Source organism: Anser brachyrhynchus (genome assembly GCF_964034855.1).
Source record: "Anser brachyrhynchus genome assembly, contig: SCAFFOLD_58, whole genome shotgun sequence".
Classification (NCBI taxonomy): domain Eukaryota; kingdom Metazoa; phylum Chordata; class Aves; order Anseriformes; family Anatidae; genus Anser; species Anser brachyrhynchus.
Genome location: NW_027663732.1, coordinates 803,089 through 947,267, shown reverse-complemented (window position 1 = coordinate 947,267; position 144,179 = coordinate 803,089).

Below are 144,179 nucleotides of genomic sequence, written 5' to 3'. Positions count from 1 at the left end.
TGCACTGCAGTGAGTCCAGAGAGTGCACTGGCACCACTGGTGATGCAGTGCAATGAGTCCACAGAGCCACTGGCACCACTGGGGATGCACTGCAGTGAGACCAGAGAGTGCACTGGCACCACTGGGGATGCAGTGCAGTGAGTCCTGAGAGTGCACTGGCACCACTGGGGATGCACTGCAGTGAGTCCAGAGAGTGCACTGGCACCTCTGGGGATGCAGTGCAGTGAGTCCAGAGAGTGCACTGGCACCACTGGGGATGCAGTGCAGTGAGTGCAGAGAGTGCACTGGCACCAACTGGAGCTGCACTGCTGTGAGTCCTGAGATTGCACTGGCGCCACTGGGGATGCACTGCAGTGAGTCCAGAGATTTCACAGGCACCAATGGGGATGCAGTACAGTGAGTCCAGAGAGTACATTGGCACTACTGGGGATTCCGTTCAGTGAGTCCAGAGAGTGAACTGGCACCATTGGGGAAGTAGTGCAGTGAGTCCAGAGTGCACTGGCACCACTGGGGATGCACCCCGGCAAGTCCAGAGAGTGCACTGTCACCACTGGGGATGCAGTGCAGTGAGTCCAGAGAGTGCACTGGCACTACTGGGGATGCAGTGCAGTGAGTCCAGAGAGTGCACTGGCACCAATGGGGATGCAGTGCAGTGAGTCCAGAGAGTGCACTGGTACCACTGGGGATGCACTGCAGTGAGTCCAGAGAGTGCACTGGCACCACTGGGGATGCAGTGCAGTGAGACCAGAGGTTGCAGTGGCACCACTGGGGATGCAGTGCAGTGAGTCCAGAGAGGGCACTGGAACGATTGGTTATGCACTGCAGTGAGTCCAGAGAGTGCACTGGCACCTCTGGGAATGAACTGCAGTGAGTCCAGAGAGTGCACTGGCACCACTGGGGATGCAGTGCAGTGAGTCCAGAGAGGGCACTGGCACCACTGGCGATGCACCCCGGCAAGTCCAGAGAGTACACTGGCACCACTGGGGATGCAGTGCAGTGAGTCCAGAGAGTGCACTGGCACCACTGGGGATGCAATGCAGTGAGTCCAGAGAGTGCACTGGCACCACTGGGGATGCACTGCACTGAGTCCAGGGAGTGCACTGGCACCACTGGGGATGCACTGCAGTGAGTCCAGAGAGTGCATTGGCACCACTGGGGATGCACTGCAGTGAGTCCAGAGAGTGCACTGGCACCACTGGGGATGCACTGCAGTGAGTCCAGATGTTAGCCTAGCAACCACATAATCACCAAGTGATTATATGAAGGTGCTTTATTCAGCGCTGGAAGCCGGGGCAGGTGCCCAAATCTGGCTTCAAGTCCCGTTACTTCCCAGCCGTTATTTATACATACAATATTGCGTCAGGTATACATATTCTTTACAGGTTGCAACAGCAGCCTCGCTTTTCATTCTAATTAGCTCCCCTCCCCTTTGCACATGCGTGGCGCACTCTGGTGGTCGTCCAGGTGGTCGTCCAGATGAAGTAAGGAGTCTTCCTCTCCGCTAAACCTTTCACCTTTCTTACTCGACGCATGCTCCCTCCGCTTCTTGGTTCTGCTTCAACTCATTTCATTATTTCCAGGCCCTTATCTAAGGTCAGGTTGTACCTGTTCCCTCCCAAGGTTCCCCTTCAATGACTCTTTTGATTGTTCAATGTACTCCCTAAGTATCCAGTATACATAGATTAATTGATAAAGTAAGTACATTTGGCAATGCTTAATTATACTGTAGGTCCCATTACCTAAGAGACATTAGTAAAACATCCATTCGATTCTCCCCAACACTAACACAGAGACTGCACTGGCACCACTGGGGATGCAGAGCAGTGAGTCCAGAGAGGGCACTGGCACCACTGGGGATGCACTGCAGTGAGTCCAGAGAGTGCACTGGTACCACTGGCGATGCACTGCCGTGAGTCCAGAGATTTCACAGGCACCAGTGGGGATGCAGTACAGTGAGTCCAGAGAGTACATTGGCACTACTGGGGATTCCGTTCAGTAAGTCCAGAGAGTGAACTGGCACCATTGGGGAAGTAGTGCAGTGAGTCCAGAGTGCACTGGCACCACTGGGGATGCACCCCGGCAAGTCCAGAGAGTGCACTGTCACCACTGGGGATGCAGTGCAGTGAGTCCAGAGAGTGCACTGGCACTACTGGGGATGCAGTGCAGTGAGTCCAGAGAGTGCACTGGCACCAATGGGGATGCAGTGCAGTGAGTCCAGAGAGTGCACTGGTACCACTGGGAATGCAGTGCAGTGAGTCCAGAGAGTGCACTGGCACCACTGGGGATGCAGTGCAGTGAGACCAGAGGTTGCACTGGCACCACTGGGGATGCAGTGCAGTGAGTCCAGAGAGGGCACTGGAACGATTGGTTATGCACTGCAGTGAGTCCAGAGAGTGCACTGGCACCTCTGGGAATGCACTGCAGTGAGTCCAGAGAGTGCACTGGCACCACTGGGGATGCAGTGCAGTGAGTCCAGAGAGGGCACTGGCACCACTGGCGATGCACCCCGGCAAGTCCAGAGAGTGCACTGGCACCACTGGGGATGCAGTGCAGTGAGTCCAGAGAGTGCACTGGCACCACTGGGGATGCAATGCAGTGAGTCCAGAGAGTGCACTGGCACCACTGGGGATGCACTGCACTGAGTCCAGGGAGTGCACTGGCACCACTGGGGATGCACTGCAGTGAGTCCAGAGAGTGCATTGGCACAACTGGGGATGCACTGCAGTGACTCCAGAGAGTGCACTGGCACCACTGGGGATGCACTGCAGTGAGTCCAGATGTTAGCCTAGCAACCACATAATCACCAAGTGATTATATGAAGGTGCTTTATTCAGCGCTGGAAGCCGGGGCAGGTGCCCAAATCTGGCTTCAAGTCCCGTTACTTCCCAGCCGTTATTTATACATACAATATTGCGTCAGGTATACATATTCTTTACAGCTTGCAACAGCAGCCTCGCTTTTCATTCTAATTAGCTCCCCTCCCCTTTGCACATGCGTGGCGCACTCTGGTGGTCGTCCAGGTGGTCGTCCAGATGAAGTAAGGAGTCTTCCTCTCCGCTAAACCTTTCACCTTTCTTACTCGACGCATGCTCCCTCCGCTTCTTGGTTCTGCTTCAACTCATTTCATTATTTCCAGGCCCTTATCTAAGGTCAGGTTGTACCTGTTCCCTCCCAAGGTTCCCCTTCAATGACTCTTTTGATTGTTCAATGTACTCCCTAAGTATCCAGTATACATAGATTAATTGATAATGTAAGTACATTTGGCAATGCTTAATTATACTGTAGGTCCCATTACCTAAGAGACATTAGTAAAACATCCATTCGATTCTCCCCAACACTAACACAGAGACTGCACTGGCACCACTGGGGATGCAGTGCAGTGAGTCCAGAGAGGGCACTAGCACCACTGGCGATGCACTGCAGTGAGTCCAGAGAGTGCACTGGCACCACTGGGGATGCACTGCAGTGAGTCCAGAGAGTGCACTGGCACCACTGGGGATGCACTGCAGTGAGTCCAGAGAGTGCACTGGCACCACTAGAGTTGAAGTGCAGTGAGTCAAGAGAGTGCACTGGAACCACTGGGGATGCAGCGCAGTGACTCCTGAGAGTGCACTGGCACCACTGGGGATGCAGTGCAGTGAGTCCAGAGAGTGCACTGGCACCACTGGGGATGCAGTGCCGTGAGTCCAGAGAGTGCATTGGCACCACTGGGGATGCACTGCAATGAGTCCAGAGAGTGCACTGGCACCAATGGCAACGCAGAGCAGTGAGTCCAGAGAGTGCCTTGGCACCACAGGGGATGCAGTGCAGTGAGTCCAGAGAGTGCACTAGCACCACTGGGGATGCACTGCAGTGAGTCCAGAGAGTGCACTGGCACCACTGGGATGCATTGCAGTGAGTCCAGAGAGTTCACTGGCACCACTGGGGATGTAGTGCAGTGAGTCCAGAGAGTGCACTGGCACCAATGGGGATGCAGTGCAGTGAGTCCAGAGAGTACAGTGGCACCACTGGGGATGCACTGCAGTGAGTCCAGAGAGTGCACTGGTACCACTGGCGATGCACTGCAGTGAGTCCAGAGAGTGCACTGGCACCACCTGGGATGCAGTGCAGTGAGTCCAGAGAATGCACTGGCACCAGTGGGGATGCAGTGCAGTGAGTCCAGAGAGTGCACTGGCACCACTGGAGTTGAAGTGCAGTGAGTCAAGAGAGTGCACTGGCAGCACTGGGGATGCAGTGCAGTGAGTCCAGAGAGTGCACTGGCACCACTGGGGATGCACTGCAGTGAGTCCAGAGAGTGCACTGGCACCACTGGGGATGCACTGCAGTGAGTCCAGAGAGTGCCCTGGCACCACTGGGATGCAGTGCACTGAGTCCACAGAGTGCACTGGCACCACAGGGGATACACTGCAGTGAGTCCAGAGAGTGCACTGGCACCACTGGGGATGCACTGCCGTGAGTGCAGAGAGTGCACTGGCACCGCTGCGGTTGCACCCCGGTGTTTTCAGAGAGTGCAGTGGCACCACTGGTGATGCAGTGCAGTGAGTCCAGAGAGTGCACTGGCACCACTGGGGATGCAGTGCAGTGAGTCCAGAGAGTGCACTGGCAACACTGGGGATGCAGTGCAGTGAGTCCAGAGAGTGCACTGGCACCACTGGGGATGCAGTGCAGTGAGTCCAGAGAGTGCACTGGCACCTTGGGGATGCAGTGCAGTGAGTCCAGAGAGTGCACTGGCACCACTGGGGATGCAGTGCAGTGAGTCCACAGAGTGCACTGGCACCACTGGGGTTGCACTGCAGTCAGTCCAGAGAGTGCACTGGCAACACTGGGGATGCAGTGCAGTGAGTCCAGAGAGTGAACTGGCACCACTGGGGTTGCAGTGCAGTGAGTCCAGAGAGTGAACTGGCACCACTGGGGTTGCAGTGCAGTGAGTCCAGAGAGTACACTGGCACCACTGTGGATGCAGTGCATTTAGTCCAGAGAGTGCACTGGCACCACTGGTGATGCAGTGCAATGAGTCCACAGAGCCACTGGCACCACTGGGGATGCACTGCAGTGAGACCAGAGAGTGCACTGGCACCACTGGGGATGCAGTGCAGTGAGTTCTGAGAGTGCAATGGCACCACTGGGGATGCACTGCAGTGAGTCCAGAGAGTGCACTGGCACCTCTGGGGATGCAGTGCAGTGAGTCCAGAGAGTGCACTGGCACCACTGGGGATGCAGTGCAGTGAGTGCAGAGAGTGCACTGGCACCAACTGGAGCTGCACTGCTGTGAGTCCTGAGATTGCACTGGCGCCACTGGGGATGCACTGCAGTGAGTCCAGAGATTTCACAGGCACCAATGTGGATGCAGTACAGTAAGTCCAGAGAGTACATTGGCACTACTGGGGATTCAGTTCAGTGAGTCCAGAGAGTGAACTGGCACCATTGGGGAAGTAGTGCAGTGAGTCCAGAGTGCACTGGCACCACTGGGGATGCACCCCGGCAAGTCCAGAGAGTGCACTGTCACCACTGGGGATGCAGTGCAGTGAGTCCAGAGAGTGCACTGGCACCACTGGGGATGCAGTGCAGTGAGTCCAGAGAGTGCACTGGCACCAATGGGGATGCAGTGCAGTGAGTCCAGAGAGTGCACTGGTACCACTGGGGATGCACTGCAGTGAGTCCAGAGAGTGCACTGGCACCACTGGGGATGCACTGCAGTGAGACCAGAGGTTGCAGTGATACCACTGGGGATGCAGTGCAGTGAGTCCAGAGAGGGCACTGGAACGATTGGGGATGCACTGCAGTGAGTCCAGAGAGTGCACTGGCACCTCTGGGGATGCACTGCAGTGAGTCCAGAGAGTGCACTGGCACCACTGGGGATGCAGTGCAGTGAGTCCAGAGAGGGCACTGGCACCACTGGCGATGCACCCCGGCAAGTCCAGAGAGTGCACTGGCACCACTGTGGATGCACTGCAGTGAGTCCAGAGAGTGCACTGGCACCACTGGGGATGCAGTGCAGTGAGTCCAGTGAGTGCACTGGCACCACTGGGGATGCAATGCAGTGAGTCCAGAGAGTGCACTGGCACCACTGGGGATGCACTGCAGTGAGTCCAGGGAGTGCACTGGCACCACTGGGGATGCACTGCAGTGAGTCCAGAGAGTGCACTGGCACCACTGGGGATGCACTGCAGTGACTCCAGAGAGTGGACTGGCACCACTGGGGATGCACTGCAGTGAGTCCAGATGTTAGCCTAGCAACCACATAATCACCAAGTGATTATATGAAGGTGCTTTATTCAGTGCTGGAAGCCGGGGCAGGTGCCCAAATCTGGCTTCAAGTCCCGTTACTTCCCAGCCGTTATTTATACATACAATATTGCGTCAGGTATACATATTCATTACAGGTTGCAACATCAGCCTCGCTTTTCATTCTAATTAGCTCCCCTCCCCTTTGCACATGCGTGGCGCACTCTGGTGGTCGTCCAGATGAAGTAAGGAGTCTTCCTCTCCGCTAAACTTTTCGCCTTTCTTACTCGATGCGTGCTCCCTCCGCTTCTTGGTTCTGCTTCAACTCATTTCATCATTTCCAGGCCCTTATCTAAGGTCAGGTTGTACCTGTTCCCTCCCAAGGTTCCCCTTCAATGACTCTTTTGATTGTTCAATGTACTCCCTAAGTATCCAGTATACATAGATTAATTGATAATGTAAGTACATTTGGCAATGCTTAATTATACTGTAGGTCCCATTACCTAAGAGACATTAGTAAAACATCCATTCGATTCTCCCCAACACTAACACAGAGACTGCACTGGCACCACTGGGGATGCAGTGCAGTGAGTCCAGAGAGGGCACTAGCACCACTGGCGATGCACTGCAGTGAGTCCAGAGAGTGCACTGGCACCACTGGCTATGCACTGCAGTGAGTCCAGAGAGTGCACTGGCACCACTGGGGATGCACTGCAGTGAGTCCAGAGAGTGCACTGGCACCACTAGAGTTGAAGTGCAGTGAGTCAAGAGAGTGCACTGGAACCACTGGGGATGCAGCGCAGTGACTCCTGAGAGTGCACTGGCACCACTGGGGATGCAGTGCAGTGAGTCCAGAGAGTGCACTGGCACCACTGGGGATGCAGTGCCGTGAGTCCAGAGAGTGCATTGGCACCACTGGGGATGCACTGCAATGAGTCCAGAGAGTGCACTGGCACCAATGGCAACGCAGAGCAGTGAGTCCAGAGAGTGCCTTGGCACCACAGGGGATGCAGTGCAGTGAGTCCAGAGAGTGCACTAGCACCACTGGGGATGCACTGCAGTGAGTCCAGAGAGTGCACTGGCACCACTGGGATGCATTGCAGTGAGTCCAGAGAGTTCACTGGCACCACTGGGGATGTAGTGCAGTGAGTCCAGAGAGTGCACTGGCACCAATGGGGATGCAGTGCAGTGAGTCCAGAGAGTACAGTGGCACCACTGGGGATGCACTGCAGTGAGTCCAGAGAGTGCACTGGTACCACTGGCGATGCACTGCAGTGAGTCCAGAGAGTGCACTGGCACCACCTGGGATGCAGTGCAGTGAGTCCAGAGAATGCACTGGCACCAGTGGGGATGCAGTGCAGTGAGTCCAGAGAGTGCACTGGCACCACTGGAGTTGAAGTGCAGTGAGTCAAGAGAGTGCACTGGCAGCACTGGGGATGCAGTGCAGTGAGTCCAGAGAGTGCACTGGCACCACTGGGGATGCACTGCAGTGAGTCCAGAGAGTGCACTGGCACCACTGGGGATGCACTGCAGTGAGTCCAGAGAGTGCCCTGGCACCACTGGGATGCAGTGCACTGAGTCCACAGAGTGCACTGGCACCACAGGGGATACACTGCAGTGAGTCCAGAGAGTGCACTGGCACCACTGGGGATGCACTGCCGTGAGTGCAGAGAGTGCACTGGCACCGCTGCGGTTGCACCCCGGTGTTTTCAGAGAGTGCAGTGGCACCACTGGTGATGCAGTGCAGTGAGTCCAGAGAGTGCACTGGCACCACTGGGGATGCAGTGCAGTGAGTCCAGAGAGTGCACTGGCAACACTGGGGATGCAGTGCAGTGAGTCCAGAGAGTGCACTGGCACCACTGGGGATGCAGTGCAGTGAGTCCAGAGAGTGCACTGGCACCTTGGGGATGCAGTGCAGTGAGTCCAGAGAGTGCACTGGCACCACTGGGGATGCAGTGCAGTGAGTCCACAGAGTGCACTGGCACCACTGGGGTTGCACTGCAGTCAGTCCAGAGAGTGCACTGGCAACACTGGGGATGCAGTGCAGTGAGTCCAGAGAGTGAACTGGCACCACTGGGGTTGCAGTGCAGTGAGTCCAGAGAGTGAACTGGCACCACTGGGGTTGCAGTGCAGTGAGTCCAGAGAGTACACTGGCACCACTGTGGATGCAGTGCATTTAGTCCAGAGAGTGCACTGGCACCACTGGTGATGCAGTGCAATGAGTCCACAGAGCCACTGGCACCACTGGGGATGCACTGCAGTGAGACCAGAGAGTGCACTGGCACCACTGGGGATGCAGTGCAGTGAGTTCTGAGAGTGCAATGGCACCACTGGGGATGCACTGCAGTGAGTCCAGAGAGTGCACTGGCACCTCTGGGGATGCAGTGCAGTGAGTCCAGAGAGTGCACTGGCACCACTGGGGATGCAGTGCAGTGAGTGCAGAGAGTGCACTGGCACCAACTGGAGCTGCACTGCTGTGAGTCCTGAGATTGCACTGGCGCCACTGGGGATGCACTGCAGTGAGTCCAGAGATTTCACAGGCACCAATGTGGATGCAGTACAGTAAGTCCAGAGAGTACATTGGCACTACTGGGGATTCAGTTCAGTGAGTCCAGAGAGTGAACTGGCACCATTGGGGAAGTAGTGCAGTGAGTCCAGAGTGCACTGGCACCACTGGGGATGCACCCCGGCAAGTCCAGAGAGTGCACTGTCACCACTGGGGATGCAGTGCAGTGAGTCCAGAGAGTGCACTGGCACCACTGGGGATGCAGTGCAGTGAGTCCAGAGAGTGCACTGGCACCAATGGGGATGCAGTGCAGTGAGTCCAGAGAGTGCACTGGTACCACTGGGGATGCACTGCAGTGAGTCCAGAGAGTGCACTGGCACCACTGGGGATGCACTGCAGTGAGACCAGAGGTTGCAGTGATACCACTGGGGATGCAGTGCAGTGAGTCCAGAGAGGGCACTGGAACGATTGGGGATGCACTGCAGTGAGTCCAGAGAGTGCACTGGCACCTCTGGGGATGCACTGCAGTGAGTCCAGAGAGTGCACTGGCACCACTGGGGATGCAGTGCAGTGAGTCCAGAGAGGGCACTGGCACCACTGGCGATGCACCCCGGCAAGTCCAGAGAGTGCACTGGCACCACTGTGGATGCACTGCAGTGAGTCCAGAGAGTGCACTGGCACCACTGGGGATGCAGTGCAGTGAGTCCAGTGAGTGCACTGGCACCACTGGGGATGCAATGCAGTGAGTCCAGAGAGTGCACTGGCACCACTGGGGATGCACTGCAGTGAGTCCAGGGAGTGCACTGGCACCACTGGGGATGCACTGCAGTGAGTCCAGAGAGTGCACTGGCACCACTGGGGATGCACTGCAGTGACTCCAGAGAGTGGACTGGCACCACTGGGGATGCACTGCAGTGAGTCCAGATGTTAGCCTAGCAACCACATAATCACCAAGTGATTATATGAAGGTGCTTTATTCAGTGCTGGAAGCCGGGGCAGGTGCCCAAATCTGGCTTCAAGTCCCGTTACTTCCCAGCCGTTATTTATACATACAATATTGCGTCAGGTATACATATTCATTACAGGTTGCAACATCAGCCTCGCTTTTCATTCTAATTAGCTCCCCTCCCCTTTGCACATGCGTGGCGCACTCTGGTGGTCGTCCAGATGAAGTAAGGAGTCTTCCTCTCCGCTAAACTTTTCGCCTTTCTTACTCGATGCGTGCTCCCTCCGCTTCTTGGTTCTGCTTCAACTCATTTCATCATTTCCAGGCCCTTATCCAAGGTCAGGTTGTACCTGTTCCCTCCAAAGGTTCCCCTTCAATGACTCTTTTGATTGTTCAATGTACTCCCTAAGTATCCAGTATACATAGATTAATTGATAATGTAAGTACATTTGGCAATGCTTAATTATACTGTAGGTCCCATTACGTAAGAGACATTACATCCATTCGATTCTCCCCAACACTAACACAGAGACTGCACTGGCACCACTGGGGATGCAGTGCAGTGAGTCCAGAGAGGGCACTGGCACCACTGGGGATGCACTGCAGTGAGTCCAGAGAGTGCACTGGCACCACTGGGGATGCAGTGCAGTGAGTCCAGAGAGTGCACTGGCACCTTGGGGATGCAGTGCAGTGAGTCCAGAGAGTGCACTGGCACCACTGGGGATGCAGTGCAGTGACTCCAGAGAGTGCACTGGCACCACTGGAGTTGCAGTGCAGTGAGTCCAGAGAGTGCACTGGCACCTTGGGGATGCAGTTCAGTGAGTCCAGAGAGTGCACTGGCACAACTGGGGATGCAGTGCAGTGAGTCCAGAGACTACACTGGCACCACTGGAAATGCACTGCAGTGAGTCCAGAGAGTGCACTGGCACCACTGGGGATGCAGTGTAGTGAGTCCAGAGAGTGCAGTGGCACCATTGGGGATGCAGTGCAGTGAGTCCAGAGAGTGCACTGGCACCACTGGGGATGCACTGCAGTGAGTCCAGAGAGTGCACTGGCACCATTGGGATGCAGTGCAGTGAGTCCAGAGAGTACACTGGCGCCACTGTGGATGCACTGCAGTGAGTCCAGAGAGTGCACTGGCACCACTGGTGATGCAGTGCAATGAGTCCAGAGAGCCACTGGCACCACTGGGGATGCAGTGCATTTAGTCCAGAGAGTGAACTGGCACCACAAGGGATTCAGTGCACTGAGTCCAGAGAGGGCACTGTCATCAATGGGGATGCAGTGCAGTGAGTCCAGAGAGTGCAATGGCACCACTGGGGATGCACTGCAGTGAGTCCAGAGAGTGCACTGGCACCACTGGGGATGCACTGCAGTGAGTCCAGAGAGTGCACTGGCACCATTGGGATGCAGTGCAGTGAGTCCAGAGAGTGCACTGGCACCACTGGGGATGCAGTAACGTGAGTGCAGAGAGTGCACTGGCACCGCTGCGGTTGCACCCCGGTGTTTTCAGAGAGTGCAGTGGCACCACTGGGGATGCAGTGCTGTGAGTCCAGAGAGTGCACTGGCACCACGGGGGATGCAGTGCAGTGAGTCCAGAGAGTGCACTGTCAGCACTGGGGATGCAGTGCAGTGAGTCCAGAGAGTGCACTGGCACCACTGGGGATGCAGTGCAGTGAGTCCAGAGAGTGCACTGGCACCACTGCGGATGCAATGCAGTGAGTCCAGAGAGTGCACTGGCACCACTGTGGATGCAGTGAAGTGAGTCCACAGAGTGCACTGGCACCACTGGGGATGCAGTGCAGTGAGTCCAGAGAGTGCACTGGCACCACTGGGGATGCAGTGCAGTGAGTCCAGAGAGTGCACTGGCACCACTGGGGATGCAGTGCAGTGAGTCCAGAGAGTGCACTGGCACCACTGGGGATGCACTGCAGTGAGTCCAGAGAGTGCACTGGCACCACTGGGGATGCAGTGCAGTGAGTCCAGAGAGTGCACTGGCACCACTGGGGATGCAGTACAGTGAGTCCAGAGAGTGCACTGGCACCACTGGGGATGCAGTGCAGTGAGTAAAGAGAGTGCACTGGCACCACTGTGGATGCAGTGCAGTGAGTCCAGAGAGTGCACTGGCACCACTGGGGATGGACTGCAGTGAGTCCAGAGAGTGCACTGGCACCACTGGGGATGCAGTGCAGTGAGTCCAGAGAGTGCACTGGCACCACTGGGGATGCAGTGCAGTGAGTCCAGAGAGTGCACTGGCACCACTGGGGATGCAGTGCAGTGAGTCCAGAGAGTGCACTGGCACCACTGGGGATGCAGTGCAGTGAGTCCAGAGAGTGCACTGGCACCACTGGGGATGCACTGCAGTGAGTCCAGAGAGTGCACTGGCACCACTGGGATGCAGTGCACTGAGTCCACAGAGTGCACTGGCACCACAGGGGATACACTGCAGTGAGTCCAGAGAGTGCACTGGCACCACTGGGGATGCAGTGCCGTGAGTGCAGAGAGTGCACTGGCACCGCTGCGGTTGCACCCCGGTGTTTTCAGAGAGTGCAGTGGCACCACCGGGGATGCAGTGCAGTGAGTCCAGAGAGTGCACTGGCACCACGGGGGATGCAGTGCAGTGAGTCCAGAGAGTGCACTGGCACCAATGGTAACGCAGAGCAGTGAGTCGAGAGAGTGCACTCGCACCACAGGGGATGCAGTGCAGTGAGTCCAGAGAGTGCACTGGCACCACTGGGGATGCAGTGCAGTGAGTCCAGAGAGTGCACTGGCACCTTGGGGATGCAGTTCAGTGAGTCCAGAGAGTGCACTGGCACCACTGGGGATGCAGTGCAGTGAGTCCACAGAGTACACTGGCACCACTGGTGATGCAGTGCAGTGAGTCCAGAGAGTGCACTGGCACCACTGGGGATGCAGTGCAGTGAGTCCAGAGAGTGCAGTGGCACCATTGGGGATGCAGTGCAGTGAGTCCAGAGAGTGCACTGGCACCACTGGTGATGCAGTGCAGTGAGTTAAGAGAGTACACTGGCGCCACTCTGGATGCACTGCAGTGAGTCCAGAGAGTGCACTGGCACCACTGGTGATGCAGTGCAATGAGTCCAGAGAGCCACTGGCACCACTGGGGATGCAGTGCATTTAGTCCAGAGAGTGAACTGGCACCACTGGGGATGCAGTGCAGTGAGTCCAGAGAGGGCACTGTCAGCAATGGGGATGCAGTGCAGTGAGTCCAGAGAGTGCACTGGCACCACTGGGGATGCAGTGCAGTGAGACCAGAGACTTCACAGGCACCACTGGGGATGCAGTGCAGTGAGTCCAGAGAGTGCACTGGCACCACAGGGGATGCAGTGCAGTGAGTCCAGAGAGTGCACTGGCACAAAAGGGAATGCACTGCAGTGAGTCCAGAGAGTGCACTGGCACCACTGGGGATGCAGTGCAGTGAGTCCAGAGAGTGCACTGGCACCACTGGGGATTCAGTTCAGTGAGTCCAGAGAGTACACTGGCACCACTGGGGATGCAGTGCAGTGAGTGCAGAGAGTGCACTGGCACAAAAGGGAATGCACTGCAGTGAGTCCAGAGAGTGCACTGGCACCACTGGGGATGCACTGCAGTGAGTCCAGAGAGTGCAGTGGCACCACTGGGGATGCAGTCCACTGAGTCCGGAGAGTACACTGGCACCACTGGGGATGCAGTGCAGTGAGTCCAGAGAGTGCACTGGCACCACTGGGGATGCAGTGCAGTGAGTCCAGAGAGTGCACTGGCACCAACTGGAGCTGCACTGCTCTGAGTCCTGAGATTGCACTGGCACCACTGGGGATGCACTGCAGTGAGTCCAGAGACTTCACAGGCACCACTGGGGATGCAGTACATGAGTCCAGAGAGTGCACTGGCACCACTGGGGATGCACTGCAGTGAGTCCAGAGAGTGCACTGGCACCACTGGGGATGCACCCCGGCAAGTCCAGAGAGTGCACTGTCACCACTGGGGATGCAGTGCAGTGAGTCCAGAGAGTGCACTGGCACCACTGGGGATGCAGTGCAAAGAGTCCAGAGAGTGCACTGGCACCACTGGGGATGCAGTGCAGTGAGTGCAGAGAGTGCACTGGCACAAAAGGGAATGCACTGCAGTGAGTCCAGAGAGTGCACTGGCACCACTGGGGATGCAGTGCAGTGAGTCCAGAGAGTGCACTGGCACCACTGGGGATGACCTGCAGTGAGTCCAGAGAGTGCAGTGGCACCACTGGGGATGCAGTCCACTGAGTCCAGAGAGTACACTGGCACCACTGGGGATGCAGTGCAGTGAGTCCAGAGAGTGCACTGGCACCACTGGGGATGCACTGCAGTGAGTCCAGAGAGTGCACTGGCACCAACTGGAGCTGCACTGCTGTGAGTCCTGAGATTGCACTGGCACCACTGGGGATGCACTGCAGAGAGTCCAGAGACTTCACAGGCACCACTAAGGATGCAGTGCAGTGAGTCCAGAGAGTGCACTGGCACCACTGGGGATGCAGTGCCGTGAGTCCAGAGAGTGCATTGGCACCACTGGGGATGCACTGCAATTAGTCCAGAGAGTGCACTGGCACCAATGGTAACGCAGAGCAGTGAGTCGAGAGAGTGCACTCGCACCACAGGGGATGCAGTGCAGTGAGTCCAGAGAGTGCACTAGCACCACTGGGGATGCACTGCAGTGAGTCCAGAGTGTGCACTGGCACCACTGGGGATGCAGTGCAGTGAGTCCAGAGAGTGCACTGGCACCACTGGGGATGCAGTGCAGTGAGTCCAGAGAGTGCACTGGCACCACTGGGGATGTAGTGCGGTGAGTCCACAGAGGGCACTGGCACCACAGGGGATGCAGTGTAGTGAGTCCAGAGAGTACAGTGGCACCACTGGGGATGCAGTGAAGTGAGTCCAAAGAGTGCACTGGCACCATTGGGGATGCACTGCAGTGAGTCCAGAGACTTCACAGGCACCACTGGGGATGCAGTGCATTTAGTCCAGAGAGTGCCCTGGCACCACTGGGAATGCAGTGAGTCCAGACAGTGCACTGGCACCACTGGGGATGCACTGCAGTGAGTCCAGAGAGTGCACTGGCACCACTGGGGATGCACCCCGGCAAGTCCAGAGAGTGCACTGGCACCACTGGGGATGCAGTGCAGTGAGTCCAGAGAGTGCACTGGCACCACTGGGGATGCACTGCAGTGAGTGCAGAGAGTGCACTGGCACCACTGGGGATGCACTGCAGTGAGTCCAGAGAGTGCACTGGCACCACTGGGGATGCAGTGCAGTGAGTCCAGAGAGTGCACTGGCACCACTGGGGATGCACTGCAGTGAGTGCAGAGAGTGCACTGGCACCACTGGGGATGCACTGCAGTGAGTCCAGATAGTGCAATGGCACCACTGGGGATGCAGTGCAGTGAGTCCAGAGAGTGCACTGGCACCACTGGGGATGCAGTGCAGTGAGTCCAGAGAGTGCACTGGCACCACTGGGGATGCAGTACAGTGAGTCCAGAGAGTGCACTGGCACCACTGGGGATGCAGTGCAGTGAGTAAAGAGAGTACAGTGGCACCACTGGGGATGCAGTGCAGTGAGTCCAGAGAGTGCCCTTGCACCACTGGGAATGCAGTGAGTCCAGAGAGTGCACTGGCACCACTGGGGATGCACTGCAGTGAGTCCAGAGAGTGCACTGGCACCACTGGGGATGCACCCCGGCAAGTCCAGAGAGTGCAGTGGCACCACTGGGGATGCAGTGCAGTGAGTCCAGAGAGTGCACTGGCACCACTGGGGATGCACTGCAGTGAGTGCAGAGAGTGCACTGGCACCACTGGGGATGCACTGCAGTGAGTCCAGAGAGTGCACTGGCACCACTGGGTATGCAGTGCAGTGAGTCCAGAGAGTGCACTGGCACCACTGGGGATGCAGTGCAGAAGTCCAGAGAGTGCACTGGCACCACTGTGGATGCAGTGCAGTGAGTCCAGAGAGTGCACTGGCACCACTGGGGATGGACTGCAGTGAGTCCAGAGAGTGCACTGGCACCACTGGGGATGCAGTGCAGTGAGTCCAGAGAGTGCACTGGCACCAATGGTAACGCAGAGCAGTGAGTCGAGAGAGTGCACTCGCACCACAGGGGATGCAGTGCAGTGAGTCCAGAGAGTGCACTAGCACCACTGGGGATGCACTGCAGTGAGTCCAGAGTGTGCACTGGCACCACTGGGGATGCAGTGCAGTGAGTCCAGAGTGTGCACTGGCACCACTGGGGATGCAGTGCAGTGAGTCCAGAGAGTGCACTGGCACCACTGGGGATGTAGTGCAGTGAGTCCACAGAGGGCACTGGCACCACAGGGGATGCAGTGTAGTGAGTCCAGAGAGTACAGTGGCACCACTGGGGATGCAGTGCAGTGAGTCCAGAGAGTGCCCTGGCACCACTGGGAATGCAGTGAGTCCAGAGAGTGCACTGGCACCACTGGGGATGCACTGCAGTGAGTCCAGAGAGTGCACTGGCACCACTGGGGATGCACCCCGGCAAGTCCAGAGAGTGCACTGGCACCACTGGGGATGCAGTGCAGTGAGTCCAGAGAGTGCACTGGCACCACTGGGGATGCACTGCAGTGAGTCCAGAGAGTGCACTGGCACCACTGGGGATGCACTGCAGTGAGTCCAGAGAGTGCACTGGCACCACTGGGTATGCAGTGCAGTGAGTCCAGAGAGTGCACTGGCACCACTGGGGATGCACTGCAGTGAGTGCAGAGAGTGCACTGGCACCACTGGGGATGCAGTGCAGTGAGTCCAGAGAGTGCAATGGCACCACTGGGGATGCAGTGCAGTGAGTCCAGAGAGTGCACTGGCACCACTGGGGATGCAGTGCAGTGAGTCCAGAGAGTGCACTGGCACCACTGGGGATGCAGTACAGTGAGTCCAGAGAGTGCACTGGCACCACTGGCGATGCAGTGCAGTGAGTAAAGAGAGTACAGTGGCACCACTGGGGATGCAGTGCAGTGAGTCCAGAGAGTGCCCTGGCACCACTGGGAATGCAGTGAGTCCAGAGAGTGCACTGGCACCACTGGGGATGCACTGCAGTGAGTCCAGAGAGTGCACTGGCACCACTGGGGATGCACCCCGGCAAGTCCAGAGAGTGCACTGGCACCACTGGGGATGCAGTGCAGTGAGTCCAGAGAGTGCACTGGCACCACTGGGGATGCACTGCAGTGAGTGCAGAGAGTGCACTGGCACCACTGGGGATGCACTGCAGTGAGTCCAGAGAGTGCACTGGCACCACTGGGTATGCAGTGCAGTGAGTCCAGAGAGTGCACTGGCACCACTGGGGATGCAGTGCAGAAGTCCAGAGAGTGCACTGGCACCACTGGGGATGCAGTGCAGTGAGTCCAGAGAGTGCACTGGCACCACTGGGGATGGACTGCAGTGAGTCCAGAGAGTGCACTGGCACCACTGGGGATGCAGTGCAGTGAGTCCAGAGAGTGCACTGGCACCACTGGGGATGCACTGCAGTGAGTCCAGAGACTTCACAGGCACCACTGGGGATGCAGTGCAGTGAGTCCAGAGAGTGCACTGGCACCACTGGGAATGCAGTGAGTCCAGAGAGTGCACTGGCACCACTGGGGATGCACTGCAGTGAGTCCAGAGAGTGCACTGGCACCACTGGGGATGCACCCCGGCAAGTCCAGAGAGTGCACTGGCACCACTGGGGATGCAGTGCAGTGAGTCCAGAGAGTGCACTGGCACCTCTGGAGATGCACTGCAGTGAGTCCAGAGAGTGCACTGGAACCACTGGGGATGCACTGCCGTGAATCCAGATAGTGCACTGGCACCACTGGGGATGCAGTGCAGTGAGTCAGAGAGTGCACTGGCACCACTGGGGATGCAGTACAGTGAGTCCAGAGAGTGCACTGGCACCAATGGGGATGCAGTGCAGTGAGTAAAGAGAGTGCACTGGCACCACTGGGGATGCAGTGCAGTGAGCTCAGAGAGTGCACTGGCACCACTGGGGATGCAGTGCGGTGTGTCCAGAGAGTGCACTGGCACCACTGGGGATGCAGTGCAGTGAGTCCACAGAGGGCACTGGCACCACTGGGGATGCACTGCACTGAGTCCAGAGAGTGCACTGGCACCACTGGGGATGCACTGCAGTGAGTCCAGAGAGTGCACTGGCACCACTGGGGATGCACTGCAGTGAGTCCAGAGAGTGCACTGGCACCACTGGGGATGCACTGCAGTGAGTCCAGATGTTAGCCTAGCAACCACATAATCACCAAGTGATTATATGAAGGTGCTTTATTCAGCGCTGGAAGCCGGGGCAGGTGCCCAAATCTGGCTTCAAGTCCCGTTACTTCCCAGCCGTTATTTATACATACAATATTGCGTCAGGTATACATATTCATTACAGGTTGCAACATCAGCCTCGCTTTTCATTCTAATTAGCTCCCCTCCCCTTTGCACATGCGTGGCGCACTCTGGTGGTTGTCCAGGTGGTCGTCCAGATGAAGTAAGAAGTCTTCCTCTCCGCTAAACTTTTCACCTTTCTTACTCGATGCATGCTCCCTCCGCTTCTTGGTTCTGCTTCAACTCATTTCATCATTTCCAGGCCCTTATCCAAGGTCAGGTTGTACCTGTTCCCTCCAAAGGTTCCCCTTCAATGACTCTTTTGATTGTTCAATGTACTCCCTAAGTATCCAGTATACATAGATTAATTGATAATGTAAGTACATTTGGCAATGCTTAATTATACTGTAGGTCCCATTACGTAAGAGACATTACATCCATTCGATTCTCCCCAACACTAACACAGAGAATGCACTGGCACCACTGGGGATGCAGTGCAGTGAGTCCAGAGAGGGCACTGGCACCACTGGGGATGCACTGCAGTGAGTCCAGAGAGTGCACTGGCACCACTGGCGATGCACTGCAGTGAGTCCAGAGAGTGCACTGGCACCACCTGGGATGCAGTGCAGTGAGTCCAGAGAGTGCATTGGCACCACTGGTGATGCAGTGCAGTGACTCCAGAGAGTGCACTGGCACCACTAGAGTTGCAGTGCAGTGAGTCCAGAGAGTGCACTGGAACCACTGGGGATGCAGCGCAGTGACTCCTGAGAGTGCACTGGCACCACTGGGGATGCAGTGCAGTGAGTCCAGAGAGTGCACTGGCACCACTGGGGATGCAGTGCCGTGAGTCCAGAGAGTGCATTGGCACCACTGGGGATGAACTGCAATGAGTCCAGAGAGTGCACTGGCACCAATGGCAACGCAGAGCAGTGAGTCGAGAGAGTGCACTGGCACCACAGGGGATGCAGTGCAGTGAGTCCAGAGAGTGCACTAGCACCACTGGGGATGCACTGCAGTGAGTCCAGAGTGTGCACTGGCACCACTGGGGATGCAGTGCAGTGAGTCCAGAGAGTGCACTGTCACCACTGGGGATGCAGTGCAGTGAGTCCAGAGAGTGCACTGGCACCACTGGGGATGTAGTGCAGTGAGTCCACAGAGGGTACTGGCACCACAGGGGATGCAGTGTAGTGAGTCCAGAGAGTGCACTGTCACCACTGGGGATGCAGTGCAGTGAGTCCAGAGAGTGCACTGGCACCATTGGGGATGCACTGCAGTGAGTCCAGAGACTTCACAGGCACCACTGGGGATGCAGTGCAGTGAGTCCAGAGAGTGCCCTGGCACCACTGGGAATGCAGTGAGTCCAGAGAGTGCACTGGCACCACTGGGGATGCACTGCAGTGAGTCCAGAGAGTGCACTGGCACCACTGGGGATGCAGTACAGTGAGTCCAGAGAGTGCACTGGCACCACTGGGGATGCAGTGCAGTGAGTCCAGAGAGTGCACTGGCACCACTGGGGATGCACTGCAGTGAGTGCAGAGAGTGCACTGGCACCACTGGGGATGCACTGCAGTGAGTCCAGAGAGTGCACTGGCACCACTGGGGATGCACTGCAGTGAGTCCAGAGAGTGCACTGGCACCACTGGGGATGCAGTACAGTGAGTCCATAGAGTGCACTGGCACCACTGGGGATGCAGTGTAGTGAGTAAAGAGAGTACAGTGGCACCACTGGGGATGCAGTGCAGTGAGTCCAGAGAGTGCCCTGGCACCACTGGAAATGCAGTGAGTCCAGAGAGTTCACTGGCACCACTGGGGATGCACTGCAGTGAGTCCAGAGAGTGCACTGGCACCACTGGGGATGCACCCCGGCAAGTCCAGAGAGTGCACTGGCACCACTGGGGATGCAGTGCAGTGAGTCCAGAGAGTGCACTGTCACCACTGGTGATGCAGTGCAGTGAGTGCAGAGAGTGCACTGGCACCACTGGGGATGCACTGCAGTGAGTCCAGAGAGTGCACTGGCACCACTGGGGATGCAGTGCAGTGAGTCCAGAGAGTGCACTGGCACCACTGGGGATGCAGTGCAGTGAGTCCAGAGAGTGCACTGGCACCACTGGGGATGCACTGCACTGAGTCCAGGGAGTGCACTGGCACCACTGGGGATGCACTGCAGTGAGTCCAGAGAGTGCATTGGCACCACTGGGGATGCACTGCAGTGAGTCCAGAGAGTGCACTGGCACCACTGGGGATGCACTGCAGTGAGTCCAGATGTTAGCCTAGCAACCACATAATCACCAAGTGATTATATGAAGGTGCTTTATTCAGCGCTGGAAGCCGGGGCAGGTGCCCAAATCTGGCTTCAAGTCCCGTTACTTCCCAGCCGTTATTTATACATACAATATTGCGTCAGGTATACATATTCTTTACAGGTTGCAACAGCAGCCTCGCTTTTCATTCTAATTAGCTCCCCTCCCCTTTGCACATGCGTGGCGCACTCTGGTGGTCGTCCAGGTGGTCGTCCAGATGAAGTAAGGAGTCTTCCTCTCCGCTAAACCTTTCACCTTTCTTACTCGACGCATGCTCCCTCCGCTTCTTGGTTCTGCTTCAACTCATTTCATTATTTCCAGGCCCTTATCTAAGGTCAGGTTGTACCTGTTCCCTCCCAAGGTTCCCCTTCAATGACTCTTTTGATTGTTCAATGTACTCCCTAAGTATCCAGTATACATAGATTAATTGATAATGTAAGTACATTTGGCAATGCTTAATTATACTGTAGGTCCCATTACCTAAGAGACATTAGTAAAACATCCATTCGATTCTCCCCAACACTAACACAGAGACTGCACTGGCACCACTGGGGATGCAGAGCAGTGAGTCCAGAGAGGGCACTGGCACCACTGGGGATGCACTGCAGTGAGTCCAGAGAGTGCACTGGTACCACTGGCGATGCACTGCAGTGAGTCCAGAGATTTCACAGGCACCAATGGGGATGCAGTACAGTGAGTCCAGAGAGTACATTGGCACTACTGGGAATTCCGTTCAGTGAGTCCAGAGAGTGAACTGGCACCATTGGGGAAGTAGTGCAGTGAGTCCAGAGTGCACTGGCACCACTGGGGATGCACCCCGGCAAGTCCAGAGAGTGCACTGTCACCACTGGGGATGCAGTGCAGTGAGTCCAGAGAGTGCACTGGCACTACTGGGGATGCAGTGCAGTGAGTCCAGAGAGTGCACTGGCACCAATGGGGATGCAGTGCAGTGAGTCCAGAGAGTGCACTGGTACCACTGGGGATGCAGTGCAGTGAGTCCAGAGAGTGCACTGGCACCACTGGGGATGCAGTGCAGTGAGACCAGAGGTTGCAGTGGCACCACTGGGGATGCAGTGCAGTGAGTCCAGAGAGGGCACTGGAACGATTGGTTATGCACTGCAGTGAGTCCAGAGAGTGCACTGGCACCTCTGGGAATGCACTGCAGTGAGTCCAGAGAGTGCACTGGCACCACTGGGGATGCAGTGCAGTGAGTCCAGAGAGGGCACTGGCACCACTGGCGATGCACCCCGGCAAGTCCAGAGAGTGCACTGGCACCACTGGGGATGCAGTGCAGTGAGTCCAGAGAGTGCACTGGCACCACTGGGGATGCAATGCAGTGAGTCCAGAGAGTGCACTGGCACCACTGGGGATGCACTGCACTGAGTCCAGGGAGTGCACTGGAACCACTGGGGATGCACTGCAGTGAGTCCAGAGAGTGCATTGGCACAACTGGGGATGCACTGCAGTGACTCCAGAGAGTGCACTGGCACCACTGGGGATGCACTGCAGTGAGTCCAGATGTTAGCCTAGCAACCACATAATCACCAAGTGATTATATGAAGGTGCTTTATTCAGCGCTGGAAGCCGGGGCAGGTGCCCAAATCTGGCTTCAAGTCCCGTTACTTCCCAGCCGTTATTTATACATACAATATTGCGTCAGGTATACATATTCTTTACAGCTTGCAACAGCAGCCTCGCTTTTCATTCTAATTAGCTCCCCTCCCCTTTGCACATGCGTGGCGCACTCTGGTGGTCGTCCAGGTGGTCGTCCAGATGAAGTAAGGAGTCTTCCTCTCCGCTAAACCTTTCACCTTTCTTACTCGACGCATGCTCCCTCCGCTTCTTGGTTCTGCTTCAACTCATTTCATTATTTCCAGGCCCTTATCTAAGGTCAGGTTGTACCTGTTCCCTCCCAAGGTTCCCCTTCAATGACTCTTTTGATTGTTCAATGTACTCCCTAAGTATCCAGTATACATAGATTAATTGATAATGTAAGTACATTTGGCAATGCTTAATTATACTGTAGGTCCCATTACCTAAGAGACATTAGTAAAACATCCATTCGATTCTCCCCAACACTAACACAGAGACTGCACTGGCACCACTGGGGATGCAGTGCAGTGAGTCCAGAGAGGGCACTGGCACCACTGGCGATGCACTGCAGTGAGTCCAGAGAGTGCACTGGCACCACTGGGGATGCACTGCAGTGAGTCCAGAGAGTGCACTGGCACCACTAGAGTTGAAGTGCAGTGAGTCAAGAGAGTGCACTGGAACCACTGGGGATGCAGCGCAGTGACTCCTGAGAGTGCACTGGCACCACTGGGGATGCAGTGCAGTGAGTCCAGAGAGTGCACTGGCACCACTGGGGATGCAGTGCCGTGAGTCCAGAGAGTGCATTGGCACCACTGGGGATGCACTGCAATGAGTCCAGAGAGTGCACTGGCACCAATGGCAACGCAGAGCAGTGAGTCCAGAGAGTGCCTTGGCACCACAGGGGATGCAGTGCAGTGAGTCCAGAGAGTGCACTAGCACCACTGGGGATGCACTGCAGTGAGTCCAGAGAGTGCACTGGCACCACTGGGATGCATTGCAGTGAGTCCAGAGAGTTCACTGGCACCACTGGGGATGTAGTGCAGTGAGTCCAGAGAGTGCACTGGCACCAATGGGGATGCAGTGCAGTGAGTCCAGAGAGTACAGTGGCACCACTGGGGATGCACTGCAGTGAGTCCAGAGAGTGCACTGGTACCACTGGCGATGCACTGCAGTGAGTCCAGAGAGTGCACTGGCACCACCTGGGATGCAGTGCAGTGAGTCCAGAGAATGCACTGGCACCACTGGGGATGCAGTGCAGTGAGTAAAGAGAGTGCACTGGCACCACTGGAGTTGAAGTGCAGTGAGTCAAGAGAGTGCACTGGCAGCACTGGGGATGCAGTGCAGTGAGTCCAGAGAGTGCACTGGCACCACTGGGGATGCACTGCAGTGAGTCCAGAGAGTGCACTGGCACCACTGGGGATGCACTGCAGTGAGTCCAGAGAGTGCCCTGGCACCACTGGGATGCAGTGCACTGAGTCCACAGAGTGCACTGGCACCACAGGGGATACACTGCAGTGAGTCCAGAGAGTGCACTGGCACCACTGGGGATGCACTGCCGTGAGTGCAGAGAGTGCACTGGCACCGCTGCGGTTGCACCCCGGTGTTTTCAGAGAGTGCAGTGGCACCACTGGTGATGCAGTGCAGTGAGTCCAGAGAGTGCACTGGCACCACTGGGGATGCAGTGCAGTGAGTCCAGAGAGTGCACTGGCAACACTGGGGATGCAGTGCAGTGAGTCCAGAGAGTGCACTGGCACCACTGGGGATGCAGTGCAGTGAGTCCAGAGAGTGCACTGGCACCTTGGGGATGCAGTGCAGTGAGTCCAGAGAGTGCACTGGCACCACTGGGGATGCAGTGCAGTGAGTCCACAGAGTGCACTGGCACCACTGGGGTTGCACTGCAGTCAGTCCAGACAGTGCACTGGCAACACTGGGGATGCAGTGCAGTGAGTCCAGAGAGTGAACTGGCACCACTGGGGTTGCAGTGCAGTGAGTCCAGAGAGTGAACTGGCACCACTGGGGTTGCAGTGCAGTGAGTCCAGAGAGTACACTGGCACCACTGTGGATGCAGTGCATTTAGTCCAGAGAGTGCACTGGCACCACTGGTGATGCAGTGCAATGAGTCCACAGAGCCACTGGCACCACTGGGGATGCACTGCAGTGAGACCAGAGAGTGCACTGGCACCACTGGGGATGCAGTGCAGTGAGTTCTGAGAGTGCAATGGCACCACTGGGGATGCACTGCAGTGAGTCCAGAGAGTGCACTGGCACCTCTGGGGATGCAGTGCAGTGAGTCCAGAGAGTGCACTGGCACCACTGGGGATGCAGTGCAGTGAGTGCAGAGAGTGCACTGGCACCAACTGGAGCTGCACTGCTGTGAGTCCTGAGATTGCACTGGCGCCACTGGGGATGCACTGCAGTGAGTCCAGAGATTTCACAGGCACCAATGTGGATGCAGTACAGTAAGTCCAGAGAGTACATTGGCACTACTGGGGATTCAGTTCAGTGAGTCCAGAGAGTGAACTGGCACCATTGGGGAAGTAGTGCAGTGAGTCCAGAGTGCACTGGCACCACTGGGGATGCACCCCGGCAAGTCCAGAGAGTGCACTGTCACCACTGGGGATGCAGTGCAGTGAGTCCAGAGAGTGCACTGGCACCACTGGGGATGCAGTGCAGTGAGTCCAGAGAGTGCACTGGCACCAATGGGGATGCAGTGCAGTGAGTCCAGAGAGTGCACTGGTACCACTGGGGATGCACTGCAGTGAGTCCAGAGAGTGCACTGGCACCACTGGGGATGCACTGCAGTGAGACCAGAGGTTGCAGTGATACCACTGGGGATGCAGTGCAGTGAGTCCAGAGAGGGCACTGGAACGATTGGGGATGCACTGCAGTGAGTCCAGAGAGTGCACTGGCACCTCTGGGGATGCACTGCAGTGAGTCCAGAGAGTGCACTGGCACCACTGGGGATGCAGTGCAGTGAGTCCAGAGAGGGCACTGGCACCACTGGCGATGCACCCCGGCAAGTCCAGAGAGTGCACTGGCACCACTGTGGATGCACTGCAGTGAGTCCAGAGAGTGCACTGGCACCACTGGGGATGCAGTGCAGTGAGTCCAGAGAGTGCACTGGCACCACTGGGGATGCACTGCAGTGACTCCAGAGAGTGGACTGGCACCACTGGGGATGCACTGCAGTGAGTCCAGATGTTAGCCTAGCAACCACATAATCACCAAGTGATTATATGAAGGTGCTTTATTCAGTGCTGGAAGCCGGGGCAGGTGCCCAAATCTGGCTTCAAGTCCCGTTACTTCCCAGCCGTTATTTATACATACAATATTGCGTCAGGTATACATATTCATTACAGGTTGCAACATCAGCCTCGCTTTTCATTCTAATTAGCTCCCCTCCCCTTTGCACATGCGTGGCGCACTCTGGTGGTCGTCCAGATGAAGTAAGGAGTCTTCCTCTCCTCTAAACTTTTCGCCTTTCTTACTCGACGCGTGCTCCCTCCGCTTCTTGGTTCTGCTTCAACTCATTTCATCATTTCCAGGCCCTTATCCAAGGTCAGGTTGTACCTGTTCCCTCCAAAGGTTCCCCTTCAATGACTCTTTTGATTGTTCAATGTACTCCCTAAGTATCCAGTATACATAGATTAATTGATAATGTAAGTACATTTGGCAATGCTTAATTATACTGTAGGTCCCATTACGTAAGAGACATTACATCCATTCGATTCTCCCCAACACTAACACAGAGACTGCACTGGCACCACTGGGGATGCAGTGCAGTGAGTCCAGAGAGGGCACTGGCACCACTGGGGATACACTGCAGTGAGTCCAGAGAGTGCACTGGCACCACTGGCGATGCACTGCAGTGAGTCCAGAGAGTGCACTGGCACCACCTGGGATGCAGTGCAGTGAGTCCAGAGAGTGCACTGGCACCACTGGGGATGCAGTGCAGTGACTCCAGAGAGTGCACTGGCACCACTGGAGTTGCAGTGCAGTGAGTCCAGAGAGTGCACTGGCACCTTGGGGATGCAGTTCAGTGAGTCCAGAGAGTGCACTGGCACAACTGGGGATGCAGTGCAGTGAGTCCAGAGACTACACTGGCACCACTGGAAATGCACTGCAGTGAGTCCAGAGAGTGCACTGGCACCACTGGGGATGCAGTGTAGTGAGTCCAGAGAGTGCAGTGGCACCATTGGGGATGCAGTGCAGTGAGTCCAGAGAGTGCACTGGCACCACTGGGGATGCACTGCAGTGAGTCCAGAGAGTGCACTGGCACCATTGGGATGCAGTGCAGTGAGTCCAGAGAGTACACTGGCGCCACTGTGGATGCACTGCAGTGAGTCCAGAGAGTGCACTGGCACCACTGGTGATGCAGTGCAATGAGTCCAGAGAGCCACTGGCACCACTGGGGATGCAGTGCATTTAGTCCAGAGAGTGAACTGGCACCACAAGGGATTCAGTGCACTGAGTCCAGAGAGGGCACTGTCATCAATGGGGATGCAGTGCAGTGAGTCCAGAGAGTGCAATGGCACCACTGGGGATGCACTGCAGTGAGTCCAGAGAGTGCACTGGCACCACTGGGGATGCACTGCAGTGAGTCCAGAGAGTGCACTGGCACCATTGGGATGCAGTGCAGTGAGTCCAGAGAGTGCACTGGCACCACTGGGGATGCAGTAACGTGAGTGCAGAGAGTGCACTGGCACCGCTGCGGTTGCACCCCGGTGTTTTCAGAGAGTGCAGTGGCACCACTGGGGATGCAGTGCAGTGAGTCCAGAGAGTGCACTGGCACCACGGGGGATGCAGTGCAGTGAGTCCAGAGAGTGCACTGTCAGCACTGGGGATGCAGTGCAGTGAGTCCAGAGAGTGCACTGGCACCACTGGGGATGCAGTGCAGTGAGTCCAGAGAGTGCACTGGCACCACTGCGGATGCAATGCAGTGAGTCCAGAGAGTGCACTGGCACCACTGTGGATGCAGTGAAGTGAGTCCACAGAGTGCACTGGCACCACTGGGGATGCAGTGCAGTGAGTCCAGAGAGTGCACTGGCACCACTGGGGATGCAGTGCAGTGAGTCCAGAGAGTGCACTGGCACCACTGGGGATGCACTGCAGTGAGTCCAGAGAGTGCACTGGCACCACTGGGGATGCAGTGCAGTGAGTCCAGAGAGTGCACTGGCACCACTGGGGATGCAGTGCAGTGAGTCCAGAGAGTGCACTGGCACCACTGGGGATGCAGTACAGTGAGTCCAGAGAGTGCACTGGCACCACTGGGGATGCAGTGCAGTGAGTAAAGAGAGTGCACTGGCACCACTGGGGATGCAGTGCAGTGAGTCCAGAGAGTGCACTGGCACCACTGGGGATGGACTGCAGTGAGTCCAGAGAGTGCACTGGCACCACTGGGGATGCAGTGCAGTGAGTCCAGAGAGTGCACTGGCACCACTGGGGATGCACTGCAGTGAGTCCAGAGAGTGCACTGGCACCACTGGGGATGCAGTGCAGTGAGTCCAGAGAGTGCACTGGCACCACTGGGGATGCAGTGCAGTGAGTCCAGAGAGTGCACTGGCACCACTGGGGATGCACTGCAGTGAGTCCAGAGAGTGCACTGGCACCACTGGGATGCAGTGCACTGAGTCCACAGAGTGCACTGGCACCACAGGGGATACACTGCAGTGAGTCCAGAGAGTGCACTGGCACCACTGGGGATGCAGTGCCGTGAGTGCAGAGAGTGCACTGGCACCGCTGCGGTTGCACCCCGGTGTTTTCAGAGAGTGCAGTGGCACCACCGGGGATGCAGTGCAGTGAGTCAAGAGAGTGCACTGGCACCACGGGGGATGCAGTGCAGTGAGTCCAGAGAGTGCACTGGCACCACTGGGGATGCACTGCAGTGAGTCCAGAGAGTGCACTGGCACCACTGGGGATGCAGTGCAGTGAGTCCAGAGAGTGCACTGGCACCTTGGGGATGCAGTTCAGTGAGTCCAGAGAGTGCACTGGCACAACTGGGGATGCAGTGCAGTGAGTCCAGAGACTACACTGGCACCACTGGAAATGCACTGCAGTGAGTCCAGAGAGTGCACTGGCACCACTGGGGATGCAGTGTAGTGAGTCCAGAGAGTGCAGTGGCACCATTGGGGATGCAGTGCAGTGAGTCCAGAGAGTGCACTGGCACCACTGGGGATGCACTGCAGTGAGTCCAGAGAGTGCACTGGCACCATTGGGATGCAGTGCAGTGAGTCCAGAGAGTACACTGGCGCCACTGTGGATGCACTGCAGTGAGTCCAGAGAGTGCACTGGCACCACTGGTGATGCAGTGCAATGAGTCCAGAGAGCCACTGGCACCACTGGGGATGCAGTGCATTTAGTCCAGAGAGTGAACTGGCACCACAAGGGATTCAGTGCACTGAGTCCAGAGAGGGCACTGTCATCAATGGGGATGCAGTGCAGTGAGTCCAGATAGTGCAATGGCACCACTGGGGATGCACTGCAGTGAGTCCAGAGAGTGCACTGGCACCACTGGGGATGCACTGCAGTGAGTCCAGAGAGTGCACTGGCACCATTGGGATGCAGTGCAGTGAGTCCAGAGAGTACACTGGCGCCACTGTGGATGCACTGCAGTGAGTCCAGAGAGTGCACTGGCACCACTGGTGATGCAGTGCAATGAGTCCAGAGAGCCACTGGCACCACTGGGGATGCAGTGCATTTAGTCCAGAGAGTGAACTGGCACCACAAGGGATTCAGTGCACTGAGTCCAGAGAGGGCACTGTCATCAATGGGGATGCAGTGCAGTGAGTCCAGAGAGTGCAATGGCACCACTGGGGATGCACTGCAGTGAGTCCAGAGAGTGCACTGGCACCACTGGGGATGCACTGCAGTGAGTCCAGAGAGTGCACTGGCACCATTGGGATGCAGTGCAGTGAGTCCAGAGAGTGCACTGGCACCACTGGGGATGCAGTAACGTGAGTGCAGAGAGTGCACTGGCACCGCTGCGGTTGCACCCCGGTGTTTTCAGAGAGTGCAGTGGCACCACTGGGGATGCAGTGCAGTGAGTCCAGAGAGTGCACTGGCACCACGGGGGATGCAGTGCAGTGAGTCCAGAGAGTGCACTGTCAGCACTGGGGATGCAGTGCAGTGAGTCCAGAGAGTGCACTGGCACCACTGGGGATGCAGTGCAGTGAGTCCAGAGAGTGCACTGGCACCACTGCGGATGCAATGCAGTGAGTCCAGAGAGTGCACTGGCACCACTGGGGATGCAGTGAAGTGAGTCCACAGAGTGCACTGGCACCACTGGGGATGCAGTGCAGTGAGTCCAGAGAGTGCACTGGCACCACTGGGGATGCAGTGCAGTGAGTCCAGAGAGTGCACTGGCACCACTGGGGATGCACTGCAGTGAGTCCAGAGAGTGCACTGGCACCACTGGGGATGCAGTTCAGTGAGTCCAGAGAGTGCACTGGCACCACTGGGGATGCAGTGCAGTGAGTCCAGAGAGTGCACTGGCACCACTGGGGATGCAGTACAGTGAGTCCAGAGAGTGCACTGGCACCACTGGGGATGCAGTGCAGTGAGTCCAGAGAGTGCACTGGCACCACTGGGGATGGACTGCAGTGAGTCCAGAGAGTGCACTGGCACCACTGGGGATGCACTGCAGTGAGTCCAGAGAGTGCACTGGCACCACTGGGGATGCAGTGCAGTGAGTCCAGAGAGTGCACTGGCACCACTGGGGATGCAGTGCAGTGAGTCCAGAGAGTGCACTGGCACCACTGGGGATGCACTGCAGTGAGTCCAGAGAGTGCACTGGCACCACTGGGATGCAGTGCACTGAGTCCACAGAGTGCACTGGCACCACAGGGGATACACTGCAGTGAGTCCAGAGAGTGCACTGGCACCACTGGGGATGCAGTGCCGTGAGTGCAGAGAGTGCACTGGCACCGCTGCGGTTGCACCCCGGTGTTTTCAGAGAGTGCAGTGGCACCACCGGGGATGCAGTGCAGTGAGTCAAGAGAGTGCACTGGCACCACGGGGGATGCAGTGCAGTGAGTCCAGAGAGTGCACTGTCACCACTGGGGATGCAGTGCAGTGAGTCCAGAGAGTGCACTGGCACCACTGGGGATGCAGTGCAGTGAGTCCAGAGAGTGCACTGGCACCTTGGGGATGCAGTTCAGTGAGTCCAGAGAGTGCACTGGCACAACTGGGGATGCAGTGCAGTGAGTCCAGAGACTACACTGGCACCACTGGAAATGCACTGCAGTGAGTCCAGAGAGTGCACTGGCACCACTGGGGATGCAGTGTAGTGAGTCCAGAGAGTGCAGTGGCACCATTGGGGATGCAGTGCAGTGAGTCCAGAGAGTGCACTGGCACCACTGGGGATGCACTGCAGTGAGTCCAGAGAGTGCACTGGCACCATTGGGATGCAGTGCAGTGAGTCCAGAGAGTACACTGGCGCCACTGTGGATGCACTGCAGTGAGTCCAGAGAGTGCACTGGCACCACTGGTGATGCAGTGCAATGAGTCCAGAGAGCCACTGGCACCACTGGGGATGCAGTGCATTTAGTCCAGAGAGTGAACTGGCACCACAAGGGATTCAGTGCACTGAGTCCAGAGAGGGCACTGTCATCAATGGGGATGCAGTGCAGTGAGTCCAGATAGTGCAATGGCACCACTGGGGATGCACTGCAGTGAGTCCAGAGAGTGCACTGGCACCACTGGGGATGCACTGCAGTGAGTCCAGAGAGTGCACTGGCACCATTGGGATGCAGTGCAGTGAGTCCAGAGAGTGCACTGGCACCACTGGGGATGCAGTGCCGTGAGTGCAGAGAGTGCACTGGCACCGCTGCGGTTGCACCCCGGTGTTTTCAGAGAGTGCAGTGGCACCACTGGGGATGCAGTGCAGTGAGTCCAGAGAGTGCACTGGCACCACGGGGGATGCAGTGCAGTGAGTCCAGAGAGTGCACTGTCAGCACTGGGGATGCAGTGCAGTGAGTCCAGAGAGTGCACTGGCACCACTGGGGATGCAGTGCAGTGAGTCCAGAGAGTGCACTGGCACCTTGGGGATGCAGTTCAGTGAGTCCAGAGAGTGCACTGGCACCACTGTGGATGCAGTGAAGTGAGTCCACAGAGTGCACTGGCACCACTGGGGATGCAGTGCAGTGAGTCCAGAGAGTGCACTGGCACCACTGGGGATGCAGTGCAGTGAGTCCAGAGAGTGCAGTGGCACCATTGGGGATGCAGTGCAGTGAGTCCAGAGAGTGCACTGGCACCTTGGTGATGCAGTGCAGTGAGTTAAGAGAGTACACTGGCGCCACTTATGATGCACTGCAGTGAGTCCAGAGAGTGCACTGGCACCACTGGTGATGCAGTGCAATGAGTCCAGAGAGCCACTGGCACCACTGGGGATGCAGTGCATTTAGTCCAGAGAGTGAACTGGCACCACAAGGGATTCAGTGCACTGAGTCCAGAGAGGGCACTGTCATCAATGGGGATGCAGTGCAGTGAGTCCAGAGAGTGCACTGGCACCACTGGGGATGCACTGCAGTGAGACCAGAGACTTCACAGGCACCACTGGGGATGCAGTGCAGTGAGTCCAGAGAGTGCACTGGCACCACTGGGGATGCACTGCAGTGAGTCCAGAGAGTGCTCTGGCACCACTGGGGATGTAGTGCACTGAGTCCACAGAGGGCACTGGCACCACTGGGGATGCAGTGTAGTGAGTCCAGAGAGTACAGTGGCACCACTGGTGATGCAGTGCACTGAGTCCAAAGAGTGCACTGGCACCATTGGGGATGCAGTGCAGTGAGTCCAGAGACTTCACAGGCACCACTGGGGATGCAGTGCAGTGAGTCCAGAGAGTGCCCTGGCACCACTGGGAATGCAGTGAGTCCAGACAGTGCCCTGGCACCACTGGGGATGCACTGCAGTGAGTCCAGAGAGTGCACTGGCACCACTGGGGATGCACCCCGGCAAGTCCAGAGAGTGCACTGGCACCACTGGGGATGCAGTGCAGTGATTCCAGAGAGTGCACTGGCACCACTGGGGATGCAGTGCAGTGAGTCCAGAGAGTGCACTGTCACCACTGGGGATGCAGTGCAGTGAGTCCAGAGAGTGCACTGGCACCACTGGGGATGCAGTGCAGTGAGTCCAGAGAGTGCACTGGCACCACTGGGGATGCAGGGCAGTGAGTCCAGAGAGTGCACTGGCACCACTGGGGATGCACTACAGTGAGTCCAGAGAGTGCACTGGCACCACGGGGGATGCAGTGCAGTGAGTCCAGAGAGTGCACTGGCACCACTGGGGATGGACTGCAGTGAGTCCAGAGAGTGCACTGGCACCACTGGGGATGCAGTGCAGTGAGTCCAGAGAGTGCACTGGCACCACTGGGGATGCACTGCAGTGAGTCCAGAGAGTGCACTGGCACCACTGGGGATGCACTGCAGTGAGTCCAGAGAGTGCACTGGCACCATTGGGATGCAGTGCAGTGAGTCCAGAGAGTGCACTGGCACCACTGGGGATGCACTGCAGTGAGTCCAGAGAGTGCACTGGCACCACTGGGATGCAGTGCACTGAGTCCACAGAGTGCACTGGCACCACAGGGGATACACTGCAGTGAGTCCAGAGAGTGCACTGGCACCAGTGGGGATGCAGTGCCGTGAGTGCACAGAGTGCACTGGCACCACTGCGGTTGCACCCCGGTGTTTTCAGAGAGTGCAGTGGCACCACTGGGGATGCAGTGCAGTGAGTCCAGAGAGTGCACTGGCACCACGGGGGATGCAGTGCAGTGAGTCCAGAGAGTGCACTGGCACCACTGGGGATGCAGTGCAGTGAGTCCAGAGAGTGCACTGGCACCTTGGGGATGCAGTTCAGTGAGTCCAGAGAGTGCACTGGCACCACTGTGGATGCAGTGAAGTGAGTCCACAGAGTGCACTGGCACCACTGGGGATGCAGTGCAGTGAGTCCAGAGAGTGCACTGGCACCACTGGGGATGAAGTGCAGTGAGTCCAGAGAGTGCAGTGGCACCGCTACGGTTGCACCCCGGTGTTTTCAGAGAGTGCACTGGCACCACTGGTGATGCAGTGCAGTGAGTTAAGAGAGTACACTGGCGCCACTGTGGATGCACTGCAGTGAGTCCAGAGAGTGCAATGGCACCACTGGTGATGCAGTGCAGTGAGTCCAGAGAGTGCACTGGCACCACTGGGGATGCACTGCAGTGAGTCCAGAGAGTGCAGTGGCACCACTGGGGATGCAGTCCACTGAGTCCAGAGAGTACACTGGCACCACTGGGGATGGACTGCAGTGAGTCCAGAGAGTGCACTGTCAGCACTGGGGATGCAGTGCAGTGAGTCCAGAGAGTGCACTGGCACCAACTGGAGCTGCACTGCTGTGAGTCCTGAGATTGCACTGGCACCACTGGGGATGCACTGCAGAGAGTCCAGAGACTTCTGAGGCACCACTAAGGATGCAGTCCATTGAGTCCAGAGAGTGCACTGGCACCACTGGGGATGCAGTGCAGTGAGTCCAGAGAGTGCACTGGCACCACTGGGGATGCACTGCAGTGAGTGCAGAGAGTGCACTGGCACCATTGGGGATGCACTGCAGTGAGTCCAGAGAGTGCACGGGCACCACTGGGGATGCAGTGCAGTGAGTCCAGAGAGTGCACTGGCACCACTGGGGATGCAGTGCAGTGAGTCCAGAGAGTGCACTGGCACCACTGGGGATGGACTGCAGTGAGTCCAGAGAGTGCCTTGGCACCACTGGGGATGCAGTGCAGTGAGTCCAGAGAGTGCACTGGCACCACTGGGGATGCGGTACAGTGAGTCCAGAGAGTGCACTGGCACCACTGGGGATGCACTGCAGTGAGTCCAGAGAGTGCACTGGCACCACTGGGATGCACTGCAGTGAGTCCAGAGAGTGCACTGGCACCACTGGGATGCAGTGCACTGAGTCCACAGAGTGCACTGGCACCACAGGGGATACACTGCAGTGAGTCCAGAGAGTGCACTGGCACCACTGGGGATGCAGTGCCGTGAGTGCAGAGAGTGCACTGGCACCGCTGCGGTTGCACCCCGGTGTTTTCAGAGAGTGCAGTGGCACCACTGGGGATGCAGTGCAGTGAGTCCAGAGAGTGCACTGGCACCACGGGGGATGCAGTGCAGTGAGTCCAGAGAGTGCACTGTCACCACTGGGTATGCAGTGCAGTGAGTCCAGAGAGTGCACTGGCACCACTGGGGATGCAGTGCAGTGAGTCCAGAGAGTGCACTGGCACCTTGGGGATGCAGTTCATTGAGTCCAGAGAGTGCACTGGCACCACTGTTGATGCAGTGCAGTGAGTCCAGAGACTACACTGGCACCACTGGAAATGCACTGCAGTGAGTCCAGAGAGTGCACTGGCACCACTGGGGATGCACTGCAGTGAGTCCAGAGAGTGCAGTGGCACCATTGGGGATGCAGTGCAGTGAGTCCAGAGAGTGCACTGGCACCACTGGGGATGCAGTGCAGTGAGTCCAGAGAGTGCAGTGGCACCATTGGGGATGCAGTGCAGTGAGTCCAGAGAGTGCACTGGCACCACTGGTGATGCAGTGCAGTGAGTTAAGAGAGTACACTGGCGCCACTGTGGATGCACTACAGTGAGTCCAGAGAGTGCACTGGCACCACTGGTGATGCAGTGCAATGAGTCCAGAGAGCCACTGGCACCACTGGGGATGCAGTGCATTTAGTCCAGAGAGTGAACTGGCACCACTGGGGATGCAGTGCACTGAGTCCAGAGAGGGCACTGTCAGCAATGGGGATGCAGTGCAGTGAGTCCAGAGAGTGCACTGGCACCACTGGGGATGCAGTGCACTGAGTCCACAGAGGGCACTGGCACCACTGGGGATGCAGTGTAGTGAGTCCAGAGAGTACAGTGGCACCACTGGGGATGCAGTGCAGTGAGTCCAAAGAGTGCACTGGCACCATTGGGGATGCACTGCAGTGAGTCCAGAGACTTCACAGGCACCACTGGGGATGCAGTGCAGTGAGTCCAGAGAGTGCACTGGCACCACTGGGAATGCAGTGAGTCCAGAGAGTGCACTGGCACCACTGGGGATGCACCCCGGCAAGTCCAGAGAGTGCACTGGCACCACTGGGGATGCAGTGCAGTGAGTCCAGAGAGTGCACTGGCACCACTGGGGATGCACTGCAGTGAGTCCAGAGAGTGCACTGTCACCACTGGGGATGCAGTGCAGTGAGTCCAGAGAGTGCACTGGCACCACTGGGGATGCAGTGCAGTGAGTCCAGAGAGTGCACTGGCAACACTGGGGATGCAGTGCAGTGAGTAAAGCGAGTGCACTGGCACCACTGTGGATGCAGTGCAGTGAGTCCAGAGAGTGCACTGGCACCACTGGGGATGGACTGCAGTGAGTCCAGAGAGTGCACTGGCACCACTGGGGATGCAGTGCAGTGAGTCCAGAGAGTGCACTGGCACCACTGGGGATGCACTGCAGTGAGTCCAGAGAGTGCACTGGCACCACTGGGGATGCAGTGCAGTGAGTGCAGAGAGTGCACTGGCACCATTGGGATGCAGTGCAGTGAGTCCAGAGAGTGCACTGGCACCACTGGGGATGCACTGCAGTGAGTCCAGAGAGTGCACTGGCACGACTGGTGATGCAGTGCACTGAGTCCACAGAGTGCACTGGCACCACAGGGGATACACTGCAGTGAGTCCAGAGAGTGCACTGGCACCACTGGGGATGCAGTGCCGTGAGTGCAGAGAGTGCACTGGCACCGCTGCGGTTGCACCCCGGTGTTTTCAGAGAGTGCAGTGGCACCACTGGGGATGCAGTGCAGTGAGTCCAGAGAGTGCACTGGCACCACGGGGGATGCAGTGCAGTGAGTCCAGAGAGTGCACTGTCACCACTGGGGATGCAGTGCAGTGAGTCCAGAGAGTGCACTGGCACCACTGGGGATGCAGTGCAGTGAGTCCAGAGAGTGCACTGGCACCTTGGGGATGCAGTTCAGTGAGTCCAGAGAGTGCACTGGCACCACTGGGGATGCAGTGCAGTGAGTCCACAGAGTACACTGGCACCACTGGTGATGCAGTGCAGTGAGTCCAGAGAGTGCACTGGCACCACTGGGGATGCAGTGCAGTGAGTCCAGAGAGTGCAGTGGCACCATTGGGGATGCAGTGCAGTGAGTCCAGAGAGTGCACTGGCACCACTGGTGATGCAGTGCAGTGAGTTAAGAGAGTACACTGGCGCCACTCTGGATGCACTGCAGTGAGTCCAGAGAGTGCACTGGCACCACTGGTGATACAGTGCAATGAGTCCAGAGAGCCACTGGCACCACTGGGGATGCAGTGCATTTAGTCCAGATAGTGCACTGGCACCACTGGGGATGCACTGCAGTGAGTCCAGAGAGGGCACTGTCAGCAATGGGGATGCAGTGCAGTGAGTCCAGAGAGTGCAGTGGCACCACTGGGGATGCAGTGCAGTGAGACCAGAGACTTCACAGGCACCACTGGGGATGCAGTGCAGTGAGTCCAGAGAGTGCACTGGCACCACAGGGGATGCAGTGCAGTGAGTCCAGAGAGTGCACTGGCACAAAAGGGAATGCACTGCAGTGAGTCCAGAGAGTGCACTGGCACCACTGGGGATGCAGTGCAGTGAGTCCAGAGAGTGCACTGGCACCACTGGGGATTCAGTTCAGTGAGTCCAGAGAGTACACTGGCACCACTGGGGATGCAGTGCAGTGAGTGCAGAGAGTGCACTGGCACAAAAGGGAATGCACTGCAGTGAGTCCAGAGAGTACACTGGCACCACTGTGGATGCACTGCAGTGAGTCCAGAGAGTGCAGTGGCACCACTGGGGATGCAGTCCACTGAGTCCGGAGAGTACACTGGCACCACTGGGGATGCAGTGCAGTGAGTCCAGAGAGTGCACTGGCACCACTGGGGATGCAGTGCAGTGAGTCCAGAGAGTGCACTGGCACCAACTGGAGCTGCACTGCTCTGAGTCCTGAGATTGCACTGGCACCACTGGGGATGCACTGCAGTGAGTCCAGAGACTTCACAGGCACCACTGGGGATGCAGTACATGAGTCCAGAGAGTGCACTGGCACCACTGGGGATGCACTGCAGTGAGTCCAGAGAGTGCACTGGCACCACTGGGGATGCACCCCGGCAAGTCCAGAGAGTGCACTGTCACCACTGGGGATGCAGTGCAGTGAGTCCAGAGAGTGCACTGGCACCACTGGGGATGCAGTGCAGTGAGTCCAGAGAGTGCACTGGCACCACTGGGGATGCAGTGCAGTGAGTGCAGAGAGTGCACTGGCACAAAAGGGAATGCACTGCAGTGAGTCCAGAGAGTGCACTGGCACCACTGGGGATGCAGTGCAGTGAGTCCAGAGAGTGCACTGGCACCACTGGGGATGCACTGCAGTGAGTCCAGAGAGTGCAGTGGCACCACTGGGGATGCAGTCCACTGAGTCCAGAGAGTACACTGGCACCACTGGGGATGCAGTGCAGTGAGTCCAGAGAGTGCACTGGCACCACTGGGGATGCACTGCAGTGAGTCCAGAGAGTGCACTGGCACCAACTGGAGCTGCACTGCTGTGAGTCCTGAGATTGCACTGGCACCACTGGGGATGCACTGCAGAGAGTCCAGAGACTTCACAGGCACCACTAAGGATGCAGTGCAGTGAGTCCAGAGAGTGCACTGGCACCACTGGGGATGCAGTGCCGTGAGTCCAGAGAGTGCATTGGCACCACTGGGGATGCACTGCAATTAGTCCAGAGAGTGCACTGGCACCAATGGTAACGCAGAGCAGTGAGTCGAGAGAGTGCACTCGCACCACAGGGGATGCAGTGCAGTGAGTCCAGAGAGTGCACTAGCACCACTGGGGATGCACTGCAGTGAGTCCAGAGTGTGCACTGGCACCACTGGGGATGCAGTGCAGTGAGTCCAGAGAGTGCACTGGCACCACTGGGGATGCAGTGCAGTGAGTCCAGAGAGTGCACTGGCACCACTGGGGATGTAGTGCGGTGAGTCCACAGAGGGCACTGGCACCACAGGGGATGCAGTGTAGTGAGTCCAGAGAGTACAGTGGCACCACTGGGGATGCAGTGAAGTGAGTCCAAAGAGTGCACTGGCACCATTGGGGATGCACTGCAGTGAGTCCAGAGACTTCACAGGCACCACTGGGGATGCAGTGCATTTAGTCCAGAGAGTGCCCTGGCACCACTGGGAATGCAGTGAGTCCAGAGAGTGCACTGGCACCACTGGGGATGCACTGCAGTGAGTCCAGAGAGTGCACTGGCACCACTGGGGATGCACCCCGGCAAGTCCAGAGAGTGCACTGGCACCACTGGGGATGCAGTGCAGTGAGTCCAGAGAGTGCACTGGCACCACTGGGGATGCACTGCAGTGAGTGCAGAGAGTGCACTGGCACCACTGGGGATGGACTGCAGTGAGTCCAGAGAGTGCACTGGCACCACTGGGGATGCAGTGCAGTGAGTCCAGAGAGTGCACTGGCACCACTGGGGATGCACTGCAGTGAGTGCAGAGAGTGCACTGGCACCACTGGGGATGCACTGCAGTGAGTCCAGATAGTGCAATGGCACCACTGGGGATGCAGTGCAGTGAGTCCAGAGAGTGCACTGGCACCACTGGGGATGCAGTGCAGTGAGTCCAGAGAGTGCACTGGCACCACTGGGGATGCAGTACAGTGAGTCCAGAGAGTGCACTGGCACCACTGGGGATGCAGTGCAGTGAGTAAAGAGAGTACAGTGGCACCACTGGGGATGCAGTGCAGTGAGTCCAGAGAGTGCCCTTGCACCACTGGGAATGCAGTGAGTCCAGAGAGTGCACTGGCACCACTGGGGATGCACTGCAGTGAGTCCAGAGAGTGCACTGGCACCACTGGGGATGCACCCCGGCAAGTCCAGAGAGTGCAGTGGCACCACTGGGGATGCAGTGCAGTGAGTCCAGAGAGTGCACTGGCACCACTGGGGATGCACTGCAGTGAGTGCAGAGAGTGCACTGGCACCACTGGGGATGCACTGCAGTGAGTCCAGAGAGTGCACTGGCACCACTGGGTATGCAGTGCAGTGAGTCCAGAGAGTGCACTGGCACCACTGGGGATGCAGTGCAGAAGTCCAGAGAGTGCACTGGCACCACTGTGGATGCAGTGCAGTGAGTCCAGAGAGTGCACTGGCACCACTGGGGATGGACTGCAGTGAGTCCAGAGAGTGCACTGGCACCACTGGGGATGCAGTGCAGTGAGTCCAGAGAGTGCACTGGCACCAATGGTAACGCAGAGCAGTGAGTCGAGAGAGTGCACTCGCACCACAGGGGATGCAGTGCAGTGAGTCCAGAGAGTGCACTAGCACCACTGGGGATGCACTGCAGTGAGTCCAGAGTGTGCACTGGCACCACTGGGGATGCAGTGCAGTGAGTCCAGAGTGTGCACTGGCACCACTGGGGATGCAGTGCAGTGAGTCCAGAGAGTGCACTGGCACCACTGGGGATGTAGTGCAGTGAGTCCACAGAGGGCACTGGCACCACAGGGGATGCAGTGTAGTGAGTCCAGAGAGTACAGTGGCACCACTGGGGATGCAGTGCAGTGAGTCCAGAGAGTGCCCTGGCACCACTGGGAATGCAGTGAGTCCAGAGAGTGCACTGGCACCACTGGGGATGCACTGCAGTGAGTCCAGAGAGTGCACTGGCACCACTGGGGATGCACCCCGGCAAGTCCAGAGAGTGCACTGGCACCACTGGGGATGCAGTGCAGTGAGTCCAGAGAGTGCACTGGCACCACTGGGGATGCACTGCAGTGAGTCCAGAGAGTGCACTGGCACCACTGGGGATGCACTGCAGTGAGTCCAGAGAGTGCACTGGCACCACTGGGTATGCAGTGCAGTGAGTCCAGAGAGTGCACTGGCACCACTGGGGATGCACTGCAGTGAGTGCAGAGAGTGCACTGGCACCACTGGGGATGCAGTGCAGTGAGTCCAGAGAGTGCAATGGCACCACTGGGGATGCAGTGCAGTGAGTCCAGAGAGTGCACTGGCACCACTGGGGATGCAGTGCAGTGAGTCCAGAGTGTGCACTGGCACCACTGGGGATGCAGTGCAGTGAGTCCAGAGAGTGCACTGGCACCACTGGGGATGCAGTGCAGTGAGTCCAGAGAGTGCACTGGCACCACTGGGGATGTAGTGCGGTGAGTCCACAGAGGGCACTGGCACCACAGGGGATGCAGTGTAGTGAGTCCAGAGAGTACAGTGGCACCACTGGGGATGCAGTGAAGTGAGTCCAAAGAGTGCACTGGCACCATTGGGGATGCACTGCAGTGAGTCCAGAGACTTCACAGGCACCACTGGGGATGCAGTGCATTTAGTCCAGAGAGTGCCCTGGCACCACTGGGAATGCAGTGAGTCCAGAGAGTGCACTGGCACCACTGGGGATGCACTGCAGTGAGTCCAGAGAGTGCACTGGCACCACTGGGGATGCACCCCGGCAAGTCCAGAGAGTGCACTGGCACCACTGGGGATGCAGTGCAGTGAGTCCAGAGAGTGCACTGGCACCACTGGGGATGCAGTGCAGTGAGTCCAGAGAGTGCACTGGCACCACTGGGGATGCACTGCAGTGAGTGCAGAGAGTGCACTGGCACCACTGGGGATGCACTGCAGTGAGTCCAGAGAGTGCACTGGCACCACTGGGGATGCAGTGCAGTGAGTCCAGAGAGTGCACTGGCACCACTGGGGATGCACTGCAGTGAGTGCAGAGAGTGCACTGGCACCACTGGGGATGCACTGCAGTGAGTCCAGAGAGTGCACTGGCACCACTGGGGATGCAGTGCAGTGAGTCCAGAGAGTGCACTGGCACCACTGGGGATGCAGTACAGTGAGTCCAGAGAGTGCACTGGCACCACTGGGGATGCAGTGCAGTGAGTAAAGAGAGTACAGTGGCACCACTGGGGATGCAGTGCAGTGAGTCCAGAGAGTGCCCTTGCACCACTGGGAATGCAGTGAGTCCAGAGAGTGCACTGGCACCACTGGGGATGCACTGCAGTGAGTCCAGAGAGTGCACTGGCACCACTGGGGATGCACCCCGGCAAGTCCAGAGAGTGCAGTGGCACCACTGGGGATGCAGTGCAGTGAGTCCAGAGAGTGCACTGGCACCACTGGGGATGCACTGCAGTGAGTGCAGAGAGTGCACTGGCACCACTGGGGATGCACTGCAGTGAGTCCAGAGAGTGCACTGGCACCACTGGGGATGCAGTGCAGTGAGTCCAGAGAGTGCACTGGCACCACTGGGGATGCAGTGCAGAAGTCCAGAGAGTGCACTGGCACCACTGTGGATGCAGTGCAGTGAGTCCAGAGAGTGCACTGGCACCACTGGGGATGGACTGCAGTGAGTCCAGAGAGTGCACTGGCACCACTGGGGATGCAGTGCAGTGAGTCCAGAGAGTGCACTGGCACCAATGGTAACGCAGAGCAGTGAGTCGAGAGAGTGCACTCGCACCACAGGGGATGCAGTGCAGTGAGTCCAGAGAGTGCACTAGCACCACTGGGGATGCACTGCAGTGAGTCCAGAGTGTGCACTGGCACCACTGGGGATGCAGTGCAGTGAGTCCAGAGTGTGCACTGGCACCACTGGGGATGCAGTGCAGTGAGTCCAGAGAGTGCACTGGCACCACTGGGGATGTAGTGCAGTGAGTCCACAGAGGGCACTGGCACCACAGGGGATGCAGTGTAGTGAGTCCAGAGAGTACAGTGGCACCACTGGGGATGCAGTGCAGTGAGTCCAGAGAGTGCCCTGGCACCACTGGGAATGCAGTGAGTCCAGAGAGTGCACTGGCACCACTGGGGATGCACTGCAGTGAGTCCAGAGAGTGCACTGGCACCACTGGGGATGCACCCCGGCAAGTCCAGAGAGTGCACTGGCACCACTGGGGATGCAGTGCAGTGAGTCCAGAGAGTGCACTGGCACCACTGCGGATGCACTGCAGTGAGTCCAGAGAGTGCACTGGCACCACTGGGGATGCACTGCAGTGAGTCCAGAGAGTGCACTGGCACCACTGGGTATGCAGTGCAGTGAGTCCAGAGAGTGCACTGGCACCACTGGGGATGCACTGCAGTGAGTGCAGAGAGTGCACTGGCACCACTGGGGATGCAGTGCAGTGAGTCCAGAGAGTGCAATGGCACCACTGGGGATGCAGTGCAGTGAGTCCAGAGAGTGCACTGGCACCACTGGGGATGCAGTGCAGTGAGTCCAGAGAGTGCACTGGCACCACTGGGGATGCAGTACAGTGAGTCCAGAGAGTGCACTGGCACCACTGGGGATGCAGTGCAGTGAGTAAAGAGAGTACAGTGGCACCACTGGGGATGCAGTGCAGTGAGTCCAGAGAGTGCCCTGGCACCACTGGGAATGCAGTGAGTCCAGAGAGTGCACTGGCACCACTGGGGATGCAGTGCAGTGAGTCCAGAGAGTGCACTGGCACCACTGGGGATGCACCCCGGCAAGTCCAGAGAGTGCACTGGCACCACTGGGGATGCAGTGCAGTGAGTCCAGAGAGTGCCCTGGCACCACTGGGAATGCAGTGAGTCCAGAGAGTGCACTGGCACCACTGGGGATGCACTGCAGTGAGTCCAGAGAGTGCACTGGCACCACTGGGGATGCACCCCGGCAAGTCCAGAGAGTGCACTGGCACCACTGGGGATGCACTGCAGTGAGTGCAGAGAGTGCACTGGCACCACTGGGGATGCACTGCAGTGAGTCCAGAGAGTGCACTGGCACCACTGGGTATGCAGTGCAGTGAGTCCAGAGAGTGCACTGGCACCACTGGGGATGCAGTGCAGAAGTCCAGAGAGTGCACTGGCACCACTGGGGATGCAGTGCAGTGAGTCCAGAGAGTGCACTGGCACCACTGGGGATGGACTGCAGTGAGTCCAGAGAGTGCACTGGCACCACTGGGGATGCAGTGCAGTGAGTCCAGAGAGTGCACTGGCACCACTGGGGATGCACTGCAGTGAGTGCAGAGAGTGCACTGGCACCACTGGGGATGCACTGCAGTGAGTCCAGATAGTGCAATGGCACCACTGGGGATGCAGTGCAGTGAGTCCAGAGAGTGCACTGGCACCACTGGGGATGCAGTGCAGTGAGTCCAGAGAGTGCACTGGCACCACTGGGGATGCAGTACAGTGAGTCCAGAGAGTGCACTGGCACCACTGGGGATGCAGTGCAGTGAGTAAAGAGAGTACAGTGGCACCACTGGGGATGCAGTGCAGTGAGTCCAGAGAGTGCCCTTGCACCACTGGGAATGCAGTGAGTCCAGAGAGTGCACTGGCACCACTGGGGATGCACTGCAGTGAGTCCAGAGAGTGCACTGGCACCACTGGGGATGCACCCCGGCAAGTCCAGAGAGTGCAGTGGCACCACTGGGGATGCAGTGCAGTGAGTCCAGAGAGTGCACTGGCACCACTGGGGATGCACTGCAGTGAGTGCAGAGAGTGCACTGGCACCACTGGGGATGCACTGCAGTGAGTCCAGAGAGTGCACTGGCACCACTGGGTATGCAGTGCAGTGAGTCCAGAGAGTGCACTGGCACCACTGGGGATGCAGTGCAGAAGTCCAGAGAGTGCACTGGCACCACTGTGGATGCAGTGCAGTGAGTCCAGAGAGTGCACTGGCACCACTGGGGATGGACTGCAGTGAGTCCAGAGAGTGCACTGGCACCACTGGGGATGCAGTGCAGTGAGTCCAGAGAGTGCACTGGCACCAATGGTAACGCAGAGCAGTGAGTCGAGAGAGTGCACTCGCACCACAGGGGATGCAGTGCAGTGAGTCCAGAGAGTGCACTAGCACCACTGGGGATGCACTGCAGTGAGTCCAGAGTGTGCACTGGCACCACTGGGGATGCAGTGCAGTGAGTCCAGAGTGTGCACTGGCACCACTGGGGATGCAGTGCAGTGAGTCCAGAGAGTGCACTGGCACCACTGGGGATGTAGTGCAGTGAGTCCACAGAGGGCACTGGCACCACAGGGGATGCAGTGTAGTGAGTCCAGAGAGTACAGTGGCACCACTGGGGATGCAGTGCAGTGAGTCCAGAGAGTGCCCTGGCACCACTGGGAATGCAGTGAGTCCAGAGAGTGCACTGGCACCACTGGGGATGCACTGCAGTGAGTCCAGAGAGTGCACTGGCACCACTGGGGATGCACCCCGGCAAGTCCAGAGAGTGCACTGGCACCACTGGGGATGCAGTGCAGTGAGTCCAGAGAGTGCACTGGCACCACTGGGGATGCACTGCAGTGAGTCCAGAGAGTGCACTGGCACCACTGGGGATGCACTGCAGTGAGTCCAGAGAGTGCACTGGCACCACTGGGTATGCAGTGCAGTGAGTCCAGAGAGTGCACTGGCACCACTGGGGATGCACTGCAGTGAGTGCAGAGAGTGCACTGGCACCACTGGGGATGCAGTGCAGTGAGTCCAGAGAGTGCAATGGCACCACTGGGGATGCAGTGCAGTGAGTCCAGAGAGTGCACTGGCACCACTGGGGATGCAGTGCAGTGAGTCCAGAGAGTGCACTGGCACCACTGGGGATGCAGTACAGTGAGTCCAGAGAGTGCACTGGCACCACTGGGGATGCAGTGCAGTGAGTAAAGAGAGTACAGTGGCACCACTGGGGATGCAGTGCAGTGAGTCCAGAGAGTGCCCTGGCACCACTGGGAATGCAGTGAGTCCAGAGAGTGCACTGGCACCACTGGGGATGCACTGCAGTGAGTCCAGAGAGTGCACTGGCACCACTGGGGATGCACCCCGGCAAGTCCAGAGAGTGCACTGGCACCACTGGGGATGCACTGCAGTGAGTGCAGAGAGTGCACTGGCACCACTGGGGATGCACTGCAGTGAGTCCAGAGAGTGCACTGGCACCACTGGGTATGCAGTGCAGTGAGTCCAGAGAGTGCACTGGCACCACTGGGGATGCAGTGCAGAAGTCCAGAGAGTGCACTGGCACCACTGGGGATGCAGTGCAGTGAGTCCAGAGAGTGCACTGGCACCACTGGGGATGGACTGCAGTGAGTCCAGAGAGTGCACTGGCACCACTGGGGATGCAGTGCAGTGAGTCCAGAGAGTGCACTGGCACCACTGGGGATGCACTGCAGTGAGTCCAGAGACTTCACAGGCACCACTGGGGATGCAGTGCAGTGAGTCCAGAGAGTGCACTGGCACCACTGGGAATGCAGTGAGTCCAGAGAGTGCACTGGCACCACTGGGGATGCACTGCAGTGAGTCCAGAGAGTGCACTGGCACCACTGGGGATGCACCCCGGCAAGTCCAGAGAGTGCACTGGCACCACTGGGGATGCAGTGCAGTGAGTCCAGAGAGTGCACTGGCACCTCTGGAGATGCACTGCAGTGAGTCCAGAGAGTGCACTGGAACCACTGGGGATGCACTGCCGTGAATCCAGATAGTGCACTGGCACCACTGGGGATGCAGTGCAGTGAGTCAGAGAGTGCACTGGCACCACTGGGGATGCAGTACAGTGAGTCCAGAGAGTGCACTGGCACCAATGGGGATGCAGTGCAGTGAGTAAAGAGAGTGCACTGGCACCACTGGGGATGCAGTGCAGTGAGTCCACAGAGGGCACTGGCACCACTGGGGATGCACTGCACTGAGTCCAGAGAGTGCACTGGCACCACTGGGGATGCACTGCAGTGAGTCCAGAGAGTGCACTGGCACCACTGGGGATGCACTGCAGTGAGTCCAGAGAGTGCACTGGCACCACTGGGGATGCACTGCAGTGAGTCCAGATGTTAGCCTAGCAACCACATAATCACCAAGTGATTATATGAAGGTGCTTTATTCAGCGCTGGAAGCCGGGGCAGGTGCCCAAATCTGGCTTCAAGTCCCGTTACTTCCCAGCCGTTATTTATACATACAATATTGCGTCAGGTATACATATTCATTACAGGTTGCAACAGCAGCCTCGCTTTTCATTCTAATTAGCTCCCCTCCCCTTTGCACATGCGTGGCGCACTCTGGTGGTTGTCCAGGTGGTCGTCCAGATGAAGTAAGAAGTCTTCCTCTCCGCTAAACTTTTCACCTTTCTTACTCGATGCATGCTCCCTCCGCTTCTTGGTTCTGCTTCAACTCATTTCATCATTTCCAGGCCCTTATCCAAGGTCAGGTTGTACCTGTTCCCTCCAAAGGTTCCCCTTCAATGACTCTTTTGATTGTTCAATGTACTCCCTAAGTATCCAGTATACATAGATTAATTGATAATGTAAGTACATTTGGCAATGCTTAATTATACTGTAGGTCCCATTACGTAAGAGACATTACATCCATTCGATTCTCCCCAACACTAACACAGAGAATGCACTGGCACCACTGGGGATGCAGTGCAGTGAGTCCAGAGAGGGCACTGGCACCACTGGGGATGCACTGCAGTGAGTCCAGAGAGTGCACTGGCACCACTGGCGATGCACTGCAGTGAGTCCAGAGAGTGCACTGGCACCACCTGGGATGCAGTGCAGTGAGTCCAGAGAGTGCATTGGCACCACTGGTGATGCAGTGCAGTGAGTCCAGAGAGTGCACTGGAACCACTGGGGATGCAGCGCAGTGACTCCTGAGAGTGCACTGGCACCACTGGGGATGCAGTGCAGTGAGTCCAGAGAGTGCACTGGCACCACTGGGGATGCAGTGCCGTGAGTCCAGAGAGTGCATTGGCACCACTGGGGATGAACTGCAATGAGTCCAGAGAGTGCACTGGCACCAATGGCAACGCAGAGCAGTGAGTCGAGAGAGTGCACTGGCACCACAGGGGATGCAGTGCAGTGAGTCCAGAGAGTGCACTAGCACCACTGGGGATGCACTGCAGTGAGTCCAGAGTGTGCACTGGCACCACTGGGGATGCAGTGCAGTGAGTCCAGAGAGTGCACTGTCACCACTGGGGATGCAGTGCAGTGAGTCCAGAGAGTGCACTGGCACCACTGGGGATGTAGTGCAGTGAGTCCACAGAGGGTACTGGCACCACAGGGGATGCAGTGTAGTGAGTCCAGAGAGTGCACTGTCACCACTGGGGATGCAGTGCAGTGAGTCCAGAGAGTGCACTGGCACCATTGGGGATACACTGCAGTGAGTCCAGAGACTTCACAGGCACCACTGGGGATGCAGTGCAGTGAGTCCAGAGAGTGCCCTGGCACCACTGGGAATGCAGTGAGTCCAGAGAGTGCACTGGCACCACTGGGGATGCACTGCAGTGAGTCCAGAGAGTGCACTGGCACCACTGGGGATGCAGTACAGTGAGTCCAGAGAGTGCACTGGCACCACTGGGGATGCAGTGCAGTGAGTCCAGAGAGTGCACTGGCACCACTGGGGATGCACTGCAGTGAGTGCAGAGAGTGCACTGGCACCACTGGGGATGCACTGCAGTGAGTCCAGAGAGTGCACTGGCACCACTGGGGATGCACAGCAGTGAGTCCAGAGAGTGCACTGGCACCACTGGGGATGCAGTACAGTGAGTCCATAGAGTGCACTGGCACCACTGGGGATGCAGTGTAGTGAGTAAAGAGAGTACAGTGGCACCACTGGGGATGCAGTGCAGTGAGTCCAGAGAGTGCCCTGGCACCACTGGAAATGCAGTGAGTCCAGAGATTTCACTGGCACCACTGGGGATGCACTGCAGTGAGTCCAGAGAGTGCACTGGCACCACTGGGGATGCACCCCGGCAAGTCCAGAGAGTGCACTGGCACCACTGGGGATGCAGTGCAGTGAGTCCAGAGAGTGCACTGTCACCACTGGTGATGCAGTGCAGTGAGTGCAGAGAGTGCACTGGCACCACTGGGGATGCACTGCAGTGAGTCCAGAGAGTGCACTGGCACCACTGGGTATGCAGTGCAGTGAGTCCAGAGAGTGCACTGGCACCACTGGGGATGCAGTGCAGTGAGTCCAGAGAGTGCACTGGCACCACTGGGGATGCAGTACAGTGAGTCCAGAGAGTGCACTGGCACCACTGGGGATGCAGTGCAGTGAGTAAAGAGAGTGCACTGGCACCACTGTGGATGCAGTGCAGTGAGTCCAGAGAGTGCACTGGCACCACTGGGGATGGACTGCAGTGAGTCCAGAGAGTGCACTGGCACCACTGGGGATGCAGTGCAGTGAGTCCAGAGAGTGCACTGGCACCACTGGGGATGCACTGCAGTGAGTCCAGAGAGTGCACTGGCACCACTGGGGATGCACTGCAGTGAGTCCAGAGAGTGCACTGGCACCACTGGGGATGCAGTGCAGTGAGTCCAGAGAGTGCACTGGCACCACTGGGGATGCACTGCAGTGAGTCCAGAGAGTGCACTGGCACCACTGGGATGCAGTGCACTGAGTCCACAGAGTGCACTGGCACCACAGGGGATACACTGCAGTGAGTCCAGAGAGTGCACTGGCACCACTGGGGATGCAGTGCCGTGACTGCATAGAGTGCACTGGCACCGCTGCGGTTGCACCCCGGTGTTTTTAGAGAGTGCAGTGGCACCACCGGGGATGCAGTGCAGTGAGTCCAGAGAGTGCACTGGCACCACGGGGGATGCAGTGCAGTGAGTCCAGAGAGTGCACTGTCACCACTGGGGATGCAGTGCAGTGAGTCCAGAGAGTGCACTGGCACCACTGGGGATGCAGTGCAGTGAGTCCAGAGAGTGCACTGGCACCTTGGGGATGCACTGCAGTGAGTCCAGACAGTGCACTGGCACCACTGGGGATGCAGTGCAGTGAGTCCAGAGACTACACTGGCACCACTGGAAATGCACTGCAGTGAGTCCAGAGAGTGTACTGGCATCACTGGGGATGCAGTGTAGTGAGTCCAGAGAGTGCAGTGGCACCATTGGGGATGCAGTGCAGTGAGTCCAGAGAGTGCACTGGCACCACTGGGGATGCAGTGCAGTGAGTTAAGAGAGTGCACTGGCACAAAAGGGAATGCACTGCAGTGAGTCCAGAGAGTGCACTGGCACCACTGGGGATGCAGTGCAGTGAGTCCAGAGAGTACACTGGCACCACTGGGGATTCAGTTCAGTGAGTCCAGAGAGTACACTGGCACCACTGGGGATGCAGTGCAGTGAGTGCAGAGAGTGCACTGGCACAAAAGGGAATGCAGTGCAGTGAGTCCAGAGAGTGCACTGGCACCACTGGGGATGCACTGCAGTGAGTCCAGAGAGTGCAGTGGCACCACTGGGGATGCAGTCCACTGAGTCCAGAGAGTACACTGGCACCACTGGGGATGCAGTGCAGTGAGTCCAGAGAGTGCACTGTCACCACTGGGGATGCAGTGCAGTGAGTCCAGAGAGTGCACTGGCACCACTGGGGATGCACTGCAGTGAGTCCAGAGAGTGCAATGGCACCACTGGGGATGCACTGCAGTGAGTGCAGAGAGTGCACTGGCACCACTGGGGATGCACTGCAGTGAGTCCAGAGAGTGCAATGGCACCACTGGGGATGCAGTGCAGTGAGTCCAGAGAGTGCACTGGCACCACTGGGGATGCACTGCAGTGAGTCCAGAGTGTGCACTGGCACCACTGGGGATGCAGTGCAGTGAGTCCAGAGAGTGCACTGGCACCACTGGGGATGCAGTGCAGTGAGTCCAGAGAGTGCACTGGCACCACTGGGGATGTAGTGCAGTGAGTCCACAGAGGGCACTGGCACCACAGGGAATGCAGTGTAGTGAGTCCAGAGAGTACAGTGGCACCACTGGGGATGCAGTGCAGTGAGTCCAAAGAGTGCACTGGCACCATTGGGGATGCACTGCAGTGAGTCCAGAGACTTCACAGGCACCACTGGGGATGTACTGCAGTGAGTGCAGAGAGTGCACTGGCACCACTGGGGATGCACTGCAGTGAGTCCAGAGAGTGCAATGGCACCACTGGGGATGCAGTGCAGTGAGTCCAGAGAGTGCACTGGCACCACTGGGGATGCAGTGCAGTGAGTCCAGAGAGTGCACTGGCACCACTGGGGATGCAGTGCAGTGAGTCCAGAGAGTGCACTGGCACCACTGGGGATGCAGTGCAGTGAGTAAAGAGAGTACAGTGGCACCACTGGGGATGCAGTGGAGTGAGTCCAGAGACTTCACAGGCACCACTGGGGATGCAGTGCAGTGAGTCCAGAGAGTGCCCTGGCACCACTGGGAATGCAGTGAGTGCAGAGAGTGCACTGGCACCACTGGGGATGCACTGCAGTGAGTCCAGAGAGTGCACTGGCACCACTGGGGATGCACCCCGGCAAGTCCAGAGAGTGCACTGGCACCACTGGGGATGCAGTGCAGTGAGTCCAGAGAGTGCACTGGCACCACTGGGGATGCACTGCAGTGAGTGCAGAGAGTGCACTGGCACCACTGGGGATGCACTGCAGTGAGTGCAGAGAGTGCACTGGCACCACTGGGTATGCAGTGCAGTGAGTCCAGAGAGTGCACTGGCACCACTGGGGATGCACTGCAGTGAGTGCAGAGAGTGCACTGGCACCACTGGGGATGCACTGCAGTGAGTCCAGAGAGTGCACTGGCACCACTGGGGATGCAGTGCAGTGAGTCCAGAGAGTGCACTGGCACCACTGGTGATGCAGTGCAGTGAGTCCAGAGAGTGCACTGGCACCACTGGGGATGTAGTGCAGTGAGTCCAGAGAGTGCACTGGCACCACTGGGGATGCAGTACAGTGAGTCCAGAGAGTGCACTGGCACCACTGGGGATGCAGTGCAGTGAGTAAAGAGAGTACAGTGGCACCACTGGGGATGCAGTGCAGTGAGTCCAGAGAGTGCCCTGGCACCACTGGGAATGCAGTGAGTCCAGACAGTGCACTGTCACCACTGGGGATGCACTGCAGTGAGTCCAGAGAGTGCACTGGCACCACTGGGGATGCACCCCGGCAAGTCCAGAGAGTGCACTGGCACCACTGGGGATGCAGTGCAGTGAGTCCAGAGAGTGCACTGGCACCACTGGGGATGCACTGCAGTGAGTGCAGAGAGTGCACTGGCACCACTGGGGATGCACTGCAGTGAGTCCAGAGAGTGCACTGGCACCACTGGGTATGCAGTGCAGTGAGTCCAGAGAGTGCACTGGCACCACTGGGGATGCACTGCAGTGAGTGCAGAGAGTGCACTGGCACCACTGGGGATGCACTGCAGTGAGTCCAGAGAGTGCAATGGCACCACTGGGGATGCAGTGCAGTGAGTCCAGAGAGTGCACTGGCACCACTGGGGATGCAGTGCAGTGAGTCCAGAGAGTGCACTGGCACCACTGGGGATGCAGTACAGTGAGTCCAGAGAGTGCACTGGCACCACTGGGGATGCAGTGCAGTGAGTAAAGAGAGTACAGTGGCACCACTGGGGATGCAGTGCAGTGAGTCCAGAGAGTGCCCTGGCACCACTGGGAATGCAGTGAGTACAGAGAGTGCACTGGCACCACTGGGGATGCACTGCAGTGAGTCCAGAGAGTGCACTGGCACCACTGGGGATGCACCCCGGCAAGTCCAGAGAGTGCACTGGCACCACTGGGGATGCAGTGCAGTGAGTCCAGAGAGTGCACTGGCACCACTGGGGATGCACTGCAGTGAGTGCAGAGAGTGCACTGGCACCACTGGGGATGCACTGCAGTGAGTCCAGAGAGTGCACTGGCACCACTGGGGATGCAGTGCAGAAGTCCAGAGAGTGCACTGGCACCACTGGGGATGCAGTGCAGTGAGTCCAGAGACTGCACTAGCACCACTGGGGATGGACTGCAGTGAGTCCAGAGAGTGCACTGGCACCACTGGGGATGCAGTGCAGTGAGTCCAGAGAGTGCACTGGCACCAATGGTAACGCAGAGCAGTGAGTCGAGAGAGTGCACTCGCACCACAGGGAATGCAGTGCAGTGAGTCCAGAGAGTGCACTAGCACCACTGGGGATGCACTGCAGTGAGTCCAGAGTGTGCACTGGCACCACTGGGGATGCAGTGCAGTGAGTCCAGAGAGTGCACTGGCACCACTGGGGATGCAGTGCAGTGAGTCCAGAGAGTGCACTGGCACCACTGGGGATGTAGTGCAGTGAGTCCACAGAGGGCACTGGCACCACAGGGGATGCAGTGTAGTGAGTCCAGAGAGTACAGTGGCACCACTGTGGATGCAGTACAGTGAGTCCAAAGAGTGCACTGGCACCATTGGGGATGCACTGCAGTGAGTCCAGAGACTTCACAGGCACCACTGGGGATGCAGTGCAGTGAGTCCAGAGAGTGCCCTGGCACCACTGGGAATGCAGTGAGTCCAGACAGTGCACTGGCAGCACTGGGGATGCAGTGCAGTGAGTCCAGAGAGTGCACTGGCACCACTGGGGATGCACTGCAGTGAGTCCAGAGAGTGCACTGGCACAACTGGGGATGCAGTGCAGTGAGTCCAGAGAGTGCACTGGCACCACTGGGTATGCAGTGCAGTGAGTCCAGAGAGTGCACTGGCACCACTGGGGATGCACTGCAGTGAGTGCAGAGAGTGCACTGGCACCACTGGGGATGCACTGCAGTGAGTCCAGAGAGTGCAATGGCACCACTGGGGATGCAGTGCAGTGAGTCCAGAGAGTGCACTGGCACCACTGGGGATGCAGTGCAGTGAGTCCAGAGAGTACACTGGCACCACTGGGGATGCAGTACAGTGAGTCCAGAGAGTGCACTGGCACCACTGGGGATGCAGTGCAGTGAGTAAAGAGAGTACAGTGGCACCACTGGGGATGCAGTGCAGTGAGTCCAGAGAGTGCCCTGGCACCACTGGGAATGCAGTGAGTCCAGAGAGTGCACTGGCACCACTGGGGATGCACTGCAGTGAGTCCAGAGAGTGCACTGGCACCACTGGGGATGCACCCCGGCAAGTCCAGAGAGTGCACTGGCACCACTGGGGATGCAGTGCAGTGAGTCCAGAGAGTGCACTGGCACCACTGGGGATGCACTGCAGTGAGTGCAGAGAGTGCACTGGCACCGCTGCGGTTGCACCCCGGTATTTTCAGAGAGTGCAGTGGCACCACTGGGGATGCAGTGCAGTGAGTCCAGAGAGTGCACTGGCACCACGGGGGATGCAGTGCAGTGAGTCCAGAGAGTGCACTGTCACCACTGGGGATGCAGTGCAGTGAGTCCAGAGAGTGCACTGGCACCACTGGGGATGCACTGCAGTGAGTCCAGAGAGTGCACTGGCACCTTGGGGATGCAGTTCAGTGAGTCCAGAGAGTGCACTGGCACAACTGGGGATGCAGTGCAGTGAGTCCAGAGACTACACTGGCACCACTGGAAATGCACTGCAGTGAGTCCAGAGAGTGCACTGGCACCACTGGGGATGCACTGCAGTGAGTCCAGAGAGTGCAGTGGCACCATTGGGGATGCAGTGCAGTGAGTCCAGAGAGTGCACTGGCACCACTGGGGATGCAGTGCAGTGAGTCCAGAGAGTGCAGTGGCACCATTGGGGATGCAGTGCAGTGAGTCCAGAGAGTGCACTGGCACCACTGGTGATGCAGTGCAGTGAGTTAAGAGAGTACACTGGCGCCACTGTGGATGCACTACAGTGAGTCCAGAGAGTGCACTGGCACCACTGGTGATGCAGTGCAATGAGTCCAGAGAGCCACTGGCACCACTGGGGATGCAGTGCATTTAGTCCAGAGAGTGAACTGGCACCACTGGGGATGCAGTGCACTGAGTCCAGAGAGGGCACTGTCAGCAATGGGGATGCAGTGCAGTGAGTCCAGAGAGTGCACTGGCACCACTGGGGATGCAGTGCAGTGAGACCAGAGACTTAACAGGCACCACTGGGGATGCAGTGCAGTGAGTCCAGAGAGTGCACTGGCACCACTGGGGATGCAGTGCACTGAGTCCACAGAGGGCACTGGCACCACTGGGGATGCAGTGTAGTGAGTCCAGAGAGTACAGTGGCACCACTGGGGATGCAGTGCAGTGAGTCCAAAGAGTGCACTGGCACCATTGGGGATGCACTGCAGTGAGTCCAGAGACTTCACAGGCACCACTGGGGATGCAGTGCAGTGAGTCCAGAGAGTGCACTGGCACCACTGGGAATGCAGTGAGTCCAGAGAGTGCACTGGCACCACTGGGGATGCACTGCAGTGAGTCCAGAGAGTGCACTGGCACCACTGGGGATGCACCCCGGCAAGTCCAGAGAGTGCACTGGCACCACTGGGGATGCAGTGCAGTGAGTCCAGAGAGTGCACTGGCACCACTGGGGATGCACTGCAGTGAGTGCAGAGAGTGCACTGTCACCACTGGGGATGCAGTGCAGTGAGTCCAGAGAGTGCACTGGCACCACTGGGGATGCAGTGCAGTGAGTCCAGAGAGTGCACTGGCAACACTGGGGATGCAGTGCAGTGAGTAAAGCGAGTGCAATGGCACCACTGTGGATGCAGTGCAGTGAGTCCAGAGAGTGCACTGGCACCACTGGGGATGGACTGCAGTGAGTCCAGAGAGTGCACTGGCACCACTGGGGATGCAGTGCAGTGAGTCCAGAGAGTGCACTGGCACCACTGGGGATGCAGTGCAGTGAGTCCAGAGAGTGCACTGGCACCACTGGGGATGCACTGCAGTGAGTCCAGAGAGTGCACTGGCACCATTGGGATGCAGTGCAATGAGTCCAGAGAGTGCACTGGCACCACTGGGGATGCAGTGCATTTAGTCCAGAGAGTGAACTGGCACCACTGGGGATGCAGTGCACTGAGTCCAGAGAGGGCACTGGCACCACTGGGGATGCAGTGTAGTGAGTCCAGAGAGTACAGTGGCACCACTGGTGATGCAGTGCACTGAGTCCAAAGAGTGCACTGGCACCATTGGGGATGCAGTGCAGTGAGTCCAGAGACTTCACAGGCACCACTGGGGATGCAGTGCAGTGAGTCCAGAGAGTGCCCTGGCACCACTGGGAATGCAGTGAGTCCAGACAGTGCACTGGCACCACTGGGGATGCACTGCAGTGAGTCCAGAGAGTGCACTGGCACCACTGGGGATGCACCCCGGCAAGTCCAGAGAGTGCACTGGCACCACTGGGGATGCAGTGCAGTGATTCCAGAGAGTGCACTGGCACCACTGGGGATGCAGTGCAGTGAGTCCAGAGAGTGCACTGTCACCACTGGGGATGCAGTGCAGTGAGTCCAGAGAGTACACTGGCACCACTGGGGATGCAGTGCAGTGAGTCCAGAGAGTGCACTGGCACCACTGGGGATGCAGGGCAGTGAGTCCAGAGAGTGCACTGGCACCACTGGGGATGCAGTGCAGTGAGTCCAGAGAGTGCACTGGCACCACTGGGGATGCACTACAGTGAGTCCAGAGAGTGCACTGGCACCACGGGGGATGCAGTGCAGTGAGTCCAGAGAGTGCACTGGCACCACTGGGGATGGACTGCAGTGAGTCCAGAGAGTGCACTGGCACCACTGGGGATGCAGTGCAGTGAGTCCAGAGAGTGCACTGGCACCACTGGGGATGCACTGCAGTGAGTCCAGAGAGTGCACTGGCACCACTGGGGATGCACTGCAGTGAGTCCAGAGAGTGCACTGGCACCATTGGGATGCAGTGCAGTGTGTCCAGAGAGTGCACTGGCACCACTGGGGATGCACTGCAGTGAGTCCAGAGAGTGCACTGGCACCACTGGGATGCAGTGCACTGAGTCCACAGAGTGCACTGGCACCACAGGGGATACACTGCAGTGAGTCCAGAGAGTGCACTGGCACCACTGGGGATGCAGTGCCGTGAGTGCAGAGAGTGCACTGGCACCACTGCGGTTGCACCCCGGTGTTTTCAGAGAGTGCAGTGGCACCACTGGGGATGCAGTGCAGTGAGTCCAGAGAGTGCACTGGCACCACGGGGGATGCAGTGCAGTGAGTCCAGAGAGTGCACTGGCACCACTGGGGATGCAGTGCAGTGAGTCCAGAGAGTGCACTGGCACCTTGGGGATGCAGTTCAGTGAGTCCAGAGAGTGCACTGGCACCACTGTGGATGCAGTGAAGTGAGTCCACAGAGTGCACTGGCACCACTGGGGATGCAGTGCAGTGAGTCCAGAGAGTGCACTGGCACCACTGGGGATGCAGTGCAGTGAGTCCAGAGAGTGCAGTGGCACCGCTGCGGTTGCACCCCGGTGTTTTCAGAGAGTGCACTGGCACCACTGGTGATGCAGTGCAGTGAGTTAAGAGAGTACACTGGCGCCACTGTGGATGCACTGCAGTGAGTCCAGAGAGTGCAATGGCACCACTGGTGATGCAGTGCAGTGAGTCCAGAGAGTGCACTGGCACCACTGGGGATGCACTGCAGTGAGTCCAGAGAGTGCAGTGGCACCACTGGGGATGCAGTCCACTGAGTCCAGAGAGTACACTGGCACCACTGGGGATGGACTGCAGTGAGTCCAGAGAGTGCACTGTCAGCACTGGGGATGCAGTGCAGTGAGTCCAGAGAGTGCACTGGCACCAACTGGAGCTGCACTGCTCTGAGTCCTGAGATTGCACTGGCACCACTGGGGATGCACTGCAGAGAGTCCAGAGACTTCACAGGCACCACTAAGGATGCAGTCCATTGAGTCCAGAGAGTGCACTGGCACCACTGGGGATGCAGTGCCGTGAGTCCAGAGAGTGCACTGGCACCACTGGGGATGCACTGCAGTGAGTGCAGAGAGTGCACTGGCACCATTGGGGATGCACTGCAGTGAGTCCAGAGAGTGCACTGGCACCACTGGGGATGGACTGCAGTGAGTCCAGAGAGTGCCTTGGCACCACTGGGGATGCAGTGCAGTGAGTCCAGAGAGTGCACTGGCACCACTGGGGATGCGGTACAGTGAGTCCAGAGAGTGCACTGGCACCACTGGGGATGCACTGCAGTGAGTCCAGAGAGTGCACTGGCACCACTGGGATGCAGTGCAGTGAGTCCAGAGAGTGCACTGGCACCACTGGGATGCAGTGCACTGAGTCCACAGAGTGCACTGGCACCACAGGGGATACACTGCAGTGAGTCCAGAGAGTGCACTGGCACCACTGGGGATGCAGTGCCGTGAGTGCAGAGAGTGCACTGGCACCGCTGCGGTTGCACCCCGGTGTTTTCAGAGAGTGCAGTGGCACCACTGGGGATGCAGTGCAGTGAGTCCAGAGAGTGCACTGGCACCACGGGGGATGCAGTGCAGTGAGTCCAGAGAGTGCACTGTCACCACTGGGGATGCAGTGCAGTGAGTCCAGAGAGTGCACTGGCACCACTGGGGATGCAGTGCAGTGAGTCCAGAGAGTGTACTGGCACCTTGGGGATGCAGTTCATTGAGTCCAGAGAGTGCACTGGCACCACTGTTGATGCAGTGCAGTGAGTCCAGAGACTACACTGGCACCACTGGAAATGCACTGCAGTGAGTCCAGAGAGTGCACTGGCACCACTGGGGATGCACTGCAGTGAGTCCAGAGAGTGCAGTGGCACCATTGGGGATGCAGTGCAGTGAGTCCAGAGAGTGCACTGGCACCACTGGGGATGCAGTGCAGTGAGTCCAGAGAGTGCAGTGGCACCATTGGGGATGCAGTGCAGTGAGTCCAGAGAGTGCACTGGCACCACTGGTGATGCAGTGAAGTGAGTTAAGAGAGTACACTGGCGCCACTGTGGATGCACTACAGTGAGTCCAGAGAGTGCACTGGCACCACTGGTGATGCAGTGCAATGAGTCCAGAGAGCCACTGGCACCACTGGGGATGCAGTGCATTTAGTCCAGAGAGTGAACTGGCACCACTGGGGATGCAGTGCACTGAGTCCAGAGAGGGCACTGTCAGCAATGGGGATGCAGTGCAGTGAGTCCAGAGAGTGCACTGGCACCACTGGGGATGCAGTGCACTGAGTCCACAGAGGGCACTGGCACCACTGGGGATGCAGTGTAGTGAGTCCAGAGAGTACAGTGGCACCACTGGGGATGCAGTGCAGTGAGTCCAAAGAGTGCACTGGCACCATTGGGGATGCACTGCAGTGAGTCCAGAGACTTCACAGGCACCACTGGGGATGCAGTGCAGTGAGTCCAGAGAGTGCACTGGCACCACTGGGAATGCAGTGAGTCCAGAGAGTGCACTGGCACCACTGGGGATGCACCCCGGCAAGTCCAGAGAGTGCACTGGCACCACTGGGGATGCAGTGCAGTGAGTCCAGAGAGTGCACTGGCACCACTGGGGATGCAGTGCAGTGAGTCCAGAGAGTGCACTGTCACCACTGGGGATGCAGTGCAGTGAGTCCAGAGAGTGCACTGGCACCACTGGGGATGCAGTGCAGTGAGTCCAGAGAGTGCACTGGCAACACTGGGGATGCAGTGCAGTGAGTAAAGCGAGTGCACTGGCACCACTGTGGATGCAGTGCAGTGAGTCCAGAGAGTGCACTGGCACCACTGGGGATGGACTGCAGTGAGTCCAGAGAGTGCACTGGCACCACTGGGGATGCAGTGCAGTGAGTCCAGAGAGTGCACTGGCACCACTGGGGATGCACTGCAGTGAGTCCAGAGAGTGCACTGGCACCACTGGGGATGCAGTGCAGTGAGTGCAGAGAGTGCACTGGCACCATTGGGATGCAGTGCAGTGAGTCCAGAGAGTGCACTGGCACCACTGGGGATGCACTGCAGTGAGTCGAGAGAGTGCACTGGCACGACTGGTGATGCAGTGCACTGAGTCCACAGAGTGCACTGGCACCACAGGGGATACACTGCAGTGAGTCCAGAGAGTGCACTGGCACCACTGGGGATGCAGTGCCGTGAGTGCAGAGAGTGCACTGGCACCGCTGCGGTTGCACCCCGGTGTTTTCAGAGAGTGCAGTGGCACCACTGGGGATGCAGTGCAGTGAGTCCAGAGAGTGCACTGGCACCACGGGGGATGCAGTGCAGTGAGTCCAGAGAGTGCACTGTCACCACTGGGGATGCAGTGCAGTGAGTCCAGAGAGTGCACTGGCACCACTGGGGATGCAGTGCAGTGAGTCCAGAGAGTGCACTGGCACCTTGGGGATGCAGTTCAGTGAGTCCAGAGAGTGCACTGGCACCACTGGGGATGCAGTGCAGTGAGTCCACAGAGTACACTGGCACCACTGGTGATGCAGTGCAGTGAGTCCAGAGAGTGCACTGGCACCACTGGGGATGCAGTGCAGTGAGTCCAGAGAGTGCAGTGGCACCATTGGGGATGCAGTGCAGTGAGTCCAGACAGTGCACTGGCACCACTGGTGATGCAGTGCAGTGAGTTAAGAGAGTACACTGGCGCCACTCTGGATGCACTGCAGTGAGTCCAGAGAGTGCACTGGCACCACTGGTGATGCAGTGCAATGAGTCCAGAGAGCCACTGGCACCACTGGGGATGCAGTGCATTTAGTCCAGAGAGTGAACTGGCACCACTGGGGATGCAGTGCAGTGAGTCCAGAGAGGGCACTGTCAGCAATGGGGATGCAGTGCAGTGAGTCCAGAGAGTGCACTGGCACCACTGGGGATGCAGTGCAGTGAGACCAGAGACTTCACAGGCACCACTGGGGATGCAGTGCAGTGAGTCCAGAGAGTGCACTGGCACCACAGGGGATGCAGTGCAGTGAGTCCAGAGAGTGCACTGGCACAAAAGGGAATGCACTGCAGTGAATCCAGAGAGTGCACTGGCACCACTGGGGATGCAGTGCAGTGAGTCCAGAGAGTGCACTGGCACCACTGGGGATTCAGTTCAGTGAGTCCAGAGAGTACACTGGCACCACTGGGGATGCAGTGCAGTGAGTCCAGAGAGTGCACTGGCACAAAAGGGAATGCACTGCAGTGAGTCCAGAGAGTGCACTGGCACCACTGGGGATGCACTGCAGTGAGTCCAGAGAGTGCAGTGGCACCACTGGGGATGCAGTCCACTGAGTCCGGAGAGTACACTGGCACCACTGGGGATGCAGTGCAGTGAGTCCAGAGAGTGCACTGGCACCACTGGGGATGCAGTGCAGTGAGTCCAGAGAGTGCACTGGCACCAACTGGAGCTGCACTGCTCTGAGTCCTGAGATTGCACTGGCACCACTGGGGATGCACTGCAGTGAGTCCAGAGACTTCACAGGCACCACTGGGGATGCAGTACATGAGTCCAGAGAGTGCACTGGCACCACTGGGGATGCACTGCAGTGAGTCCAGAGAGTGCACTGGCACCACTGGGGATGCACCCCGGCAAGTCCAGAGAGTGCACTGTCACCACTGGGGATGCAGTGCAGTGAGTCCAGAGAGTGCACTGGCACCACTGGGGATGCAGTGCAGTGAGTCCAGAGAGTGCACTGGCACCACTGGGGATGCAGTGTAGTGAGTGCAGAGAGTGCACTGGCACAAAAGGGAATGCACTGCAGTGAGTCCAGAGAGTGCACTGGCACCACTGGGGATGCAGTGCAGTGAGTCCAGAGAGTGCACTGGCACCACTGGGGATGCAGTGCAGTGAGTCCAGAGAGTGCAGTGGCACCACTGGGGATGCAGTCCACTGAGTCCAGAGAGTACACTGGCACCACTGGGGATGCAGTGCAGTGAGTCCAGAGAGTGCACTGGCACCACTGGGGATGCACTGCAGTGAGTCCAGAGAGTGCACTGGCACCAACTGGAGCTGCACTGCTGTGAGTCCTGAGATTGCACTGGCACCACTGGGGATGCACTGCAGAGAAGCCAGAGACTTCACAGGCACCACTAAGGATGCAGTGCAGTGAGTCCAGAGAGTGCACTGGCACCACTGGGGATGCAGTGCCGTGAGTCCAGAGAGTGCATTGGCACCACTGGGGATGCACTGCAATTAGTCCAGAGAGTGCACTGGCACCAATGGTAACGCAGAGCAGTGAGTCGAGAGAGTGCACTCGCACCACAGGGGATGCAGTGCAGTGAGTCCAGAGAGTGCACTAGCACCACTGGGGATGCACTGCAGTGAGTCCAGAGTGTGCACTGGCACCACTGGGGATGCAGTGCAGTGAGTCCAGAGAGTGCACTGGCACCACTGGGGATGCAGTGCAGTGAGTCCAGAGAGTGCACTGGCACCACTGGGGATGTAGTGCGGTGAGTCCACAGAGGGCACTGGCACCACAGGGGATGCAGTGTAGTGAGTTCAGAGAGTACAGTGGCACCACTGGGGATGCAGTGAAGTGAGTCCAAAGAGTGCACTGGCACCATTGGGGATGCACTGCAGTGAGTCCAGAGACTTCACAGGCACCACTGGGGATGCAGTGCATTTAGTCCAGAGAGTGCCCTGGCACCACTGGGAATGCAGTGAGTCCAGACAGTGCACTGGCACCACTGGGGATGCACTGCAGTGAGTCCAGAGAGTGCACTGGCACCACTGGGGATGCACCCCGGCAAGTCCAGAGAGTGCACTGGCACCACTGGGGATGCAGTGCAGTGAGTCCAGAGAGTGCACTGGCACCACTGGGGATGCACTGCAGTGAGTGCAGAGAGTGCACTGGCACCACTGGGGATGCACTGCAGTGAGTCCAGAGAGTGCACTGGCACCACTGGGGATGCAGTGCAGTGAGTCCAGAGAGTGCACTGGCACCACTGGGGATGCACTGCAGTGAGTGCAGAGAGTGCACTGGCACCACTGGGGATGCACTGCAGTGAGTCCAGATAGTGCAATGGCACCACTGGGGATGCAGTGCAGTGAGTCCAGAGAGTGCACTGGCACCACTGGGGATGCAGTGCAGTGAGTCCAGAGAGTGCACTGGCACCACTGGGGATGCAGTACAGTGAGTCCAGAGAGTGCACTGGCACCACTGGGGATGCAGTGCAGTGAGTAAAGAGAGTACAGTGGCACCACTGGGGATGCAGTGCAGTGAGTCCAGAGAGTGCCCTTGCACCACTGGGAATGCAGTGAGTCCAGAGAGTGCACTGGCACCACTGGGGATGCACTGCAGTGAGTCCAGAGAGTGCACTGGCACCACTGGGGATGCACCCCGGCAAGTCCAGAGAGTGCAGTGGCACCACTGGGTATGCAGTGCAGTGAGTCCAGAGAGTGCACTGGCACCACTGGGGATGCACTGCAGTGAGTGCAGAGAGTGCACTGGCACCACTGGGGATGCACTGCAGTGAGTCCAGAGAGTGCACTGGCACCACTGGGTATGCAGTGCAGTGAGTCCAGAGAGTGCACTGGCACCACTGGGGATGCAGTGCAGAAGTCCAGAGAGTGCACTGGCACCACTGGGGATGCAGTGCAGTGAGTCCAGAGAGTGCACTGGCACCACTGGGGATGGACTGCAGTGAGTCCAGAGAGTACACTGGCACCACTGGGGATGCAGTGCAGTGAGTCCAGAGAGTGCACTGGCACCAATGGTAACGCAGAGCAGTGAGTCGAGAGAGTGCACTCGCACCACAGGGGATGCAGTGCAGTGAGTCCAGAGAGTGCACTAGCACCACTGGGGATGCACTGCAGTGAGTCCAGAGTGTGCACTGGCACCACTGGGGATGCAGTGCAGTGAGTCCAGAGTGTGCACTGGCACCACTGGGGATGCAGTGCAGTGAGTCCAGAGAGTGCACTGGCACCACTGGGGATGTAGTGCAGTGAGTCCACAGAGGGCACTGGCACCACAGGGGATGCAGTGTAGTGAGTCCAGAGAGTACAGTGGCACCACTGGGGATGCAGTGCAGTGAGTCCAGAGAGTGCCCTGGCACCACTGGGAATGCAGTGAGTCCAGAGAGTGCACTGGCACCACTGGGGATGCACTGCAGTGAGTCCAGAGAGTGCACTGGCACCACTGGGGATGCACCCCGGCAAGTCCAGAGAGTGCACTGGCACCACTGGGGATGCAGTGCAGTGAGTCCAGAGAGTGCACTGGCACCACTGGGGATGCACTGCAGTGAGTCCAGAGAGTGCACTGGCACCACTGGGGATGCACTGCAGTGAGTCCAGAGAGTGCACTGGCACCACTGGGTATGCAGTGCAGTGAGTCCAGAGAGTGCACTGGCACCACTGGGGATGCACTGCAGTGAGTGCAGAGAGTGCACTGGCACCACTGGGGATGCAGTGCAGTGAGTCCAGAGAGTGCAATGGCACCACTGGGGATGCAGTGCAGTGAGTCCAGAGAGTGCACTGGCACCACTGGGGATGCAGTGCAGTGAGTCCAGAGAGTGCACTGGCACCACTGGGGATGCAGTACAGTGAGTCCAGAGAGTGCACTGGCACCACTGGGGATGCAGTGCAGTGAGTAAAGAGAGTACAGTGGCACCACTGGGGATGCAGTGCAGTGAGTCCAGAGAGTGCCCTGGCACCACTGGGAATGCAGTGAGTCCAGAGAGTGCACTGGCACCACTGGGGATGCACTGCAGTGAGTCCAGAGAGTGCACTGGCACCACTGGGGATGCACCCCGGCAAGTCCAGAGAGTGCACTGGCACCACTGGGGATGCAGTGCAGTGAGTCCAGAGAGTGCACTGGCACCACTGGGGATGCACTGCAGTGAGTGCAGAGAGTGCACTGGCACCACTGGGGATGCACTGCAGTGAGTCCAGAGAGTGCACTGGCACCACTGGGTATGCAGTGCAGTGAGTCCAGAGAGTGCACTGGCACCACTGGGGATGCAGTGCAGAAGTCCAGAGAGTGCACTGGCACCACTGGGGATGCAGTGCAGTGAGTCCAGAGAGTGCACTGGCACCACTGGGGATGGACTGCAGTGAGTCCAGAGAGTGCACTGGCACCACTGGGGATGCAGTGCAGTGAGTCCAGAGAGTGCACTGGCACCACTGGGGATGCACTGCAGTGAGTCCAGAGACTTCACAGGCACCACTGGGGATGCAGTGCAGTGAGTCTAGAGAGTGCACTGGCACCACTGGGAATGCAGTGAGTCCAGAGAGTGCACTGGCACCACTGGGGATGCACTGCAGTGAGTCCAGAGAGTGCACTGGCACCACTGGGGATGCACCCCGGCAAGTCCAGAGAGTGCACTGGCACCACTGGGGATGCAGTGCAGTGAGTCCAGAGAGTGCACTGGCACCTCTGGAGATGCACTGCAGTGAGTCCAGAGAGTGCACTGGAACCACTGGGGATGCACTGCCGTGAATCCAGAGAGTGCACTGGCACCACTGGGGATGCAGTGCAGTGAGTCAGAGAGTGCACTGGCACCACTGGGGATGCAGTACAGTGAGTCCAGAGAGTGCACTGGCACCAATGGGGATGCAGTGCAGTGAGTAAAGAGAGTGCACTGGCACCACTGGGGATGCAGTGCAGTGAGCTCAGAGAGTGCACTGGCACCACTGGGGATGCAGTGCGGTGTGTCCAGAGAGTGCACTGGCACCACTGGGGATGCAGTGCAGTGAGTCCACAGAGGGCACTGGCACCACTGGGGATGCACTGCACTGAGTCCAGAGAGTGCACTGGCACCACTGGGGATGCACTGCAGTGAGTGCAGAGAGTGCACTGGCACCACTGGGGATGCACTGCAGTGAGTCCAGAGAGTGCACTGGCACCACTGGGGATGCACTGCAGTGAGTCCAGATGTTAGCCTAGCAACCACATAATCACCAAGTGATTATATGAAGGTGCTTTATTCAGCGCTGGAAGCCGGGGCAGGTGCCCAAATCTGGCTTCAAGTCCCGTTACTTCCCAGCCGTTATTTATACATACAATATTGCGTCAGGTATACATATTCATTACAGGTTGCAACAGCAGCCTCGCTTTTCATTCTAATTAGCTCCCCTCCCCTTTGCACATGCGTGGCGCACTCTGGTGGTTGTCCAGGTGGTCGTCCAGATGAAGTAAGAAGTCTTCCTCTCCGCTAAACTTTTCACCTTTCTTACTCGATGCATGCTCCCTCCGCTTCTTGGTTCTGCTTCAACTCATTTCATCATTTCCAGGCCCTTATCCAAGGTCAGGTTGTACCTGTTCCCTCCAAAGGTTCCCCTTCAATGACTCTTTTGATTGTTCAATGTACTCCCTAAGTATCCAGTATACATAGATTAATTGATAATGTAAGTACATTTGGCTATGCTTAATTATACTGTAGGTCCCATTACGTAAGAGACATTACATCCATTCGATTCTCCCCAACACTAACACAGAGAATGCACTGGCACCACTGGGGATGCAGTGCAGTGAGTCCAGAGAGGGCACTGGCACCACTGGGGATGCACTGCAGTGAGTCCAGAGAGTGCACTGGCACCACTGGCGATGCACTGCAGTGAGTCCAGAGAGTGCACTGGCACCACCTGGGATGCAGTGCAGTGAGTCCAGAGAGTGCATTGGCACCACTGGTGATGCAGTGCAGTGACTCCAGAGAGTGCACTGGCACCACTAGAGTTGCAGTGCAGTGAGTCCAGAGAGTGCACTGGAACCACTGGGGATGCAGCGCAGTGACTCCTGAGAGTGCACTGGCACCACTGGGGATGCAGTGCAGTGAGTCCAGAGAGTGCACTGGCACCACAGGGGATGCAGTGCCGTGAGTCCAGAGAGTGCATTGGCACCACTGGGGATGAACTGCAATGAGTCCAGAGAGTGCACTGGCACCAATGGCAACGCAGAGCAGTGAGTCGAGAGAGTGCACTGGCACCACAGGGGATGCAGTGCAGTGAGTCCAGAGAGTGCACTAGCACCACTGGGGATGCACTGCAGTGAGTCCAGAGTGTGCACTGGCACCACTGGGGATGCAGTGCAGTGAGTCCAGAGAGTGCACTGTCACCACTGGGGATGCAGTGCAGTGAGTCCAGAGAGTGCACTGGCACCACTGATGATGTAGTGCAGTGAGTCCACAGAGGGTACTGGCACCACAGGGGATGCAGTGTAGTGAGTCCAGAGAGTGCACTGTCACCACTGGGGATGCAGTGCAGTGAGTCCAGAGAGTGCACTGGCACCATTGGGGATGCACTGCAGTGAGTCCAGAGACTTCACAGGCACCACTGGGGATGCAGTGCAGTGAGTCCAGAGAGTGCCCTGGCACCACTGGGAATGCAGTGAGTCCAGAGAGTGCACTGGCACCACTGGGGATGCACTGCAGTGAGTCCAGAGAGTGCACTGGCACCACTGGGGATGCAGTACAGTGAGTCCAGAGAGTGCACTGGCACCACTGGGGATGCAGTGCAGTGAGTCCAGAGAGTGCACTGGCACCACTGGGGATGCACTGCAGTGAGTGCAGAGAGTGCACTGGCACCACTGGGGATGCACTGCAGTGAGTCCAGAGAGTGCACTGGCACCACTGGTGATGCACTGCAGTGAGTCCAGAGAGTGCACTGGCACCACTGGGGATGCAGTACAGTGAGTCCATAGAGTGCACTGGCACCACTGGGGATGCAGTGTAGTGAGTAAAGAGAGTACAGTGGCACCACTGGGGATGCAGTGCAGTGAGTCCAGAGAGTGCCCTGGCACCACTGGAAATGCAGTGAGTCCAGAGAGTTCACTGGCACCACTGGGGATGCACTGCAGTGAGTCCAGAGAGTGCACTGGCACCACTGGGGATGCACCCCGGCAAGTCCAGAGAGTGCACTGGCACCACTGGGGATGCAGTGCAGTGAGTCCAGAGAGTGCACTGTCACCACTGGTGATGCAGTGCAGTGAGTGCAGAGAGTGCACTGGCACCACTGGGGATGCACTGCAGTGAGTCCAGAGAGTGCACTGGCACCACTGGGTATGCAGTGCAGTGAGTCCAGAGAGTGCACTGGCACCACTGGGGATGCAGTGCAGTGAGTCCAGAGAGTGCACTGGCACCACTGGGGATGCAGTACAGTGAGTCCAGAGAGTGCACTGGCACCACTGGGGATGCAGTGCAGTGAGTAAAGAGAGTGCACTGGCACCACTGTGGATGCAGTGCAGTGAGTCCAGAGAGTGCACTGGCACCACTGGGGATGGACTGCAGTGAGTCCAGAGAGTGCACTGGCACCACTGGGGATGCAGTGCAGTGAGTCCAGAGAGTGCACTGGCACCACTGGGGATGCACTGCAGTGAGTCCAGAGAGTGCACTGGCACCACTGGGGATGCACTGCAGTGAGTCCAGAGAGTGCACTGGCACCACTGGGGATGCAGTGCAGTGAGTCCAGAGAGTGCACTGGCACCACTGGGGATGCACTGCAGTGAGTGCAGAGAGTGCACTGGCACCACTGGGATGCAGTGCACTGAGTCCACAGAGTGCACTGGCACCACAGGGGATACACTGCAGTGAGTCCAGAGAGTGCACTGGCACCACTGGGGATGCAGTGCCGTGAGTGCATAGAGTGCACTGGCACCGCTGCGGTTGCACCCCGGTGTTTTTAGAGAGTGCAGTGGCACCACCGGGGATGCAGTGCAGTGAGTCCAGAGAGTGCACTGGCACCACGGGGGATGCAGTGCAGTGAGTCCAGAGAGTGCACTGTCACCACTGGGGATGCAGTGCAGTGAGTCCAGAGAGTGCACTGGCACCACTGGGGATGCAGTGCAGTGAGTCCAGAGAGTGCACTGGCACCTTGGGGATGCACTGCAGTGAGTCCAGAGAGTGCACTGGCACCACTGGGGATGCAGTGCAGTGAGTCCAGAGACTACACTGGCACCACTGGAAATGCACTGCAGTGAGTCCAGAGAGTGTACTGGCACCACTGGGGATGCAGTGTAGTGAGTCCAGAGAGTGCAGTGGCACCATTGGGGATGCAGTGCAGTGAGTCCAGAGAGTGCACTGGCACCACTGGGGATGCAGTGCAGTGAGTTAAGAGAGTGCACTGGCACAAAAGGGAATGCACTGCAGTGAGTCCAGAGAGTGCACTGGCACCACTGGGGATGCAGTGCAGTGAGTCCAGAGAGTACACTGGCACCACTGGGGATTCAGTTCAGTGAGTCCAGAGAGTACACTGGCACCACTGGGGATGCAGTGCAGTGAGTGCAGAGAGTGCACTGGCACAAAAGGGAATGCACTGCAGTGAGTCCAGAGAGTGCACTGGCACCACTGGGGATGCACTGCAGTGAGTCCAGAGAGTGCAGTGGCACCACTGGGGATGCAGTCCACTGAGTCCAGAGAGTACACTGGCACCACTGGGGATGCAGTGCAGTGAGTCCAGAGAGTGCACTGTCACCACTGGGGATGCAGTGCAGTGAGTCCAGAGAGTGCACTGGCACCACTGGGGATGCACTGCAGTGAGTCCAGAGAGTGCAATGGCACCACTGGGGATGCACTGCAGTGAGTGCAGAGAGTGCACTGGCACCACTGGGGATGCACTGCAGTGAGTCCAGAGAGTGCAATGGCACCACTGGGGATGCAGTGCAGTGAGTCCAGAGAGTGCACTGGCACCACTGGGGATGCACTGCAGTGAGTCCAGAGTGTGCACTGGCACCACTGGGGATGCAGTGCAGTGAGTCCAGAGAGTGCACTGGCACCACTGGGGATGCAGTGCAGTGAGTCCAGAGAGTGCACTGGCACCACTGGGAATGTAGTGCAGTGAGTCCACAGAGGGCACTGGCACCACAGGGAATGCAGTGTAGTGAGTCCAGAGAGTACAGTGGCACCACTGGGGATGCAGTGCAGTGAGTCCAAAGAGTGCACTGGCACCATTGGGGATGCACTGCAGTGAGTCCAGAGACTTCACAGGCACCACTGGGGATGTACTGCAGTGAGTGCAGAGAGTGCACTGGCACCACTGGGGATGCACTGCAGTGAGTCCAGAGAGTGCAATGGCACCACTGGGGATGCAGTGCAGTGAGTCCAGAGAGTGCACTGGCACCACTGGGGATGCAGTGCAGTGAGTCCAGAGAGTGCACTGGCACCACTGGGGATGCAGTGCAGTGAGTCCAGAGAGTGCACTGGCACCACTGGGGATGCAGTGCAGTGAGTAAAGAGAGTACAGTGGCACCACTGGGGATGCAGTGGAGTGAGTCCAGAGACTTCACAGGCACCACTGGGGATGCAGTGCAGTGAGTCCAGAGAGTGCCCTGGCACCACTGGGAATGCAGTGAGTCCAGACAGTGCACTGGCACCACTGGGGATGCACTGCTGTGAGTCCAGAGAGTGCACTGGCACCACTGGGGATGCACCCCGGCAAGTCCAGAGAGTGCACTGGCACCACTGGGGATGCAGTGCAGTGAGTCCAGAGAGTGCACTGGCACCACTGGGGATGCACTGCAGTGAGTGCAGAGAGTGCACTGGCACCACTGGGGATGCACTGCAGTGAGTCCAGAGAGTGCACTGGCACCACTGGGTATGCAGTGCAGTGAGTCCATAGAGAGTGCACTGGCACCACTGGGGATGCACTGCAGTGAGTGCAGAGAGTGCACTGGCACCACTGGGGATGCACTGCAGTGAGTCCAGAGAGTGCACTGGCACCACTGGGGATGCAGTGCAGTGAGTCCAGAGAGTGCACTGGCACCACTGGGGATGCAGTGCAGTGAGTCCAGAGAGTGCACTGGCACCACTGGGGATGTAGTGCAGTGAGTCCAGAGAGTGCACTGGCACCACTGGGGATGCAGTACAGTGAGTCCAGAGAGTGCACTGGCACCACTGGGGATGCAGTGCAGTGAGTAAAGAGAGTACAGTGGCACCACTGGGGATGCAGTGCAGTGAGTCCAGAGACTTCACAGGCACCACTGGGGATGCAGTGCAGTGAGTCCAGAGAGTGCCCTGGCACCACTGGGAATGCAGTGAGTCCAGACAGTGCACTGGCACCACTGGGGATGCACTGCAGTGAGTCCAGAGAGTGCACTGGCACCACTGGGGATGCACCCCGGCAAGTCCAGAGAGTGCACTGGCACCACTGGGGATGCAGTGCAGTGAGTCCAGAGAGTGCACTGGCACCACTGGGGATGCACTGCAGTGAGTGCAGAGAGTGCACTGGCACCACTGGGGATGCACTGCAGTGAGTCCAGAGAGTGCAATGGCACCACTGGGTATGCAGTGCAGTGAGTCCAGAGAGTGCACTGGCACCACTGGGGATGCACTGCAGTGAGTGCAGAGAGTGCACTGGCACCACTGGGGATGCAGTGCAGTGAGTCCAGAGAGTGCAATGGCACCACTGGGGATGCAGTGCAGTGAGTCCAGAGAGTGCACTGGCACCACTGGAGATGCAGTGCAGTGAGTCCAGAGAGTGCACTGGCACCACTGGGGATGCAGTACAGTGAGTCCAGAGAGTGCACTGGCACCACTGGGGATGCAGTGCAGTGAGTAAAGAGAGTACAGTGGCACCACTGGGGATGCAGTGCAGTGAGTCCAGAGAGTGCACTGGCACCACTGGGGATGCACCCCGGCAAGTCCAGAGAGTGCACTGGCACCACTGGGGATGCAGTGCAGTGAGTCCAGAGAGTGCACTGGCACCACTGGGGATGCACTGCAGTGAGTGCAGAGAGTGCACTGGCACCACTGGGGATGCACTGCAGTGAGTGCAGAGAGTGCACTGGCACCACTGGGGATGCAGTGCAGAAGTCCAGAGAGTGCACTGGCACCACTGGGGATGCAGTGCAGTGAGTCCAGAGACTGCACTGGCACCACTGGGGATGGACTGCAGTGAGTCCAGAGAGTGCACTGGCACCACTGGGGATGCAGTGCAGTGAGTCCAGAGAGTGCACTGGCACCAATGGTAACGCAGAGCAGTGAGTCGAGAGAGTGCACTCGCACCACAGGGAATGCAGTGCAGTGAGTCCAGAGAGTGCACTAGCACCACTGGGGATGCACTGCAGTGAGTCCAGAGTGTGCACTGGCACCACTGGGGATGCAGTGCAGTGAGTCCAGAGAGTGCACTGGCACCACTGGGGATGCAGTGCAGTGAGTCCAGAGAGTGCACTGGCACCACTGGGGATGTAGTGCAGTGAGTCCACAGAGGGCACTGGCACCACAGGGGATGCAGTGTAGTGAGTCCAGAGAGTACAGTGGCACCACTGTGGATGCAGTGCAGTGAGTCCAAAGAGTGCACTGGCACCATTGGGGATGCATTGCAGTGAGTCCAGAGACTTCACAGGCATCACTGGGGATGCAGTGCAGTGAGTCCAGAGAGTGCCCTGGCACCACTGGGGATGCACTGCAGTGAGTCCAGAGAGTGCACTGGCACCACTGGGGATGCACTGCAGTGAGTGCAGAGAGTGCACTGGCACCACTGGGGATGCACTGCAGTGAGTCCAGAGAGTGCAATGGCACCACTGGGGATGCAGTGCAGTGAGTCCAGAGAGTGCACTGGCACCACTGGGGATGCAGTGCAGTGAGTCCAGAGAGTGCACTGGCACCACTGGGGATGCAGTACAGTGAGTCCAGAGAGTGCACTGGCACCACTGGGGATGCAGTGCAGTGAGTAAAGAGAGTACAGTGGCACCACTGGGGATGCAGTGCAGTGAGTCCAGAGAGTGCCCTGGCACCACTGGGAATGCAGTGAGTCCAGAGAGTGCACTGGCACCACTGGGGATGCACTGCAGTGAGTCCAGAGAGTGCACTGGCACCACTGGGGATGCACCCCGGCAAGTCCAGAGAGTGCACTGGCACCACTGGGGATGCAGTGCAGTGAGTCCAGAGAGTGCACTGGCACCACTGGGGATGCACTGCAGTGAGTGCAGAGAGTGCACTGGCACCACTGGGGATGCACTGCAGTGAGTGCAGAGAGTGCACTGGCACCACTGGGGATGCAGTGCAGTGAGTCCAGAGAGTGCACTGGCACCACTGGGGATGCACTGCAGTGAGTCCAGAGAGTGCACTGGCACCACTGGGGATGCAGTGCAGTGAGTCCAGAGAGTGCACTGGCACCACTGGGATGCAGTGCACTGAGTCCACAGAGTGCACTGGCACCACAGGGGATACACTGCAGTGAGTCCAGAGAGTGCACTGGCACCACTGGGGATGCAGTGCCGTGAGTGCAGAGAGTGCACTGGCACCGCTGCGGTTGCACCCCGGTGTTTTCAGAGAGTGCAGTGGCACCACTGGGGATGCAGTGCAGTGAGTCCAGAGAGTGCACTGGCACCACGGGGGATGCAGTGCAGTGAGTCCAGAGAGTGCACTGTCACCACTGGGGATGCAGTGCAGTGAGTCCAGAGAGTGCACTGGCACCACTGGGGATGCACTGCAGTGAGTCCAGAGAGTGCACTGGCACCTTGGGGATGCAGTTCAGTGAGTCCAGAGAGTGCACTGGCACAACTGGGGATGCAGTGCAGTGAGTCCAGAGACTACACTGGCACCACTGGAAATGCACTGCAGTGAGTCCAGAGAGTGCACTGGCACCACTGGGGATGCACTGCAGTGAGTCCAGAGAGTGCAGTGGCACCATTGGGGATGCAGTGCAGTGAGTCCAGAGAGTGCACTGGCACCACTGGGGATGCAGTGCAGTGAGTCCAGAGAGTGCAGTGGCACCATTGGGGATGCAGTGCAGTGAGTCCAGAGAGTGCACTGGCACCACTGGTGATGCAGTGCAGTGAGTTAAGAGAGTACACTGGCGCCACTGTGGATGCACTACAGTGAGTCCAGAGAGTGCACTGGCACCACTGGTGATGCAGTGCAATGAGTCCAGAGAGCCACTGGCACCACTGGGGATGCAGTGCATTTAGTCCAGAGAGTGAACTGGCACCACTGGGGATGCAGTGCACTGAGTCCGGAGAGGGCACTGTCAGCAATGGGGATGCAGTGCAGTGAGTCCAGAGAGTGCACTGGCACCACTGGGGATGCAGTGCAGTGAGACCAGAGACTTAACAGGCACCACTGGGGATGCAGTGCAGTGAGTCCAGAGAGTGCACTGGCACCACTGGGGATGCAGTGCACTGAGTCCACAGAGGGCACTGGCACCACTGGGGATGCAGTGTAGTGAGTCCAGAGAGTACAGTGGCACCACTGGGGATGCAGTGCAGTGAGTCCAAAGAGTGCACTGGCACCATTGGGGATGCACTGCAGTGAGTCCAGAGACTTCACAGGCACCACTGGGGATGCAGTGCAGTGAGTCCAGAGAGTGCACTGGCACCACTGGGAATGCAGTGAGTCCAGAGAGTGCACTGGCACCACTGGGGATGCACTGCAGTGAGTCCAGAGAGTGCACTGGCACCACTGGGGATGCACCCCGGCAAGTCCAGAGAGTGCACTGGCACCACTGGGGATGCAGTGCAGTGAGTCCAGAGAGTGCACTGGCACCACTGGGGATGCACTGCAGTGAGTGCAGAGAGTGCACTGTCACCACTGGGGATGCAGTGCCGTGAGTGCAGAGAGTGCACTGGCACCGCTGCGGTTGCACCCCGGTGTTTTCAGAGAGTGCAGTGGCACCACTGGGGATGCAGTGCAGTGAGTCCAGAGAGTGCACTGGCACCACGGGGGATGCAGTGCAGTGAGTCCAGAGAGTGCACTGTCACCACTGGGTATGCAGTGCAGTGAGTCCAGAGAGTGCACTGGCACCACTGGGGATGCAGTGCAGTGAGTCCAGAGAGTGCACTGGCACCTTGGGGATGCAGTTCAGTGAGTCCAGAGAGTGCACTGACACCACTGGGGATGCAGTGCAGTGAGTCCACAGAGTACACTGGCACCACTGGTGATGCAGTGCAGTGAGTCCAGAGAGTGCACTGGCACCACTGGGGATACAGTGCAGTGAGTCCAGAGAGTGCAGTGGCACCATTGGGGATGCAGTGCAGTGAGTCCAGAGAGTGCACTGGCACCACTGGTGATGCAGTGCAGTGAGTCCAGAGAGTACACTGGCACCACTGTGGATGCACTGCAGTGAGTCCAGAGAGTGCACTGGCACCACTGGTGATGCAGTGCAATGAGTCCAGAGAGCCACTGGCACCACTGGGGATGCAGTGCATTTAGTCCAGAGAGTGAACTGGCACCACTGGGGATGCAGTGCACTGAGTCCAGAGAGGGCACTGTCAGCAATGGGGATGCAGTGCAGTGAGTCCAGAGAGTGCACTGGCACCACTGGGGATGCAGTGCAGTGAGACCAGAGACTTCACAGGCACCACTGGGGATGCAGTGCAGTGAGTCCAGAGAGTGCACTGGCACCACAGGGGATGCAGTCCAGTGAGTGCAGAGAGTGCACTGGCACAAAAGGGAATGCACTGCAGTGAGTCCAGAGAGTGCACTGGCACCACTGGGGATGCAGTGCAGTGAGTGCAGAGAGTGCACTGGCACCACTGGGGATTCAGTTCAGTGAGTCCAGAGAGTACACTGGCACCACTGGGGATGCAGTGCAGTGAGTGCAGAGAGTGCACTGGCACAAAAGGGAATGCACTGCAGTGAGTCCAGAGAGTGCACTGGCACCACTGGGAATGCACTGCAGTGAGTCCAGAGAGTGCAGTGGCACCACTGGGGATGCAGTCCACTGAGTCCAGAGAGTACACTGGCACCACTGGGGATGCAGTGCAGTGAGTCCAGAGAGTGCACTGTCAGCACTGGGGATGCAGTGCAGTGAGTCCAGAGAGTGCACTGGCACCAACTGGAGCTGCACTGCTCTGAGTCCTGAGATTGCACTGGCACCACTGGGGATGCACTGCAGTGAGTCCAGAGACTTCACAGGCACCACTGGGGATGCAGTACATGAGTCCAGAGAGTGCACTGGCACCACTGGGGATTCAGTTCAGTGAGTCCAGAGAGTGAACTGGCACCACTGGGGATGTAGTGCAGTGAGTCCAGAGAGTGCACTGGCACCTCTGGGGATGCACCCCGGTGACTCCAGAGAGTGCACTGGCACCACTGGGGATGCACCCCGGCAAGTCCAGAGAGTGCACTGTCACCACTGGGGATGCAGTGCAGTGAGTCCAGAGAGTGCACTGGCACCACTGGGGATGCAGTGCAGTGAGTCCAGAGAGTGCACTGGCACCACTGGGGATGCAGTGCAGTGAGTCCAGAGAGTACAGTGGCACCACTGGGGATACAGTGCAGTGAGTCCAGAGAGTGCAGTGGCACCATTGGGGATGCAGTGCAGTGAGTCCAGAGAGTGCACTGGCACCACTGGTGATGCAGTGCAGTGAGTCCAGAGAGTGCACTGGCACCACTGGGGATGTAGTGCAGTGAGTCCACAGAGGGCACTGGCACCACAGGGGATGCAGTGTAGTGAGTCCAGAGAGTACAGTGGCACCACTGGGGATGCAGTGCAGTGAGTCCAAAGAGTGCACTGGCACCATTGGGGATGCACTGCAGTGAGTCCAGAGACTTCACAGGCACCACTGGGGATGCAGTGCAGTGAGTCCAGAGAGTGCCCTGGCACCACTGGGAATGCAGTGAGTCCAGACAGTGCACTGGCACCACTGGGGATGCACCCCGGCAAGTCCAGAGAGTGCACTGGCACCACTGGGGATGCACTGCAGTGAGTGCAGAGAGTGCACTGGCACCACTGGGGTTGCACTGCAGTGAGTCCAGAGAGTGCACTGGCACCACTGGGTATGCAGTGCAGTGAGTCCAGAGAGTGCACTGGCACCACTGGGGATGCACTGCAGTGAGTGCAGAGAGTGCACTGGCACCACTGGGGATGCACTGCAGTGAGTCCAGAGAGTGCAATGGCACCACTGGGGATGCAGTGCAGTGAGTCCAGAGAGTGCACTGGCACCACCACATGGGATGCAGTGCAGTGAGTCCAGAGAGTGCACTGGCACCACTGGGGATGCAGTACAGTGAGTCCAGAGAGTGCACTGGCACCACTGGGGATGCAGTGCAGTGAGTAAAGAGAGTACAGTGGCACCACTGGGGATGCAGTGCAGTGAGTCCAGAGAGTGCCCTGGCACCACTGGGAATGCAGTGAGTACAGAGAGTGCACTGGCACCACTGGGGATGCACTGCAGTGAGTCCAGAGAGTGCACTGGCACCACTGGGGATGCACCCCGGCAAGTCCAGAGAGTGCACTGGCACCACTGGGGATGCAGTGCAGTGAGTCCAGAGAGTGCACTGGCACCACTGGGGATGCACTGCAGTGAGTGCAGAGAGTGCACTGGCACCACTGGGGATGCACTGCAGTGAGTCCAGAGAGTGCACTGGCACCACTGGGGATGCACTGCAGTGAGTCCAGAGAGTGCACTGGCACCACTGGGGATGCAGTGCAGAAGTCCAGAGAGTGCACTGGCACCACTGGGGATGCAGTGCAGTGAGTCCAGAGAGTGCACTGGCACCACTGGGGATGGACTGCAGTGAGTCCAGAGAGTGCAATGGCACCACTGGGGATGCAGTGCAGTGAGTCCAGAGAGTGCACTGGCACCAATGGTAACGCAGAGCAGTGAGTCGAGAGAGTGCACTCGCACCACAGGGAATGCAGTGCAGTGAGTCCAGAGAGTGCACTAGCACCACTGGGAATGCACTGCAGTGAGTCCAGAGTGTGCACTGGCACCACTGGGGATGCAGTGCAGTGAGTCCAGAGAGTGCACTGGCACCACTGGGGATGCAGTGCAGTGAGTCCAGAGAGTGCACTGGCACCACTGGGGATGTAGTGCAGTGAGTCCACAGAGGGCATTGGCACCACAGGGGATGCAGTGTAGTGAGTCCAGAGAGTACAGTGGCACCACTGGGGATGCAGTACAGTGAGTCCAAAGAGTGCACTGGCACCATTGGGGATGCAGTGCAGTGAGTCCAGAGAGTGCACTGGCACCACTGGGGATGCAGTGCAGTGAGTCCAGAGAGTGCCCTGGCACCACTGGGAATGCAGTGAGTCCAGACAGTGCACTGTCAGCACTGGGGATGCAGTGCAGTGAGTCCAGAGAGTGCACTGGCACCACTGGGGATGCACCCCGGCAAGTCCAGAGAGTGCACTGGCACCACTGGGGATGCAGTGCAGTGAGTCCAGAGAGTGCACTGGCACCACTGGGGATGCACTGCAGTGAGTCCAGAGAGTGCACTGGCACCACTGGGGATGCACTGCAGTGAGTCCAGAGAGTGCACTGGCACCACTGGGGATGCAGTGCAGTGAGTCCAGAGAGTGCACTGGCACCACTGGGGATGCACTGCAGTGAGTGCAGAGAGTGCACTGGCACCACTGGGGATGCACTGCAGTGAGTCCAGAGAGTGCAATGGCACCACAGGGGATGCAGTGCAGTGAGTCCTGAGAGTGCACTGGCACCACTGGGGATGCAGTGCAGTGAGTCCAGAGAGTGCACTGGCACCACTGGGGATGCAGTACAGTGAGTCCAGAGAGTGCACTGGCACCACTGGGGATGCAGTGCAGTGAGTAAAGAGAGTACAGTGGCACCACTGGGGATGCAGTGCAGTGAGTCCAGAGAGTGCCCTGACACCACTGGGAATGCAGTGAGTCCAGAGAGTGCACTGGCACCACTGGGGATGCACTGCAGTGAGTCCAGAGAGTGCACTGGCACCACTGGGGATGCACCCCGGCAAGTCCAGAGAGTGCACTGGCACCACTGGGGATGCAGTGCAGTGAGTCCAGAGAGTGCACTGGCACCACTGGGGATGCACTGCAGTGAGTGCAGAGAGTGCACTGGCACCACTGGGGATGCACTGCAGTGAGTCCAGAGAGTGCACTGGCACCACTGGGTATGCAGTGCAGTGAGTCCAGAGAGTGCACTGGCACCACTGGGGATGCAGTGCAGAAGTCCAGAGAGTGCACTGGCACCACTGGGGATGCAGTGCAGTGAGTCCAGAGAGTGCACTGGCACCACTGGGGATGGACTGCTGTGAGTCCAGAGAGTGCACTGGCACCACTGGGGATGCAGTGCAGTGAGTCCAGAGAGTGCACTGGCACCACTGGGGATGCACTGCAGTGAGTCCAGAGACTTCACAGGCACCACTGGGGATGCAGTTCAGTGAGTCCAGAGAGTGCACTGGCACCACTGGGAATGCAGTGAGTCCAGAGAGTGCACTGGCACCACTGGGGATGCACTGCAGTGAGTCCAGAGAGTGCACTGGCACCACTGGGGATGCACCCCGGCAAGTCCAGAGAGTGCACTGGCACCACTGGGGATGCAGTGCAGTGAGTCCAGAGAGTGCACTGGCACCACTGGGGATGCACTGCAGTGAGTCCAGAGAGTGCACTGGCACCACTGGGGATGCAGTGCAATGAGTCCAGAGAGCCACTGGCACCACTGGTGATGCAGTGCATTTAGTCCAGAGGGTGAACTGGCACCACTGGGGATGCAGTGCACTGAGTCCAGAGAGGGCACTGTCAGCAATGGGGATGCAGTGCAGTGAGTCCAGAGAGTGCACTGGCACCACTGGGGATGCAGTGCAGTGAGACCAGAGACTTAACAGGCACCACTGGGGATGCAGTGCAGTGAGTCCAGAGAGTGCACTGGCACCACTGGGGATGCAGTGCACTGAGTCCACAGAGGGCACTGGCACCACTGGGGATGCAGTGTAGTGAGTCCAGAGAGTACAGTGGCACCACTGGGGATGCAGTGCAGTGAGTGCAGAGAGTGCACTGGCACCATTGGGGATGCACTGCAGTGAGTCCAGAGACTTCACAGGCACCACTGGGGATGCAGTGCAGTGAGTCCAGAGAGTGCACTGGCACCACTGGGAATGCAGTGAGTCCAGAGAGTGCACTGGCACCACTGGGGATGCACTGCAGTGAGTCCAGAGAGTGCACTGGCACCACTGGGGATGCACCCCGGCAAGTCCAGAGAGTGCACTGGCACCACTGGGGATGCAGTGCAGTGAGTCCAGAGAGTGCACTGGCACCACTGGGGATGCACTGCAGTGAGTGCAGAGAGTGCACTGTAAGCACTGGGGATGCAGTGCAGTGAGTCCAGAGAGTGCACTGGCACCACTGGGGATGCAGTGCAGTGAGTCCAGAGAGTGCACTGGCAACACTGGGGATGCAGTGCAGTGAGTAAAGCGAGTGCACTGGCACCACTGTGGATGCAGTGCAGTGAGTCCAGAGAGTGCACTGGCACCACTGGGGATGGACTGCAGTGAGTCCAGAGAGTGCACTGGCACCACTGTGGATGCAGTGCAGTGAGTCCAGAGAGTGCACTGGCACCACTGGGGATGCACTGCAGTGAGTCCAGAGAGTGCACTGGCACCACTGGGGATGCACTGCAGTGAGTCCAGAGAGTGCACTGGCACCATTGGGATGCAGTGCAGTGAGTCCAGAGAGTGCACTGGCACCACTGGGGATGCACTGCAGTGAGTCCAGAGAGTGCACTGGCACCACTGGGGATGCAGTGCACTGAGTCCACAGAGTGCACTGGCACCACAGGGGATACACTGCAGTGAGTCCAGAGAGTGCACTGGCACCACTGGGGATGCAGTGCCGTGAGTGCAGAGAGTGCACTGGCACCGCTGCGGTTGCACCCCGGTGTTTTCAGAGAGTGCAGTGGCACCACTGGGGATGCAGTGCAGTGAGTCCAGAGAGTGCACTGGCACCACGGGGGATGCAGTGCAGTGAGTCCAGAGAGTGCACTGTCACCACTGGGTATGCAGTGCAGTGAGTCCAGAGAGTGCACTGGCACCACTGGGGATGCAGTGCAGTGAGTCCAGAGAGTGCACTGGCACCACTGGGGATGCAGTGCAGTGAGTCCACAGAGTACACTGGCACCACTGGTGATGCAGTGCAGTGAGTCCAGAGAGTGCACTGGCACCACTGGGGATGCAGTGCAGTGAGTCCAGAGAGTGCAGTGGCACCATTGGGGATGCAGTGCAGTGAGTCCAGAGAGTGCACTGGCACCACTGGTGATGCAGTGCAGTGAGTTAAGAGAGTACACTGGCACCACTGTGGATGCACTGCAGTGAGTCCAGAGAGTGCACTGGCACCACTGGTGATGCAGTGCAATGAGTCCAGAGAGCCACTGGCACCACTGGGGATGCAGTGCATTTAGTCCAGAGAGTGAACTGGCACCACTGGGGATGCAGTGCAGTGAGTCCAGAGAGTGCAGTGGCACCATTGGGGATGCAGTGCAGTGAGTCCAGAGAGTGCACTGGCACCACTGGTGATGCAGTGCAGTGAGTTAAGAGAGTACACTGGCACCACTGTGGATGCACTGCAGTGAGTCCAGAGAGTGCACTGGCACCACTGGTGATGCAGTGCAATGAGTCCAGAGAGCCACTGGCACCACTGGGGATGCAGTGCATTTAGTCCAGAGAGTGAACTGGCACCACTGGGGATGCAGTGCACTGAGTCCAGAGAGGGCACTGTCAGCAATGGGGATGCAGTGCAGTGAGTCCAGAGAGTGCACTGGCACCACTGGGGATGCAGTGCAGTGAGACCAGAGACTTCACAGGCACCACTGGGGATGCAGTGCAGTGAGTCCAGAGAGTGCACTGGCACCACAGGGGATGCAGTGCAGTGAGTGCAGAGAGTGCACTGGCACCACTGGGGATGCAGTGCAGTGAGTCCAGAGAGTGCACTGGCACCACTGGGGATGCACTGCAGTGAGTCCAGAGAGTGCACTGGCACCACTGGGGATGCACTGCAGTGAGTCCAGAGAGTTCACTGGCACCATTGGGATGCAGTGCAGTGAGTCCAGAGAGTGCACTGGCTCCACTGGGGATGCACTGCAGTGAGTCCAGAGAGTGCACTGGCACCACTGGGATGCAGTGCACTGAGTCCACAGAGTGCACTGGCACCACAGGGGATACACTGCAGTGAGTCCAGAGAGTGCACTGGCACCACTGGGGATGCAGTGCCGTGAGTGCAGAGAGTGCACTGGCACCACTGCGGTTGCACCCCAGTGTTTTCAGAGAGTGCAGTGGCACCACTGGGGATGCAGTGCAGTGAGTCCAGAGAGTGCACTGGCACCACGGGGGATGCAGTGCAGTGAGTCCAGAGAGTGCACTGGCACCACTGGGGATGCAGTGCAGTGAGTCCAGAGAGTGCACTGGCACCTTGGGGATGCAGTTCAGTGAGTCCAGAGAGTGCACTGGCACCACTGTGGATGCAGTGAAGTGAGTCCACAGAGTGCACTGGCACCACTGGGGATGCAGTGCAGTGAGTCCAGAGAGTGCACTGGCACCACTGGGGATGCAGTGCAGTGAGTCCAGAGAGTGCAGTGGCACCGCTGCGGTTGCACCCCGGTGTTTTCAGAGAGTGCACTGGCACCACTGGTGATGCACTGCAGTGAGTTAAGAGAGTACACTGGCGCCACTGTGGATGCACTGCAGTGAGTCCAGAGAGTGCAATGGCACCACTGGTGATGCAGTGCAGTGAGTCCAGAGAGTGCACTGGCACCACTGGGGATGCACTGCAGTGAGTCCAGAGAGTGCAGTGGCACCACTGGGGATGCAGTCCACTGAGTCCAGAGAGTACACTGGCACCACTGGGGATGGACTGCAGTGAGTCCAGAGAGTTACTGTCAGCACTGGGGATGCAGTGCAGTGAGTCCAGAGAGTGCACTGGCACCAACTGGAGCTGCACTGCTGTGAGTCCTGAGATTGCACTGGCACCACTGGGGATGCACTGCAGAGAGTCCAGAGACTTCACAGGCACCACTAAGGATGCAGTCCATTGAGTCCAGAGAGTGCACTGGCACCACTGGGGATGCAGTGCCGTGAGTCCAGAGAGTGCACTGGCACCACTGGGGATGCACTGCAGTGAGTAAAGAGAGTGCACTGGCACCACTGGGGATGCAGTGCAGTGAGTCCAGAGAGTGCACTGGCACCACTGGGATGCAGTGCACTGAGTCCACAGAGTGCACTGGCACCACAGGGGATACACTGCAGTGAGTCCAGAGAGTGCACTGGCACCACTGGGGATGCAGTGCCGTGAGTGCAGAGAGAGCACTGGCACCGCTGCGGTTGCACCCCGGTGTTTTCAGAGAGTGCAGTGGCACCACTGGGGATGCAGTGCAGTGAGTCCAGAGAGTGCACTGGCACCACGGGGGATGCAGTGCAGTGAGTCCAGAGAGTGCACTGTCACCACTGGGGATGCAGTGCAGTGAGTCCAGAGAGTGCACTGGCACCACTGGGGATGCAGTGCAGTGAGTCCAGAGAGTGCACTGGCACCTTGGGGATGCAGTTCATTGAGTCCAGAGAGTGCACTGGCACCACTGTTGATGCAGTGCAGTGAGTCCAGAGACTACACTGGCACCACTGGAAATGCACTGCAGTGAGTCCAGAGAGTGCACTGGCACCACTGGGGATGCACTGCAGTGAGTCCAGAGAGTGCAGTGGCACCATTGGGGATGCAGTGCAGTGAGTCCAGAGAGTGCACTGGCACCACTGGGGATGCAGTGCAGTGAGTCCAGAGAGTGCAGTGGCACCATTGGGGATGCAGTGCAGTGAGTCCAGAGAGTGCACTGGCACCATTGGTGATGCAGTGCAGTGAGTTAAGAGAGTACACTGGCGCCACTGTGGATGCACTACAGTGAGTCCAGAGAGTGCACTGGCACCACTGGTGATGCAGTGCAATGAGTCCAGAGAGCCACTGGCACCACTGGGGATGCAGTGCATTTAGTCCAGAGAGTGAACTGGCACCACTGGGGATGCAGTGCACTGAGTCCAGAGAGGGCACTGTCAGCAATGGGGATGCAGTGCAGTGAGTCCAGAGAGTGCACTGGCACCACTGGGGATGCAGTGCACTGAGTCCACAGAGGGCACTGGCACCACTGGGGATGCAGTGTAGTGAGTCCAGAGAGTACAGTGGCACCACTGGGGATGCAGTGCAGTGAGTCCAAAGAGTGCACTGGCACCATTGGGGATGCACTGCAGTGAGTCCAGAGACTTCACAGGCACCACTGGGGATGCAGTGCAGTGAGTCCAGAGAGTGCACTGGCACCACTGGGAATGCAGTGAGTCCAGAGAGTGCACTGGCACCACTGGGGATGCACCCCGGCAAGTCCAGAGAGTGCACTGGCACCACTGGGGATGCAGTGCAGTGAGTCCAGAGAGTGCACTGGCACCACTGGGGATGCACTGCAGTGAGTCCAGAGAGTGCACTGTCACCACTGGGGATGCAGTGCAGTGAGTCCAGAGAGTGCACTGGCACCACTGGGGATGCAGTGCAGTGAGTCCAGAGAGTGCACTGGCAACACTGGGGATGCAGTGCAGTGAGTAAAGCGAGTGCACTGGCACCACTGTGGATGCAGTGCAGTGAGTCCAGAGAGTGCACTGGCACCACTGGGGATGGACTGCAGTGAGTCCAGAGAGTGCACTGGCACCACTGGGGATGCAGTGCAGTGAGTCCAGAGAGTGCACTGGCACCACTGGGGATGCAGTGCAGTGAGTCCAGAGAGTGCACTGGCACCACTGGGGATGCAGTGCAGTGAGTGCAGAGAGTGCACTGGCACCATTGGGATGCAGTGCAGTGAGTCCAGAGAGTGCACTGGCACCACTGGGGATGCACTGCAGTGAGTCCAGAGAGTGCACTGGCATGACTGGTGATGCAGTGCACTGAGTCCACAGAGTGCACTGGCACCACAGGGGATACACTGCAGTGAGTCCAGAGAGTGCACTGGCACCACTGGGGATGCAGTGCCGTGAGTGCAGAGAGTGCACTGGCACCGCTGCGGTTGCACCCTGGTGTTTTCAGAGAGTGCAGTGGCACCACTGGGGATGCAGTGCAGTGAGTCCAGAGAGTGCACTGGCACCACGGGGGATGCAGTGCAGTGAGTCCAGAGAGTGCACTGTCACCACTGGGGATGCAGTGCAGTGAGTCCAGAGAGTGCACTGGCACCACTGGGGATGCAGTGCAGTGAGTCCAGAGAGTGCACTGGCACCTTGGGGATGCAGTTCAGTGAGTCCAGAGAGTGCACTGGCACCACTGGGGATGCAGTGCAGTGAGTCCACAGAGTACACTGGCACCACTGGTGATGCAGTGCAGTGAGTCCAGAGAGTGCACTGGCACCACTGGGGATGCAGTGCAGTGAGTCCAGAGAGTGCAGTGGCACCATTGGGGATGCAGTGCAGTGAGTCCAGAGAGTGCACTGGCACCACTGGTGATGCAGTGCAGTGAGTTAAGAGAGTACACTGGCGCCACTCTGGATGCACTGCAGTGAGTCCAGAGAGTGCACTGGCACCACTGGTGATGCAGTGCAATGAGTCCAGAGAGCCACTGGCACCACTGGGGATGCAGTGCATTTAGTCCAGAGAGTGAACTGGCACCACTGGGGATGCAGTGCAGTGAGTCCAGAGAGGGCACTGTCAGCAATGGGGATGCAGTGCAGTGAGTCCAGAGAGTGCACTGGCACCACTGGGGATGCAGTGCAGTGAGACCAGAGACTTCACAGGCACCACTGGGGATGCAGTGCAGTGAGTCCAGAGAGTACACTGGCACCACAGGGGATGCAGTGCAGTGAGTCCAGAGAGTGCACTGGCACAAAAGGGAATGCACTGCAGTGAGTCCAGAGAGTGCACTGGCACCACTGGGGATGCAGTGCAGTGAGTCCAGAGAGTGCACTGGCACCACTGGGGATTCAGTTCAGTGAGTCCAGAGAGTACACTGGCACCACTGGGGATGCAGTGCAGTGAGTGCAGAGAGTGCACTGGCACAAAAGGGAATGCATTGCAGTGAGTCCAGAGAGTGCACTGGCACCACTGGGGATGCACTGCAGTGAGTCCAGAGAGTGCAGTGGCACCACTGGTGATGCAGTCCACTGAGTCCAGAGAGTACACTGGCACCACTGGGGATGCAGTGCAGTGAGTCCAGAGAGTGCACTGGCACCACTGGGGATGCAGTGCAGTGAGTCCAGAGAGTGCACTGGCACCACTGGGGATGCAGTGCAGTGAGTGCAGAGAGTGCACTGGCACAAGAGGGAATGCACTGCAGTGAGTCCAGAGAGTGCACTGGCACCACTGGGGATGCAGTGCAGTGAGTCCAGAGAGTGCACTGGCACCACTGGGGATGCACTGCAGTGAGTCCAGAGAGTGCAGTGGCACCACTGGGGATGCAGTCCACTGAGTCCAGAGAGTACACTGGCACCACTGGGGATGCAGTGCAGTGAGTCCAGAGAGTGCACTGGCACCACTGGGGATGCACTGCAGTGAGTCCAGAGAGTGCACTGGCACCAACTGGAGCTGCACTGCTGTGAGTCCTGAGATTGCACTGGCACCACTGGGGATGCACTGCAGAGAGTCCAGAGACTTCACAGGCACCACTAAGGATGCAGTGCAGTGAGTCCAGAGAGTGCACTGGCACCACTGGGGATGCAGTGCCGTGAGTCCAGAGAGTGCATTGGCACCACTGGGGATGCACTGCAATTAGTCCAGACAGTGCACTGGCACCAATGGTAACGCAGAGCAGTGAGTCGAGAGAGTGCACTCGCACCACAGGGGATGCAGTGCAGTGAGTCCAGAGAGTGCACTAGCACCACTGGGGATGCACTGCAGTGAGTCCAGAGTGTGCACTGGCACCACTGGGGATGCAGTGCAGTGAGTCCAGAGAGTGCACTGGCACCACTGGGGATGCAGTGCAGTGAGTCCAGAGAGTGCACTGGCACCACTGGGGATGTAGTGCAGTGAGTCCACAGAGGGCACTGGCACCACAGGGGATGCAGTGTAGTGAGTCCAGAGAGTACAGTGGCACCACTGGGGATGCAGTGAAGTGAGTCCAAAGAGTGCACTGGCACCATTGGGGATGCACTGCAGTGAGTCCAGAGACTTCACAGGCACCACTGGGGATGCAGTGCATTTAGTCCAGAGAGTGCCCTGGCACCATTGGGAATGCAGTGAGTCCAGACAGTGCACTGGCACCACTGGGGATGCACTGCAGTGAGTCCAGAGAGTGCACTGGCACCACTGGGGATGCACCCCGGCAAGTCCAGAGAGTGCACTGGCACCACTGGGGATGCAGTGCAGTGAGTCCAGAGAGTGCACTGGCACCACTGGGGATGCACTGCAGTGAGTGCAGAGAGTGCACTGGCACCACTGGGGATGCACTGCAGTGAGTCCAGAGAGTGCACTGGCACCACTGGGGATGCAGTGCAGTGAGTCCAGAGAGTGCACTGGCACCACTGGGGATGCACTGCAGTGAGTGCAGAGAGTGCACTGGCACCACTGGGGATGCACTGCAGTGAGTCCAGATAGTGCAATGGCACCACTGGGGATGCAGTGCAGTGAGTCCAGAGAGTGCACTGGCACCACTGGGGATGCAGTGCAGTGAGTCCAGAGAGTGCACTGGCACCACTGGGGATGCAGTACAGTGAGTCCAGAGAGTGCACTGGCACCACTGGGGATGCAGTGCAGTGAGTAAAGAGAGTACAGTGGCACCACTGGGGATGCAGTGCAGTGAGTCCAGAGAGTGCCCTGGCACCACTGGGAATGCAGTGAGTCCAGAGAGTGCACTGGCACCACTGGGGATGCACTGCAGTGAGTCCAGAGAGTGCACTGGCACCACTGGGGATGCACCCCGGCAAGTCCAGAGAGTGCAGTGGCACCACTGGGGATGCAGTGCAGTGAGTCCAGAGAGTGCACTGGCACCACTGGGGATGCACTGCAGTGAGTGCAGAGAGTGCACTGGCACCACTGGGGATGCACTGCAGTGAGTCCAGAGAGTGCACTGGCACCACTGGGTATGCAGTGCAGTGAGTCCAGAGAGTGCACTGGCACCACTGGGGATGCAGTGCAGAAGTCCAGAGAGTGCACTGGCACCACTGGGGATGCAGTGCAGTGAGTCCAGAGAGTGCACTGGCACCACTGGGGATGCACTGCAGTGAGTCCAGAGAGTGCACTGGCACCACTGGGGATGCAGTGCAGTGAGTCCAGAGAGTGCACTGGCACCAATGGTAACGCAGAGCAGTGAGTCGAGAGAGTGCACTCGCACCACAGGGGATGCAGTGCAGTGAGTCCAGAGAGTGCACTAGCACCACTGGGGATGCACTGCAGTGAGTCCAGAGTGTGCACTGGCACCACTGGGGATGCAGTGCAGTGAGTCCAGAGTGTGCACTGGCACCACTGGGGATGCAGTGCAGTGAGTCCAGAGAGTGCACTGGCACCACTGGGGATGTAGTGCAGTGAGTCCACAGAGGGCACTGGCACCACAGGGGATGCAGTGTAGTGAGTCCAGAGAGTACAGTGGCACCACTGGGGATGCAGTGCAGTGAGTCCAGAGAGTGCCCTGGCACCACTGGGAATGCAGTGAGTGCAGAGAGTGCACTGGCACCACTGGGGATGCAGTGCAGTGAGTCCAGAGAGTGCACTGGCACCACTGGGGATGCACCCCGGCAAGTCCAGAGAGTGCACTGGCACCACTGGGGATGCAGTGCAGTGAGTCCAGAGAGTGCACTGGCACCACTGGGGATGCAGTGCAGTGAGTCCAGAGAGTGCACTGGCACCACTGGGGATGCACTGCAGTGAGTCCAGAGAGTGCACTGGCACCACTGGGTATGCAGTGCAGTGAGTCCAGAGAGTGCACTGGCACCACTGGGGATGCACTGCAGTGAGTGCAGAGAGTGCACTGGCACCACTGGGGATGCACTGCAGTGAGTCCAGAGAGTGCAATGGCACCACTGGGGATGCAGTGCAGTGAGTCCAGAGAGTGCACTGGCACCACTGGAGATGCAGTGCAGTGAGTCCAGAGAGTGCACTGGCACCACTGGGGATGCAGTACAGTGAGTCCAGAGAGTGCACTGGCACCACTGGGGATGCAGTGCAGTGAGTAAAGAGAGTACAGTGGCACCACTGGGGATGCAGTGCAGTGAGTCCAGAGAGTGCCCTGGCACCACTGGGAATGCAGTGAGTCCAGAGAGTGCACTGGCACCACTGGGGATGCACTGCAGTGAGTCCAGAGAGTGCACTGGCACCACTGGGGATGCACCCCGGCAAGTCCAGAGAGTGCACTGGCACCACTGGGGATGCAGTGCAGTGAGTCCAGAGAGTGCACTGGCACCACTGGGGATGCACTGCAGTGAGTGCAGAGAGTGCACTGGCACCACTGGGGATGCACTGCAGTGAGTCCAGAGAGTGCACTGGCACCACTGGGTATGCAGTGCAGTGAGTCCAGAGAGTGCACTGGCACCACTGGGGATGCAGTGCAGAAGTCCAGAGAGTGCACTGGCACCACTGGGGATGCAGTGCAGTGAGTCCAGAGAGTGCACTGGCACCACTGGGGATGGACTGCAGTGAGTCCAGAGAGTGCACTGGCACCACTGGGGATGCAGTGCAGTGAGTCCAGAGAGTGCACTGGCACCACTGGGGATGCACTGCAGTGAGTCCAGAGACTTCACAGGCACCACTGGGGATGCAGTGCAGTGAGTCCAGAGAGTGCACTGGCACCACTGGGAATGCAGTGAGTCCAGAGAGTGCACTGGCACCACTGGGGATGCACTGCAGTGAGTCCAGAGAGTGCACTGGCACCACTGGGGATGCAGTGCAGTGAGTCCAGAGAGTGCACTGGCACCTCTGGAGATGCACTGCAGTGAGTCCAGAGAGTGCACTGGAACCACTGGGGATGCACTGCCGTGAATCCAGAGAGTGCACTGGCACCACTGGGGATGCAGTGCAGTGAGTCAGAGAGTGCACTGGCACCACTGGGGATGCAGTACAGTGAGTCCAGAGAGTGCACTGGCACCAATGGGGATGCAGTGCAGTGAGTAAAGAGAGTGCACTGGCACCACTGGGGATGCAGTGCAGTGAGTCCAGAGAGTGCACTGGCACCACTGGGGATGCAGTGCAGTGAGCTCAGAGAGTGCACTGGCACCACTGGGGATGCAGTGCGGTGTGTCCAGAGAGTGCACTGGCACCACTGGGGATGCAGTGCAGTGAGTCCACAGAGGGCACTGGCACCACTGGGGATGCACTGCACTGAGTCCAGAGAGTGCACTGGCACCACTGGGGATGCACTGCAGTGAGTCCAGAGAGTGCACTGGCACCACTGGGGATGCACTGCAGTGAGTCCAGAGAGTGCACTGGCACCACTGGGGATGCACTGCAGTGAGTCCAGATGTTAGCCTAGCAACCACATAATCACCAAGTGATTATATGAAGGTGCTTTATTCAGCGCTGGAAGCCGGGGCAGGTGCCCAAATCTGGCTTCAAGTCCCGTTACTTCCCAGCCGTTATTTATACATACAATATTGCGTCAGGTATACATATTCATTACAGGTTGCAACAGCAGCCTCGCTTTTCATTCTAATTAGCTCCCCTCCCCTTTGCACATGCGTGGCGCACTCTGGTGGTTGTCCAGGTGGTCGTCCAGATGAAGTAAGAAGTCTTCCTCTCCGCTAAACTTTTCACCTTTCTTACTCGATGCATGCTCCCTCCGCTTCTTGGTTCTGCTTCAACTCATTTCATCATTTCCAGGCCCTTATCCAAGGTCAGGTTGTACCTGTTCCCTCCAAAGGTTCCCCTTCAATGACTCTTTTGATTGTTCAATGTACTCCCTAAGTATCCAGTATACATAGATTAATTGATAATGTAAGTACATTTGGCAATGCTTAATTATACTGTAGGTCCCATTACGTAAGAGACATTACATCCATTCGATTCTCCCCAACACTAACACAGAGAATGCACTGGCACCACTGGGGATGCAGTGCAGTGAGTCCAGAGAGGGCACTGGCACCACTGGGGATGCACTGCAGTGAGTCCAGAGAGTGCACTGGCACCACTGGCGATGCACTGCAGTGAGTCCAGAGAGTGCACTGGCACCACCTGGGATGCAGTGCAGTGAGTCCAGAGAGTGCATTGGCACCACTGGTGATGCAGTGCAGTGACTCCAGAGAGTGCACTGGCACCACTGGAGTTGCAGTGCAGTCAGTCCAGAGAGTGCACTGGAACCACTGGGGATGCAGCGCAGTGACTCCTGAGAGTGCACTGGCACCACTGGGGATGCAGTGCAGTGAGTCCAGAGAGTGCACTGGCACCACTGGGGATGCACTGCCGTGAGTCCAGAGAGTGCATTGGCACCACTGGGGATGAACTGCAATGAGTCCAGAGAGTGCACTGGCACCAATGGCAACGCAGAGCAGTGAGTCGAGAGAGTGCACTGGCACCACAGGGGATGCACTGCAGTGAGTCCAGAGAGTGCACTGGCACCACTGGGGATGCACTGCAGTGAGTCCAGAGAGTGCACTGGCACCACTGGGTATGCAGTGCAGTGAGTCCAGAGAGTGCACTGGCACCACTGGGGATGCACTGCAGTGAGTGCAGAGAGTGCACTGGCACCACTGGGGATGCAGTGCAGTGAGTCCAGAGAGTGCAATGGCACCACTGGGGATGCAGTGCAGTGAGTCCAGAGAGTGCACTGGCACCACTGGGGATGCAGTGCAGTGAGTCCAGAGAGTGCACTGGCACCACTGGGGATGTAGTGCAGTGAGTCCAGAGAGTGCACTGGCACCACTGGGGATGCAGTACAGTGAGTCCAGAGAGTGCACTGGCACCACTGGGGATGCAGTGCAGTGAGTAAAGAGAGTACAGTGGCACCACTGGGGATGCAGTGCAGTGAGTCCAGAGACTTCACAGGCACCACTGGGGATGCAGTGCAGTGAGTCCAGAGAGTGCCCTGGCACCACTGGGTATGCAGTGAGTCCAGACAGTGCACTGGCACCACTGGGGATGCACTGCAGTGAGTCCAGAGAGTGCACTGGCACCACTGGGGATGCACCCCGGCAAGTCCAGAGAGTGCACTGGCACCACTGGGGATGCAGTGCAGTGAGTCCAGAGAGTGCACTGGCACCACTGGGGATGCACTGCAGTGAGTGCAGAGAGTGCACTGGCACCACTGGGGATGCACTGCAGTGAGTCCAGAGAGTGCACTGGCACCACTGGGTATGCAGTGCAGTGAGTCCAGAGAGTGCACTGGCACCACTGGGGATGCACTGCAGTGAGTGCAGAGAGTGCACTGGCACCACTGGGGATGCACTGCAGTGAGTCCAGAGAGTGCAATGGCACCACTGGGGATGCAGTGCAGTGAGTCCAGAGAGTGCACTGGCACCACTGGGGATGCAGTGCAGTGAGTCCAGAGAGTGCACTGGCACCACTGGGGATTCAGTACAGTGAGTCCAGAGAGTGCACTGGCACCACTGGGGATGCAGTGCAGTGAGTAAAGAGAGTACAGTGGCACCACTGGGGATGCAGTGCAGTGAGTCCAGAGAGTGCCCTGGCACCACTGGGAATGCAGTGAGTACAGAGAGTGCACTGGCACCACTGGGGATGCACTGCAGTGAGTCCAGAGAGTGCACTGGCACCACTGGGGATGCACCCCGGCAAGTCCAGAGAGTGCACTGGCACCACTGGGGATGCAGTGCAGTGAGTCCAGAGAGTGCACTGGCACCACTGGGGATGCACTGCAGTGAGTGCAGAGAGTGCACTGGCACCACTGGGGATGCACTGCAGTGAGTCCAGAGAGTGCACTGGCACCACTGGGGATGCAGTGCAGTGAGTCCAGAGAGTGCACTGGCACCACTGGGGATGTAGTGCAGTGAGTCCAGAGAGTGCACTGGCACCACTGGGGATGCAGTACAGTGAGTCCAGAGAGTGCACTGGCACCACTGGGGATGCAGTGCAGTGAGTAAAGAGAGTACAGTGGCACCACTGGGGATGCAGTGCAGTGAGTCCAGAGACTTCACAGGCACCACTGGGGATGCAGTGCAGTGAGTCCAGAGAGTGCCCTGGCACCACTGGGAATGCAGTGAGTCCAGACAGTGCACTGGCACCACTGGGGATGCACTGCAGTGAGTCCAGAGAGTGCACTGGCACCACTGGGGATGCACCCCGGCAAGTCCAGAGAGTGCACTGGCACCACTGGGGATGCAGTGCAGTGAGTCCAGAGAGTGCACTGGCACCACTGGGGATGCACTGCAGTGAGTGCAGAGAGTGCACTGGCACCACTGGGGATGCACTGCAGTGTGTCCAGAGAGTGCACTGGCACCACTGGGTATGCAGTGCAGTGAGTCCAGAGAGTGCACTGGCACCACTGGGGATGCACTGCAGTGAGTGCAGAGAGTGCACTGGCACCACTGGGGATGCACTGCAGTGAGTCCAGAGAGTGCAATGGCACCACTGGGGATGCAGTGCAGTGAGTCCAGAGAGTGCACTGGCACCACTGGGGATGCACTGCAGTGAGTCCAGAGAGTGCACTGGCACCACTGTGGATGCAGTGCAGTGAGTAAAGAGAGTACAGTGGCACCACTGGGGATGCAGTGCAGTGAGTCCAGAGAGTGCCCTGGCACCACTGGGAATGCAGTGAGTACAGAGAGTGCACTGGCACCACTGGGGATGCACTGCAGTGAGTCCAGAGAGTGCACTGGCACCACTGGGGATGCACCCCGGCAAGTCCAGAGAGTGCACTGGCACCACTGGGGATGCAGTGCAGTGAGTCCAGAGAGTGCACTGGCACCACTGGGGATGCACTGCAGTGAGTGCAGAGAGTGCACTGGCACCACTGGGGATGCACTGCAGTGAGTCCAGAGAGTGCACTGGCACCACTGGGGATGCAGTGCAGAAGTCCAGAGAGTGCACTGGCACCACTGGGGATGCAGTGCAGTGAGTCCAGAGACTGCACTGGCACCACTGGGGATGGACTGCAGTGAGTCCAGAGAGTGCACTGGCACCACTGGGGATGCAGTGCAGTGAGTCCAGAGAGTGCACTGGCACCAATGGTAACGCAGAGCAGTGAGTCCAGAGAGTGCACTCGCACCACAGGGAATGCAGTGCAGTGAGTCCAGAGAGTGCACTAGCACCACTGGGGATGCACTGCAGTGAGTCCAGAGTGTGCACTGGCACCACTGGGGATGCAGTGCAGTGAGTCCAGAGAGTGCACTGGCACCACTGGGGATGCAGTGCAGTGAGTCCAGAGAGTGCACTGGCACCACTGGGGATGTAGTGCAGTGAGTCCACAGAGGGCACTGGCACCACAGGGGATGCAGTGTAGTGAGTCCAGAGAGTACAGTGGCACCACTGGGGATGCAGTACAGTGAGTCCAAAGAGTGCACTGGCACCATTGGGGATGCACTGCAGTGAGTCCAGAGACTTCACAGGCACCACTGGGGATGCAGTGCAGTGAGTCCAGAGAGTGCCCTGGCACCACTGGGAATGCAGTGAGTCCAGACAGTGCACTGGCACCACTGGGGATGCAGTGCAGTGAGTCCAGAGAGTGCACTGGCACCACTGGGGATGCACTGCAGTGAGTCCAGAGAGTGCACTGGCACAACTGGGGATGCACTGCAGTGAGTCCAGAGAGTGCACTGGCACCACTGGGTATGCAGTGCAGTGAGTCCAGAGAGTGCACTGGCACCACTGGGGATGCACTGCAGTGAGTGCAGAGAGTGCACTGGCACCACTGGGGATGCACTGCAGTGAGTCCAGAGAGTGCAATGGCACCACTGGGGATGCAGTGCAGTGAGTCCAGAGAGTGCACTGGCACCACTGGGGATGCAGTGCAGTGAGTCCAGAGAGTGCACTGGCACCACTGGGGATGCAGTACAGTGAGTCCAGAGAGTGCACTGGCACCACTGGGGATGCAGTGCAGTGAGTAAAGAGAGTACAGTGGCACCACTGGGGATGCAGTGCAGTGAGTCCAGAGAGTGCCCTGGCACCACTGGGAATGCAGTGAGTCCAGAGAGTGCACTGGCACCACTGGGGATGCACTGCAGTGAGTCCAGAGAGTGCACTGGCACCACTGGGGATGCACCCCGGCAAGTCCAGAGAGTGCACTGGCACCACTGGGGATGCAGTGCAGTGAGTCCAGAGAGTGCACTGGCACCACTGGGGATGCACTGCAGTGAGTCCAGAGAGTGCACTGGCACCACTGGGTATGCAGTGCAGTGAGTCCAGAGAGTGCACTGGCACCACTGGGGATGCAGTGCAGAAGTCCAGAGAGTGCACTGGCACCACTGGGGATGCAGTGCAGTGAGTCCAGAGAGTGCACTGGCACCACTGGGGATGCACTGCAGTGAGTCCAGAGAGTGCACTGGCACCACTGGGGATGCAGTGCAGTGAGTCCAGAGAGTGCACTGGCACCACTGGGATGCAGTGCACTGAGTCCACAGAGTGCACTGGCACCACAGGGGATACACTGCAGTGAGTCCAGAGAGTGCACTGGCACCACTGGGGATGCAGTGCCGTGAGTGCAGAGAGTGCACTGGCACCGCTGCGGTTGCACCCCGGTGTTTTCAGAGAGTGCAGTGGCACCACTGGGGATGCAGTGCAGTGAGTCCAGAGAGTGCACTGGCACCACGGGGGATGCAGTGCAGTGAGTCCAGAGAGTGCACTGTCACCACGGGGGATGCAGTGCAGTGAGTCCAGAGAGTGCAGTGGCACCACTGGGGATGCAGTGCAGTGAGTCCAGAGAGTGCACTGGCACCTTGGGGATGCAGTTCAGTGAGTCCAGAGAGTGCACTGGCACAACTGGGGATGCAGTGCAGTGAGTCCAGAGACTACACTGGCACCACTGGAAATGCACTGCAGTGAGTCCAGAGAGTGCACTGGCACCACTGGGGATGCACTGCAGTGAGTCCAGAGAGTGCAGTGGCACCATTGGGGATGCAGTGCAGTGAGTCCAGAGAGTGCACTGGCACCACTGGGGATGCAGTGCAGTGAGTCCAGAGAGTGCAGTGGCACCATTGGGGATGCAGTGCAGTGAGTCCAGAGAGTGCACTGGCACCACTGGTGATGCAGTGCAGTGAGTTAAGAGAGTACACTGGCGCCACTGTGGATGCACTACAGTGAGTCCAGAGAGTGCACTGGCACCACTGGTGATGCAGTGCAATGAGTCCAGAGAGCCACTGGCACCACTGGGGATGCAGTGCATTTAGTCCAGAGAGTGAACTGGCACCACTGGGGATGCAGTGCACTGAGTCCAGAGAGGGCACTGTCAGCAATGGGGATGTAGTGCAGTGAGTCCAGAGAGTGCACTGGCACCACTGGGGATGCAGTGCAGTGAGACCAGAGACTTAACAGGCAACACTGGGGATGCAGTGCAGTGAGTCCAGAGAGTGCACTGGCACCACTGGGGATGCAGTGCACTGAGTCCACAGAGGGCACTGGCACCACTGGGGATGCAGTGTAGTGAGTCCAGAGAGTACAGTGGCACCACTGGGGATGCAGTGCAGTGAGTCCAAAGAGTGCACTGGCACCATTGGGGATGCACTGCAGTGAGTCCAGAGACTTCACAGGCACCACTGGGGATGCAGTGCAGTGAGTCCAGAGAGTGCACTGGCACCACTGGGAATGCAGTGAGTCCAGAGAGTGCACTGGCACCACTGGTAATGCACTGCAGTGAGTCCAGAGAGTGCACTGGCACCACTGGGGATGCACCCCGGCAAGTCCAGAGAGTGCACTGGCACCACTGGGGATGCAGTGCAGTGAGTCCAGAGAGTGCACTGGCACCACTGGGGATGCACTGCAGTGAGTGCAGAGAGTGCACTGTCACCATTGGGGATGCAGTGCAGTGAGTCCAGAGAGTGCACTGGCACCACTGGGGATGCAGTGCAGTGAGTCCAGAGAGTGCACTGGCAACACTGGGGATGCAGTGCAGTGAGTAAAGCGAGTGCACTGGCACCACTGTGGATGCAGTGCAGTGAGTCCAGAGAGTGCACTGGCACCACTGGGGATGGACTGCAGTGAGTCCAGAGAGTGCACTGGCACCACTGGGGATGCAGTGCAGTGAGTCCAGAGAGTGCACTGGCACCACTGGGGATGCAGTGCAGTGAGTCCAGAGAGTGCACTGGCACCACTGGGGATGCACTGCAGTGAGTCCAGAGAGTGCACTGGCACCATTGGGATGCAGTGCAGTGAGTCCAGAGAGTGCACTGGCACCACTGGGGATGCACTGCAGTGAGTCCAGAGAGTGCACTGGCACCACTGGGGATGCAGTGCACTGAGTCCACAGAGTGCACTGGCACCACAGGGGATACACTGCAGTGAGTCCAGAGAGTGCACTGGCACCACTGGGGATGCAGTGCCGTGAGTGCAGAGAGTGCACTGGCACCGCTGCGGTTGCACCCCGGTGTTTTCAGAGAGTGCAGTGGCACCACTGGGGATGCAGTGCAGTGAGTCCAGAGAGTGCACTGGCACCACGGGGGATGCAGTGCAGTGAGTCCAGAGAGTGCACTGTCACCACTGGGTATGCAGTGCAGTGAGTCCAGAGAGTGCACTGGCACCACTGGGGATGCAGTGCAGTGAGTCCAGAGAGTGCACTGGCACCTTGGGGATGCAGTTCAGTGAGTCCAGAGAGTGCACTGGCACCACTGGGGATGCAGTGCAGTGAGTCCACAGAGTACACTGGCACCACTGGTGATGCAGTGCAGTGAGTCCAGAGAGTGCACTGGCACCACTGGGGATGCAGTGCAGTGAGTCCAGAGAGTGCAGTGGCACCACTGGGGATGCAGTGCAGTGAGTCCAGAGAGTGCACTGGCACCACTGGTGATGCAGTGCAGTGAGTCCAGAGAGTACACTGGCACCACTGTGGATGCACTGCAGTGAGTCCAGAGAGTGCACTGGCACCACTGGTGATGCAGTGCAATGAGTCCAGAGAGCCACTGGCACCACTGGGGATGCAGTGCATTTAGTCCAGAGAGTGAACTGGCACCACTGGGGATGCAGTGCACTGAGTCCAGAGAGGGCACTGTCAGCAATGGGGATGCAGTGCAGTGAGTCCAGAGAGTGCACTGGCACCACTGGGGATGCAGTGCAGTGAGACCAGAGACTTCACAGGCACCACTGGGGATGCAGTGCAGTGAGTCCAGAGAGTGCACTGGCACCACAGGGGATGCAGTGCAGTGAGTGCAGAGAGTGCACTAGCACCAATGGGATGCAGTGCAGTGAGTCCAGAGAGTGCACTGGCACCACTGGGGATGCAGTGCAGTGAGTCCAGAGAGTGCACTGGCACCACAGGGGATGCAGTGCAGTGAGTGCAGAGAGTGCACTGGCACAAAAGGGAATGCACTGCAGTGAGTCCAGAGAGTGCACTGGCACCACTGGGGATGCAGTGCAGTGAGTCCAGAGAGTGCACTGGCACCACTGGGGATTCAGTTCAGTGAGTCCAGAGAGTACACTGGCACCACTGGGGATGCAGTGCAGTGAGTGCAGAGAGTGCACTGGCACAAAAGGGAATGCACTGCAGTGAGTCCAGAGAGTGCACTGGCACCACTGGGGATGCACTGCAGTGAGTCCAGAGAGTGCAGTGGCACCACTGGGGATGCAGTCCACTGAGTCCAGAGAGTACACTGGCACCACTGGGGATGCAGTGCAGTGAGTCCAGAGAGTGCACTGTCAGCACTGGGGATGCAGTGCAGTGAGTCCAGAGAGTGCACTGGCACCAACTGGAGCTGCACTGCTCTGAGTCCTGAGATTGCACTGGCACCACTGGGGATGCACTGCAGTGAGTCCAGAGACTTCACAGGCACCACTGGGGATGCAGTACATGAGTCCAGAGAGTGCACTGGCACCACTGGGGATTCAGTTCAGTGAGTCCAGAGAGTGAACTGGCACCACTGGGGATGTAGTGCAGTGAGTCCAGAGAGTGCACTGGCACCTCTGGGGATGCACCCCGGTGACTCCAGAGAGTGCACTGGCACCACTGGGGATGCACCCCGGCAAGTCCAGAGAGTGCACTGTCACCACTGGGGATGCAGTGCAGTGAGTCCAGAGAGTGCACTGGCACCACTGGGGATGCAGTGCAGTGAGTCCAGAGAGTGCACTGGCACCACTGGGGATGCAGTGCAGTGAGTCCAGAGAGTGCACTAGCACCACTGGGGATGCACTGCAGTGAGTCCAGAGTGTGCACTGGCACCACTGGGGATGCAGTGCAGTGAGTCCAGAGAGTGCACTGGCACCACTGGGGATGCAGTGCAGTGAGTCCAGAGAGTGCACTGGCACCACTGGGGATGTAGTGCAGTGAGTCCACAGAGGGCACTGGCACCACAGGGGATGCAGTGTAGTGAGTCCAGAGAGTACAGTGGCACCACTGGGGATGCAGTGCAGTGAGTCCAAAGAGTGCACTGGCACCATTGGGGATGCACTGCAGTGAGTCCAGAGACTTCACAGGCACCACTGGGGATGCAGTGCAGTGAGTCCAGAGAGTGCCCTGGCACCACTGGGAATGCAGTGAGTCCAGACAGTGCACTGGCACCACTGGGGATGCACCCCGGCAAGTCCAGAGAGTGCACTGGCACCACTGGGGATGCAGTGCAGTGAGTCCAGAGAGTGCACTGGCACCACTGGGGATGCACTGCAGTGAGTGCAGAGAGTGCACTGGCACCACTGGGGATGCACTGCAGTGTGTCCAGAGAGTGCACTGGCACCACTGGGTATGCAGTGCAGTGAGTCCAGAGAGTGCACTGGCACCACTGGGGATGCACTGCAGTGAGTGCAGAGAGTGCACTGGCACCACTGGGGATGCACTGCAGTGAGTCCAGAGAGTGCAATGGCACCACTGGGGATGCAGTGCAGTGAGTCCAGAGAGTGCACTGGCACCACTGGGGATGCACTGCAGTGAGTCCAGAGAGTGCACTGGCACCACTGTGGATGCAGTGCAGTGAGTAAAGAGAGTACAGTGGCACCACTGGGGATGCAGTGCAGTGAGTCCAGAGAGTGCCCTGGCACCACTGGGAATGCAGTGAGTACAGAGAGTGCACTGGCACCACTGGGGATGCACTGCAGTGAGTCCAGAGAGTGCACTGGCACCACTGGGGATGCACCCCGGCAAGTCCAGAGAGTGCACTGGCACCACTGGGGATGCAGTGCAGTGAGTCCAGAGAGTGCACTGGCACCACTGGGGATGCACTGCAGTGAGTGCAGAGAGTGCACTGGCACCACTGGGGATGCACTGCAGTGAGTCCAGAGAGTGCACTGGCACCACTGGGGATGCAGTGCAGAAGTCCAGAGAGTGCACTGGCACCACTGGGGATGCAGTGCAGTGAGTCCAGAGACTGCACTGGCACCACTGGGGATGGACTGCAGTGAGTCCAGAGAGTGCACTGGCACCACTGGGGATGCAGTGCAGTGAGTCCAGAGAGTGCACTGGCACCAATGGTAACGCAGAGCAGTGAGTCCAGAGAGTGCACTCGCACCACAGGGAATGCAGTGCAGTGAGTCCAGAGAGTGCACTAGCACCACTGGGGATGCACTGCAGTGAGTCCAGAGTGTGCACTGGCACCACTGGGGATGCAGTGCAGTGAGTCCAGAGAGTGCACTGGCACCACTGGGGATGCAGTGCAGTGAGTCCAGAGAGTGCACTGGCACCACTGGGGATGTAGTGCAGTGAGTCCACAGAGGGCACTGGCACCACAGGGGATGCAGTGTAGTGAGTCCAGAGAGTACAGTGGCACCACTGGGGATGCAGTACAGTGAGTCCAAAGAGTGCACTGGCACCATTGGGGATGCACTGCAGTGAGTCCAGAGACTTCACAGGCACCACTGGGGATGCAGTGCAGTGAGTCCAGAGAGTGCCCTGGCACCACTGGGAATGCAGTGAGTCCAGACAGTGCACTGGCACCACTGGGGATGCAGTGCAGTGAGTCCAGAGAGTGCACTGGCACCACTGGGGATGCACTGCAGTGAGTCCAGAGAGTGCACTGGCACAACTGGGGATGCACTGCAGTGAGTCCAGAGAGTGCACTGGCACCACTGGGTATGCAGTGCAGTGAGTCCAGAGAGTGCACTGGCACCACTGGGGATGCACTGCAGTGAGTGCAGAGAGTGCACTGGCACCACTGGGGATGCACTGCAGTGAGTCCAGAGAGTGCAATGGCACCACTGGGGATGCAGTGCAGTGAGTCCAGAGAGTGCACTGGCACCACTGGGGATGCAGTGCAGTGAGTCCAGAGAGTGCACTGGCACCACTGGGGATGCAGTACAGTGAGTCCAGAGAGTGCACTGGCACCACTGGGGATGCAGTGCAGTGAGTAAAGAGAGTACAGTGGCACCACTGGGGATGCAGTGCAGTGAGTCCAGAGAGTGCCCTGGCACCACTGGGAATGCAGTGAGTCCAGAGAGTGCACTGGCACCACTGGGGATGCACTGCAGTGAGTCCAGAGAGTGCACTGGCACCACTGGGGATGCACCCCGGCAAGTCCAGAGAGTGCACTGGCACCACTGGGGATGCAGTGCAGTGAGTCCAGAGAGTGCACTGGCACCACTGGGGATGCACTGCAGTGAGTCCAGAGAGTGCACTGGCACCACTGGGTATGCAGTGCAGTGAGTCCAGAGAGTGCACTGGCACCACTGGGGATGCAGTGCAGAAGTCCAGAGAGTGCACTGGCACCACTGGGGATGCAGTGCAGTGAGTCCAGAGAGTGCACTGGCACCACTGGGGATGCACTGCAGTGAGTCCAGAGAGTGCACTGGCACCACTGGGGATGCAGTGCAGTGAGTCCAGAGAGTGCACTGGCACCACTGGGATGCAGTGCACTGAGTCCACAGAGTGCACTGGCACCACAGGGGATACACTGCAGTGAGTCCAGAGAGTGCACTGGCACCACTGGGGATGCAGTGCCGTGAGTGCAGAGAGTGCACTGGCACCGCTGCGGTTGCACCCCGGTGTTTTCAGAGAGTGCAGTGGCACCACTGGGGATGCAGTGCAGTGAGTCCAGAGAGTGCACTGGCACCACGGGGGATGCAGTGCAGTGAGTCCAGAGAGTGCACTGTCACCACGGGGGATGCAGTGCAGTGAGTCCAGAGAGTGCAGTGGCACCACTGGGGATGCAGTGCAGTGAGTCCAGAGAGTGCACTGGCACCTTGGGGATGCAGTTCAGTGAGTCCAGAGAGTGCACTGGCACAACTGGGGATGCAGTGCAGTGAGTCCAGAGACTACACTGGCACCACTGGAAATGCACTGCAGTGAGTCCAGAGAGTGCACTGGCACCACTGGGGATGCACTGCAGTGAGTCCAGAGAGTGCAGTGGCACCATTGGGGATGCAGTGCAGTGAGTCCAGAGAGTGCACTGGCACCACTGGGGATGCAGTGCAGTGAGTCCAGAGAGTGCAGTGGCACCATTGGGGATGCAGTGCAGTGAGTCCAGAGAGTGCACTGGCACCACTGGTGATGCAGTGCAGTGAGTTAAGAGAGTACACTGGCGCCACTGTGGATGCACTACAGTGAGTCCAGAGAGTGCACTGGCACCACTGGTGATGCAGTGCAATGAGTCCAGAGAGCCACTGGCACCACTGGGGATGCAGTGCATTTAGTCCAGAGAGTGAACTGGCACCACTGGGGATGCAGTGCACTGAGTCCAGAGAGGGCACTGTCAGCAATGGGGATGTAGTGCAGTGAGTCCAGAGAGTGCACTGGCACCACTGGGGATGCAGTGCAGTGAGACCAGAGACTTAACAGGCAACACTGGGGATGCAGTGCAGTGAGTCCAGAGAGTGCACTGGCACCACTGGGGATGCAGTGCACTGAGTCCACAGAGGGCACTGGCACCACTGGGGATGCAGTGTAGTGAGTCCAGAGAGTACAGTGGCACCACTGGGGATGCAGTGCAGTGAGTCCAAAGAGTGCACTGGCACCATTGGGGATGCACTGCAGTGAGTCCAGAGACTTCACAGGCACCACTGGGGATGCAGTGCAGTGAGTCCAGAGAGTGCACTGGCACCACTGGGAATGCAGTGAGTCCAGAGAGTGCACTGGCACCACTGGTAATGCACTGCAGTGAGTCCAGAGAGTGCACTGGCACCACTGGGGATGCACCCCGGCAAGTCCAGAGAGTGCACTGGCACCACTGGGGATGCAGTGCAGTGAGTCCAGAGAGTGCACTGGCACCACTGGGGATGCACTGCAGTGAGTGCAGAGAGTGCACTGTCACCATTGGGGATGCAGTGCAGTGAGTCCAGAGAGTGCACTGGCACCACTGGGGATGCAGTGCAGTGAGTCCAGAGAGTGCACTGGCAACACTGGGGATGCAGTGCAGTGAGTAAAGCGAGTGCACTGGCACCACTGTGGATGCAGTGCAGTGAGTCCAGAGAGTGCACTGGCACCACTGGGGATGGACTGCAGTGAGTCCAGAGAGTGCACTGGCACCACTGGGGATGCAGTGCAGTGAGTCCAGAGAGTGCACTGGCACCACTGGGGATGCAGTGCAGTGAGTCCAGAGAGTGCACTGGCACCACTGGGGATGCACTGCAGTGAGTCCAGAGAGTGCACTGGCACCATTGGGATGCAGTGCAGTGAGTCCAGAGAGTGCACTGGCACCACTGGGGATGCACTGCAGTGAGTCCAGAGAGTGCACTGGCACCACTGGGGATGCAGTGCACTGAGTCCACAGAGTGCACTGGCACCACAGGGGATACACTGCAGTGAGTCCAGAGAGTGCACTGGCACCACTGGGGATGCAGTGCCGTGAGTGCAGAGAGTGCACTGGCACCGCTGCGGTTGCACCCCGGTGTTTTCAGAGAGTGCAGTGGCACCACTGGGGATGCAGTGCAGTGAGTCCAGAGAGTGCACTGGCACCACGGGGGATGCAGTGCAGTGAGTCCAGAGAGTGCACTGTCACCACTGGGTATGCAGTGCAGTGAGTCCAGAGAGTGCACTGGCACCACTGGGGATGCAGTGCAGTGAGTCCAGAGAGTGCACTGGCACCTTGGGGATGCAGTTCAGTGAGTCCAGAGAGTGCACTGGCACCACTGGGGATGCAGTGCAGTGAGTCCACAGAGTACACTGGCACCACTGGTGATGCAGTGCAGTGAGTCCAGAGAGTGCACTGGCACCACTGGGGATGCAGTGCAGTGAGTCCAGAGAGTGCAGTGGCACCACTGGGGATGCAGTGCAGTGAGTCCAGAGAGTGCACTGGCACCACTGGTGATGCAGTGCAGTGAGTCCAGAGAGTACACTGGCACCACTGTGGATGCACTGCAGTGAGTCCAGAGAGTGCACTGGCACCACTGGTGATGCAGTGCAATGAGTCCAGAGAGCTACTGGCACCACTGGGGATGCAGTGCATTTAGTCCAGAGAGTGAACTGGCACCACTGGGGATGCAGTGCACTGAGTCCAGAGAGGGCACTGTCAGCAATGGGGATGCAGTGCAGTGAGTCCAGAGAGTGCACTGGCACCACTGGGGATGCAGTGCAGTGAGACCAGAGACTTCACAGGCACCACTGGGGATGCAGTGCAGTGAGTCCAGAGAGTGCACTGGCACCACAGGGGATGCAGTGCAGTGAGTGCAGAGAGTGCACTAGCACCAATGGGATGCAGTGCAGTGAGTCCAGAGAGTGCACTGGCACCACTGGGGATGCAGTGCAGTGAGTCCAGAGAGTGCACTGGCACCACAGGGGATGCAGTGCAGTGAGTGCAGAGAGTGCACTGGCACAAAAGGGAATGCACTGCAGTGAGTCCAGAGAGTGCACTGGCACCACTGGGGATGCAGTGCAGTGAGTCCAGAGAGTGCACTGGCACCACTGGGGATTCAGTTCAGTGAGTCCAGAGAGTACACTGGCACCACTGGGGATGCAGTGCAGTGAGTGCAGAGAGTGCACTGGCACAAAAGGGAATGCACTGCAGTGAGTCCAGAGAGTGCACTGGCACCACTGGGGATGCACTGCAGTGAGTCCAGAGAGTGCAGTGGCACCACTGGGGATGCAGTCCACTGAGTCCAGAGAGTACACTGGCACCACTGGGGATGCAGTGCAGTGAGTCCAGAGAGTGCACTGTCAGCACTGGGGATGCAGTGCAGTGAGTCCAGAGAGTGCACTGGCACCAACTGGAGCTGCACTGCTCTGAGTCCTGAGATTGCACTGGCACCACTGGGGATGCACTGCAGTGAGTCCAGAGACTTCACAGGCACCACTGGGGATGCAGTACATGAGTCCAGAGAGTGCACTGGCACCACTGGGGATTCAGTTCAGTGAGTCCAGAGAGTGAACTGGCACCACTGGGGATGTAGTGCAGTGAGTCCAGAGAGTGCACTGGCACCTCTGGGGATGCACCCCGGTGACTCCAGAGAGTGCACTGGCACCACTGGGGATGCACCCCGGCAAGTCCAGAGAGTGCACTGTCACCACTGGGGATGCAGTGCAGTGAGTCCAGAGAGTGCACTGGCACCACTGGGGATGCAGTGCAGTGAGTCCAGAGAGTGCACTGGCACCACTGGGGATGCAGTGCAGTGAGTCCAGAGAGTGCACTAGCACCACTGGGGATGCACTGCAGTGAGTCCAGAGTGTGCACTGGCACCACTGGGGATGCAGTGCAGTGAGTCCAGAGAGTGCACTGGCACCACTGGGGATGCAGTGCAGTGAGTCCAGAGAGTGCACTGGCACCACTGGGGATGTAGTGCAGTGAGTCCACAGAGGGCACTGGCACCACAGGGGATGCAGTGTAGTGAGTCCAGAGAGTACAGTGGCACCACTGGGGATGCAGTGCAGTGAGTCCAAAGAGTGCACTGGCACCATTGGGGATGCACTGCAGTGAGTCCAGAGACTTCACAGGCACCACTGGGGATGCAGTGCAGTGAGTCCAGAGAGTGCCCTGGCACCACTGGGAATGCAGTGAGTCCAGACAGTGCACTGGCACCACTGGGGATGCACCCCGGCAAGTCCAGAGAGTGCACTGGCACCACTGGGGATGCAGTGCAGTGAGTCCAGAGAGTGCACTGGCACCACTGGGGATGCACTGCAGTGAGTGCAGAGAGTGCACTGGCACCACTGGGGTTGCACTGCAGTGAGTCCAGAGAGTGCACTGGCACCACTGGGTATGCAGTGCAGTGAGTCCAGAGAGTGCACTGGCACCACTGGGGATGCACTGCAGTGAGTGCAGAGAGTGCACTGGCACCACTGGGGATGCACTGCAGTGAGTCCAGAGAGTGCAATGGCACCACTGGGGATGCAGTGCAGTGAGTCCAGAGAGTGCACTGGCACCACCACATGGGATGCAGTGCAGTGAGTCCAGAGAGTGCACTGGCACCACTGGGGATGCAGTACAGTGAGTCCAGAGAGTGCACTGGCACCACTGGGGATGCAGTGCAGTGAGTAAAGAGAGTACAGTGGCACCACTGGGGATGCAGTGCAGTGAGTCCAGAGAGTGCCCTGGCACCACTGGGAATGCAGTGAGTACAGAGAGTGCACTGGCACCACTGGGGATGCACTGCAGTGAGTCCAGAGAGTGCACTGGCACCACTGGGGATGCACCCCGGCAAGTCCAGAGAGTGCACTGGCACCACTGGGGATGCAGTGCAGTGAGTCCAGAGAGTGCACTGGCACCACTGGGGATGCACTGCAGTGAGTGCAGAGAGTGCACTGGCACCACTGGGGATGCACTGCAGTGAGTCCAGAGAGTGCACTGGCACCACTGGGGATGCACTGCAGTGAGTCCAGAGAGTGCACTGGCACCACTGGGGATGCAGTGCAGAAGTCCAGAGAGTGCACTGGCACCACTGGGGATGCAGTGCAGTGAGTCCAGAGAGTGCACTGGCACCACTGGGGATGGACTGCAGTGAGTCCAGAGAGTGCAATGGCACCACTGGGGATGCAGTGCAGTGAGTCCAGAGAGTGCACTGGCACCAATGGTAACGCAGAGCAGTGAGTCGAGAGAGTGCACTCGCACCACAGGGAATGCAGTGCAGTGAGTCCAGAGAGTGCACTAGCACCACTGGGGATGCACTGCAGTGAGTCCAGAGTGTGCACTGGCACCACTGGGGATGCAGTGCAGTGAGTCCAGAGAGTGCACTGGCACCACTGGGGATGCACTGCAGTGAGTCCAGAGAGTGCACTGGCACCACTGGGGATGTAGTGCAGTGAGTCCACAGAGGGCACTGGCACCACAGGGGATGCAGTGTAGTGAGTCCAGAGAGTACAGTGGCACCACTGGGGATGCAGTACAGTGAGTCCAAAGAGTGCACTGGCACCATTGGGGATGCACTGCAGTGAGTCCAGAGAGTGCACTGGCACCACTGGGGATGCAGTGCAGTGAGTCCAGAGAGTGCCCTGGCACCACTGGGAATGCAGTGAGTCCAGACAGTGCACTGTCAGCACTGGGGATGCAGTGCAGTGAGTCCAGAGAGTGCACTGGCACCACTGGGGATGCACTGCAGTGAGTCCAGAGAGTGCACTGGCACCACTGGGGATGCACTGCAGTGAGTGCAGAGAGTGCACTGGCACCACTGGGGATGCACTGCAGTGAGTCCAGAGAGTGCACTGGCACCACTGGGTATGCAGTGCAGTGAGTCCAGAGAGTGCACTGGCACCACTGGGGATGCACTGCAGTGAGTGCAGAGAGTGCACTGGCACCACTGGGGATGCACTGCAGTGAGTCCAGAGAGTGCAATGGCACCACAGGGGATGCAGTGCAGTGAGTCCTGAGAGTGCACTGGCACCACTGGGGATGCAGTGCAGTGAGTCCAGAGAGTGCACTGGCACCACTGGGGATGCAGTACAGTGAGTCCAGAGAGTGCACTGGCACCACTGGGGATGCAGTGCAGTGAGTAAAGAGAGTACAGTGGCACCACTGGGGATGCAGTGCAGTGAGTCCAGAGAGTGCCCTGGCACCACTGGGAATGCAGTGAGTCCAGAGAGTGCACTGGCACCACTGGGGATGCACTGCAGTGAGTCCAGAGAGTGCACTGGCACCACTGGGGATGCACCCCGGCAAGTCCAGAGAGTGCACTGGCACCACTGGGGATGCAGTGCAGTGAGTCCAGAGAGTGCACTGGCACCACTGGGGATGCACTGCAGTGAGTGCAGAGAGTGCACTGGCACCACTGGGGATGCACTGCAGTGAGTCCAGAGAGTGCACTGGCACCACTGGGTATGCAGTGCAGTGAGTCCAGAGAGTGCACTGGCACCACTGGGGATGCAGTGCAGAAGTCCAGAGAGTGCACTGGCACCACTGGGGATGCAGTGCAGTGAGTCCAGAGAGTGCACTGGCAGCACTGGGGATGGACTGCTGTGAGTCCAGAGAGTGCACTGGCACCACGGGGGATGCAGTGCAGTGAGTCCAGAGAGTGCACTGGCACCACTGGGGATGCACTGCAGTGAGTCCAGAGACTTCACAGGCACCACTGGGGATGCAGTGCAGTGAGTCCAGAGAGTGCACTGGCACCACTGGGAATGCAGTGAGTCCAGAGAGTGCACTGGCACCACTGGGGATGCAGTGCAGTGAGTCCAGAGAGTGCACTGGCACCACTGGGGATGCACCCCGGCAAGTCCAGAGAGTGCACTGGCACCACTGGGGATGCAGTGCAGTGAGTCCAGAGAGTGCACTGGCACCACTGGGGATGCACTGCAGTGAGTCCAGAGAGTGCACTGGCACCACTGGGGATGCAGTGCAATGAGTCCAGAGAGCCACTGGCACCACTGGGGATGCAGTGCATTTAGTCCAGAGAGTGAACTGGCACCACTGGGGATGCAGTGCACTGAGTCCAGAGAGGGCACTGTCAGCAATGGGGATGCAGTGCAGTGAGTCCTGAGAGTGCACTGGCACCACTGGGGATGCAGTGCAGTGAGACCAGAGACTTAACAGGCACCACTGGGGATGCAGTGCAGTGAGTCCAGAGAGTGCACTGGCACCACTGGGGATGCAGTGCACTGAGTCCACAGAGGGCACTGGCACCACTGGGGATGCAGTGTAGTGAGTCCAGAGAGTACAGTGGCACCACTGGGGATGCAGTGCAGTGAGTCCAAAGAGTGCACTGGCACCATTGGGGATGCACTGCAGTGAGTCCAGAGACTTCACAGGCACCACTGGGGATGCAGTGCAGTGAGTCCAGAGAGTGCACTGGCACCACTGGGAATGCAGTGAGTCCAGAGAGTGCACTGGCACCACTGGGGATGCACTGCAGTGAGTCCAGAGAGTGCACTGGCACCACTGGGGATGCACCCCGGCAAGTCCAGAGAGTGCACTGGCACCACTGGGGATGCAGTGCAGTGAGTCCAGAGAGTGCACTGGCACCACTGGGGATGCACTGCAGTGAGTGCAGAGAGTGCACTGTAAGCACTGGGGATGCAGTGCAGTGAGTCCAGAGAGTGCACTGGCACCACTGGGGATGCAGTGCAGTGAGTCCAGAGAGTGCACTGGCAACACTGGGGATGCAGTGCAGTGAGTAAAGCGAGTGCACTGGCACCACTGTGGATGCAGTGCAGTGAGTCCAGAGAGTGCACTGGCACCACTGGGGATGGACTGCAGTGAGTCCAGAGAGTGCACTGGCACCACTGTGGATGCAGTGCAGTGAGTCCAGAGAGTGCACTGGCACCACTGGGGATGCACTGCAGTGAGTCCAGAGAGTGCACTGGCACCACTGGGGATGCACTGCACTGAGTCCAGAGAGTGCACTGGCACCATTGGGATGCAGTGCAGTGAGTCCAGAGAGTGCACTGGCACCACTGGGGATGCACTGCAGTGAGTCCAGAGAGTGCACTGGCACCACTGGGGATGCAGTGCACTGAGTCCAGAGAGTGCACTGGCACCACAGGGGATACACTGCAGTGAGTCCAGAGAGTGCACTGGCACCACTGGGGATGCAGTGCCGTGAGTGCAGAGAGTGCACTGGCACCGCTGCGGTTGCACCCCGGTGTTTTCAGAGAGTGCAGTGGCACCACTGGGGATGCAGTGCAGTGAGTCCAGAGAGTGCACTGGCACCACGGGGGATGCAGTGCAGTGAGTCCAGAGAGTGCACTGTCACCACTGGGTATGCAGTGCAGTGAGTCCAGAGAGTGCACTGGCACCACTGGGGATGCAGTGCAGTGAGTCCAGAGAGTGCACTGGCACCTTGGGGATGCAGTTCAGTGAGTCCAGAGAGTGCACTGGCACCACTGGGGATGCAGTGCAGTGAGTCCACAGAGTACACTGGCACCACTGGTGATGCAGTGCAGTGAGTCCAGAGAGTGCACTGGCACCACTGGGGATGCAGTGCAGTGAGTCCAGAGAGTGCAGTGGCACCATTGGGGATGCAGTGCAGTGAGTCCAGAGAGTGCACTGGCACCACTGGTGATGCAGTGCAGTGAGTTAAGAGAGTACACTGGCACCACTGTGGATGCACTGCAGTGAGTCCAGAGAGTGCACTGGCACCACTGGTGGTGCAGTGCAATGAGTCCAGAGAGCCACTGGCACCACTGGGGATGCAGTGCACTGAGTCCAGAGAGGGCACTGTCAGCAATGGGGATGCAGTGCAGTGAGTCCAGAGAGTGCACTGGCACCACTGGGGATGCAGTGCAGTGAGACCAGAGACTTCACAGGCACCACTGGGGATGCAGTGCAGTGAGTCCAGAGAGTGCACTGGCACCACAGGGGATGCAGTGCAGTGAGTGCAGGGAGTGCACTGGCACAAAAGGGAATGCACTGCAGTGAGTCCAGAGAGTGCACTGGCACCACTGGGGATGCACTGCAGTGAGTCCAGAGAGTGCACTGGCACCACTGGGGATGCAGTCCACTGAGTCCAGAGAGTACACTGACACCACTGGGGATGCAGTGCAGTGAGTCCAGAGAGTGCACTGTCAGCACTGGGGATGCAGTGCAGTGAGTCCAGAGAGTGCACTGGCACCAACTGCAGCTGCACTGCTCTGAGTCCTGAGATTGCACTGGCACCACTGGGGATGCACTGCAGAGAGTCCAGAGACTTCACAGGCACCACTAAGGATGCAGTGCAGTGAGTCCAGAGAGTGCACTGGCACCACTGGGGATTCAGTTCAGTGAGTCCAGAGAGTGAACTGGCACCACTGGGGATGTAGTGCAGTGAGTCCAGAGAGTGCACTGGCACCAATGGTAACGCAGAGCAGTGAGTCGAGAGAGTGCACTCGCACCACAGGGGATGCAGTGCAGTGAGTCCAGAGAGTGCACTAGCACCACTGGGGATGCACTGCAGTGAGTCCAGAGTGTGCACTGGCACCACTGGGGATGCAGTGCAGTGAGTCCAGAGAGTGCACTGGCACCACTGGGGATGCAGTGCAGTGAGTACAGAGAGTGCACTGGCACCACTGGGGATGTAGTGCAGTGAGTCCACAGAGGGCACTGGCACCACAGGGGATGCAGTGTAGTGAGTCCAGAGAGTACAGTGGCACCATTGGGGATGCAGTGCAGTGAGTCCAAAGAGTGCACTGGCACCATTGGGGATGCACTGCAGTGAGTCCAGAGACTTCACAGGCACCACTGGGGATGCAGTGCAGTGAGTCCAGAGAGTGCCCTGGCACCACTGGGAATGCAGTGAGTCCAGAGAGTGCACTGGCACCACTGGGGATGCACTGCAGTGAGTCCAGAGAGTGCACTGGCACCACTGGGGATGCACCCCGGCAAGTCCAGAGAGTGCACTGGCACCACTGGGGATGCAGTGCAGTGAGTCCAGAGAGTGCACTGGCACCACTGGGGATGCACTGCAGTGAGTGTAGAGAGTGCACTGGCACCACTGGGGATGCACTGCAGTGAGTCCAGAGAGTGCACTGGCACCACTGGGTATGCAGTGCAGTGAGTCCAGAGAGTGCACTGGCACCACTGGGGATGCACTGCAGTGAGTGCAGAGAGTGCACTGGCACCACTGGGGATGCACTGCAGTGAGTCCAGAGAGTGCAATGGCACCACTGGGGATGCAGTGCAGTGAGTCCAGAGAGTGCACTGGCACCACCACATGGGATGCAGTGCAGTGAGTCCAGAGAGTGCACTGGCACCACTGGGGATGCAGTACAGTGAGTCCAGAGAGTGCACTGGCACCACTGGGGATGCAGTGCAGTGAGTAAAGAGAGTACAGTGGCACCACTGGGGATGCAGTGCAGTGAGTCCAGAGAGTGCCCTGGCACCACTGGGAATGCAGTGAGTACAGAGAGTGCACTGGCACCACTGGGGATGCACTGCAGTGAGTCCAGAGAGTGCACTGGCACCACTGGGGATGCACCCCGGCAAGTCCAGAGAGTGCACTGGCACCACTGGGGATGCAGTGCAGTGAGTCCAGAGAGTGCAATGGCACCACTGGGGATGCACTGCAGTGAGTGCAGAGACTGCACTGGCACCACTGGGGATGCACTGCAGTGAGTCCAGAGAGTGCACTGGCACCACTGGGTATGCAGTGCAGTGAGTCCAGAGAGTGCACTGGCACCACTGGGGATGCAGTGCAGAAGTCCAGAGAGTGCACTGGCACCACTGGGGATGCAGTGCAGTGAGTCCAGAGAGTGCACTGGCACCACTGGGGATGGACTGCAGTGAGTCCAGAGAGTGCACTGGCACCACTGGGGATGCAGTGCAGTGAGTCCAGAGAGTGCACTGGCACCAATGGTAACGCAGAGCAGTGAGTCGAGAGAGTGCACTCGCACCACAGGGAATGCAGTGCAGTGAGTCCAGAGAGTGCACTAGCACCACTGGGGATGCACTGCAGTGAGTCCAGAGTGTGCACTGGCACCACTGGGGATGCAGTGCAGTGAGTCCAGAGAGTGCACTGGCACCACTGGGGATGCAGTGCAGTGAGTCCAGAGAGTGCACTGGCACCACTGGGGATGTAGTGCAGTGAGTCCACAGAGGGCACTGGCACCACAGGGGATGCAGTGTAGTGAGTCCAGAGAGTACAGTGGCACCACTGGGGATGCAGTACAGTGAGTCCAAAGAGTGCACTGGCACCATTGGGGATGCACTGCAGTGAGTCCAGAGAGTGCACTGGCACCACTGGGGATGCAGTGCAGTGAGTCCAGAGAGTGCCCTGGCACCACTGGGAATGCAGTGAGTCCAGACAGTGCACTGGCACCACTGGCGATGCACTGCAGTGAGTCCAGAGAGTGCACTGGCACCACTGGGGATGCACCCCGGCAAGTCCAGAGAGTGCACTGGCACCACTGGGGATGCAGTGCAGTGAGTCCAGAGAGTGCACTGGCACCACTGGGGATGCACTGCAGTGAGTCCAGAGAGTGCACTGGCACCACTGGGGATGCACTGCAGTGAGTCCAGAGAGTGCACTGGCACCACTGGGGATGCAGTGCAGTGAGTCCAGAGAGTGCACTGGCACCACTGGGAATGCAGTGAGTCCAGACAGTGCACTGGCACCACTGGCGATGCACTGCAGTGAGTCCAGAGAGTGCACTGGCACCACTGGGGATGCACCCCGGCAAGTCCAGAGAGTGCACTGGCACCACTGGGGATGCAGTGCAGTGAGTCCAGAGAGTGCACTGGCACCACTGGGGATGCACTGCAGTGAGTCCAGAGAGTGCACTGGCACCACTGGGGATGCACTGCAGTGAGTCCAGAGAGTGCACTGGCACCACTGGGGATGCAGTGCAGTGAGTCCAGAGAGTGCACTGGCACCACTGGGGATGCACTGCAGTGAGTGCAGAGAGTGCACTGGCACCACTGGGGATGCACTGCAGTGAGTCCAGAGAGTGCAATGGCACCACTGGGGATGCAGTGCAGTGAGTCCAGAGAGTGCACTGGCACCACTGGGGATGCAGTGCAGTGAGTCCAGAGAGTGCACTGGCACCACTGGGGATGCAGTACAGTGAGTCCAGAGAGTGCACTGGCACCACTGGGGATGCAGTGCAGTGAGTAAAGAGAGTACAGTGGCACCACTGGGGATGCAGTGCAGTGAGTCCAGAGAGTGCACTGGCACCACTGGAAATGCAGTGAGTCCAGAGAGTGCACAGGCACCACTGGGGATGCACTGCAGTGAGTCCAGAGAGTGCACTGGCACCACTGGGGATGCACCCCGGCAAGTCCAGAGAGTGCACTGGCACCACTGGGGATGCAGTGCAGTGAGTCCAGAGAGTGCACTGGCACCACTGGGGATGCACTGCAGTGAGTGCAGAGAGTGCACTGGCACCACTGGGGATGCACTGCAGTGAGTCCAGAGAGTGCACTGGCACCACTGGGGATGCAGTGCAGTGAGTCCAGAGAGTGCACTGGCACCACTGGGGATGCAGTGCAGAAGTCCAGAGAGTGCACTGGCACCACTGGGGATGCAGTGCAGTGAGTCCAGAGAGTGCACTGGCACCACTGGGGATGGACTGCAGTGAGTCCAGAGAGTGCACTGGCACCACTGGGGATGCAGTGCAGTGAGTCCAGAGAGTGCACTGGCACCACTGGGGATGCACTGCAGTGAGTCCAGAGACTTCACAGGCACCACTGGGGATGCAGTGCAGTGAGTCCAGAGAGTGCACTGGCACCACTGGGAATGCAGTGAGTCCAGAGAGTGCACTGGCACCACTGGGGATGCACTGCAGTGAGTCCAGAGAGTGCACTGGCACCACTGGGGATGCACCCCGGCAAGTCCAGAGAGTGCACTGGCACCACTGGGGATGCAGTGCAGTGAGTCCAGAGAGTGCACTGGCACCACTGGGGATGCACTGCAGTGAGTCCAGAGAGTGCACTGGCACCACTGGGGATGCAGTGCAGTGAGTCCAGAGAGTGCACTGGCACCACTGGGGATGCAGTGCAGTGAGTCCAGAGAGTGCACTGGCACCACTGGGGATGCACTGCAGTGAGTCCAGAGAGTGCACTGGCACCACTGGGGATGCAGTGCAGTGAGTCCAGAGAGTGCACTGGCACCACTGGGGATGCAGTGCAGTGAGTCCAGAGAGTGCACTGGCACCACTGGGGATGCAGTGCAGTGAGTAAAGAGAGTGCACTGGCACCACTGTGGATGCAGTGCAGTGAGTCCAGAGAGTGCACTGGCACCACTGGGGATGGACTGCAGTGAGTCCAGAGAGTGCACTGGCACCACTGGGAATGCAGTGAGTCCAGAGAGTGCACTGGCACCACTGGGGATGCACTGCAGTGAGTCCAGAGAGTGCACTGGCACCACTGGGGATGCACCCCGGCAAGTCCAGAGAGTGCACTGGCACCACTGGGGATGCAGTGCAGTGAGTCCAGAGAGTGCACTGGCACCACTGGGGATGCACTGCAGTGAGTGTAGAGAGTGCACTGGCACCACTGGGGATGCAATGCAGTGAGTCCAGAGAGTGCACTGGCACCACTGGGTATGCAGTGCAGTGAGTCCAGAGAGTGCACTGGCACCACTGGGGATGCACTGCAGTGAGTGCAGAGAGTGCACTGGCACCACTGGGGATGCACTGCAGTGAGTCCAGAGAGTGCACTGGCACCACTGGGGATGCAGTGCAGTGAGTCCAGAGAGTGCACTGGCACCACTGGGGATGTAGTGCAGTGAGTCCACAGAGGGCACTGGCACCACAGGGGATGCAGTGTAGTGAGTCCAGAGAGTACAGTGGCACCATTGGGGATGCAGTGCAGTGAGTCCAAAGAGTGCACTGGCACCATTGGGGATGCACTGCAGTGAGTCCAGAGACTTCACAGGCACCACTGGGGATGCAGTGCAGTGAGTCCAGAGAGTGCCCTGGCACCACTGGGAATGCAGTGAGTCCAGAGAGTGCACTGGCACCACTGGGGATGCACTGCAGTGAGTCCAGAGAGTGCACTGGCACCACTGGGGATGCACCCCGGCAAGTCCAGAGAGTGCACTGGCACCACTGGGGATGCAGTGCAGTGAGTCCAGAGAGTGCACTGGCACCACTGGGGATGCACTGCAGTGAGTGTAGAGAGTGCACTGGCACCACTGGGGATGCAATGCAGTGAGTCCAGAGAGTGCACTGGCACCACTGGGTATGCAGTGCAGTGAGTCCAGAGAGTGCACTGGCACCACTGGGGATGCACTGCAGTGAGTGCAGAGAGTGCACTGGCACCACTGGGGATGCACTGCAGTGAGTCCAGAGAGTGCAATGGCACCACTGGGGATGCAGTGCAGTGAGTCCAGAGAGTGCACTGGCACCACCACATGGGATACAGTGCAGTGAGTCCAGAGAGTGCACTGGCACCACTGGGGATGCAGTACAGTGAGTCCAGAGAGTGCACTGGCACCACTGGGGATGCAGTGCAGTGAGTAAAGAGAGTACAGTGGCACCACTGGGGATGCAGTGCAGTGAGTCCAGAGAGTGCCCTGGCACCACTGGGAATGCAGTGAGTACAGAGAGTGCACTGGCACCACTGGGGATGCACTGCAGTGAGTCCAGAGAGTGCACTGGCACCACTGGGGATGCACCCCGGCAAGTCCAGAGAGTGCACTGGCACCACTGGGGATGCAGTGCAGTGAGTCCAGAGAGTGCAATGGCACCACTGGGGATGCACTGCAGTGAGTGCAGAGAGTGCACTGGCACCACTGGGGATGCACTGCAGTGAGTCCAGAGAGTGCACTGGCACCACTGGGTATGCAGTGCAGTGAGTCCAGAGAGTGCACTGGCACCACTGGGGATGCAGTGCAGAAGTCCAGAGAGTGCACTGGCACCACTGGGGATGCAGTGCAGTGAGTCCAGAGAGTGCACTGGCACCACTGGGGATGGACTGCAGTGAGTCCAGAGAGTGCACTGGCACCACTGGGGATGCAGTGCAGTGAGTCCAGAGAGTGCACTGGCACCAATGGTAATGCAGAGCGGTGAGTCGAGAGAGTGCACTCGCACCACAGGGAATGCAGTGCAGTGAGTCCAGAGAGTGCACTAGAACCACTGGGGATGCACTGCAGTGAGTCCAGAGTGTGCACTGGCACCACTGCGGATGCAGTGCAGTGAGTCCAGAGAGTGCACTGGCACCACTGGGGATGCAGTGCAGTGAGTCCAGAGAGTGCACTGGCACCACTGGGGATGTAGTGCAGTGAGTCCACAGAGGGCACTGGCACCACAGGGGATGCAGTGTAGTGAGTCCAGAGAGTACAGTGGCACCACTGGGGATGCAGTACAGTGAGTCCAAAGAGTGCACTGGCACCATTGGGGATGCACTGCAGTGAGTCCAGAGAGTGCACTGGCGCCACTGGGGATGCAGTGCAGTGAGTCCAGAGAGTGCCCTGGCACCACTGGGAATGCAGTGAGTCCAGACAGTGCACTGGCACCACTGGCGATGCACTGCAGTGAGTCCAGAGAGTGCACTGGCACCACTGGGGATGCACCCCGGCAAGTCCAGAGAGTGCACTGGCACCACTGGGGATGCAGTGCAGTGAGTCCAGAGAGTGCACTGGCACCACTGGGGATGCACTGCAGTGAGTCCAGAGAGTGCACTGGCACCACTGGGGATGCACTGCAGTGAGTCCAGAGAGTGCACTGGCACCACTGGGGATGCAGTGCAGTGAGTCCAGAGAGTGCACTGGCACCACTGGGGATGCACTGCAGTGAGTGCAGAGAGTGCACTGGCACCACTGGGGATGCACTGCAGTGAGTCCAGAGAGTGCAATGGCACCACTGGGGATGCAGTGCAGTGAGTCCAGAGAGTGCACTGGCACCACTGGCGATGCAGTGCAGTGAGTCCAGAGAGTGCACTGGCACCACTGGGGATGCAGTACAGTGAGTCCAGAGAGTGCACTGGCACCACTGGGGATGCAGTGCAGTGAGTAAAGAGAGTACAGTGGCACCACTGGGGATGCAGTGCAGTGAGTCCAGAGAGTGCCCTGGCACCACTGGGAATGCAGTGAGTCCAGAGAGTGCACAGGCACCACTGGGGATGCAGTGCAGTGAGTCCAGAGAGTGCACTGGCACCACTGGGGATGCACCCCGGCAAGTCCAGAGAGTGCACTGGCACCACTGGGGATGCAGTGCAGTGAGTCCAGAGAGTGCACTGGCACCACTGGGGATGCACTGCAGTGAGTGCAGAGAGTGCACTGGCACCACTGGGGATGCACTGCAGTGAGTCCAGAGAGTGCACTGGCACCACTGGGGATGCAGTGCAGTGAGTCCAGAGAGTGCACTGGCACCACTGGGGATGCAGTGCAGAAGTCCAGAGAGTGCACTGGCACCACTGGGGATGCAGTGCAGTGAGTCCAGAGAGTGCACTGGCACCACTGGGGATGCAGTGCAGTGAGTCCACAGAGTACACTGGCACCACTGGGGATGCAGTGCAGTGAGTCCAGAGAGTGCACTGGCACCACTGGGGATGCACTGCAGTGAGTCCAGAGACTTCACAGGCACCACTGGGGATGCAGTGCAGTGAGTCCAGAGAGTGCACTGGCACCACTGGGAATGCAGTGAGTCCAGAGAGTGCACTGGCACCACTGGGGATGCACTGCAGTGAGTCCAGAGAGTGCACTGGCACCACTGGGGATGCACCCCGGCAAGTCCAGAGAGTGCACTGGCACCACTGGGGATGCAGTGCAGTGAGTCCAGAGAGTGCACTGGCACCACTGGGGATGCACTGCAGTGAGTCCAGAGAGTGCACTGGCACCACTGGGGATGCAGTGCAGTGAGTCCAGAGAGTGCACTGGCACCACTGGGGATGCAGTGCAGTGAGTCCAGAGAGTGCACTGGCACCACTGGGGATGCAGTGCAGTGAGTCCAGAGAGTGCACTGGCACCACTGGGGATGCAGTGCAGTGAGTCCAGAGAGTGCACTGGCACCACTGGGGATGCAGTACAGTGAGTCCAGAGAGTGCACTGGCACCACTGGGGATGCAGTGCAGTGAGTAAAGAGAGTGCACTGGCACCACTGTGGATGCAGTGCAGTGAGTCCAGAGAGTGCACTGGCACCACTGGGGATGGACTGCAGTGAGTCCAGAGAGTGCACTGGCACCACTGGGGATGCAGTGCAGTGAGTCCAGAGAGTGCACTGGCACCACTGGGGATGCACTGCAGTGAGTCCAGAGAGTGCACTGGCACCACTGGGGATGCACTGCAGTGAGTCCAAAGAGTGCACTGGCACCATTGGGATGCAGTGCAGTGAGTCCAGAGAGTGCACTGGCACCACTGGGGATGCACTGCAGTGAGTCCAGAGAGTGCACTGGCACCACTGGGATGCAGTGCACTGAGTCCACAGAGTGCACTGGCACCACAGGGGATACACTGCAGTGAGTCCAGAGAGTGCACTGGCACCACTGGGGATGCAGTGCCGTGAGTGCAGAGAGTGCACTGGCACCGCTGCGGTTGCACCCCGGTGTTTTCAGAGAGTGCAGTGGCACCGCTGGGGATGCAGTGCAGTGAGTCCAGAGAGTGCACTGGCACCACGGGGGATGCAGTGCAGTGAGTCCAGAGAGTGCACTGTCACCACTGGGTATGCAGTGCAGTGAGTCCAGAGAGTGCACTGGCACCACTGGGGATGCAGTGCAGTGAGTCCAGAGAGTGCACTGGCACCTTGGGGATGCAGTTCAGTGAGTCCAGAGAGTGCACTGGCACCACTGGGGATGCAGTGCAGTGAGTCCACAGAGTACACTGGCACCACTGGTGATGCAGTGCAGTGAGTCCAGAGAGTGCACTGGCACCACTGGGGATGCAGTGCAGTGAGTCCAGAGAGTGCAGTGGCACCATTGGGGATGCAGTGCAGTGAGTCCAGAGAGTGCACTGGCACCACTGGGGATGCAGTGCAGTGAGTTAAGAGAGTACACTGGCGCCACTGTGGATGCACTGCAGTGAGTCCAGAGAGTGCACTGGCACCACTGGTGATGCAGTGCCATGAGTCCAGAGAGCCACTGGCACCACTGGGGATGCAGTGCATTTAGTCCAGAGAGTGCACTGGCACCACTGGGGATGCAGTGCACTGAGTCCAGAGAGGGCACTGTCAGCAATGGGGATGCAGTGCAGTGAGTCCAGAGAGTGCACTGGCACCACTGGGGATGCAGTGCAGTGAGTGCAGAGAGTGCACTGGCACAAAAGGGAATGCACTGCAGTGAGTCCAGAGAGTGCACTGGCACCACTGGGGATGCACTGCAGTGAGTCCAGAGAGTGCACTTGCAACACCGGGGGTTCAGTTCAGTGAGTCCAGAGAGTACACTGGCACCACTGGGGATGCAGTGCAGTGAGTGCAGAGAGGGCACTGGCACAAAAGGGAATGCACTGCAGTGAGTCCAGAGAGTGCACTGGCACCACTGGGGATGCACTGCAGTGAGTCCAGAGAGTGCAGTGGCACCACTGGGGATGCAGTCCACTGAGTCCAGAGACTACACTGGCACCACTGGGGATGCAGTGCAGTGAGTCCAGAGAGTGCACTGTCAGCACTGGGGATGCAGTGCAGTGAGTCCAGAGAGTGCACTGGCACCAACTGGAGCTGCACTGCTGTGAGTCCTGAGATTGCAACGGCACCACTGGGGATGCAGTGCCATGAGTCCAGAGAGCCACTGGCACCACTGGGGATGCAGTGCAGTGAATACAGAGAGTGCACTGGCACCACTGGGGATGCACCCCGGTGAATCCAGAGAGTGCACTGGCACCACTGGGGATGCACCCCGGTGAGTCCAGAGAGTGCACTGGCACCACTGGGGATGCAGTGCAGTGAGTGCAGAGAGTGCACTGACACCACTGGGGATCCAATGCAGTGAGTCCAGAGAGTGCACTGGCACCACTGGGGATGCACTGCAGTGAGTCCAGAGAGTGCACTGGCACCGCTGGTGATGCAGTGCAGTGAGTCCAGAGAGTACACTGGCACCACTGGGGATGCACTGCAGTGAGTCCAGAGAGTGTACTGGCACCACATTGGATGCAGTGCAGTGAGTCCAGAGACTGCACTGGCACCACTGGGGTTTTAGTGCAGTGAGTCCAGAGAGTGCACTGGCACCAATGGGGATGCAGTGCTGTGAGTCCAGAGAGTGCCCTGGCACCACTGGGGATGCAGTGAGTCCAGAGAGTGCACTGGCACCACTGGGGATGCACTGCAGTGAGACCAGAGTGTTCTCTGGCACCACTGGGGATGCAGTGCAGTGAGTCCAGAGAGTGCACCGGCTCCAATGGCGATGATGCAGTGTAGTGAGTCCAGAGAGTGCACTGGCACCACTGGGGATGCAGTGCAGTGAGTCCAGAGAGTGCTCTGGCACCACTGAGCTACACTGCAGTGAGTCCAGTAGTTGCACTGGCACCAGTGGGGATGCACTGCTGTGAGTCCAGAGACTACACTGGCACCACTGGGGATGCACTGCAGTAAGTCCAGAGAGTGCACTGGCACCACTGGGGATGCACTACAGTGAGTCCAGAGACTGCACTGGCACCACTGGGGATGCAGTGCAGTGACTCCAGAGAGTGCAGAGGCACCACTGTTGATGCAGTGCAGTGAGTGCAGAGAGTGCACTGGCACCAGTTCGGAAGCACTGCAGTGAGTCCAGAGAGTGCAATGGCACCACTGGGGATGCACTGCAGTGAGTCCAGAGAGTGCACTGGCACCACTGGGGATGCACTACACTGAGTCCAGAGAGTGCACTGGCGCCACTGGGGATGCACTGCAGTGAGTCCAGAGAGTGCAGAGGCACCACTGTTGATGCAGTGCAGTGAGTGCAGAGAGTGCACTGGCACCAGTTCGGAAGCACTACAGTGAGTCCAGAGAGTGCACTGGCACCACTGGGGATGCACTGCAGTGAATCCAGAGAGTGCACTGGCACAACTGGGGATGCAGTGCAGTGAGTCCAGAGAGTGCACTGGCACCACTAGGGATGCAGTGCAGTTAGTCCAGAGAGTGCACTAGCACCAATGGGATGCAGTGCAGTGAGTCCAGAGAGTGCACTGGCACCACTGGTGATGCAGTGCAGTGAGTCCAGAGAGTGCACTGGCACCACTGGGGATGCAGTGCAGTGAGTCCAGAGAGTGCACTGGCACCACTGAGGATGCAGTGCAGTGACTCCAGAGAGTGCACTGGCAACACTGGGGATGCACTGCAGTGAGTCCACAGAGTGCACTGGCACCACTGGGGATGCACTGCAGTGAGTCCAGAGAGTGCACTGGCACCACTGGGGATGCACTGCAGTGACTTCAGAGACTGCACTGGCACCAATGGGGATGCACTGCAGTGAGTCCAGAGAATTCACTGGCACCACTGGGGATGCAGTGCAGTGACTCGAAAGAGTGCACTGGCACCACTGTGGATGCACTGCAGTGAGTCCGGAGAGTGCCCTGGCACCAATGGTGATGCAGTGCAGTGATCCAGAGAGTGCACTGGCACCACTGGGGATTCAGTTCAGTGAGTCCAGAGAGTGCACTGGCACCACTGAGGATGCAGTGCAGTGAGTCCAGAGAGTTCACTGGCACCAGTGGGGAAGCACTGCAGTGAGTCCAGAGAGTGCACTGGCACCACTGGCGATGCACTGCACTGAGTCAAGAGAGTGCACTGACACCACTGGGGATCCAATGCAGTGAGTCCAGAGAGTGCACTGGCACCACTGGGGATGCACTGCAGTGAGTCCAGAGAGTGCACTGGCACCGCTGGTGATGCAGTGCAGTGAGTCCAGAGAGTACACTGGCACCACTGGGGATGCACTGCAGTGAGTCCAGAGAGTGTACTGGCACCACAGGGGATGCAGTGCAGTGAGTCCAGAGAGTGCACTGGCACCACTGGGGATGCACCCCGGTGAGTCCAGAGAGTGCACTGGCACCACTGGGGATGCAGTGCAGTGAGTCCAGAGACTGCACTGCCACCACTGGGGTTTTAGTGCAGTGAGTCCAGAGAGTGCACTGGCACCAATGGGGATGCAGTGCTGTGAGTCCAGAGAGTGCCCTGGCACCACTGGGGATGCAGTGAGTCCAGAGAGTGCACTGGCACCACTGGGGATGCACTGCAGTGAGACCAGAGTGTTCTCTGGCACCACTGGGGATGCAGTTTAGTGAGTCCAGAGAGTGCACCGGCTCCAATGGCGATACATTGCAGTGAGTCCAGACAGTGCACTGGCACCACTGGGGATGCAGTGCAGTGAGTCCAGAGAGTGCACTGGCACCACTGGGGATGCAGTGCAGTGAGTCCAGAGAGTGCTCTGGCACCACTGAGCTACACTGCAGTGAGTCCAGTAATTGCACTGGCACCACTGGGGATGCACTGCTGTGAGTCCAGAGACTACACTGGCACCACTGGGGATGCACTGCAGTGAGTCCAGAGAGTGCACTGGCACCACTGTTGATGCAGTGCAGTGAGTCCAGAGAGTGCACTGGCACCACTGGGGATGCAGTGCAGTGAGTCCAGAGAGTGCACTGGCACCACTGGGGATGCACTGCAGTGAGTCCAGAGAGTGCACTGGCACCACTGGGGATGCAGTGCAGTGAGTCCAGAGACTGCACTGGCACCACTGGGGATGCAGTGCAGTGACTCCAGAGAGTGCAGAGGCACCACTGTTGATGCAGTGCTGTGACTCCAGAGAGTGCCCTGGCACCACTGGGGATGCAGTGCAGTGAGTCCTGAGAGTGCAAAGGCACCACAAGGGATGCACTGCAGTGAGTCCAGAGAGTGCACTGGCACCACTGGGGATGCAGTGCAGTGAGTCCAGAGAGTGCACTGGCACCACTGGGGATGCACTACAGTTAGTCCAGAGAGTGCACTGGCACCACTGGGGATGCAGTGCAGTGACTCCAGAGAGTGCAGAGGCACCACTGTTGATGCAGTGCAGTGAGTGCAGAGAGTGCACTGGCACCAGTTCGGAAGCACTGCAGTGAGTCCAGAGAGTGCACTGGCACCACTGGGGATGCACTGCAGTGAGTCCAGAGAGTGCACTGGCACAACTGGGGATGCAGTGCAGTGAGTCCAGAGAGTGCACTGGCACCACTGGGGATGCAGTGCAGTGAGTCCAGAGAGTGCACTAGCACCAATGGGATGCAGTGCAGTGAGTCCAGAGAGTGCACTGGCACCACTGGGGATGCACTGCAGTGAGTCCAGAGAGTGCACTGGCACCACTGGGGATGCACTGCAGTGACTACAGAGAGTGCACTGTCAGCACTGGGGATGCAGTGCAGTGAGTCCAGAGAGTGCACTGGCACCACTGTTGATGCATAGCAGTGAGTCCAGAGAGTGCACTGGCACCTAAGGTGATGCACTGCAATGAGTCCAGAGAATGCACTGGCACTAATGGGGATGCAGTGCAGTGACTCGAAAGAGATGCACTGGCACCACTGCGGATGCACTGCAGTGAGTCCGGAGAGTGCCCTGGCACCAATGGTGATGCAGTGCAGTCAGTCCAGAGAGTGCAGTGGCACCACTGGGGATGCACTGCAGTGAGTCCAGAGAGTTCTCTGGCACCACTGGGGATGCACTGAACTGAGTCCAGAGACTTCACAGGCACCACTGGGGATGCAGTACAGTGAGTGCAGAGAGTGCACTGGCACCACTGGGGATTCAGTTCAGTGAGTCCAGAGAGTGAACTGGCACCACTGCGGATTTAGTGCAGTGAGTCCAGAGAGTGCTCTGGCACCACCGGGGTTTCACTGCAAGGCGTCCAGAGAGTGCACTGGCACCACTGGGAATGCACTGCAGTGAGTCCAGAGAGTGCACTGGCACCACTGGGGATGCAGTGCAGAAGTCCAGAGAGTGCACTGGCACCACTGGGGATGCAGTGCAGTGAGTCCAGAGAGTGCACTGGCACCACTGGGGATGGACTGCAGTGAGTCCAGAGAGTGCACTGGCACCACTGGGGATGCAGTGCAGTGAGTGCAGAGAGTGCACTGGCACCAATGGTAACGCAGAGCAGTGAGTCGAGAGAGTGCACTCGCACCACAGGGAATGCAGTGCAGTGAGTCCAGAGAGTGCACTAGCACCAGTGGGGATGCACTGCAGTGAGTCCAGAGTGTGCACTGGCACCACTGGGGATGCAGTGCAGTGAGTCCAGAGAGTGCACTGGCACCACTGGGGATGTAGTGCAGTGAGTCCACAGAGGGCACTGGCACCACAGGGGATGCAGTGTAGTGAGTCCAGAGAGTACAGTGGCACCACTGGGGATGCAGTACAGTGAGTCCAAAGAGTGCACTGGCACCAGTGGGGATGCACTGCAGTGAGTCCAGAGACTTCACAGGCACCACTGGGGATGCAGTGCAGTGAGTCCAGAGAGTGCCCTGGCACCACTGGGAATGCAGTGCAGTGAGTCCAGAGAGTGCACTGGCACCACTGGGGATGCAGTGCAGTGAGTCCAGAGAGTGCACTGGCACCACTGGGGATGCAGTTCAGTGAGTCCAGAGAGTGCACTGGCACCACTGGGGATGCAGTGCAGTGAGTCCAGAGAGTGCATTGGCACCACTGGTGATGCAGTGCAGTGAGTCCAGAGAGTGCACTGGCACCACTGGGGATGCAGTGCAGTGAGTCCAGAGAGTGCAGTGGCACCATTGGGGATGCAGTGCAGTGAGTCCAGAGAGTGCACTGGCACCACTGGTGATGCAGTGCAGTGAGTCCAGAGAGTACACTGGCACCACTGTGGATGCACTGCAGTGAGTCCAGAGAGGGCACTGGCACCACTGGTGATGCAGTGCAATGAGTCCAGACAGCCACTGGCACCACTGGAGATGCAGTGCATTTAGTCCAGAGAGTGAACTGGCACCACTGGGGATGCAGTGCACTGAGTCCAGAGAGGGCACTGTCAGCAATGGGGATGCAGTGCAGTGAGTCCAGAGAGTGCACTGGCACCACTGGGGATGCAGTGCAGTGAGACCAGAGACTTCACAGGCACCACTGGGGATGCAGTGCAGTGAGTCCAGAGAGTGCACTGGCACCACTGGGGATGCAGTGCAGTGAGTGCAGAGAGTGCACTGGCACAAAAGGGAATGCACTGCAGTGAGTCCAGAGAGTGCACTGGCACCACTGGGGACGCAGTGCAGTGAGTCCAGAGAGTGCACTGGCACCACTGGGGATTCAGTTCAGTGAGTCCAGAGAGTACACTGGCACCACTGGGGATGCAGTGCAGTGAGTGCAGAGAGTGCACTGGCACAAAAGGGAATGCACTGCAGTGAGTCCAGAGAGTGCACTGGCACCACTGGGGATGCACTGCAGTGAGTCCAGAGAGTGCAGTGGCACCACTGGGGATGCAGTCCACTGAGTCCAGAGAGTACACTGGCACCACTGGGGATGCAGTGCAGTGAGTCCAGAGAGTGCACTGTCAGCACTGGGGATGCAGTGCAGTGAGTCCAGAGAGTGCACTGGCACCAACTGGAGCTGCACTGCTCTGAGTCCTGAGATTGCACTGGCACCACTGGGGATGCACTGCAGTGAGTCCAGAGACTTCACAGGCACCACTGGGGATGCAGTACATGAGTCCAGAGAGTGCACTGGCACCACTGGGGATTCAGTTCAGTGAGTCCAGAGAGTGAACTGGCACCACTGGGGATGTAGTGCAGTGAGTCCAGAGAGTGCACTGGCACCTCTGGGGATGCACCCCGGTGACTCCAGAGGGTGCACTGGCACCACTGGGGATACACCCCGGCAAGTCCAGAGAGTGCACTGTCACCACTGGGGATGCAGTGCAGTGAGTCCAGAGAGTGCACTGGCACCACTGGGGATGCACCCCGGCAAGTCCAGAGAGTGCACTGGCACCACTGGGGATGCACTGCAGTGAGTCCAGAGTGTGCACTGGCACCACTGGGGATGCAGTGCAGTGAGTCCAGAGAGTGCACCGGCACCACTGGGGATGCAGTGCAGTGAGTCCAGAGAGTGCACTGGCATCACTGGGGATGTAGTGCAGTGAGTCCACAGAGGGCACTGGCACCACAGGGGATGCAGTGTAGTGAGTCCAGAGAGTACAGTGGCACCACTGGGGATGCAGTGCAGTGAGTCCAAAGAGTGCACTGGCACCATTGGGGATGCACTGCAGTGAGTCCAGAGACTTCACAGGCACCACTGGGGATGCAGTGCAGTGAGTCCAGAGAGTGCCCTGGCACCACTGGGAATGCAGTGAGTCCAGACAGTGCACTGGCACCACTGGGGATGCACCCCGGCAAGTCCAGAGAGTGCACTGGCACCACTGGGGATGCAGTGCAGTGAGTCCAGAGAGTGCACTGGCACCACTGGGGATGCACTGCAGTGAGTGCAGAGAGTGCACTGGCACCACTGGGGGTGCACTGCAGTGAGTCCAGAGAGTGCACTGGCACCACTGGGTATGCAGTGCAGTGAGTCCAGAGAGTGCACTGGCACCACTGGGGATGCACTGCAGTGAGTGCAGAGAGTGCACTGGCACCACTGGGGATGCACTGCAGTGAGTCCAGAAACTTCACAGGCACCACTGGGGATGCAGTGCAGTGAGTAAAGCGAGTGCACTGGCACCACTGTGGATGCAGTGCAGTGAGTCCAGAGAGTGCACTGGCACCACTGGGGATGCAGTACAGTGAGTCCAGAGAGTGCACTGGCACCACTGGGGATGCAGTGCAGTGAGTAAAGAGAGTACAGTGGCACCACTGGGGATGCAGTGCAGTGAGTCCAGAGAGTGCCCTGGCACCACTGGGAATGCAGTGAGTCCAGAGAGTGCACTGGCACCACTGGGGATGCACTGCAGTGAGTCCAGAGAGTGCACTGGCACCACTGGGGATGCACCCCGGCAAGTCCAGAGAGTGCACTGGCACCACTGGGGATGCAGTGCAGTGAGTCCAGAGAGTGCACTGGCACCACTGGGGATGCACTGCAGTGAGTGCAGAGAGTGCACTGGCACCACTGGGGTTGCACTGCAGTGAGTCCAGAGAGTGCACTGGGACCACTGGGGATGCACTGCAGTCAGTCCAGAGAGTGCACTGGCACCACTGGGGATGCAGTGCAGAAGTCCAGAGAGTGCACTGGCACCACTGGGGATGCAGTGCAGTGAGTCCAGAGAGTGCACTGGCACCACTGGGGATGGACTGCAGTGAGTCCAGAGAGTGCACTGGCACCACTGGGGATGCAGTGCAGTGAGTCCAGAGAGTGCACTGGCACCAATGGTAACGCAGAGCAGTGAGTCGAGAGAGTGCACTCGCACCACAGGGAATGCAGTGCAGTGAGTCCAGAGAGTGCACTAGCACCACTGGGGATGCACTGCAGTGAGTCCAGAGTGTGCACTGGCACCACTGGGGATGCACTGCAGTGAGTCCAGAGAGTGCACTGGCACCACTGGGGATGCAGTGCAGTGAGTTCAGAGAGTGCACTGGCACCACTGGGGATGTAGTGCAGTGAGTCCACAGAGGGCACTGGCACCACAGGGGATGCAGTGTAGTGAGTCCAGAGAGTACAGTGGCACCACTGGGGATGCAGTACAGTGAGTCCAAAGAGTGCACTGGCACCATTGGGGATGCACTGCAGTGAGTCCAGAGAGTGCACTGGCACCACTGGGGATGCAGTGCAGTGAGTCCAGAGAGTGCCCTGGCACCACTGGGAATGCAGTGAGTCCAGACAGTGCACTGGCACCACTGGGGATGCACTGCAGTGAGTCCAGAGAGTGCACTGGCACCACTGGGGATGCACTGCAGTGAGTCCAGAGAGTGCACTGGCACCACTGGGGATGCACTGCAGTGAGTCCAGAGAGTGCACTGGCACCACTGGGTATGCAGTGCAGTGAGTCCAGAGAGTGCTCTGGCACCACTGGGGATGCAGTGCAGTGAGTGCAGAGAGTGCACTGGCACCACTGGGGATGCACTGCAGTGAGTCCAGAGAGTGCAATGGCACCACAGGGGATGCAGTGCAGTGAGTCCAGAGAGTGCACTGGCACCACTGGGGATGCAGTGCAGTGAGTCCAGAGAGTGCACTGGCACCACTGGGGATGCAGTACAGTGAGTCCAGAGAGTGCACTGGCACCACTGGGGATGCAGTGCAGTGAGTAAAGAGAGTACAGTGGCACCACTGGGGATGCAGTGCAGTGAGTCCAGAGAGTGCCCTGGCACCACTGGGAATGCAGTGAGTCCAGAGAGTGCACTGGCACCACTGGGGATGCACTGCAGTGAGTCCAGAGAGTGCACTGGCACCACTGGGGATGCACCCCGGCAAGTCCAGAGAGTGCACTGGCACCACTGGGGATGCAGTGCAGTGAGTCCAGAGAGTGCACTGGCACCACTGGGGATGCACTGCAGTGAGTGCAGAGAGTGCACTGGCACCACTGGGGATGCACTGCAGTGAGTCCAGAGAGTGCACTGGCACCACTGGGTATGCACTGCAGTGAGTCCAGAGAGTGCACTGGCACCACTGGGGATGCAGTGCAGAAGTCCAGAGAGTGCACTGGCACCACTGGGGATGCAGTGCAGTGAGTCCAGAGAGTGCACTGGCACCACTGGGGATGGACTGCAGTGAGTCCAGAGAGTGCACTGGCACCACTGGGGATGCAGTGCAGTGAGTCCAGAGAGTGCACTGGCACCACTGGGGATGCACTGCAGTGAGTCCAGAGACTTCACAGGCACCACTGGGGATGCAGTGCAGTGAGTCCAGAGAGTGCACTGGCACCACTGGGAATGCAGTGAGTCCAGAGAGTGCACTGGCACCACTGGGGATGCACTGCAGTGAGTCCAGAGAGTGCACTGGCACCACTGGGGATGCACCCCGGCAAGTCCAGAGAGTGCACTGGCACCACTGGGGATGCAGTGCAGTGAGTCCAGAGAGTGCACTGGCACCACTGGGGATGCACTGCAGTGAGTCCAGAGAGTGCACTGGCACCACTGGGGATGCAGTGCAATGAGTCCAGAGAGCCACTGGCACCACTGGGGATGCAGTGCATTTAGTCCAGAGAGTGAACTGGCACCACTGGGGATGCAGTGCACTGAGTCCAGAGAGGGCACTGTCAGCAATGGGGATGCAGTGCAGTGAGTCCAGAGAGTGCACTGGCACCACTGGGGATGCAGTGCAGTGAGACCAGAGACTTAACAGGCACCACTGGGGATGCAGTGCAGTGAGTCCAGAGAGTGCACTGGCACCACTGGGGATGCAGTGCACTGAGTCCACAGAGGGCACTGGCACCACTGGGGATGCAGTGTAGTGAGTCCAGAGAGTACAGTGGCACCACTGGGGATGCAGTGCAGTGAGTCCAAAGAGTGCACTGGCACCATTGGGGATGCACTGCAGTGAGTCCAGAGACTTCACAGGCACCACTGGGGATGCAGTGCAGTGAGTCCAGAGAGTGCACTGGCACCACTGGGAATGCAGTGAGTCCAGAGAGTGCACTGGCACCACTGGGGATGCACTGCAGTGAGTCCAGAGAGTGCACTGGCACCACCTGGGATGCACCCCGGCAAGTCCAGATAGTGCACTGGCACCACTGGGGATGCAGTGCAGTGAGTCCAGAGAGTGCACTGGCACCACTGGGGATGCACTGCAGTGAGTGCAGAGAGTGCACTGTCACCACTGGGGATGCAGTGCAGTGAGTCCAGAGAGTGCAGTGGCACCACTGGGGATGCAGTGCAGTGAGTCCAGAGAGTGCACTGGCAACACTGGGGATGCAGTGCAGTGAGTAAAGCGAGTGCACTGGCACCACTGTGGATGCAGTGCAGTGAGTCCAGAGAGTGCACTGGCACCACTGGGGATGGACTGCAGTGAGTCCAGAGAGTGCACTGGCACCACTGGGGATGCAGTGCAGTGAGTCCAGAGAGTGCACTGGCACCACTGGGGATGCACTGCAGTGAGTCCAGAGAGTGCACTGGCACCACTGGGGATGCACTGCAGTGAGTCCAGAGAGTGCACTGGCACCATTGGGATGCAGTGCAGTGAGTCCAGAGAGTGCACTGGCACCACTGGGGATGCACTGCAGTGAGTCCAGAGAGTGCACTGGCACCACTGGGGATGCAGTGCACTGAGTCCACAGAGTGCACTGGCACCACAGGGGATACACTGCAGTGAGTCCAGAGAGTGCACTGGCACCACTGGGGATGCAGTGCCGTGAGTCCAGAGAGTGCACTGGCACCGCTGCGGTTGCACCCCGGTGTTTTCAGAGAGTGCAGTGGCACCACTGGGGATGCAGTGCAGTGAGTCCAGAGAGTGCACTGGCACCACTGGGGATGCAGTGCAGTGAGTCCAGAGAGTGCACTGTCACCACTGGGTATGCAGTGCAGTGAGTCCAGAGAGTGCACTGGCACCACTGGGGATGCAGTGCAGTGAGTCCAGAGAGTGCACTGGCACCTTGGGGATGCAGTTCAGTGAGTCCAGAGAGTGCACTGGCACCACTGGGGATGCAGTGCAGTGAGTCCACAGAGTACACCGGCACCACTGGTGATGCAGTGCAGTGAGTCCAGAGAGTGCACTGGCACCACTGTTGATGCAGTGCAGTGAGTCCAGAGAGTGCAGTGGCACCATTGGGGATGCAGTGCAGTGAGTCCAGAGAGTGCACTGGCACCACTGGTGATGCAGTGCATTTAGTCCAGAGAGTGAACTGGCACCACTGGGGATGCAGTGCACTGAGTCCAGAGAGGGCACTGTCAGCAATGGGGATGCAGTGCAGTGAGTCCAGAGAGTGCACTGGCACCACTGGGGATGCAGTGCAGTGAGACCAGAGACTTCACAGGCACCACTGAGGATGCAGTGCAGTGAGTCCAGAGAGTGCACTGGCACCACAGGGGATGCAGTGCAGTGAGTGCAGAGAGTGCACTGGCACAAAAGGGAATGCACTGCAGTGAGTCCAGAGAGTGCACTGGCACCACTGGGGATGCACTGCAGTGAGTCCAGAGAGTGCACTGGCACCACTGGGGATTCAGTTCAGTGAGTCCAGAGAGTACACTGGCACCACTGGGGATGCAGTGCAGTGAGTGCAGAGAGTGCACTGGCACAAAAGGGAATGCACTGCAGTGAGTCCAGAGAGTGCACTGGCACCACTGGGGATGCACTGCAGTGAGTCCAGAGAGTGCAGTGGCACCACTGGGGATGCAGTCCACTGAGTCCAGAGAGTACACTGGCACCACTGGGGATGCAGTGCAGTGAGTCCAGAGAGTGCACTGTCAGCACTGGGGATGCAGTGCAGTGAGTCCAGAGAGTGCACTGGCACCAACTGGAGCTGCACTGCTCTGAGTCCTGAGATTGCACTGGCACCACTGGGGATGCACTGCAGTGAGTCCAGAGACTTCACAGGCACCACTGGGGATGCAGTACATGAGTCCAGAGAGTGCACTGGCACCACTGGGGATTCAGTTCAGTGAGTCCAGACAGTGAACTGGCACCACTGGGGATGTAGTGCAGTGAGTCCAGAGAGTGCACTGGCACCTCTGGGGATGCACCCCGGTGACTCCAGAGAGTGCACTGGCACCAGTGGGGATGCACCCCGGCAAGTCCAGAGAGTGCACTGTCACCACTGTTGATGCAGTGCAGTGAGTCCAGAGAGTGCACTGGCACCACTGGGGATGCAGTGCAGTGAGTCCAGAGAGTGCACTGGCACCACTGGGGATGCAGTGCAGTGAGTGCAGAGAGTGCACTGGCACAAAAGGGAATGCACTGCAGTGAGTCCAGAGAGTGCACTGGCACCACTGGGGATGCAGTGCAGTGAGTCCAGAGAGTGCACTGGCACCACTGGGGATGCACTGCAGTGAGTCCAGAGAGTGCAGTGGCACCACTGGGGATGCAGTCCACTGAGTCCAGAGAGTACACTGGCACCACTGGGGATGCAGTGCAGTGAGTCCAGAGAGTGCACTGGCACCACTGGGGATGCAGTGCAGTGAGTCCAGAGAGTGCACTGGCACCAACTGGAGCTGCACTGCTGTGAGTCCAGAGAGTGCACTGGCACCACTGGGGATGCACTGCAGAGAGTCCAGAGACTTCACAGGCACCACTAAGGATGCAGTGCAGTGAGTCCAGAGAGTGCACTGGCACCACTGGGGATGCAGTGCCGTGAGTCCAGAGAGTGCATTGGCACCACTGGGGATGCACTGCAATGAGTCCAGAGAGTGCACTGGCACCAGTGGTAACGCAGAGCAGTGAGTCGAGAGAGTGCACTCGCACCACAGGGGATGCAATGCAGTGAGTCCAGAGAGTGCACTAGCACCACTGGGGATGCACTGCAGTGAGTCCAGAGTGTGCACTGGCACCACTGGGGATGCAGTGCAGTGAGTCCAGAGAGTGCACTGGCACCACTGGAGATGCAGTGCAGTGAGTCCAGAGAGTGCACTGGCACCACTGGGGATGTAGTGCAGTGAGTCCACAGAGGGCACTGGCACCACAGGGGATGCTGTGTAGTGAGTCCAGAGAGTACAGTGGCACCACTGGGGATGCAGTGCAGTGAGTCCCAAGAGTGCACTGGCACCATTGGGGATGCACTGCAGTGAGTCCAGAGACTTCACAGGCACCACTGGGGATGCAGTGCAGTGAGTCCAGAGAGTGCACTGGCACCACTGGGGATGCACCCCGGCAAGTCAAGAGAGTGCACTGGCACCACTGGGGATGCACTGCAGTGAGTCCAGAGAGTGCACTGGCACCACTGGGGATGCACCCCGGCAAGTCAAGAGAGTGCACTGGCACCACTGGGGATGCAGTGCAGTGAGTCCAGAGAGTGCACTGGCACCACTGGGGATGCACTGCAGTGAGTGCAGAGAGTGCACTGGCACCACTGGGGATGCACTGCAGTGAGTCCAGAGAGTGCACTGGCACCACTGGGTATGCAGTGCAGTGAGTCCAGAGAGTGCACTGGCACCACTGGGGATGCACTGCAGTGAGTGCAGAGAGTGCACTGGCACCACTGGGGATGCACTGCAGTGAGTCCAGAGAGTGCAATGGCACCACTGGGGATGCAGTGCAGTGAGTCCAGAGAGTGCACTGGCACCACCACATGGGATGCAGTGCAGTGAGTCCAGAGAGTGCACTGGCACCACTGGGGATGCAGTACAGTGAGTCCAGAGAGTGCACTGGCACCACTGGGGATGCAGTGCAGTGAGTAAAGAGAGTACAGTGGCACCACTGGGGATGCAGTGCAGTGAGTCCAGAGAGTGCCCTGGCACCACTGGGAATGCAGTGAGTCCAGAGAGTGCACTGGCACCACTGGGGATGCACTGCAGTGAGTCCAGAGAGTGCACTGGCACCACTGGGGATGCACCCCGGCAAGTCCATAGAGTGCACTGGCACCACTGGGGATGCAGTGCAGTGAGTCCAGAGAGTGCACTGGCACCACTGGGGATGCACTGCAGTGAGTGCAGAGAGTGCACTGGCACCACTGGGGATGCACTGCAGTGAGTCCAGAGAGTGCACTGGCACCACTGGGTATGCAGTGCAGTGAGTCCAGAGAGTGCACTGGCACCACTGGGGATGCAGTGCAGAAGTCCAGAGAGTGCACTGGCACCACTGGGGATGCAGTGCAGTGAGTCCAGAGAGTGCACTGGCACCACTGGGGATGGACTGCAGTGAGTCCAGAGAGTGCACTGGCACCACTGGGGATGCAGTGCAGTGAGTCCAGAGAGTGCACTGGCACCGCTGGGGATGCACTGCAGTGAGTCCAGAGACTTCACAGGCACCACTGGGGATGCAGTGCAGTGAGTCCAGAGAGTGCACTGGCACCACTGGGAATGCAGTGAGTCCAGAGAGTGCACTGGCACCACTGGGGATGCACTGCAGTGAGTCCAGAGAGTGCACTGGCACCACTGGGGATGCACCCCGGCAAGTCCAGAGACTTCACAGGCACCACTGGGGATGCAGTGCAGTGAGTCCAGAGAGTGCACTGGCACCACTGGGGATGCACTGCAGTGAGTCCAGAGAGTGCACTGGCACCACTGGGGATGCACTGCAGTGAGTCCAGAGAGTGCACTGGCACCACTGGGGATGCAGTGCAGTGAGTCCAGAGAGTGCACTGGCACCACTGGGGATGCAGTGCAGTGAGTCCAGAGAGTGCACTGGCACCACTGGGGATGCAGTACAGTGAGTCCAGAGAGTGCACTGGCACCACTGGGGATGCAGTGCAGTGAGTAAAGAGAGTGCACTGGCACAACTGTGGATGCAGTGCAGTGAGTCCAGAGAGTGCACTGGCACCACTGGGGATGGACTGCAGTGAGTCCAGAGAGTGCACTGGCACCACTGGGGATGCAGTGCAGTGAGTCCAGAGAGTGCACTGGCACCACTGGGGATGCACTGCAGTGAGTCCAGAGAGTGCACTGGCACCACTGGGGATGCACTGCAGTGAGTCCAAAGAGTGCACTGGCACCATTGGGATGCAGTGCAGTGAGTCCAGAGAGTGCACTGGCACCACTGGGGATGCACTGCAGTGAGTCCAGAGAGTGCACTGGCACCACTGGGATGCAGTGCACTGAGTCCACAGAGTGCACTGGCACCACAGGGGATACACTGCAGTGAGTCCAGAGAGTGCACTGGCACCACTGGGGATGCAGTGCCGTGAGTGCAGAGAGTGCACTGGCACCGCTGCGGTTGCACCCCGGTGTTTTCAGAGAGTGCAGTGGCACCGCTGGGGATGCAGTGCAGTGAGTGCAGAGAGTGCACTGGCACCACGAGGGATGCAGTGCAGTGAGTCCAGAGAGTGCACTGTCACCACTGGGTATGCAGTGCAGTGAGTCCAGAGAGTGCACTGGCACCACTGGGGATGCAGTGCAGTGAGTCCAGAGAGTGCACTGGCACCTTGGGGATGCAGTTCAGTGAGTCCAGAGAGTGCACTGGCACCACTGGGGATGCAGTGCAGTGAGTCCACAGAGTACACTGGCACCACTGGTGATGCAGTGCAGTGAGTCCAGAGAGTGCACTGGCACCACTGGGGATGCAGTGCAGTGAGTCCAGAGAGTGCAGTGGCACCATTGGGGATGCAGTGCAGTGAGTCCAGAGAGTGCACTGGCACCACTGGTGATGCAGTGCAGTGAGTCCAGAGAGTGCACTGGCACCACTGGGGATGCAGTGCAGTGAGTCCAGAGAGTGCAGTGGCACCATTGGGGATGCAGTGCAGTGAGTCCAGAGACTTCACAGGCACCACTGGGGATGCAGTGCAGTGAGTCCAGAGAGTGCACTGGCACCACTGGGAATGCAGTGAGTCCAGAGAGTGCACTGGCACCACTGGGGATGCACTGCAGTGAGTCCAGAGAGTGCACTGGCACCACTGGGGATGCACCCCGGCAAGTCCAGAGAGTGCACTGGCACCACTGGGGATGCAGTGCAGTGAGTCCAGAGAGTGCACTGGCACCACTGGGGATGCACTGCAGTGAGTCCAGAGAGTGCACTGGCACCACTGGGGATGCAGTGCAATGAGTCCAGAGAGCCACTGGCACCACTGGGGATGCAGTGCATTTAGTCCAGAGAGTGAACTGGCACCACTGGGGATGCAGTGCACTGAGTCCAGAGAGGGCACTGTCAGCAATGGGGATGCAGTGCAGTGAGTCCAGAGAGTGCACTGGCACCACTGGGGATGCAGTGCAGTGAGACCAGAGACTTAACAGGCACCACTGGGGATGCAGTGCAGTGAGTCCAGAGAGTGCACTGGCACCACTGGGGATGCAGTGCACTGAGTCCACAGAGGGCACTGGCACCACTGGGGATGCAGTGTAGTGAGTCCAGAGAGTACAGTGGCACCACTGGGGATGCAGTGCAGTGAGTCCAAAGAGTGCACTGGCACCATTGGGGATGCACTGCAGTGAGTCCAGAGACTTCACAGGCACCACTGGGGATGCAGTGCAGTGAGTCCAGAGAGTGCACTGGCACCACTGGGAATGCAGTGAGTCCAGAGAGTGCACTGGCACCACTGGGGATGCACTGCAGTGAGTCCAGAGAGTGCACTGGCACCACCTGGGATGCACCCCGGCAAGTCCAGATAGTGCACTGGCACCACTGGGGATGCAGTGCAGTGAGTCCAGAGAGTGCACTGGCACCACTGGGGATGCACTGCAGTGAGTGCAGAGAGTGCACTGTCACCACTGGGGATGCAGTGCAGTGAGTCCAGAGAGTGCAGTGGAACCACTGGGGATGCAGTGCAGTGAGTCCAGAGAGTGCACTGGCAACACTGGGGATGCAGTGCAGTGAGTAAAGCGAGTGCACTGGCACCACTGTGGATGCAGTGCAGTGAGTCCAGAGAGTGCACTGGCACCACTGGGGATGGACTGCAGTGAGTCCAGAGAGTGCACTGGCACCACTGGGGATGCAGTGCAGTGAGTCCAGAGAGTGCACTGGCACCACTGGGGATGCACTGCAGTGAGTCCAGAGAGTGCACTGGCACCACTGGGGATGCACTGCAGTGAGTCCAGAGAGTGCACTGGCACCATTGGGATGCAGTGCAGTGAGTCCAGAGAGTGCACTGGCACCACTGGGGATGCACTGCAGTGAGTCCAGAGAGTGCACTGGCACCACTGGGGATGCAGTGCACTGAGTCCACAGAGTGCACTGGCACCACAGGGGATACACTGCAGTGAGTCCAGAGAGTGCACTGGCACCACTGGGGATGCAGTGCCGTGAGTCCAGAGAGTGCACTGGCACCGCTGCGGTTGCACCCCGGTGTTTTCAGAGAGTGCAGTGGCACCACTGGGGATGCAGTGCAGTGAGTCCAGAGAGTGCACTGGCACCACTGGGGATGCAGTGCAGTGAGTCCAGAGAGTGCACTGTCACCACTGGGTATGCAGTGCAGTGAGTCCAGAGAGTGCACTGGCACCACTGGGGATGCAGTGCAGTGAGTCCAGAGAGTGCACTGGCACCTTGGGGATGCAGTTCAGTGAGTCCAGAGAGTGCACTGGCACCACTGGGGATGCAGTGCAGTGAGTCCACAGAGTACACCGGCACCACTGGTGATGCAGTGCAGTGAGTCCAGAGAGTGCACTGGCACCACTGTTGATGCAGTGCAGTGAGTCCAGAGAGTGCAGTGGCACCATTGGGGATGCAGTGCAGTGAGTCCAGAGAGTGCACTGGCACCACTGGTGATGCAGTGCATTTAGTCCAGAGAGTGAACTGGCACCACTGGGGATGCAGTGCACTGAGTCCAGAGAGGGCACTGTCAGCAATGGGGATGCAGTGCAGTGAGTCCAGAGAGTGCACTGGCACCACTGGGGATGCAGTGCAGTGAGACCAGAGACTTCACAGGCACCACTGGGGATGCAGTGCAGTGAGTCCAGAGAGTGCACTGGCACCACAGGGGATGCAGTGCAGTGAGTGCAGAGAGTGCACTGGCACAAAAGGGAATGCACTGCAGTGAGTCCAGAGAGTGCACTGGCACCACTGGGGATGCACTGCAGTGAGTCCAGAGAGTGCACTGGCACCACTGGGGATTCAGTTCAGTGAGTCCAGAGAGTACACTGGCACCACTGGGGATGCAGTGCAGTGAGTGCAGAGAGTGCACTGGCACAAAAGGGAATGCACTGCAGTGAGTCCAGAGAGTGCACTGGCACCACTGGGGATGCACTGCAGTGAGTCCAGAGAGTGCAGTGGCACCACTGGGGATGCAGTCCACTGAGTCCAGAGAGTACACTGGCACCACTGGGGATGCAGTGCAGTGAGTCCAGAGAGTGCACTGTCAGCACTGGGGATGCAGTGCAGTGAGTCCAGAGAGTGCACTGGCACCAACTGGAGCTGCACTGCTCTGAGTCCTGAGATTGCACTGGCACCACTGGGGATGCACTGCAGTGAGTCCAGAGACTTCACAGGCACCACTGGGGATGCAGTACATGAGTCCAGAGAGTGCACTGGCACCACTGGGGATTCAGTTCAGTGAGTCCAGACAGTGAACTGGCACCACTGGGGATGTAGTGCAGTGAGTCCAGAGAGTGCACTGGCACCTCTGGGGATGCACCCCGGTGACTCCAGAGAGTGCACTGGCACCACTGGGGATGCACCCCGGCAAGTCCAGAGAGTGCACTGTCACCACTGTTGATGCAGTGCAGTGAGTCCAGAGAGTGCACTGGCACCACTGGGGATGCAGTACAGTGAGTCCAGAGAGTGCACTGGCACCACTGGGGATGCAGTGCAGTGAGTGCAGAGAGTGCACTGGCACAAAAGGGAATGCACTGCAGTGAGTCCAGAGAGTGCACTGGCACCACTGGGGATGCAGTGCAGTGAGTCCAGAGAGTGCACTGGCACCACTGGGGATGCACTGCAGTGAGTCCAGAGAGTGCAGTGGCACCACTGGGGATGCAGTCCACTGAGTCCAGAGAGTACACTGGCACCACTGGGGATGCAGTGCAGTGAGTCCAGAGAGTGCACTGGCACCACTGGGGATGCAGTGCAGTGAGTCCAGAGAGTGCACTGGCACCAACTGGAGCTGCACTGCTGTGAGTCCAGAGAGTGCACTGGCACCACTGGGGATGCACTGCAGAGAGTCCAGAGACTTCACAGGCACCACTAAGGATGCAGTGCCGTGAGTCCAGAGAGTGCATTGGCACCACTGGGGATGCACTGCAATGAGTCCAGAGAGTGCACTGGCACCAGTGGTAACGCAGAGCAGTGAGTCGAGAGAGTGCACTCGCACCACAGGGGATGCAATGCAGTGAGTCCAGAGAGTGCACTAGCACCACTGGGGATGCACTGCAGTGAGTCCAGAGTGTGCACTGGCACCACTGGGGATGCAGTGCAGTGAGTCCAGAGAGTGCACTGGCACCACTGGAGATGCAGTGCAGTGAGTCCAGAGAGTGCACTGGCACCACTGGGGATGTAGTGCAGTGAGTCCACAGAGGGCACTGGCACCACAGGGGATGCTGTGTAGTGAGTCCAGAGAGTACAGTGGCACCACTGGGGATGCAGTGCAGTGAGTCCCAAGAGTGCACTGGCACCATTGGGGATGCACTGCAGTGAGTCCAGAGACTTCACAGGCACCACTGGGGATGCAGTGCAGTGAGTCCAGAGAGTGCCCTGGCACCACTGGGAATGCAGTGAGTCCAGACAGTGCACTGGCACCACTGGGGATGCACTGCAGTGAGTCCAGAGAGTGCACTGGCACCACTGGGGATGCACCCCGGCAAGTCAAGAGAGTGCACTGGCACCACTGGGGATGCAGTGCAGTGAGTCCAGAGAGTGCACTGGCACCACTGGGGATGCACTGCAGTGAGTGCAGAGAGTGCACTGGCACCACTGGGGATGCACTGCAGTGAGTCCAGAGAGTGCACTGGCACCACTGGGTATGCAGTGCAGTGAGTCCAGAGAGTGCACTGGCACCACTGGGGATGCACTGCAGTGAGTGCAGAGAGTGCACTGGCACCACTGGGGATGCACTGCAGTGAGTCCAGAGAGTGCAATGGCACCACTGGGGATGCAGTGCAGTGAGTCCAGAGAGTGCACTGGCACCACCACATGGGATGCAGTGCAGTGAGTCCAGAGAGTGCACTGGCACCACTGGGGATGCAGTACAGTGAGTCCAGAGAGTGCACTGGCACCACTGGGGATGCAGTGCAGTGAGTAAAGAGAGTACAGTGGCACCACTGGGGATGCAGTGCAGTGAGTCCAGAGAGTGCCCTGGCACCACTGGGAATGCAGTGAGTCCAGAGAGTGCACTGGCACCACTGGGGATGCACTGCAGTGAGTCCAGAGAGTGCACTGGCACCACTGGGGATGCACCCCGGCAAGTCCATAGAGTGCACTGGCACCACTGGGGATGCAGTGCAGTGAGTCCAGAGAGTGCACTGGCACCACTGGGGATGCACTGCAGTGAGTGCAGAGAGTGCACTGGCACCACTGGGGATGCACTGCAGTGAGTCCAGAGAGTGCACTGGCACCACTGGGTATGCAGTGCAGTGAGTCCAGAGAGTGCACTGGCACCACTGGGGATGCAGTGCAGAAGTCCAGAGAGTGCACTGGCACCACTGGGGATGCAGTGCAGTGAGTCCAGAGAGTGCACTGGCACCACTGGGGATGGACTGCAGTGAGTCCAGAGAGTGCACTGGCACCACTGGGGATGCAGTGCAGTGAGTCCAGAGAGTGCACTGGCACCGCTGGGGATGCACTGCAGTGAGTCCAGAGACTTCACAGGCACCACTGGGGATGCAGTGCAGTGAGTCCAGAGAGTGCACTGGCACCACTGGGAATGCAGTGAGTCCAGAGAGTGCACTGGCACCACTGGGGATGCACTGCAGTGAGTCCAGAGAGTGCACTGGCACCACTGGGGATGCACCCCGGCAAGTCCAGAGACTTCACAGGCACCACTGGGGATGCAGTGCAGTGAGTCCAGAGAGTGCACTGGCACCACTGGGGATGCACTGCAGTGAGTCCAGAGAGTGCACTGGCACCACTGGGGATGCACTGCAGTGAGTCCAGAGAGTGCACTGGCACCACTGTGGATGCAGTGCAGTGAGTCCAGAGAGTGCACTGGCACCACTGGGGATGCAGTGCAGTGAGTCCAGAGAGTGCACTGGCACCACTGGGGATGCAGTACAGTGAGTCCAGAGAGTGCACTGGCACCACTGGGGATGCAGTGCAGTGAGTAAAGAGAGTGCACTGGCACAACTGTGGATGCAGTGCAGTGAGTCCAGAGAGTGCACTGGCACCACTGGGGATGGACTGCAGTGAGTCCAGAGAGTGCACTGGCACCACTGGGGATGCAGTGCAGTGAGTCCAGAGAGTGCACTGGCACCACTGGGGATGCACTGCAGTGAGTCCAGAGAGTGCACTGGCACCACTGGGGATGCACTGCAGTGAGTCCAAAGAGTGCACTGGCACCATTGGGATGCAGTGCAGTGAGTCCAGAGAGTGCACTGGCACCACTGGGGATGCACTGCAGTGAGTCCAGAGAGTGCACTGGCACCACTGGGATGCAGTGCACTGAGTCCACAGAGTGCACTGGCACCACAGGGGATACACTGCAGTGAGTCCAGAGAGTGCACTGGCACCACTGGGGATGCAGTGCCGTGAGTGCAGAGAGTGCACTGGCACCGCTGCGGTTGCACCCCGGTGTTTTCAGAGAGTGCAGTGGCACCGCTGGGGATGCAGTGCAGTGAGTGCAGAGAGTGCACTGGCACCACGGGGGATGCAGTGCAGTGAGTCCAGAGAGTGCACTGTCACCACTGGGTATGCAGTGCAGTGAGTCCAGAGAGTGCACTGGCACCACTGGGGATGCAGTGCAGTGAGTCCAGAGAGTGCACTGGCACCTTGGGGATGCAGTTCAGTGAGTCCAGAGAGTGCACTGGCACCACTGGGGATGCAGTGCAGTGAGTCCACAGAGTACACTGGCACCACTGGTGATGCAGTGCAGTGAGTCCAGAGAGTGCACTGGCACCACTGGGGATGCAGTGCAGTGAGTCCAGAGAGTGCAGTGGCACCATTGGGGATGCAGTGCAGTGAGTCCAGAGAGTGCACTGGCACCACTGGTGATGCAGTGCAGTGAGTTAAGAGAGTACACTGGCGCCACTGTGGATGCACTGCAGTGAGTCCAGAGAGTGCACTGGCACCACTGGTGATGCAGTGCCATGAGTCCAGAGAGCCACTGGCACCACTGGGGATGCAGTGCATTTAGTCCAGAGAGTGCACTGGCACCACTGGGGATGCAGTGCACTGAGTCCAGAGAGGGCACTGTCAGCAATGGGGATGCAGTGCAGTGAGTCCAGAGAGTGCACTGGCACCACAGGGGATGCAGTGCAGTGAGTGCAGAGAGTGCACTGGCACAAAAGGGAATGCACTGCAGTGAGTCCAGAGAGTGCACTGGCACCACTGGGGATGCAGTGCAGTGAGTCCAGAGAGTGCACTTGCAACACTGGGGATTCAGTTCAGTGAGTCCAGAGAGTACACTGGCACCACTGGGGATGCAGTGCAGTGAGTGCAGAGAGGGCACTGGCACAAAAGGGAATGCACTGCAGTGAGTCCAGAGAGTACACTGGCACCACTGGGGATGCACTGCAGTGAGTCCAGAGAGTGCAGTGGCACCACTGGGGATGCAGTCCACTGAGTCCAGAGACTTCACTGGCACCACTGGGGATGCAGTGCAGTGAGTCCAGAGAGTGCACTGTCAGCACTGGGGATGCAGTGCAGTGAGTCCAGAGAGTGCACTGGCACCAACTGGAGCTGCACTGCTGTGAGTCCTGAGATTGCAACGGCACCACTGGGGATGCAGTGCCATGAGTCCAGAGAGCCACTGGCACCACTGGGGATGCAGTGCAGTGAGTCCAGAGAGTGCACTGGCACCACTGGGGATGCACTGCAGTGAATACAGAGAGTGCACTGGCACCCCAGGGGCTGCACTGCAGTGAGTCCAGAGAGTGCACTGGCACCAGTTGGGAAGCACTGCAGTGAGTCCAGAGAGTGCACTGGCACCACTGGGGATGCAGTGCAATGAGTGCAGAGAGTGCACTGACACCACTGGGGATCCAATGCAGTGAGTCCAGAGAGTGCACTGGCACCACTGGGGATGCACTGCAGTGAGTCCAGAGAGTGCACTGGCACCGCTGGTGATGCAGTGCAGTGAGTCCAGAGAGTACACTGGCACCACTGGGGATGCACTGCAGTGAGTCCAGAGAGTGTACTGGCACCACATTGGATGCAGTGCAGTGAGTCCAGAGACTGCACTGGCACCACTGGGGTTTTAGTGCAGTGAGTCCAGAGAGTGCACTGGCACCAATGGGGATGCAGTGCTGTGAGTCCAGAGAGTGCCCTGGCACCACTGGGGATGCAGTGAGTCCAGAGAGTGCACTGGCACCACTGGGGATGCACTGCAGTGAGACCAGAGTGTTCTCTGGCACCACTGGGGATGCAGATTAGTGAGTCCAGAGAGTGCACTGGCACCACTGGGGATGCACTGCAGTGAGTCCAGAGAGTGCACTGGCACCACTGGGGATGCAGTGCAGTGAGTCCAGAGAGTGCTCTGGCACCACTGAGCTACACTGCAGTGAGTCCAGTAGTTGCACTGGCACCACTGGGGATGCACTGCTGTGAGTCCAGAGACTACACTGGCACCACTGGGGATGCACTGCAGTGAGTCCAGAGAGTGCACTGGCACCACTGTTGATGCAGTGCAGTGAGTCCAGAGAGTGCACTGGCACCACTGGGGATGCAGTGCAGTGAGTGCAGAGAGTGCACTGGCACCACTGGGGATGCACTGCAGTAAGTCCAGAGAGTGCACTGGCACCACTGGGGATGCACTGCAGTGAGTCCAGAGACTGCACTGGCACCACTGGGGATGCAGTGCAGTGACTCCAGAGAGTGCAGAGGCACCACTGTTGATGCAGTGCAGTGAGTGCAGAGAGTGCACTGGCACCAGTTCGGAAGCACTGCAGTGAGTCCAGAGAGTGCAATGGCACCACTGGGGATGCACTGCAGTGAGTCCAGAGAGTGCACTGGCACCAGTTCGGAAGCACTGCAGTGAGTCCAGAGAGTGCACTGGCGCCACTGGGGATGCACTGCAGTGAGTCCAGAGAGTGCAGAGGCACCACTGTTGATGCAGTGCAGTGAGTGCAGAGAGTGCACTGGCACCAGTTCGGAAGCACTGCAGTGAGTCCAGAGAGTGCACTGGCACCACTGGGGATGCACTGCAGTGAATCCAGAGAGTGCACTGGCACAACTGGGGATGCACCCCGGTGAGTCCAGAGAGTGCACTGGCACCACTGGGGATGCAGTGCAGTGAGTCCAGAGAGTGCACTAGCACCAATGGGATGCAGTGCAGTGAGTCCAGAGAGTGCACTGGCACCACTGGTGATGCAGTGCAGTGAGTCCAGAGAGTGCACTGGCACCACTGGGGATGCAGTGCAGTGAGTCCAGAGAGTGCACTGGCACCACTGAGGATGCAGTGCAGTGACTCCAGAGAGTGCACTGGCAACACTGGGGATGCACTGCAGTGAGTCCACAGAGTGCACTGGCACCACTGGGGATGCACTGCAGTGAGTCCAGAGAGTGCACTGGCACCACTGGGGATGCACTGCAGTGAGTCCAGAGAGTGCACTCGCACCACTGGGGATGCACTGCAGTGAGTCCAGAGAGTGCACTGGCCCCACAGGGGATGTAGTGCAGTGAGTCCACAGAGGCCACTGGCACCACTGGGGATGCAGCGCAGTGACTCCAGAGAGTGCACTGGCACCACTGGGGATGCACTGCAGTGAGTCCAGAGAGTGCACTGGCACCACTCGAGTTGCAGTGCAGTGAGTCGAGAGAGTGCCCTGGAACCACTGGGGATGCAGCGCAGTGACTACAGAGAGTGCACTGTCTCCACTGGGGATGCAGTGCAGTGAGTCCAGAGAGTACACTGCCACCACTGGTGATGCAGTGCAGTGAGTCCAGAGAGTGCACTGTAAGCACTGGGGATGCAGTGCAGTGAGTCCAGAGAGTGCACTGGCACCACTGGGGATGCACTGCAGTGAGTCCAGACAGTGCACTGGCACCACTGGGGATGCAGTGCAGTGACTCTAGAGAGTGCACTGGCACCACTGGGGATGCAGTGCAGTGAGTCCAGAGAGTGCACTGGCAAAAAAGGGGATGCACTGCAGTGAGTCCAGAGAGTGCACTGTCACCACTGGGGATGCACTGCAGTGAGTCCAGAGAGTGCACTGGCACCACTGCGGATGCACTGCAGTGACTCCAGAGACTGCACTGGCACCAATGGGGATGCACTGCAGTGAGTCCAGAGAATTCACTGGCACCACTGGGGATGCAGTGCAGCGACTCGAAAGAGTGCACTGGCACCACTGGGGATGCACTGCAGTGAGTCCGGAGAGTGCCCTGGCACCAATGGTGATGCAGTGCAGTGATCCAGAGAGTGCACTGGAACCACTGGGGATGCAGTGCAGTGAGTCCAGAGAGTGCACTGGCACCACTGGGGATGCACTGCAGTGAGTCCAGAGAGTGCACTGGCACCACTGGGGATGCACTGCAGTGACTCCAGAGACTGCACTGGCACCAATGGGGATGCACTGCAGTGAGTCCAGAGAATTCACTGGCTCCACTGGGGATGCAGTGCAGTGACTCGAAAGAGTGCACTGGCACCACTGTGGATGCACTGCAGTGAGTCCGGAGCGTGCCCTGGCAGCAATGGTGATGCAGTGCAGTGATCCAGAGAGTGCACTGGAGCCACTGGGGATGCAGTGCAGTGAGTCCAGAGAGTGCACTGGCACCACTGAGGATGCAGTGCAGTGAGTCCAGAGAGTGCACTGGCACCAGTGGGGAAGCACTGCAGTGAGTCCAGAGAGTGCACTGGCACCACTGGCGATGCACTGCACTGAGTCAAGAGAGTGCACTGACACCACTGGGGATCCAATGCAGTGAGTCCAGAGAGTGCACTGGCACCACTGGGGATGCACTGCAGTGAGTCCAGAGAGTGCACTGGCACCGCTGGTGATGCAGTGCAGTGAGTCCAGAGAGTACACTGGCACCACTGGGGATGCACTGCAGTGAGTCCAGGGAGTGTACTGGCACCACAGGGG